General features: G+C 44.6%; 1 protein-coding gene across 1 annotated transcript; it reads left to right on the top strand.

The window, feature by feature from the left end:
* The first annotated feature begins 8,962 nt into the window (after positions 1-8,962).
* Positions 8,963-71,750, top strand: CDKN2AIPNL (CDKN2A interacting protein N-terminal like). The gene is made up of 3 exons (XM_073620791.1): positions 8,963-9,123; positions 10,706-10,805; positions 71,542-71,750. The coding sequence occupies exons 1-3, from the start codon at positions 9,008-9,010 to the stop codon at positions 71,554-71,556; spliced, it is 231 nt and encodes a 76-aa protein (XP_073476892.1). The 5' UTR covers positions 8,963-9,007; the 3' UTR covers positions 71,557-71,750.
* Positions 71,751-119,897: the final 48,147 nt, after the last annotated feature.

The raw sequence follows: 119,897 nt of genomic DNA, 5'->3' as shown, positions 1-119,897 counted from the left end.
AATATACAAAATGATTACACAGAGTTGTCACACATATATCACCCTCTCTAACATTTACAATACGATGTGATTTTACTGTGCAAATTTAAAGATACAGAGCCCCACATATGAACCCATTGTCTATAAAACTGACACTTTTGCACTACTAAATGGGTTAAAAACAAAATATCCCATTGGACCAATACGTTTTACAATGCAGATGTGTCATACACACCCCCCTCTATGATATCTTACAATATGGTATGATTTTACTGTGGAAATTTAAAGATACAGCGCCCCCAAATTCCAACCCATTGGTTACACAGTGACATTTTTCCACTACTTGGGGTCAAAAAAACAAAATCTCCCATTGGACCAATGCGTTTACAATGCAGATGTGTCATACACACCACCCTCTATGATATCTTACAATGGTATGATTTTAATGTGGAAATTTAACCACTTCAATACCCGGCCATAGTAAAATGACGTCCTTGACTTTTAGGGGGAATTTCTGAATGATGCCTGCAGCTAGAGGCATTATTCAGATATCATTCTTTGCAGCAGGCGATTCTGTGCACGATAAGAATGATTATAGCAGCAGTTCCGCTGCTTGATCATTCTTATAGGCGACGGGAGGGGGACGTCCCCCCTCCCACCACCATCCCGTGCTTCTCTGGCTCTTCTGTGCCATCGGGGGCCCGAGAAAGAATCGGCCAGCGCCGGATGAGGACAATAGAGATTTCCAATGACCAGATGGCCACCAGTCATCTCTATGACCATCAGAGGCCCGGGCGCAACGTTATGACGTCACCCCTGGGTACCCAGAAATAAATGAAGCCGATATGGCTGTCAGCATGAGATCGGTGAATTATTTTTTTTCCCAATCTCACGCTTTCCAGCCTGGAGGAGAGGATGTGGGGTCTTATTGACCCCACATCTCTCCATAAAGAGGACCTGTCACATAGATTCCTATTACAAGGGATGTTTACATTCCTTGTAATAGGAATAAAAGTGGGTAAAAAAAAAAAAAAAACCCTCCCCTGTCCCCGGTAGCTTGCGCTCAGAAGCGAAGACACGTAAGTCCCGCCGACATATGTAAATGCCGCTCAAACACACATGTGAGGTATCGCCGCGTGCATTAGAGCATGTGCAACAATTCTAGCACTAGGCCTCCTCTGTAACTCTAAACTGGTAACCTGTAAAAAATTTTAAAGCGTCGCCTACGGAGATTTTTAAGTAATGAAGTTTGGCGCCATTCCATGATTGTGCGCAATTTTAAAGCGTGACATGTTCAGTATCTATTTTACTCGGTGTGACATCATCTTTCACATTATACAAAAAATTGGGGTAACTTTACTGTTTTGTTTTTTAATTCATGAAACCATTTTTTTTTCCAAAAAAAGGGCGTTTGTAAAATTATTGCGCAAATACCGTGTGAGATTAAAAGTTGCAATGACCGCCATTATATTCCCTAGGGTGTCTGCTAAAAAAAACATATATGTAACGTTTGGGGGGGTTCTGAGTAATTTTCTAGCAAAAAAAATGATTTTTACATAAAGGAGAGAAGTGCCAGAATAGGCCCCGTATTGAAGTGGTTAAAGATACAGAGCCCCAAATATGAACCCATTGGCTACAAACTGACATTTTTTCACTACTAAATGGGTTAAAAACAAAATCTTCCATTGGACCAATACGTTTACAGTGCAGATGTGTCATACACACCCCCGCTCTGATATTTTATAATATAGTATGATTTTACTGTGGAAATTTAAAGATAGACATCCAAATATGAACCCATTGGTTCCAAACTGACTTTTCCCTTATTGTCTTTCAGGACAGCACTTGAGAGAGTGACTCCTCCCTTGCAAACAGGAAACGCCTCTTCCACCAAACTTTAAAAGGAGGCTCCTTTCCACACCTTGTCAGTTTTTTGTGTTTCCTCCGGAGGGAACACTTCGTGGGGAAGTCAGGGCTCTCAGGTGCTGTCCTGGAAGCTCAGGTTTCCTGTGTTTTCACCAAATGCTTTTTTTTTTTTTTTTTTTTTTTTTTTTTTACCTCATGAGAGCTGTTCCTCCCATTCCACAGCTGATGTTAAGTGCTGCTGGCTGGGCTCCCGCTCCCTCTTCATCTGGGCTCAGGGTAAGTCTGACTGTCGTGGGCATCACTCCTAGGCGGTGGCAAAACAGGCGGTGGCCGTTTACTGTGTTTTATTTTTTCTCAGGGTCCACCGCTTGTTGCTTATTGCACCACCGCCATCTTGGGGATGGCAGCGGGGGCTCCATCCGCCGGAAGTGAGGCATCCGGAAAGGGGGCGGTGCCCACGGAACAGGCGTACGGCATCATTTCCACCGGAAATCGCAGAGGGAAAGGGGAGGGTTCCGGACTGGCGCTATTGGAGTCCGGAACCGGCGTTTTAGCCACACAACACAGCAAGCGCTCCTCGATGGAATCGATGGCGGCAGCGAGTGGGATAGGCACAGGCCCTAGCAAGGCCCAGGTAAGGGGCAGTTGTATACTGTTCTCCTTGTACTGTGGGGTCTCTCTATCTCTCTCCCCCCCCCGCCCCCCCCCCCCCCCCCCCCAGGGGCCTGTCTGGGCACATGAGGCAGTCTAGTTCTTACTGTGCACCTGTGGTGAGCATCCTTGAAAAATAGGACAGGTTGTCTCACTGGGATGGTTTCTTCTTTTTGTCTCATGGCAGGCCAAGAGCTCTGATCCAGTGGCAAAAAGGAAATGCCCTTCATGTAAAGCCAAATTACCTGAAGGATGGAAGAGAAGACGTTATGTCAAGCCTGTATTGATTTGCTAGTTGAAAAAGAAGCTTCTTCCACTTGCAGCGACTTGATTGCATTTGTTAAAAAAGAACTTGATGCGACTATCCAATCATTTCGCTCTTCGCTAGCAAACCCATCCCTGAGTCAGCTTACTACCTCACAGTCCTCTCAAGGCTCACTTATAGTCCCGGCGGTGGAAACTGAGGCATCTCCTACCCCAGAGGGGACATTCCCCCTATCAATCTGAGGATTCTGATGAGGGGGGAGGAAGGAGAAAATTTACCTTCAAAATTCAAATTGTCTTTAGAACAGGTAGATGGCCTGTTAAAAGCAATCTATACCACACTGGGTCTGGAGGAGGAAAGAAAGGAGTTATCTGTGCATGATAAAATGTATGCAGGGTTTAACGAACACAAAAATCGCAATTTCCCAGTACACTCTGTTATTTCTGAAGCTATTAAGAAAGAGTGGACAGAGCCAGAGAGAGCCTTTCTTTCCCAAAGCCTTCAAAAGGCGTTTTCCTTTTGATGAAGATCCAGCGGCGGTTTGGAACAAAAACCCCCAAACTAGATGCCGCATTTTCCCAAGTCTCGAGGTCAACAGATTTGGCATTCGAGGACATGGGGGTGTTGAGAGATCCCATGGATAAAAGGATGGACCAGCTACTAAAAAGGGCATGCAGTCCATGCAGTCAACCCATGCTAGATAGGCTGCATTTGATGTGACACAGGCTGCATGTAAGGAGGGGACTCTGCTGGGGGCACCTGATGTAAGGACGGACTGCTGGGGACGCCTGATGGCATCTGGTTGTAGGCGACGTGGCTAGTGACACACTCGGGACTCCCACTGATTCTGCATTATGCCTTATTCCATGACAACGTGAAAGAAGTTTGTTTGAAATCTTTGCAAATGTATTAAAAAGGAAGGAAAAAAATGTCATGCACGCTCATTTATATCTGACCTTTTCCGAGAAGAAACATTGAGGGAATTCTTGTGAACTTCTTCTTCGGGGTTCCCGTTGCTGTGGGCTGCCTGCCCGATGTAGTGAGAGAGGACTCGGAGGCTCCATCATCCCTGGACATTTCCACAACTAAGCTTGTTCTGACCCCCCTGAGTAAGGGCGGTCGCAGGCTTTCTGGTAAGCCTTCATCTTTACCATTTGGTGGTGGGCTGCACGGGAGGTGGATCGAATATTCCCGAATCCTGCAATATATCTTCCTCCGGATCTCTTTTGGATTTTACACATTGTTATTTGGGACACTTTTTTGAACTTTTTATTTTATTTTTCACTTTTATTATTCTTTTCACACATACCTATTTCTGGCATGGTCCCATATTTAAAAGGAATATCACTATGTATTGTATAGATATAAGCTTTAGATGATTTATTTTTGGTGTATTTACATTGTTTATTCGGCATTACACCCTAGCATTATCAGAGATTGTGCACCAATTTCTAATCACCAGTTACACTCTTATGTCCAGCGCTACACTGATTGCTGTAATATTTGATCTTTGCCTTATATCGAGGTTATAGTGTTTAGCAGCAGGATTTTACTCAATCTTTGTCACTTACGATTCATTTATTTTTCACATCTTCACATTTATGCACGTAGCGCGGTTCCTTATTTATTTATACTAAAAAGGGCTTGGCAATCCATCATGGGAAATCTTAAACCTGCTATGGCAACTACGGTGGTATCCAGGAATATGGAGTTCTGGTTAGATCAGCTTAAGGCCCATATCTCAGCAGACTCACCAAAACAAGAAATTTTGGATTCATTCTCGACTTTGTCTGCCGCTGTCGCATTTATATCTGATGCATCAGCGGAATCAATTAAAATGACAGCTAAATCTGCTGCCCTAGCCAACTCGGCCAGAAGGGTTTTGTGGTTGAAAACTTGGCCGGGGGACGCGGCATCCAAAAACAAGCTGTGTGGGATACCGTTCCTGGGTGACTTGCTTTTTGGTCCTGACTTAGATGCGGTTCTAGATAGAACAGCTGATAAAAATAAGTCTTTTCCCATCAAAAAGAAAAAACAGCCAGTTAAACCTTTTTTTTTCGTTCCCAAAGGGCTCAAGAACAAACCAAACCCCAGGAGAAAAGAGAAAATTGGGCATCGCAGAAGGGTAAGAGCCCATTCACACAGGGGCAACTTTGGATCCAACTTCAAGTCGTCCCAAGTTGCCCCTAGTCGCCTCAAGTCGCGCTACATGAGAAAATCAAAGTGAATGGATCCGTCTTAATGTACACTACTGCAGTCGCTCCGACTTCAGAAAAGGTTCCTATACTACTTCAATCCGACTTCTAGGCAACTTGTACCCATTGATTTCAATGGAAGTTGCCTCCAAGTCTGATCACTGTTCATACTGAGGCAACTTTACAGGAAGCAGAAAGGAAACAGAAAGTAATTTACTCCACTAAACAGCCAGCCCCCTCCTCACACACAGCAGATAAGCTCTGATTGGCCACTTGTAAAGTTCCCTGTCCTGGAGGCGACTTCAGGTTGTGTTGTAAGTTGCCCCAAGTCGTGCTGTGATTCATACTCAAGTCGTGTCCAAGTTGCCTCCCAAAGTCACGCTGGAAGTCGTGTTGCCCCTGTGTGAATGGGCTCTTAAGGAAAAGGAAATGTCCTTTTCCATCCTCCTGCAGCCTCCAGTAAAACGCAATGACTTGTGCGTAACGGGGGGGGGCTTCAAAGTTTCCTCCCCCTTTGGGCCAGCATGACTGAAAGTCAATATATTTTGGAGATGCTGTCCCAAGGTTACAGGATAGAGTTTTTGGTTCGCCCGCCAAAAAGATTCTTTGTAACAAACTTACCAAGGGATCTAACAAAGGCTCTGGCCATGAAGAACCTTTTAAAGGATCTGAGGCACCAGAGGGTAGTGATACCAGTATCCCCAGAACAGGGTCAGGGCTTCTATTCTATTCACACATCTTTCTGATAAGAAAACCATCTGGAAGCTTCCGTCTTATCCTCAACCTAAAACCCCTGAACAAGTCAGTCCTATACAAAAAGGTTTGTATGGACTCAATTTTCACAGTCAGGAACATTCTGACAAAAGATTGTTTTATGGTATCAATTGATCTGAGAGATGCTTATCTTCATGTTCCTGTAGCACCTCAGTCCCAGAAATTCCTGAGGTTTGCGGTGAATATGGGCAAAGAGATTATACATCTTCAGTTCAGGGCCCTTCCCTTCGGCCTGTCGTCAGCTCCTTGTATTTTTACGAAGATCATGGCGGAAGCTCTCGCCCCTCTTCGACTCCAGGGGATTGCAGTAATTCCATATCTGGACGACCTCCTCTTTTTTGCCCCATCCAGGGAAAAGTTGCAGGAGGATTTGAACAAAGCCTGCGGTCATTTGGAGTCACTAGGGTGGATAGTGAATGTTCAAAAATCAAATTTCATTCCAGCTCAGCAAGTACTGTTTCTGGGTTACTTGATAGATTCGGTGGAGCAAAAGATTTTTTTCCCAGAAGAGAAAAAGATCAAGGTCCAAAGGGTAATAACGGCACTACAAACAAATCAACTGATTTCAGTCCGAAAGGTTATGTCGGCTCTGGGGACATTAACCTCTTCTATGCCAGCCATCCAATGGGCAAGGCTGCATTTCAGGACTTTCCAGAGGTTCCTTCTAAGGACATGGAACCACAGGACAGAGAGTTTGGATACAAAAATAAAGATCCCCACCAGAGTCAAACGTTCACTTTGGTGGTGGAAAAGTCAGGTGGTACTGCAAAGAGGTCTTCTTTGGTCTTTTCCGACCGGAAAAGTGGTCACAACAGACGCCAGTTTGCAGGGATGGGGGACCCACATGGGTCAGGCCTTAGCGCAGGGAACATGGTCCCAGTTCGAGGCCCAAAAATCCTCAAATTGGAGAGAGCTGAAGGCGGTTGCCCTAGCATTAGCTTTCTTCTCTCAAAACCTCATAGGTTGCCATGTCCAGATTTTGTCGGACAATGCCACTACCATAGCCTTCCTGAACAAACAGGGAGGCACAAGAAACAGGGCTCTTCACTTACTGTCAGTAGAGATTCTGGAGTGGGCGGAGAACCACTTACTTACTCTATCCGCAGTCCATCTAAAAGGCACATTAAACGAAGTAGCGGATTATCTGAGCCGACAGAAAGTTCAGGAATCAGAATGGAGTCTGAACAGGAAGGTGTTTGCATTAATCACCAGTGCTTGGGGCCTTCGGCAGGTAGACCTGTTTGCTTCAAAGCAAAACACGCAGCTCCCGAATTTTTTTTCTCCCTTCAGAGAGACAATTGCTCTCAGGGGATAGATGCTCTGGCACATCCGTGGGATTTTCACCTAGGGTATGCTTTTCCTCCATTCCGGTTAATCCCTCTAGTGTTGAGAAAAATACTGAAAGAGAGAGAGAGTATCAATAATTTTGATTACTCCATATTGGCCAAAGAGAGCTTGGTTTTCCACAATTCTTCAGTTGGCAATCAAACCATGTTGGCATCTCCCGCTCAGTCAGGATCTGTTGATTCAAGGGCCAGTGCTTCATCCAGAGGTAGGCAGGTTAAAGCTCACTGCCTGGTATCTGAGGAGCAGTTAATGAGAAGCAAAGGCTTTTCAGAACGTTTAACTACTACGTTGCTTTCCAGTAGGAAAAAGGTAACCAGGGATATTTACGCCAAAGTGTGGAAAGTCTGTTTCTTTCTGTCATTCAGAACATAGGGAGGTTAAAGACCTAGTTTCAGTGCTGGAATTTTTGCAAAAAGGTGCAGACAAGAATCTGGCGGTCAGCACTCTTAAGGTGCAGGTGGCCGCCTTGGGAGTTTATCTGGAGAGATCCTTATCTTCAGAAACTCTGATCATGAGATTTTTCAAAGCACTTTACAGGTCCAGACCGGTCCCAGTGAGGCATTTCCCAAATTGGGATCTCTCGGTGGTTCTACAAGCTCTGGCAAAAGAACCATTTGAGCCTTTACAGGCCATATCCCTAAAGAATTTAACTTTGAAGACTATTTTTCTGGTCGCAATTACTTCAGCAAGAAGGATTAGTGAACTGCACGCCCTATCAGTAAGACCCCTTTCACACTGGGGCGGTTTGCAGGCGGTATTGCGCTAAAAATACCGCCTGCAAACCGCCCCTAAACAACCTCCGCTGTTTGTTCAGTGTGAAAGCCCAAGGGCTTTCACACTGAAGCGGTGCGCTGGCAGGACGGTGAAAAAAGTCCTGCAAACCGCTTCTTTGGAGCGGTGTATTCACCGCTCCTAAACCGCTCCTGCCCATTGAAATCAATGGGACAGCGCGGCTATACCGCAGCAATACCGCGGCTATAGCCGCGCTGTACAAGTGATTTTAACCCTTTTTCGGCCGCCAGCGGGGGTTAAAACCGCACCGCTAGCGGCCGAATACAGCTGCAAGAACGACGGTACAGCAGCGCTAAAAATAGCGCTGTTGTACCGCCGACGTCCCCACTGCCCCAGTGTGAAAGGGGCCTAAAGGAGCCTTTTTTGTCAGTTTTTCCTGATAGAGTTGTCCTTAAAGTAGACCCAGGGTTTTTGCCAAAAGTGGCAAGCTTTAGTAACAGGTCTCAGGAGATTACTCTACCAACCTTTTGTGCTAACCCATCGGGTGCAAAGGAAGAGCAGTTTCACAATTTGGACGTAAGACGTATCCTATTACATTATTTGGAAGTAACAGGAGGGTTTAGAGTTTCAGATTCATTATTTGTTCTTTTTTCTGGAAACAAAAAAGGCCAACAAGCATCGAAAGCATCATTGGCTAGATGGCTTAAGACAGCTATTTCTGTAGCCTATTCTTAAATGGGTTTATCTTCCCCGCTGGGAATTAGGGCTCATTCAACGAGAGCCCAGGCCACTACATGGGCAGAAAGAGCTGGTGCCACCCCAGATCAGATTTGTAAGGCGGCTACGTGGTCAAGCTACTTAACGTTTGTCCGTCATTACAGACTGGATCTATCAGCAGGGGATCAGGCTTTTGGCAGAAAGGTTCTGCAGGCTGTGGTCCCTCCCTAGGGGGGTAAGTATTATCCTCTCAAGTGCTGTCCTGAAAGACGATAAGGGAAAATTCAAGTTAGACTTACCGGTAACTTGTTTTCCATGAGTCTTTCAGGACAGCAGCATCCCGCCCTATTGTTTTTTTATATATATATATATATATATATATATATATATATATATATATATATATATATATACTGTGACTGATCATATCTCGATTTATGTGTTCCAGTTTGGGGCCAGAGGTTCTCTACTACTACTGACAATGTGTGGAAAGGAGCCTCCTTTTAAAGTTTGGTGGAAGAGGTGTTTCCTGTTTGCAAGGGGAGGAGTCACTCTCTCAAGTGCTGTCCTGAAAGACTCATGGAAAACAAGTTACCGGTAAGTCTAACTTGAATTTTCTTTATTTTTATATTTATTAAAAAAAAAAAAAAAAAACATCCCTTGTGACAGTAATAGGTGGTGACAGGTACTCTTTATGGACTTTATGGATCGGGGTCCCTCCTTTTGCACTTCAAAGTATTCAGATCGCCGTTTTCGGCGTTTCTGAATACTGTATTTTTTTCTTTAAAACCGGCGCCATTGGCAACCGAGTAAACGAGAAGTGACATCATGACGTCGCTTCCGTGTTTACTATTAGGAGGCAGGAATGAAGCCGCTTAAGGCTTCGTTCCAGACTGTCACTAGCCGCCGGAGGCGGTGGATTGGTGATCGGGCCTCCCGGTGGATCGGGAGGCCCGGTAAGAGCGACGGGAGGGGAGCACGTCCCCTCCTGCTCCTCCAGTATAACAGCCGAGCGGCTTTTAGCGGCATTGGTTGTTATACCTGGAAAGCCAATCGCCGCCTCTATAAAAAACTGTACCGGGATGATGCCTGCAGCTGCGGGCATCATCCCGGTATAACCCCCGAAAGCCGAGTATGCTCGGCGGAAGGGGTTAAAGGTGACGGCTCAGATGCATAAAAACAGATTTTTTTTGTTTGTGTTGCCTGACGGTCCTAAAGAGGACAGGCAGCATCGGAATCTACGATCTCTAGGTGGTTTGTGTCAAGTGATTGTTCAAGCTTTTGGCTTAAAAGGAGAGGATTCTTCCTTTTTAATTTTAAAGGCACTCCGCTAGGGCTGTTAGTGCTTCTTGGGCAGTGCATCACCAAGCCTCCATGGCTCAGATCTGCAAGGTCGCAACTTTGTCTTTAATCCATATATTTACCAGATTATATCAAGTAGATGTAAAAGATCATGAGGCTATGGCCTTTGGGCGCAGTGTACTGCAGGCTGCGGTATATGTGCTCTAGTCTCTTCGTGCCCTACTATTGTTGTGTCTCCCTCCCTTCAGTTGGCATTGCTTTGGGACATCCCATATAGTAACAACTGTGGCTCTGTTTCCCCTGATGTATGAAAAGAAAGCAGGATTTTTAAAAACAGCTTACCTGTAAAATCCTTTTCTTTGAAGTACATCAGGAGACACAGAAGTCCCTCCCTTCTTTGATATACACCTATATTGCTTTGCTACAAAACTGAGGTACTCCCACCAGTGGGAGGGGTTATATAGGGAGTGCACTTTTTAATTTGGGGCGTCCATCACCTGAAGGTGGCCTATAACTCATATAGTAACTGCTATGGCTCTGTGTCCCCTGATGTACTCCAAAGAAAAGGATTTTACAGGTAAGCTGTTTTTGAAAAATCTTGTTTTTAGATTCACCTTCAACAATGTAGTGCAAGGGCTGTACAGGTAGTATATGTGCTGTGGGCGGTCCTAAAGTAATATGTTGGCTAAGGTTGGCCATACATTATACAATTTTCTTATTCAATTTCATTTTAGATTTACCTTCAACTATGTAGTGTAAGGGCCTGCCTGGAGCTTTAGAGGAGGAAGAAAAAAAGTTTGCTTACTGTAATGATCTGTTCACTCTAAACTATATGTAAGCTGGTATACTGATGTATTAAATCGTCATCATTTTACAGATACAGTGATGAACTTTTGGGAAGAGTTTTTGATATGGCAAATGATATTCACATCGAAGATGCTCCACATTTCACCACCAGGGATGAAATAATGAAACGGGTATGTTTTTTCTAAATTTGTATCAGTTATGATTTACACTAAAATGTTTAGGGTGGGTGACTATAAATATATATTGTTTTTCTTCCTCCCACTTCATACTTCAGCATCTTTTAGCTAGGCTTTTTCTGTAGACTGGTGCATACTGCTCTTTAGTAGCTGGACCAAAGTTTAAGCAGAGCTAAACTAAAAAAGAAAAATGCAGCATGTGTTTTACTGCAGAAGAGATATACTTTGTATCTTCTGCAATAAAACAAACGTATCTGCCTTACCTACCTACCAGTCATCTTTAGAAGCACAGCTCAGTGTACATTCTCGACACACCTCTGTGCAGGAATGAATGAACTCTTGGGTGCATGTGTGGGAATTGCATAATTTCAACTTCTGCCAATCAAGATGGCAGAAGATTCCAAACGTAGAGGAAGGTGAGTTCAGTTTTTTAACTGCTTCCCGCCCCGCCATTGTAAAATGATATTGTCTACAATTGTGTTGCTAGCTGTGATTGGTCACAGTGATCACATGGTACAGACAGGGCCAATTACATTTGTATCGTGATTAGCTGTGGCCAATCACAGCTAATCACAATAATACAGTGTCTACACACTGTCATTTAGTGGAAATGTTTTAATTATAGCAGTGATCATAGTATGTGTAAAAAAAAAAAAAAAAAAAAAAAAAAAAAGGGGGGGGGGGAGTGAAATTTTTTTTTTTTTCCACTCTCCAAAAAATAACTTTAAAAAAACGTGCCATGCCTCTTACTAAATACCTCAGACTGTTTACTTTCCAAAAAGGTAATTTGGAGGATATTTGTACTGCCCTGGTGTGTTTGGGTCTCAAGAAATGAGATGGGCTGTCAGTACATCATGATTGAGGGTGAGTTTACACCACAGCACAGAGCAGCTCACGGCAGGGGTCCGGTGCGTCCAAATTCACCCTTTCAGCCTGAATTTTTTGGCTGAATTCAGACCTGAAACTGACCAGAGGACACAGGACCCCTGTACAATTTGCTCCGGAGATGTGGAGTATGTGTAGATATAGATATAGATAGATATAGATAGATATAGATAGATATAGTGTGTATGTACCGTATTTATCGGCGTATTACACCCAATTTTTTTATTTTTTATTTTTTTCCCCTTAAAATCAGGGGAAAATAGTGGGTGCGTGTTATACACCGAACCGCTGCCTCGTAGGGGAAGGAGGGAACGAGCGCCGCCTAAATAGACAGAGCCGAGTGTACTCTGTACTCGGCTCAGCTCTGCTGGCAGTCACATCCAGTCCCGCCTCCTAGCATTTACGTCCTGCCATTGGACTGGTGTTGTGTCCATCATAGGAGCCGGGCCAAGGGGCGGGACTGCGAGATGAGCCGAGTACACAGGACATCTGGCGCTGTCTATCTCGACGGCGCTCGTTCCCTACTCAGCAGGCAAAAGGAAGGTTTATGTATTGTTGACAGCAGCTGGATTAATCTGCCTATTCAACTAAACACTTCACGATGCAAAGTGAAAAATTGAGTACCAGTAACAAGTTAAAACCCATCATTGATCATTCTGCAATTTTGGGCAAGGCTGCAGATGGACACTGTTGGGCAAGGCTGCAGATGGACACTGATCATTCTGCAATGATGGGCAAGGCTGCAGATGGACACTGATAAGGCTGCATTGATGGGCATTTAAAATGTATTTTTCCTTAAACTTCCCTCCTAAACTCGGGGTGCGTGTTATACGCCGATAAATACTATATAGAGATATAGCTATATCTATCACAAGTGAGTATTCCCCTCCCTCACTTTTTTGTAAATATCTTATCATGGGGCAACACTGAAGTAATCATACTTTGCTTCAATGTAAAGTAGTGAGTGTACAGCTTGTATAACAGTGTAAATTTGCTGTCCCCTCAAAATAACTCAACACACAGCTATTAATGTCTAAACCACTGGCAACAAAAGTGAGTACACCCCTAAGTGAAAATGTCCAAATTGGGCCCAAATTATCAATATTTTCTGTGGCCACCATTATTTTCCAGCACTGCCTTGGGCATGGAGTTCACCAGAGCTTCACAGGTTGTCACTGGAGTCCTCTTCCACTCCTCCATGATGACATCACGGAGCTGATGGATGTTAGAGACCTTATGCTCCTCCACCTTCCGTTTGAGGATGCACCACAGATGTTCAATAGGATTTAGGTCTGAAGACATGCTTGGCCAGTCCATCACCTTTACCCTCAGCTTCTTTAGCAAGGCAGTGGTCGTCTTGGAGGTGTGTTTGGGGTCCTTATCATATTGGAATACTGCCCTGCAGCCCAATCTCCGAAGGGAGGGGATCATGCTCTGCTTCAGTATGTCACAGTACATGTTGGCATTCATGGTTCCCTCAAACTGTAGCTGCCGGCAGAATGAGTGCCAGCAGCACTCATGCAGCCCTCGTGCAGCCCCAGACCATGACAATCCCACCACCATGCTTGACTGTAGGCAAGCCACACTTGTCTTTGTACTCCTCACCTGGTTGCCGCCCCACACGCTTGACACCCTTTGAACCAAATACGTTTACCTTGGTCTCATCAGACCACAGGACATGGTTTCAGTAATCCATGTCCTTAGTCTGCTTGTCTTCAGCAAACTGTTTGCAGGCTTTCTTGTGCATCGTCTTTAGAAAAGGCTTCCTTCTGGGACGACAGCCACGCAGACCGATATGATGCATTGTGAGGCGTATGGTCTGAGCACTGACAGGCTGACTCCACCCCTTCAACCTCTGCTGGCAGCACTCGAAGGTCTATTTCCCAAAGACAACCTCTGGATATGATGCTAAGCATGTGCCCTCAACTTCTTTGGTCGACTATGGCGAGGCCTGTTGAGTGGAACCTGTCCTGTTAAACTGTTGTATGGTCTTGGCCACCATGCTGCAGCTCAGTTTTAGGGTCTTGCCAATCTTCTTCTAGCCTAGGCCAGTGATAGTGAACCTCTGCACCCCAGATGTTTTGGAACTACATTTCCCATGATGCTCATGCACTCTGCAGTGTAGTTAAGCATCGTGTGTGTGTGTGCTTTTTTTAAATTATCGATGCTCCCTGCTGAAACCACTGCTTGTGGAAGAGGATTCCACATCCTTACCGCTCTTACAGTAAAGAACCCTGTACGCAGTTTAAGGTTAAACCAAGATGTGTAGGCGGGGGGGGCGTGACCGAATGAGGCCGCGAGTGTGAGAGCAGCGTCCTCTCACCTCCTATCTCCTACTCATCCTGTAGACTTGTGCTTCAGTGTTTTTAGATGAAGGACTGAGACCAGGACTGAGACCGAGCAACGGGCTTTGCTGTGGACCGTCGGTGAGAGCGGCAGCAGGAATAGCCAGACGCGGACTAGTGAAGCAGTGTGGGCTGGTGGCTGTGGTGTGTGAGACTGCAGCCAACCTCCCCCTGGAGCTGGGGTTCTCGGAATGTGTGTGTTTGAGCTTTATAATGCTTTGTAATGGACTTTGCCTGCCTTGCTTTGCCCCCCCCCCCCCTTTTTTTTTTTTTTTTCCCTCCCCTTTGAGCCAGGATAGATCCAATCCCCCGGTATAGCCCCATCTAGGGATAATACAGACAAGTAGTGGCATAGAAATAGTCGCATATTATGGTACTACTCATCTGCTTATAACAGCATGCCATCGCAGCGTACTACAAAGGCAAGTCAAGCAACCGCAAAACTAAAAAGTTATGCGCATAATCCAAGCCAGGCAGTGGACCAGAACCCCCCCCCCCCCCCCCCCAAAAAAAAAAAAACACCCTACAGAGTCAACAGGCACAAACCAACCGGCAGGCTGGGGCTGCAGGGGTAAGAAAAAGTTAAGGACAGAGCCATGTACCAGTGCCAACGGAGGTGAGCGAGCTGGGGGGGAGGCTCCAGGGACAGGAGGTTGAAGAGACCCTAGGGTTACCGCCTGGGATTGGAGCCTCAGGGGATCCTGAGCCATCACTGAAAGAGGTCCTGCGGGCAGTTAATTCCTGCAGAGATTCCCTGAATGAAATGACTGTCCAACTTAGAACAATTCAGGAAGAGCTTTCCTTTGTCAGGCACGACTTACAAAAGGTCCAGGAGAGGACTACTGCCCTGGATGGGAGAGTGGGCTTGGTGGGAGATAATAGCTATAAGAGAGCAGATGATCAAACCAGAGAGTAAAATGGATCAAATGGAAAAGAGGATGAGGAGAAAGAACGTACGGATAGTGGGGCTTCCTGAGCATAGTGAGGGTGCAGACCCCACTGCTTTCCTGGAAAAGTGGTTTAGAGATACATTTGGGCAGGAGTCCTTTACACCATTTTTTGCAATAGAGAGAGCACACAGGGTCCCCACTAGGCCCCCTCAACCTGGAGCTCCCCCGAGGTCTTTATTGGCAAAAATGCTCTACTACAAGGATAAAGTGACTATAATACACAGAGCTAAAGAAATGGGCAATATATTGTACAACGGCACTAGGGTATCTATATACCCAGATTTTTCATCTGACCATCAAAAGCAGAGAGCTAGGTTTGGGGGAAGTAAGCAACCCATAAGGAGAGATTATAGAACAGGACTGCTCTACCTGGGAAATTGAGATAACACGACTGAATACAAGTTATAATATAACACTAATATAACCTTAGGGAGAAGGAGGAAGAGAGAAGTGACTTATAATATGGTTCTCTTCTTCCTTTTTTTTTTTTTTTTTTTTTTTTTTTTTTTTCCCTCTCTTCCTCTTGTTTTTATTTAACTTTTACGCACGAAGGAGATGGGGGGTGGGGGTGTGGTGTATAGAAGGAGGAGAACAAAAAGCATGGTACCCACTTTTTTTTTAAGGGGTACAGCAAAGTGTTTTCTTCAACTGCAAGTTGTATTTGTTTCTTTTTTTTTTGTGAGGGAGGGTTAGGGAAGCGGATGGGACGAAATCAAAAAGAATCAGAATAACAACATTCAAAATGAGGTATGTATAGGTAGTTCACAATAGAAGGCCCCTATCCAAACCTAGTAAGGTGATGAGAGCGGAATATAGGAGAAGTGGATGGTATGATTGGACTGTTTGGTATGTAAGTTTTGGTATGTATGCAAGGTTTAGGGAAGAATGTAAGAAGCACATTAAAATGAAAAAAAATTAATGTTTTCTATAAATTGCACTTGATCACTGAGATATCACAGGCAAAAAGCACGAATAAGAATTGGCACGAGTTAATGAGAAAAAAGAAATCACACAATGTCAGTAGAAAATTTGAACACTAATGAATAAAAGTACACGGACAAAAAAAAAATCACTTATGCTATGCTCTTGGAATGTTAGAGGCCTGGGAGACCCAGGGAAATAAGCTGCAGTCCTGTCAATGGCAAAAATATATGGGGCCACACTTCTGTGCCTGCAGGAGACATATCTCCATACCTCATTTGGGGTGGGGAGATTTTTGCTCACAGTTCCACTCGGTTTATACCTCTTTTTCCAGAGGAGTGAGTATCTTGATCAAGTCAGGGGTAGCGTTTAACTGTATGCAAAGTAGGATTGATGAATCAGGGCGTTACTTTTTTTTATACTGCAAGATAGAGAATAGAACATACGTATTGGCTAATGTGTATATACCATCCCCCTTTAATACTACGGTCCTGCTTAACTTGGTGGAGTTTGTGTTGGATACGCCGGTGGTCCTGGTGATAGTCATGGGGTACTTTAATATGGTCATGGACTAGAAAATAGGTTCCCACATGGGGCACAATGGGGAGGAACAACGGAAGACCGGCTGTCCCATTTTTTTGGGAGAAATGGGTTTGAAGGACATATGGAGAATACGGAACCCTAAGTCCCGGCGATACTCGTGCTTCTCCAGGACACACTCCACATTATCGAGGATTGATTTAATTCTGGGGAATGATGAGGCGATCCCTATAGTAAAAAATTTAAGCTATATGCTAAGAGGTTTTTCGGATCATTCCCCGATGACAGCCTCAATAGAAATTGGGGAGGGGGACCATTTGCGGGAGTGGAGAATAAGTCCATCTTGGATGGAACTTATGGAAGAACCACAGGAGCTATTGATGGCCCTAAGGGAATACGTTGAGCTGAATACAGGTACCGCCTCGGAGGTTTGGGATACACTGAAGACTTTCCTCCGAGGCTTAATGATACAACAAGTGTCAAAAATCAAAAAACAATCTAGGGATGGGGAAAAACTGGCAGGAGAAAGAGCGACACTAACAGAAGAACAATATATTAATGACCCGACACCTGGGAAGCTCAGGGCATGGATAGAGACACAACAGAACTATCACTTAATAATGTCAAGCAGAATAAACAGATCTTCCAAAAACAAATCGCTTTTAGTGAGGGGGAAAGCGTAGGATGGATGTTGGCCCAGTTGGTCAGAACAAATTCACCCTCATCAGTGGTGCCAGTGATTACCACCAGTGAGGGCAGGACTTTCTCACACACTCCAAAGATAGTGGACAGGTTTAGAGAGTATTACGAGGACCTATATAGTTCCAGGCAGGAGGAAATGGGGGAAGAAATGGACAATTTTTTTTTTTTTTGAGATTTGACGATCCCCTGTCTTTCTGCGGAAGATAAGACTGCACTTGACAGGCCTATAACACTGGAGGAAATACAGCGGATCATGCAGGAAATGGTGGGACTGAAGTCCCCAGGTCCAGATGGTTTGCCGGTCGAGACTTACCAGCATTTTGGAAGGGTGTTGCTTCCTGAGTTGAGGGTTCTAAATTGGTCAGCGATGAGGGGGTGGGGGGAGACTTCCCCTCATCTATGGTGGAATCCACACTAATAGTGATACCTAAGGAAGGTAAAGATCCACTTAACCCTGCTTCATACAGACCTATTTCTTCGCTAAACTCAGACACATAGATTCGCCCAAAGGTCTTGGCGGCTAGATTAAGTAAAGTTATACAGAAACTCGTCCATCCTGATCAATCAGGATTTGTACCCGGCAGGTCCACTAGTACAAACATAAGATGGGTATACTTGATCCTTCAGGTTCCAACGGACGAGGAGGGACGAAGGGCCATTCTTTCTCTGGACGCCGCCGAGGCCTTTGAAAGTTTAGAATGGAAATATCTCTGGGGAGTCCTAAAAGTATTTCAGCTCTGGCCAATTTTTACTAAATGGGTAAAGATGCTGTATAAAGCACCCGAGCTGAAAGTAATGGTGAATAATGAGCACTCTGACAAGTTTCGACTGATGAGGGAGATGAGACAGGGGTGCCCTTTGTCCCCCTTTCTCTTTGCCCTTGCGATCGAACCCTTGGCTATATCCCTTAGGTCCTCCCCAGGGATAAAGGGGTATAAAAGAGGGGAGGTGGAAGAAAATGTTATTATACGCGGATTATCTCCTTTTATTACTTTGAGATACACAAAACTCATTAAAAAAAACTATGAGAAAAATCAAACTTTGGCTGACTCTCCGGACTTAGGATAAATTGGGAGAAATCTACTCTTCTGCCAGTTGACCCCCTAGATAGATCCTTGCCTCAAGAGGCTGCACAGATACAAACAGCGAATCAAATAAAATATCTCGGTATAAATATCTGCAGAGACCCCAAACAATTGATTGTGGATAATCTTGTCCCATTATTAACCAAATTTAAGGGGAAAATTAAAATTTGGAAAAAACTCCTATCTGCAGCAGGTCGCTGCAAATTAATTAAAATGATACTACCACAGCTGTTGTACGTACTGCGTAACTCCCCAGTATGGATTTATAAAAAGTGGTTCCAAAAGGTAGACACTTTATTTAGAGAATTAATCTGGAAGGGGGTTCAGCAAGAATTAGCTTAAACACTTTACAACTCCCAAATCGGGAGGAAGGAGTTGCCCTTCCAAATCCCTTTAGCTATTTTCTGGCGTCGCAGCTCCAACATATGGGCAGATGTGAATCCGAGGGAGGACGAGAGAGGAAGATGCTCCTACAAAACACTCCGCATAATTCGCTGGTCGAAACATTGGAGGCAGGGTCTTTTTTGCATGGGCTACCTACCCTAGAGTTAATGACGAGAGTCTGGGAAGCAGCAAAAAAGACTCTGGGATATAGAGGATTTACAGAATATTCCCCCCTATGGGAAAATAGTAAGCTGGGCGAGGTGCAGGAATTGAAGACAATTAGGGAATGGGAAAGACGAGGAATAAAGTACATCACCCAGCTCTACCAAGATGGAAATTTAAAATTCTTCCAGGAATTGAGAGAACAATTTGCAATTCCGAACAAATCCTTTTTTTAGATACCTGCAGGTTAGGCATGCAATGGCAGAACAGTTTAGAGGGCGGATACTAGAATGGAATAAGATACCTGTGTTACAGAAAGTTACTACAGCAAAAACATCGAAAGGCTTATTATCACAAGTCTATCCAAGTATATATAAAGGGAGTCGGGAAGGAATAGAAAATCGGTCTTTTAAGGAGAAATGGGAAAGAGATGTGGGAAGTTTAACTGAAGCACAATGGGAAAGAATTCTGGAACTTACCCCATTGGTGTTGCTCTCCCCGCCCCAGAGGATGTCGCACTTATTCTTATTATACAGAGCCTACTACACTCCGCAGAAGCTCTTTCGGTTCGGCCGTAGACAGGATGCTACCTGCCCTAGGCAGAGGTGGATCAGATCCATATGTTTTAGAGATGCCCGAGGCTATTCCGATACTGGAGGGAGGTAGTGGGTATTATAGGCCAGGTATTTGAAGTCGCTATAGACATGGAACCCATGCCATGTGTGCTGGGGTGGATAGAGGGAGAAGGTAAACTAGGAAATGCTCAATTAGCAATCTTGAGATGCCTATTCCAGGCAAGGAAAATGATTGCTCAAAAATGGCAATCTACCATACCTTCATATAAAAAAATATAGTCAAAGGGACGATGAATCAGAAAGAGGAAAAAAGAAAGGTAAACGGTTACAAGACGACTGGAAAGAAAAGTGCTGGGTGAAAGGTGAACGAAAGGAGTGGAAGCGAGATTATGTTGGCTTGGTGATGTATGAGTTAGGGAAGGAAGGGACATACAGAGCTGAACGAAGTTACCTAAGAGAGGGGAGTCTGTATCGCCCTCGTTTTTTTTCAAAATCTTAGATGTATGTTTTTCTCTTTTTGTAAAATGGATGTTTTACAGATATTTACAGATTTTAAAGATATTAAAAAAAAAAGAAAAAGGTTAAACCGCTTTGATTCTAATTTTAGTGAATGGCCGCAAGTCTTTTTAAATGCCCTATCGCGGAAAAGTTTTATCCCTATTGTGGGGTCACCAGTACGGTATTTGTACATTGAAATCATATCCCCTCAAGCATCTCTCTTCTCTAGAGAGAATAAGTTCAGTGCTAGTAATATTTTCTCATAACCAAGATCCTCAGTCCCTTTATTAGCTTTGTTGCCCTTCTCTGGACTCTCTCTCCAGTTCCAGCACATCCTTCCTGAAGGCTAGAGCCCAGACCTGGACGGCATACTCCAGGTGCAGTCTGGAGTATGGACTATCGTTTTATCTCCTGGAGTTGATTCCCTTGTTAATGCATGCCAATATTCTATTGGCTTTGCTTGCAGCAGCTTGGCATTGCATGCCACTGCTGAGCCTGTCATCTACTAGGGCCCCCAGGTCCTTTTTCTGTCCTAGATTCCCCCAGAGGTTCTCCCCCTAGTGAGTAGATTGAATTTGTTGTTTTGCCACCAAAATGCCTTATTTTTCATTTTTCTACATTAAACCTTGTTTGCCATGTAGTTACCCACCCCATTAATTTGTTCAGATCTTTTTGCAAGGTTTCCAGATCTTGCGGAGAAGCTATTGCCCTGCTTAACTTAGTATCGTCCGCAAATACTGAGATTGCGCTTTTTATCCCATCCTCCAGATCATTTATATATAAGTTAAATAGGATTGGTCCCAGGGCATAACCCTGGGGGACCCCACTCTCCACACCAGGCCACTCCGAGTCTCACCATTTATCACTACCCTCTGAACTAGCTTCTGTAGCCAGTTTTCAAGCCTTTGGTCCATGCCAACAGACCTTAGTTTGTACAGTAAACGTTTATGGGGAACTGTATCGAATGCCTTTACAAAATGCAGATACACCACGTCTATGGGCCTTCTTCTTTTGCTTTTATATGCTTTTTACGTTGGAGTTAAGCCACCCAGGACTTTTATGAGCTCTTTTAAATTTATTACCCATTGGGATGCACTGGCTAATACCCTTATTTAATATGCTCCTAAAGCACACCCATTTTTCCTCTGTTCTTTGTTCCTAGGATTTTTATCCCATTTAATATCTTCTAGCAAGGAGCGTAGTTTATGGAAGTTGGCTCTTTTGAAATCCAGTGTCTTTTGTATTCCTCTTGTGTGTTTCCTGTTTGTGTGATTTATACTGAAACAAATTGATCTGTGATCGCTGTTTCCTAAATTGCCCCTTATTTCCACATCTGTGATCAGGTCTGCATTGTTAGTAATCAGTAGGTCTAGTAACTAGGGATGCACCGAATGGGTTTTTTGGTGCTGAAACCGATACCAAAAAAAAATCTTCCTTGATACCGAAATCGATCCCGAAACCACACCGATACCGAAAGTGACTGTTTTTAAAAAATATTTTTATACAGGAGATGGTCAGAGACTGCAGACATGGTACAGGAGATGGTCAGAGACTGCAGACATGGTACAGGAGATCAATGCAGCCTCACAAGTGCCCATCATATGCAAGCCTGCCAGTGCCCAGCAGCCTACCAGTGCCCATCATTTGCAGCCTGCCTGTGTCTCCCCAGTGCCCAGCAGCCTACCAGTGCCCGTCATGCTGCCTGCCTGTGCCTCACCAGTGCATATAAACATACACATATAAAACACACACACATAAGTGCGCATTCACACATATAAAACACACATGCATACAAACATGTATAGACAGCCTTTTTAAAAATTGGCAGCTGTAGCTCTGTACCTTCAATCTCCATGCTGGGTACTGCACTGTAGGGGGAAGCAGAGAGCACAGCACACACTGCTAGACACCTCTCCCTTACTTTCACTTTCAGAGTAAACAGCGTGACCGAGCTCCTGCACAGCCGATTTACACATCGGCTGAGGATCCATATGCAGCCACCGCTCGGGGAGAGAGGGACATTACACAGAGACCCCACAGGCCGCCTGCAGCATGGACGAGGAGGGAGGGGAGAAGAAGAGAGTAAGGACAGGCGCTCCAGAATGACACCCCCGTGATGGGCGGCACCAAGGGCGGGGCCCCGCCCCATTTTCAGAATTCTCTTTCGGCATTTTGCAGAAAAGGCCATTTTTGGCCGATATGTTTCGGCGGCCGAAATTTCGGTGCATCCCTACTAGTAACACATTGTTTCTTGTTGGTGCATTTACCATCTGACCCATGAAATTGTCCTGCAATACATTTAGGAAATGGCGAGCCTTAGACGAATGCGTGGTTCCTTCCGCACAGTCTATGTCTGGATAATTTAATATCCCCCATTATAATGACACTTCCCCTCCCTGCCGCCATTCCAAGCTGTGATAGGAGGTCCGCCTCTCCCTCTGGTTAGGGGACCTATAGCATACTCCCAGTATTACTTTCCGCTTGGTTTCCTCCCTCTGTAGCTCTACCCATAATGTTTCCTCCTCCTCCCTTGCTCCATTAATGATGTCGTCCCTCGCATTCACTTGTACATCATTTTTTGATATACAGGCATACTCCTCCCCCTTTTTTACCCTCCCTATCTCTGAGATATAGGGAATACACTTGAATGGTTGCCAGCCAATCATGAGAGCTGTTGAACCAAGTCTCTAAAATTCACACGAAATGTAAATCCTCCTCATACAACAGCAGCTCTAGTTCTCCCATCTTGTCCAGGCTCCTGGCATTGGAATTGTGAACAAGCCTCGTAGTTTTGTCTGGACGCAAGCTATCACCTTATTGGGTGTTCTGAAGTTGCAGATCTGATTGGTTACTATACTTACCACCGGTTTAGGTACTTTAGTCAACCTACCACCAATGCCCCCCCCCCCCCAGTCGCCTAGTTTAAAAGCCCCTCTAACTTTTCGGCCATCTTCTCTCCCAGCCAATCTGCACCTTCCCTATTTAGGTGCAGTCCGTCCCTGCTAAAGAGCTGTTAACCGACTGTGAAGTCGGCCCAGTTCTTCAGGAACCCAAAGGGCAAGAACTGGCAGCTAGGGGCATCGCTCTGCTCCAACAATGCTGGTCCCTGACTGGTTTCACCAATGTCACTCAACGGGTTGTTCTTATTGGGATGTTCCAGCTCAGGGTCGGCCTCCCTGACTCTTTTTCCCCTCTACCCTTCCTGACTGTCACCCATCTACTCTGCTCTGGTGCCTGCACCTATTTGTCTCCACCCTCCTCTGTGCTGGCACCTGCCAGGTACAATCCCAACTCTCCTTTAGTATGGAGAGTCTTCTCAGTGACAGTTGCTTCCCTAGATTCAGAACCTGGGCTTTTTGGGAAACAATGTGCTTAAATTTTGCACAGCAGTATTTGCCCTCGACCGGATGATCAAGGAACCCATACATACTGCAAGATGTACACAGAGTCGAATCTCCCCACCCGCTGGGCATCGTACCTACTAATTTAATGGGGATTTAGGAATTCTGCTCTGTCAGATTTAACAACTAGCTTCCTGACAGTAATACTCAACAATACAATACACAGGTACTCACAGCACACGTGCACTCACAGCACTCAATGTAGAGCAACAATTATTTTTTTCAGATCCTCAGTTCTTTCCTTTTAGGTGCCTTGTTGAACTGCCAGTGACCAGTATGAGAGAGTGAAAGCGATCACACCAAATTTACCACACCTGCTGCCGATTCACACCTGAGACCTTGTAACACTAACGAGTCACATGACACCAGGGAGGGAAAATGGCTAATTGGGCCCAATTTGGACATTTTCACTTAGGGTTGTGTACTCCCCTTTTGTTGCCAGCAGTTTAGACATTAATAGTTGTGCGTTATTTTGAGTGGACAGCAAATTTACACTGTTAAGCTATGCACTTGCTACTTTACATTGTAGCAAAGTGTAATTTCTTCAGTGTTGTCGCATGAAAAGATATAATAAATTATTTTTTAAAATGTGAGGAGCGGGAGTGTCTCTCTCTCGCTCTCTCTCTCTCGCTCTCTCTCTCTCGCTCTCTCTCTCGCGCTCTCTCTCTCGCGCTCTCTCTCTCGCGCTCTCTCTCTCGCGCTCTCTCTCTCGCGCTCTCTCTCTCGCGCTCTCTCTCTCGCGCTCTCTCTCTCGCTCTCGCGCTCTCGCTCTCGCGCTCTCGCTCTCTCTCTCGCGCGCTCTCGCTCTCGCGCTCTCTCGCTCTCGCTCTCTCGCTCTCTCTCGCTCTCGCTCTCTCTCTCGCTCTCTCTCTCGCCCCCCCCCCCCCCCCCACACACACACACACACACACACACACTCACACTCTCACATAAGTGAGTACACCCCTTACATTGCCCTAGTGGGGAAAGGAAGGCAGGTCCCAAGAGTTCCTCTCTCACATCCTGATGGGATTCAGACCACTTTATGGAGTGATAACCCATCCATCAGGGCCTTATGGACTCGGGGGTGATGGGGGGAGAGAGGAGGAACCAGCAGTGGCTGTAGCACAGGAGGAAAATACGGGTGACGAGTCTGAATCTGCTGGCAGATGGTGGGGGAAGGGTGGAAGCCTGACTTTTTTTTTTTTTCCTCTTGTCTTCCCAGAACCCAATGGATCTGCCCAAGTAAGCACCCATAGGTCAAAGCCAGTCCCCCCCCCCCCCCCACCTCGGGCAAACTGTCAGGCAAGGAAGCCTCAACTGTCATGAAGGATTTTCTGTCGGTACAGTTAGCAATGCTCGCCACTCTCCTGTCCTTTAAGGCGGTGTTAGCGTCAAAACAGGACACAGATGCCCTTTCTTCTAGGGAAGGGGCTTCCTCCCAGGAGGGTAGGTCTGCCTGAAGCTTGGGGGGCAGCCAGAGACCTCCCTCAATTCAGGATTGGGGGAACAGGATGGTTCAGACCAAAGCTTCCTAAAGTAGGGGGAAAATTTGGAGTCAGACAGCCAGGACAGTGAGGATTCCAGGCCGGGCAGACACCTTTATGCTGTGGAAGATATGAAGGGGCTTCTCGGGGCAATTTATGCCTCTGAGGACATTCCAGAACCTCCAACACAGGTGTCATTCCCAGACAAAATGTACAGGGGGCTTTGTTATACCTGAGTCCAAAGTCCAACAGACCCTTAAGGCCATCCTAAGGGAGTGGAAAGATCTGGAGAGAGGTCTTAAAACTTAAGATATGGAAAAGGATATCCTCAAACTGGACGTGGCCCTGTCACAGGTTTCGAAGAAATCTGATTTCTGCTTCAAGGACTCAAGCAACATCAAGGACCAGATGGCTTTATAGGCTAACTGATGTTGCTAGGGAGACCAGGTCCAAAGGGCTCAATGACTCCCTGGAGATTGTTAATAAGGTGGTGGCATATCTGGCAGATGCGGCAGTTGAAACCGTCAGAACCACAGCTAAGTCAGTAGCCCTTCTCATCTTGGCAAGAAGGGCCATTTGGGTCAAGTCATAGGCGGACCACATGTCCAGATCCCGTCTTTGCGGGCACCTTGTTTTTTGGCCCGGCCTAGACCAGGTTCTTTCCCGGTCTGCGGAAAAAGGAAATAAATTCACAGTTAAGAATGGGGAAAAACGGGCAGAAAGGTGTTCTGCTATTTCTTTCGCTCATTGACGGACACAGCTCCTTAAGTTCTTGACCTTAGGTTTATAACGCCACCTTCAGGAGAGGACTAGGCAGAACATGTAAAACATGTAAAAACTGCAAGACTGCACAGCACTGCCTAGGGGGTGGTCCCTCTGGCTATAACCCCTCACCTTGCTTCCTGCAGCTCAGTTTTTTTTCTGCCTAGTGTAGGAGAAGGACCTGGCTCCCTGAGGGGACCATTGGTCCTGGGAATTTTTTTCTGCAATTTTGATCCTGTGATCTACAATCAACAGCCGGGCTGGGTGACAGGCTGGATAATATAGATCCTTGTAGTCTCCCTAGCCTGGCCATCGAGTGTGAGCAGACCCTAGCTACCCGCTGGGTCGGCCACGACATGCCTTTTCTGCTCCAGTGGCAGCCGGTGAGCTATATGCTCCGGGGCACACATATGACCGGGCTACTGCTGTCCGTGTCAGTGTGCCGTGGCCAACGGCCACCCCATACTGCTCGGGTGATGGGTCTGTGGTGGAATGCGTCCAGCAATCCCATCAGGAGGGTAAGTACGGCCCTCCCTGCCTTGGCAGGATGGAGCACCTGGGCATTCCCTGGGAGGTCGACTAGGGTGTCTCTCACTCTCCCATTCCTCTTTCCCTATCCCTCATTCCCTCCTCCCCCTGCTGGGGCCGCTGTGTGACTGGGCATGAGGTGCGGTGTATGTACTTGGCCAGGGGTCCTCCGGGGGGGGGGGGGGGGCTCCGGGCTTTGGCGGGGGGGGCTGCGCTGGCTGTTAGGATCCGTTTCTTTTTTTCTTTCCCTGTTTTTTCACCTTTACCGTGAGGTGCTTAGGCTATTTGCCATGAGGAGAGGTCGCCGCGCGGACTGCGGCAATTTTACCTAGGCCGTGGCCATTTTCCTGTAGTCTCATGCAGTGTGTATGCTGTCAGCCATTTTCTAGAAGGTTCGGCGGCCATTTTCTTGGTGATTTTTTTGCTGGGACAGCTGGTGGCCATTTTCTTGTAGCCTCAGCGTAGTTTACCACTAGTGCTGGTCCTGTGTACCTCAGAACAGCGCGGTTTTCACTTCATGACTGACACAGGGCAGAGTGGCCGGTGGCAGCACTCGGTCAGGGTGGTGAGTGCTGCGGGGGGGCCCCTCAGTCTGCAAGCAGCTAGGAGGGTGGGATTTTGTGTACCTTGCCTTAAGTCCCTAAGTTGTGGCAGGCGAATGAGGGTCAGCATGGCGTCAGAAGCTGGCGCTTCTTCCCCAGACATCCCTGCCATTGCAACCGGCTCACCTGCTCAAATACGGTGCCTATGGACACTTTGTCAGCGGTCCTGGAGACCTTTGTTGCCAGGATGGAAGCGGCGTGCGGGCTTAAGGGGGGTAAATGCCCCCTGAATCCCCCCCCACCCCTGTCTAATGGGGAGAGCTCTGATTCAGACTCTGGCCCTGCGGTGACTGGCGGCCCCTGTTCTGACGTGTCAGAGGATGCAGACCAGGACCATTCGGACAGTGAGAATGACTCTGTGGGGTTGATTTACTAAAGGCAACTAGACTGTGCACTTTGCAAAGTGCAGTTGCACTCTGCAGGTGCAATTGCTCCAGAGCTTAGTAAATGAGGTAAAGCTTCACTTTGCAAAGAACACCCAATCACATGCAAAGGAAAATAAAAAAACAGCATATTTGCTTGCACATGATTGGGTAACGGAAGTCAGCAGAGCTTCTGCTCATTTACTAAGCTCTGGAGCAACTGCTCTTTGCATAGTGCACAGTCAATTTGCCTTTAGTAAATCAACCCCCTGTGTCTGGGTTAGCGCAGGTAAAAGCACTAGTAGGAGCATGTATCACTGCGGTGCAGGACACCCTGAAGATACAGGATGCAGCAGGAACTTCGGCTGAGGTGGCGGTCCCTTTTGGGTCATGCTAAACCGGCCAGCACGCCTAAGGTGTCTCCGTACTTGACTTATTTTGATATGTTCATCTATAAGGAATGGGGAAGTCCGCAACAGGCCTTTTCAGTCCCAAGAAGAATGGTGGTGCGTTACCCCTTTTGAGGAGAGCCTCCTGAGAAAATGGACGTCTCCTCCGGTCCTTGACCCCCAGGTATCCAGGTTAAATAAAGTAACCACGATTCCAGTAGAAGGGACTCCTGCTTTCAAGGACCCTGCCGACAGGAGGGCCGAGGCAGTGGCCAGGTCCATGTTTACGGTGGTGTGGTCAGCGTTGACCTGTGCTGGCCACGGCCTTGGTGTCGCAGGCGCTTACTGATTGGGCAAGGTTGTTGCACTGTGAATTGGAGAAGCAACAGTCTTGCCCGGTCTGACAGATCAGTTGATGCATGGCCTTAAGTATGTCTGTGATGCGGCCCTGGATACGGTCCCCCTGCTCTCTAGAGCATCTGTATCAGCAGTGGTGCTACAGCGCCTGATTTGGTTGAAATGCTGGTCTGCGGACCAGGCATCTAAAAAAGCACTGGCGGATCTGCCCTTCCAAGGTGAGAGGCTATTTGGAGCTTCACTGGATGACATTATTAAGAATGTTACTGGTGGGAAGAGCAAGTTGCTCCCACAGTCCAGGAAGGGTAAGGATCCACGCCGTAGGCAAGGGCCCTCTTTTTCCGTTCAGAAGCGTTTTTTTCGCCTGCCCGGGTCGGCAGGTAAACGTTCCCAGTCCGACAAGACACCTGCTGAAAGACAAAAGCGTCCCTGATTTCGCAAGCCAAACAAGTCTGCGAACAAAAAATGTTACCGCTTGAAGATTTGCCCCCGCCCGACTCTCGGGTGGGGGGTCGCCTTCGGGAGTTTGCAGCCCGGTGGACCTCCCTACTGTACGACCAATGGGTCTGCAAACTGGTTTCATCGGGATACAAGATAGTTTCTTTCTTGTCCACCAAACAAATTTTCTCCCTCCAACCTACATCCGCGCAGCAGCAGGTACAGGACCTGCTGCTGCGCGGGGTGATAGTACCTGTACTGACACTGGAAAGGCTTCAGGGATTCTACTCCAATCTGTTTGTAGCCCCCAAAAAGGAAGGGGTACGTCCAATCCTGGACTTGAAGGCCCTCAACAGCTTTGTGAAAGTGCAAAGGTTTAGGATGGAATTAGTTAGCTCCGTGGTCGCTGCACACATCAGGGGGACTTCCTGGCGTCCTTGGATATCAAGGACGCGTACATACATGTACCCATATGCATCAGAGGTTTCTGCGATTTGCAGTCGGAAGAGCACTACCAGTTTATGGCTCTCCCTTTTGGCCTGGCGTCAGCCCCCCGAGTTTTTACCAAGGTGTTAGCTCCAATTCTGACACTGTTAAGGCAACATGGGATTGCAACCGTGGGTTACCTAGACGACCTCCTTTTGAGAGCAGCTTCCGCCTCAGAATTAAGGGAGGATGTAGCGATCACCATACAGACTCTCCGGGAATTTGGTTGGGTGCTGAACCTACAGAAGTCTGTGTTAGTGCCGACTCAACGCCTGGAATACCTGGGCTTACTGCTGGACTCCTCAGAAGCGAGAGTTTTTCTCCCTTCAGACAAGATACAGACTCTTCAAGCTGCGGTGAAGTTGTTGGTGAACCGCAGGTGGTCGTCGCTGCCTCTCTGCATGCGAGTTCTGGGCCTTATGGTAGCCACTTTCGAAGCGGTACCGTACGCTCAATTTCACACTCGAGTCCTGCAAAAGGAGATTTTGTCAAAATGGAACAAATCTCCGTTTATCCCTGGATTGTCAAATTCGGGTGAGCCAACTAGTCAGGGATTCCCTTCTCTCGTGGCTGAGGTCTCCGGCCCTTTGATCCAGGAGATCGTTCCTTCCTCTCCATTGGATGGTGATCACAACGGACGCCAGCCTGACCAGTTGGGGGGGGGGGATTTTGGGCGTACATTCAGCCCAGGGCCTCTGGTCGCGGGAAGAATCCCAGCTGGCGATCAATGTGCTCGAGCTTCAGGCGATCAGGCGGTGCCTCTCCACGTGGAGGCTACAGGGGCGTCCGGTCAGGATCTAGTCGGACAATGCCTCGGCGATGACGTATTTCAACTATCAAGGAAGAACAAGGAGCTCGGCTGCAGAACGGGAGGTTGCTCACATCCTCCAGTGGACAGATCGGCACATGCCGGCCCTGTCGGCCATATACATTCCGGGCCTAGAAATCTGGCAGGCGGACTACCTAAGTCGTCAGATGCTGGACCCAGGGGAATGGTCGTTGCATCCGGATGTATTCCGGCTCCTTTGCCTAAAATGGGGCACACCAGATGTGGACCTCTTGGCTCAATCGGAAGGTGCAGAGGTTTGTGTCCAGGACAAGAGACCCCTGGGCGGACGCGTCAGATGCGTTGGTGGCTCCATGGGGGCATTATCGGCTGATTTATGCCCCCCCCCCACTCAAACTTCTACCACGTCTGCTGCGCAGAGTGGAGGCCGAGGGGATTCCGGTGATTCTGATTGCCCCAGATTGGCCTCGATGTCCTTGGTACGCCGACCTAGTACGACTGGTGGCGGATGTTCCTTGGCAGCTGCCGATGCGAGAAGACCTTCTATCGCAAGGTCCGATACTTCATCCTGCTTTACCATCGCTGGTTTTAACGGCATGGCTGTTGAAAACCAGGTACTAAGGGACCCTGGTCTGTCAGACTTGGTAATTTCCACTATGCCGAGGGCACGGAAGTAGTCTTCCCAAAAGATTTACCATCGTACGTGGAAGGCTTACATCTCCATGTGTGAGGAGATGGGGTGGCGTCTGCGTACATACTCAGTGTCCAGGATCCTGCTATTTTTGCAGCGAGGAGTGGATCAGAAACTTGCCTTAACCGCTAAGCCACCGCCCACCGTCATATGACGGCTGGACGAGGCTTCTGTTGTTCTGGGAGGACGTCATATGACGTCCTCGCCCTCCCGAGCCACTAGGGACCCGGTGCGCGTGCCCGGCAGCCGCGATGTCCGCCGGGCACCCGCGATTGCCGGGTAACAGAGCAGGAGCGTGGATCTGTGCATGTAAACACAGATCCACGTCCTGTCAGAGAGGAGAGGAGACCGATGGCGTGTCCCTTGTACATAGGGACAGCGATCGGTCACCTCCCCCAGTCAGTCCCCTCCCCCCACAGTTAGAATCACCTCCTTAGGTCATACATTAACCCATCGAGCGCCCCCTAGTGTTAACCCCTTCCCTGCCAGTCACATTTACACAGTAATCAATGCAATTTTATAGCATTGATCGCTGTATAAATGTGAATGGTCCCAAAAATGTGTCAAAAGTGTCCGATATGTCCGCCGCAATATCGCAGTCACAATAAAAATCGCAGATCGCCGCCATTACTAGTAAAAAATAAATAATAAAAATGCTATAAATCTATCCCCTATTTTGTAGACGCTATAACTTTTGCGCAAACCAATCAATATACGCTTATCGCAATTTTTTTTTACCAAAAATATGTAGAAGAATACGTATCGGCCTAAACTGAGGAAAAAATTTGTTAAAGAAAAAAAAAAAAAAAATTGGATATTTATTATAGCAAAAAGTAAAAAATATTGTGTTTTTTCAAAATTGTCCCTCTTCTTTTGTTTATAGCGCAATAAATAAAAACCGCAGAGGTGATCAAATACCACCAAAAGAAAGCTCTATTTGTGGGGAAAAAAATGATAAAAATTTAATTAAGGTGCAGTGTAACATGACCGCGCAATTGTCATTCAAAATGCGACAGCGCTGAAAACTGAAAAATGGCTTGGGCAGGAAGGGGGTGTAAGTGCTCTGTATTGAGGTGGTTAAGCACCATAAAGGGGCAGATATCAGCCTTGGCTGTCTTTTTCCAACGTTCCCTGGCGACTCACTCATTGATGAGTACTTTTGTGCAAGGGGTTCGACATGTAGTCCCTCCGGTTCGATCTGAATCTGGTGCTATCGGCGCTTCAGAAACCGCCGTTTGAAAACATTAGGGAGATTCCCTTGTTAACCCTTTCTTAGAAAGTAGTCTTTCTGGTGGCTATTACACCTGCCAGGAGGGTTTCTGAGTTGGCGGCCTTGTCATGCAAATCTCCCTACCTGGTCATCCACAAGGATAAGGCGGTGCTACGTCCGCAGCCCTCTTTCCTTCCAAAGGTGGTTTCGGCATTCTATCTAAATGAGGACACACCCGAAAGAAGTTGCCTTACATTCCCTGGACGTGGTCCGGGCTCTATGGGTGTATTTGTCTGCTACGGCTCCCTTCTGGAAGTCAGACTCTGTTTGTCTCGGGGGGCTGGTCCGAAGAAAGGTCTGGCGGTCTTGTCGACCACCATTTCTTGATGGATCAGACAGATCGTGGTTCACGCCTATGTCTTAAAGGGGCGGGTGCCCCCTTTTCCTGTCACGGCTCATTCCATCAGGGCAGTTGGAACCTCCTGGGCTTTCCAACATCAAGCGTTTGTCTCCCAGGTGTGTAAGGCGGCGACTTGGTCGACCGTTCACACTTTCACTAAATTCTACAAAGTTGACGTAAGCGCATCTTCGGATGCTTGTTTTGGCCGCAAAGTTTTGCAGGCGGCTGTGTAAGGTTGCAAATTACAGGACTTCCGGTGGGGCGTGGCGGCGAGTAGTTCCGGCTGCTGGAACGCAGGAGGAAAAGGGTCCTTTGGCTGGGGCTTTCGTCCGGCCCTCGAGTGCGGGGACGCTGGAAGGATTAAGGCTTTAAAAAGCACAGGAGTTGGCGGCTGCTGCTGCACTGCAATGGAGGGGACAGAGCCGTCAGCTGGGATGACGGATGCAGGTGTCCAGAACCTCAGCCAGGCCTCTTGTTTATACACTCTGGGTGTGTATTGTATTTGGTTCCTTCCTTTTGGAAAGCCTGCAGATGACTGATTTAAAAGTGGATTTCTTTTAACAGTTCTCTCCCTTCTTCCTTTTTAATTTTTTTTTTTTTTTTTTTTTTCCCTCAGGGTGTTTGGTGGCAGCAGGGCCTTGCCCCTAGTAAAAGTGGGTTTTATTGTTGTGTCTTCTAGGCCATAGCCACCGCCGAATCAGAAAGTGCCCCTTTTGCAAGAGCCCACTAAGACTCCTGGCCCAAGCCACTCTGCAGGTCTTGCATTGCAGGACTTGTGAAAGAAGAGTCTACGCAAGAATGCAAGTAGCTATTCTCCTCTGTAAGAAAGGAAATTGCAAAAACTTTGGGGACAGTACGCTCCCTATTGAAGAAACAGGGCCAGAGCTCCCATTCCAATCCTATGCCCTTTACTTCGAAACAGGTGGAAAGTGAGTAAGAGGAGGAGAGAGACGGTATCCCCCACCCTTAGCTTTGAAGACACAGGGGTAGGGAATCTGCCCTCTTGTCCAGTAAAGATTTACTGGAATCCTTTCCTACACTCCTGAAGGCAGTTGGGTAAATGGCTGATGCCTCAGCAGAGTCCATCAGGATGTCGGCGAGATCCTCCGCCCTTATCAACTTGGCCAGACTGGTCCTTTGGCTCAAAACCTGGTCGGGGTACTCGACTTTGAAGGTGAAACTTTGCGGGATCCCCTTCATCAGGGATTTACTGTTTGGGCTGGAATTAGAAACCATATTGGACAGAACGGCAGGCAAGAAGGCCTTTTCGCCAAAAAAGAAAGGAATACCACCAAGGAAAAAATTGAATCTATTCCGGTGGTGCAGTGGGCCAGACTACATGTTTGCCGCTTTCAGTGGGACATTCTTCAGAAATGGTCGCATCAGGAGTCACTAGAGAAAAGGATCAAATGGGGTGCGAGAGCGAAAAGGTCCCTATGGTGGTGGGGGGATTAAAGGAACCTCTCAAGGGGGGCCTCCCTTAGGTCTTTTCGGTAACCAAGCGTTTAACAACAGATGCAAGAGCATGGGGGTGGGAAGCCCACCTCGGAGAACAAACGGCGCAAAGTGAATTGTCCAAGACGGAGGCCAGGAGATCTTGCTAGAACTTGAGGGCTGCTCAAGCAGACACATCATGAGAGTTCTAGGACTGATGACCTCTTGCATCCCAGCGGCTCCTTAGGCACAGTTTCATTGCAGGGAACTTCAGTTCTTCCTGCTCTTCTCTTGGGACAGAAGGAGGGAGTCACTGAATAGGAAGGTTTCCCTCCCAGGGGAAGTAAAAGCCTCTCTAAGGAGGTGGCGAGGACAGGTTGACATCGGGTCAACCCTGGGCCCAGTGGAATCCAATCAAACTAACTACCGACGCGAGTTCCTGGGGTTGGGGAGCCCACCTGGAGGCTCTACAAGCTTGGGGAACCTGAATCCTGGCTCAAGCAAAACCTCCTCCGAATACAGGGAGCTCCTGGCGGTAGGGCAGGATTCAGGGACAAGAAGTCTTATCAGACATGGTAACAACGGTCTCTTAAACGGTTAAGGGGGGGCCAGGGTCCAGGAATATCACTGGTCCCTGGAAGTTGTGGGTTGGCCGGAAGGGATCCTTCCCTCGATATCGGCGGTCCACATAGGGCTAGTCTATGTGGGCTAGTCTCCCTCACTAGCATTAATTCCATGGTTCCTGCAGAAGTTGGCCTGCTCAGAATGCAACATGATTTTGGTTGCCAAAAAGAGCCTGGTTTCCCTTTGTTCAGTGTCCCCTCCTCAGCACCTCCCCACCAGGCATTATCATCTGCTACAAGGGGCTGATTCATCACCCCCAACCCGGGGTTCTTTTGCTTGACGACCTGATTCTTGAGAGGGAGATCCTCTGAGTGAAGGGATGTTCTGAAAAAGTGATTGAGACCCTTATAGGGAGTAGGAAGCCAGTCACTGGAAAGTTGTTTTTTTTTTTTTTTTTTCACTTTGTTATCAGGAGAGGAGTCCCCCTTCAATCTGTACCAGTAGTTCTAGAATTTTTATGGGCACGGGTGGATTGGGGGTGGCCCTAAACACCCTGAGAGTCCAGGTAGTGGCTCTACCTGTCTTTTTGGACCAGAGTCTCGCATTGGATTCCTTGGTCAAGATTTTGTTAGCTAGGGAGAGGTTGACTCCTGTTAGGATTAACAGATTCCTGACTTGGTATCTGACGTTGATGTAAGATGCGCTGACAAAAGCTCCTTTTGAAGCAGCGTTGCAAGTTTTTCAGTAAAATTTTTATCCCTTAAGTTAGCTTTCCTGCTGGCCATTACTACAGCCAGGAGGACAAGTGACCTACAGGCCCTGTCTATTAAGGAGTCCTTTTTGTTGGTCTTGGAGGATAGAGTGGTTCTGAGGCAAGACCCCCTGTATCTTCCCAAGGTAGTCTCTCAATTTCATAGGTCACAGGAAATCATCTTGCCTTTCTTTTGTGAAAATCCAAGGAATGAAAGAGGGGAAATTTAATTTATTAGATGTCAAAGTGTGTTAGGATTACTCTTCTCTTGTGATCAGTTGAACTCCAGATGTATTGAAAAGCAGACCATTTATTTCAGATGTCACACAAATGGATGATGCTTACAAGCCAAAAGATGCAATAAGAATCACACAAAGAGATGTACACCCCCATCCTAATACCTACATGGCTGATGGCTGAGGAAACACAGATAGCGTGCCTGGTACAAAATGGTACTTTATTTGGCTAATTAGTGTTTCCTGTACAGTCTTGTTCTACCATATATGGTTAAGCCTAATCATCCTACAACTTACTATGGAGTTAGTTAAAGCAAACGATATAGCAAGTTAATACAACAATGTGCTCAGAAGTCATCTTAAAAATCAGTCTCAGGGTTATTGTTTTTTCTAATAGTTTTTTTCTAATAGTCACACAATAAACATTTAAAACTTTTCTAACAAAGTGTCTACTGATGTACTTAGAGATAAAGATTTCAGGAAATCAAACCACCTTTAATGGCCTGAGAAAGGAACGGCAGGCTTCTAGAGCAACAGTGGCCAGGTGGATTAGACAGGCCATTTTATAGTTTGAGCAGTCGGGTTCCCCAGTACCAGCTCATCTTGAAGCCCATTCTACAAGATCGCTGGCAGCCTCTTGGACAGAGAAGGCCGGAGCCTCAAAAGAACAGATCTGTCGAACAGCCACATGGGCGAAGCAGGGTACCTTCTTGAGACAGTACAGAGTAGAACTGTTGTCGCTTCAGGACTTGACATTTGGCAGAAAGGTCTTGCAAGCAGTGTTCCCACCCTAAGGTAGGCCTTGAGTTTCTTGTTCCTTGTCTCAGGTGTGCCGTCCTGGAAGATGACTAGCGAAAATTACCAGTTACACTTACCGATAACTGTTTCTGGGAAATCTTCCAGAACAGCAGGCCTACTTCCCACACTTTGGTGTAGTTTCTCTGGAAAAGTTGCCCTTTTGCACCAGGATAGCCTAATACTTTGGCAGAACTGAGGTGCAGGGGGAAGGGCAGGGGTTTTTAACCTTGTTTGTTCACACCTGACAGGAAACACAATCAACAGTCATCTCTCTATCCTGGAAGATTTCCCAGAAACGCGGTTAATGGTAAGTGTAACTGGTGATTTTCTTCATAAATTTAGGCCAATATGTATTCTGCTACATATTTTTGGTAAAAAATCCCAGTAAGCGTATATTGATTGGATTGCGCAAAAGTTATAGCATCTACAAACTAGGGGATCTTTTTTTATTTTATTTTACTAGTAATGGCAGTGATCAACGACTTATAGTGGAACTGTGATATGGCGGAGGACATTCGGACACTGACACTTTTTGGAGACCAGTGACACTAATAGTGATCAATGCTAAAAAATATGCACTGTCCTAATGACACTGGCTGGAAAGGGGTTAACATCAGGGGCGATCAAAGGGTTAACTGTGTGCCTAGCCTGTGTTTTAATACAGTGTAGGAGGTGCTTTTACTCTGCTTTGCAGAGACAGGGTCCATGCCTTTCCCCCTGTCAAAACGGCAATCTGCCTTGTTTACCACTCCCACACCGCCCCAAAGATGCTGCTCTCAGGCTCACACACTGTAGTGGCTTGAGAGGCGCTATTTTTAGCGCTAAAACGCCTGAAAAGCGCCCGAGTGTGAAAGGGGTCTAAAGAACCAGTTACAAATAGGCATTTTGTAAAATTTTGAATTTCTACTTTAGAGAGTAATTAACTCCTTTGTTCCCTTTTCACCATATTGAAAGTGTTTTATTATATCTGTGTGATACATGCAAAAAAAACTGTTAAAGTATAACTAAAGGCAAAAGGTTTTTTTCACGTCTTTGATAGTGGAGAGGGATTACAATGCTTGTGAGTTTTTATAGCTGTCTGTGCCCCCTTAAGGAGATTCACCTTCTCTTTGTCCTGTTTGCTTTTTCTTGTTTTTTTTCCCCCTACTTTCAACGAGAAAAGGTAAATACTAAATTTTGGGTTGCCTCAGAAAAGTAATAGATGGGAAATCTTCCAATGGGGACTCTAGTTCTGCTGACCTGGGGGTCCCCAAAGAATTCCTTTAATTTGCAGGGATTTCTTCCCACTTCCTGTTTGGCTATGGGACAGGAAGTAAAGGGAAATGTCCTTAATATGACACAGATGGCGAAAATAAATTGACAGGGGTAATAACCCTGCCTTGCTCCATCCAAAATAGAATAAAAAGTCTTGCCTATAGTTCTACTTTAATTCTGCCAGAAATCCAGTGCTCTCCTGTGTATTTTGCATTGTTCTCTCAAACAGTGTTATCAACACTCCCATCTGTGTGCTACTAAACCTCACTCTGTGTTAGAGAGGATGGGGCACTCTGCAATTCTAACACGCTTCCTGTCCTAGGGTGACAGTACTGCTCCTGCATATATACAAAACGCGAGTGTTGTCACCTTAGGACAGGAAGTGTGTTGCTGGCAGGATTACTACATCTAGGGACTGGTATGCAAAATATTAAATGTTTGTTCTTGGATTTAGAAAAAGACCAAAGAATTCCCCTATGGTGGGATTTTCCAGGCACTACCATAAATAATACAGTATAGGTACAAAAATAGTTTTTATTACAAAAATCGAACAAAGTAGATAATTTAACAAAATATACAAATCAAATACAGAAACTATGTACAATGGGATACTTCAAAAGCAGAGTACATATCGTTAAGAATACAAATAGCATAACAATGGAGAAAAGACCAAAGGTCGGGATATAAGAAGTCTCACTGAACCGACGCATTTCAGAGAATCCTTCATCAGGGTTCACCAAGTGAGAGTTACCATCTATGGGATTACAGAGCAAGAGAAAGTAATTAACATCACACACACAAAGCAGATGACAGTCCCCCCACACCCAGTGAAGGTATGTGTGAAAGTCATACTCACTTCCAAAGTACAAATGCTATAAGAGTATCTAAGGCATAAAATCAACTTCACAAAGGTCTCCCAGGCCGTGTGCCTGTAAAGGTAGCCTAATGGCTGGCCATACAGGATCACAGGATCAGAGTGAATGGGCTCAGTGTTTATATCCACCAGGTTGTGCTGCCAGCTGATTATAATTATCAGCTAAAAGGATGTGTATTGCCCTGAGCTCTCTCATCCCACCCCCCAATAACTGAATAGTTGTCAGCCTGAAAGGGATGTGCACTCAGCCTAACAGGGGAAATCCCAATTTATGCTAAAGAACGCCACGCCTGAGGGTTTGGCGCGGCGTTTGTGCACAGGCTGGGGTCCAAAATCCTCAGGACCCGAAACCAAGGACACAACCCCATAAATAACAATAATTAAAACAGTCAAAGTGTACAGTGATAGCTACTAGGATCGATAGTGTATCAGATCCCAAAATGTGTAAGAGGTATGTACACATATGTAGGGACCAGCAACAGGGAACATACCTGTGAACTGGATCCAGAGGTGAGACCTATAGTTTGTCATATAGGGGAGAGGCTGAGAGTCCGGGCTGGCCACCATACAGCTACAGGTAGTAAAAAAAGACCTGGTTTGGAGGGAAAAAAAAAAAAAAGTGATTCTAATGTAGGTGGGTATATTCCAATAATAAGGAAAAAAAGGCCAAACAGCATCTTAAATAAACATAAAGAAAGGAAAATAACCCAAATTGCTATAAATCACCTTCTTAGTCAGCCCAGGGACACAGCATCAGTGAAACGTCCTCCTCCGATCACAGGATCAGAGTGAATGGGCTCAGTGTTTATATCCACCAGGTTATGCGGTCAGCTGATTATAATGAAGATCAGCTGAAAGGATGTGTCTTGCCCTGAGCTTTCTCATCCCACCCCCCAACAGCTGAATAGTTATCAGCCTAAAAGGGATGTGTACTCAGCCTAACAGAGGAAATCACAATTTATACTAAAGAACGCCGCGCCTGAGGGTTTTGCGCAGCGTTTGTGCACAGGCTGGGGTCCAAACGTCTCAGGACCCGAAACCAAGGACACAACCCCATAAATGACAATTTAAACCGTCAAAGTGTGCAGTGATAGCTGTTAGGATCGATAGTATATCAGATCCCAAAATGTTTAAGGGGTATGTACACATATGTAGGGACCAGCAACAGGGAACATACCTGTGAACTGGATCCAGGGGTGAGACCTATAGTTTGTCATAACAGCTGAATAGTTATCAGCCTGAAAGGGATATGCACTCAGCCTGGTCCAATCAATGGGCCCCCTGAGTGTGGACCGCGCCACGCCTCCCCGCAAGCGCCGGCCCCAAAGACGCACTGCGCGTGCACACCAGCCGAGCTGGAACGCAAGGCAGCGGCAAACGTCACGGCGCCGCGCATCGGAGTTGCGCGCCGCCATCCACTCCCACCGACACGGCAAGCCTGCACTGGAGACAGCCAAGCTGATCCAGTTCAGGGATGGAGGAGCGTCAAAAAGCAACTCCCCCCAGCGTGTCCCAGAGAGGGACACCCTTGCCGTGCCGGGTCTGCGCACAAAGATAGCAACGGCTAAGTAAGAGTGGGCTTAAGCACCTATACCATCCATAACAAAAAAGGAAAAAATTGAAAAAAGAATCAGCAAAAAAGAATCAGTGATAATAACATGGCATGCATGCATGCGATTCATGCATGCAGAGATGCACAACCAAGATAGTATATGGATATAATACAAATGCAACCTCAGCATGGAAGACAATTGTGAAGTCGTTACACGGAAAGAAAAAAACCATACAACAGCCACCGATCAGGCATCCAGGGTTCGGGCCCACTCATGTATCAATCTTGGAGTCTGATCTAGTAAAGACCACATTAATGCCCCCATCCCAAACAAATATAGAGGCATTAGATGTAAGCAAGCCCCTCAAATATCAAAGGAAACTTATATTTGGTATCCCACGTAAAGAATGTGTATATGCCGGCAACAAAAGCCATCATAAAAGTGAGAACAGATAAGGGGGAGATATGGGGGCCGGGGTCAAATATAGACCCCCTGCATCCAACAGTAAAGCAACATGGGGTGCTAACATGGCAAATGCTGAGAAGTATGCCTACTTCTCCATACCCCCGGAGTCAAAGCCCTCCAAGAATGGCTTGAAGCATGTTGTATCATTGAGTCCCGGGGGCCTGGTCGCCCGCAGATTGTAAATCCATCTCAGCTCGAGCTGGAGGAGATCCTTATGACAAACTATAGGTCTCACCTCTGGATCCAGTTCACAGGTATGTTCCCTGTTGCTGGTCCCTACATATGTGTACATACCCCTTACACATTTTGGGATCTGATATACTATCGATCCTAGCAGCTATCACTGCACACTTTGACGGTTTAAATTGTCATTTATGGGGTTGTGTCCTTGGTTTTGGGTCCTGAAACGTTTGGACCCCAGCCTGAGCACAAACGCCGCGCCAAACCCTCAGGCGTGGCGTTCTTTAGCATAAATTGGGATTTCCTCTGTTAGGCTGAGTACACATCCCTTTTAGGCTGATAACTATTCAGCTGTTGGGGGGTGGGATGAGAGAGCTCAGGGCAAGACACATCCTTTCAGCTGATCTTCATTATAATCAGCTGACAGCATAACCTGGTGGATATAAACACTGAGCCCATTCACTCTGATCCTGTATGGCCAGCCATTAGGCTACCTTTACATGCACACAGCCTGGGAGACCTTTTGTGAAGTTGATTTTATGCCTTGGATACTCTTATAGCATTTGTACTTTTGGAAGTGAGTATGACTTTCACACATACCTTCACTGGGTGTGGGGGGACTGTCATCTGCTTTGTGTGTGTGATGTTAATTACTTTCTCTTGCTCTGTAATCCCATAGATGGTAACTCTCACTTGGTGAACCCTGATGAAGGATTCTCTGAAACGCGTCGGTTCAGTGAGACTTATTATATCCCGACCTTTGGTCTTTTCTCCATTGTTATGCTATTTGTATTCTTAACGATATGTACTCTGCTTTTGAAGTATCCCATTGTACATAGTTTCTGTATTTGATTTGTATATTTTGTTAAATTATCTACTTTGTTCGATTTTTGTAATAAAAACTATTTTTGTACCTATACTGTATTTATGGTAGTGCCTGGAAAATCCCACCACAGGGGAATTCTTTGGTCTTTTTCAGACTCATGGGATGTGGCACACACTGTTTACTGCTCTTTGTCAGAGCCTTTCTCCTTTTTTGTTCTTGGATTTAGATGCACATTAAACATTGACTGTTTTGTTTTTGGCGATAGCTTTTTGTACTATATTTATACTTGTAAACCAGGGTGGATTTGATTTAAATTGCAAGTAAAAAGGCTTGATTTAAATCAACTCTATTTCTAAATCAATAATTTTTAAAGCGCAACTCTCATCTCTGTCCCGCAGTTGCTCCTTTTTTGATCCGCTGTTGACTCACCGACAGTCCCATTCACTTTAATGGGATGTCTGGTGATACAGCAGTGACATGAGGTGAGGGACGTGGCGGCCACAGGTGAGTGGATTCCCGCTAACAGGCGCTGCCATGATAGATCAGAAATGACAGGTGCTCTTTAAATGTAAGGACTTATTCTTGCTGGTAGTTAGAATCTTTATTGTTTGCAAACAAAATGAAGGTTTCCTATTTAGAATAGGCTGTCATGTTATTAAAACAGCGATATACAAACTGATTCAATCATACAGTTTGTAGTGTGATAGTTTTGCAAAACAATGGGATAAAGGAATATTCCTGAACTTTGTTTTAACTTATGGTTACTGTGAAATTGTGTGAATGCATCAATGCAGATTGCATGTTATCTCAGCTTGGATTCATTGAATGAGTTTACCAAAAATGTGAATATTGCAGAATATACAGCCTCATGCTCCATCTCATGCTCAATAAGCTAAATTATTCATGTATCTTTATTAATGTATTTTAAATGGGAAAACTATCTTAAGATAGATTTTTACTCCAAAAGCATTAATTTGATAAAAATCGATTAAAAAAAAAAAATCCGCTTTTTCTTCTGCCCCTTCTTTCTTTCCTTTTTTTTTTTAAAAAAAATCATCGATTTTTATCCACCCTGTTGTACACTCTGGTTTTTTTTTTTTTTTTTTTTTTTTTTTTAATTTATATATACTGCTAAGTATTGCAAATGAAAACACTTATAAATCGACCAAAAACAAGGTTAGGCAATACCTTTTTTATCTTATTTAAATTGTCTTCTCTTGAATCGGTTCAGGATGTTATTTCCGCCCTTACTATGATTGCCTTTACAAATCCCACACATGCGCCGCAGCGTCGAAGCCAAGCCTCTATCTGGATTGTCGTTACTACGGCAACAGAGTGAACCCATAGCTGAAGGCAATTCAAAGGAGGAGAAGCATGGCAAGACTTCCCTCTGTGCCGTTCTGAGAGGAAGATGGTGAATGCTAATGACCCGGCATGCAGGGCAGACAAACGGCACACCTACCTAGTGTGCTGTTAAACAATGTACCTAGTGGGCAATCGCGGCTGATGTCACTGAACATTGTAGGACGATTACTATGGAAACCAAAACAGTGAGTGCACTTTCACAGGCAGTGATAAGCTGCCTGTGCTATATAGATTTAAAAGAGATTAAGTTGTAGTGGTGGGTTTATAACCACTTTAAAACAGAATTGTTATCTGAAAGGTGCTCAGAGACTGCCCTGTCTCCTGCCCCAGAGGCCATACTATTAAAACTGTCAAATACCAGTAACGTTTGAAGTATATACAGTGGGTATAGAAGAGAATCATCCCACTTTAAAATAATTTACATTTTGTTGCTTTGCAGCCTGAAAAAAAGACAGTTTTTGTTTTATCCAGTGCAACTTATGACATGTCTGAAAAAAGTCAACAGAATCAATGATCCTAGGTTTACACTGATGCGATGCGGGAACCAGCGCGATTACAGTGCTGGTTCCTGCATCACTCCTCTCCCGCAGCTTCTGCGAACCACTGATGGTGTCATTACATTGTTAATGTAATTTCCCACCTGACTCTTCATACCCTCTGGTAACTGCATAGATCTTCCCTGCAACACAAAAAGTCGCTCTACCTGTCTGCAATTTCCCACCTGACTCTTTGTACCCTCTGGTAACTGCACAGACTCCACTCTTCTCTTAAACACTGGACTACTTTGCCTAAGTGAACTCTTATTCTGCCTTACTAAGAATTTGAAACTGCTGTCTATACTTGTTTGTTTATTTTTGAAAGTGTCACTTATTTTGTATTGCGCTGCCCTGGACAAGATCAAACATTTAACCTTATCCTGTTGCCCCCTCTTGCATTGCACACTGTCCAGGCCAGTTGTAAACCCCACCCCCACGAGCCTGGTTTTATCAGCTCCTAATTGAATAATTGTGAGGGATTGGGCTAGCCACTCCTTGCGCAAAGTGTCACTCTGGCAACAAGTGTTTGGCACTTGTACACGGTCACTTTGGCTAATGCCCGGTACACACGATCCGATTATCGGACAAATGATCGTCTGGGTTTTTTTTTTATTTTTTTTTTTTTTGCATGCTAATCTCACAGCAAATCTGATGAGTTTACTAAAGTCATAAATTCCCGTAGGACAGCATAAAAATTTGGAAGTGATGTCATGTGTTGTAATGCATTTGTATTGCATTTTCGAACGATAGGTGTACTGATTAAACGAAAATCGTACGATCTGGCATCGTACGAAAAAAATTTCCGTGCATGTCTGATAGAATAATATCGGATTAACTGTCCTGATAGGCTCTCGAAAGCTCTGTACTAATGTTCCGATTATCGTACGATCGATTCGAATGCGGAATTTTTCGTACGATTTTCGGATCGTGTGTACGGGGCATAAGGCACTGCTACAAAAAAGCAAGTACAGTCATTGGTGCTCCACACCTATTTTACAGGAAGTTCCCCTTCATCCTCCAATTTTCCTCAACCTCCCTTCTATTCTCCTCTCCCCACCCTCCAACATGCTCATACTAATCTTTGCTATAATGTCCTCTCTCCTCAAACTCTTTTTTTTTTTTTTTTTTTTTTTTTTTTTTTACCCCCCCCAGCCCGCAACCTGTACATATCTCCCTCTCTTCTCCCTCTCTTCTGCCCACTCAATATAACTGCACTTATCACCTCCTGCTCATTCTAAGCCCACACAGTATAACCACTTCCGCTCCACTACAGCATCTGCCCTCTTATAAATCCCACCCTCGCCTTACCACCCTCACCCTCCTCCTACTCTGGGGACATCGCACCAAATTCCGGCCCTCCCACACCCAATTTCCACCCCCAAAATTGGCTGTCTACCTCCTCCAACAGTAGTCGTAACTCCCACCTTCTCATCCCAATTCCCCTGATTCCACAAGTCAGCCCCGCTCTTTCATGTGCCCTCTAGAATGCCCGCTCAGATTTCAACAAACTAGCTTTTGTCAATTACCTTTTCCTCTCCAAATCCTTTAATCTATTTGCTATTACCGAAATCTGGCTCGTGGAATTCGACACTACCTCTCCAGCTGCCCTGTCCCACAGTGGCCTCCTCTGGACTCACTCCACCAGACCCAGTGGATGAGAAGGAGGTGGCGTCAGACTTCTCCTCTCCCCACAATGCACCTTCCAGGTTCTTCCCACACCTCCCTCTCTTTCCCCCTGCTCTTTAGAAGTGCACTGCATTCATCTTTTTCTCTCCAGCTTGTCTGAGGGTCGCAGTAATTTATCGGCCTCCTGGACCATTGTCACGCTTTATGGATGGCTTCTCTGCATGGCTACCTTATTTTCTCTCCTCTGAAGTACCTGCCATCATCCTAGGTGACTTTAACATTCCAATCAATGTTAATACTGCAACCACTTTTCAACTACTCAACCTAACCTCCTCTTTTAACCTAACACAATGAACACAAGCCACCACTCGCTCCAACAGAAATACTCTCAACCTTGTATTGTCCCATCGCTGCACTCTCTGCAACCTCTCTAACACCCCCCTTTCCTCTCTATGATCACAACCTTATCAGTTTCACACTCTCCTCGTCTCCTACCCGCAGAAACCTTCGCAACCTCAACCCTTCCCTTCTTCATTCTGCTACTGATGGCCTTTACGACAAAATCGCACCCCTGTCCTGCCCTGACTTAACCACTTCCATCTACAACATGCTGTCATCCTCCCTAGACGTACTTGCTCCTCTTTCTACACGCAGAACCAGGCCCCATCTGCCACAACCCCGGCAAACAGACACCAGAAGTCTCAGGAGACGCAGCCGTGCCCTTGAGTGAGCATGGCGTAAATCTAAATCCCTGCAAGACTTTACCCTCTAAAAATCTGCCCTTCTCAAATACAACTCCTGCCTCCCCACTGCTAAACAAACCTACTACAACACTCATCAAAACCCTCTCATCCAAACCCTGTCAACTCTTTCTACCCTTAATTCCTTACTTCACCCCCCCATTTCCCCCACCCACCAACTTGCTTACCGATCAACAGATTGCCAACCATTTCAAAAGCAAAATCGACACATTTCGCAAGGAGATATCCAGCATTCAACTTTCTCTCCTACCCAACACATCATGTCCAACAACACACTCAATACTCTCCTCCTTCTGCCCAGTTACCACTGATGAAGTTGATAAACTCCTCTCCATGGACCACCTCACCATCTGTCCCCTGGACCCTGTCCCCTCACGATTACCACGACCACCTTCCCGCTCTAGCCTAAACTCCCTAACTCACATCTTCAACCTCTCCCTCTCCTCCGGCACCTTTCCTTTCCCGCTCAAACATGCACTGGTTACCCCCATACTTAAAAAAAAAAAAAAAAAAAAAAAAAAAAAAAAAAAAACCCTCACTACACCCGACATGTTTGAATAACTTAAGACCCATCTCCCTGCTCCCGGTTGCTCCTGTTTGCCTCCAAACTCATAGAACGCCTTGTCCATGACCGAATGAGTCGCTACCTCACAGACCACAACCTTCTCGACCCCCTACAGTCCGGCTTCCGTCCACAACATTCCACTGAAACTGCCCTACTAAAACTCACCAATGACCTACTAACTGCTAAAACCATTGACCATACTCTTAGACCTCTCGGCTGCCTCAACACAGTTGACCACCTGCTCCTCCTCAGCAAACTACACTCCCTTGGCCTCCGTGATTCTGCTTTATCCTGGTTCTCCTCCTACCTATCTCAGCGTACTTTCAGTGTCACTTACAACTCCATCTCCTCTTCCTCTTTCTGTTTGGGTACCCCAAGGCGCCGTCCTTGGTGCCCCTCCTATTCTCACTCTATACCTCTTCCCTGTGCCAGTTGATAACCTCCCATGGCTTCCAATACCACCTCTACACCGACGACACCCAGATCTATCTCTCCATTCCTCAACTCACCCCCTCGATACGATCTCAAACTTACGGAATGACATCAGTATGGATGTCACACCACTTTCTGAAACTCAATCTTTCTAAAACTGAGCTTGTTATATTTCCTCCTTCCTGGTCCCCCCCCCCCCCCCCCCAATGACTTCACCATTAAGATCAACAGCACAACCATTGTTCCCCCCACACATGCCAGGGCGCTGGGTGTAATCCTTGACTCTGACCTCTCCTTCAGCTCCCACATCCAGTCACTGGCTAAATCCTTCCATCTTAACCTCTGCAACATCTCCGGAATTCGACCCTTCCTAACTGACACTACAAAGCAACTTTTATCGTACATCACGGGACACAGAGCCATAGTAGTTACTATGTGGGTTATAGGCCACCTTCAGGTGATGGACACTGGCACGCCCTAAGACAAAAAGTGCACTCCCTATATAACCCCCTCCCACTGCTGGCAGTACCTCAGTTTTTTCTCAAGTGTCTAAGGTGTTGGTCAGGAGTAAAGATGTGCTGTGCTAAGCTCCTCTGGAGCAATCCTTGCTGCGGCTAGCCATGCAGCCGGATCCATTCAAAGTGTTTTTTTGGCTGAATTAAATGGTACACGGGCCTTGTATCCGAAGAAACGAGGTCTTGCCTGTAATGCTTCTCTTTTTAGAAAGCTGGACCCCGGGATCCAGTACTTTTTGCTATTAAGGCCATAATGTTTTTACTGGTGGTGGTGCTATTACAGGTCCAGGATTGTGGGTTTCCTCGAGGATCCCCAGCTCCTGAAGGTTTAACGGAACCCACCTTGAAGGGTGAAGATTAAATCTGTTGGTTTACCACAAAAAACCCTGCAGTGGGAAAGGTAAGTAGAGTTTTCTAAGAAATTTTTTAATTTTTTCTTATGAAATGTCTCCTTTAAATTTAGTAAGTGTTGTCATGCCTATGTGTCACCACTGGGGACTGTATTGAGCACTTATCATCTCATGCTCCTCAGAAAGCCCACGAGTCTATGAAGCAGCAGTTCTTCTTCCTCCGGCCAAGCAGCAGACCTCCAGTAAGTCTGGGGGGGGGTAGCGTGGCGTTGGTGTCCTCCAGCGCAGGAAGGTATGTTTTTAAAAGGCACCATTTGTGCTGTTACATTAGCAAAGGTGGCACATAAGAGATTTGGTGACGCAGGCATTCCTTTTGACACATTTACTACTGCATCAGGCTGAGCATTAATAGCAGCGTCAGGGCTGGACTATTGCTCAAGCAGTGGATGCATTCCTTCTGGTAGTACCTCTGCTTTGTGCATCGGGCTATGGTCGGAAGGGGGGTGAAACACACCTCCAAAAAAGGGCTCTAAAAGGACTGCTACAATCACACGGAAGCCTAGAACCATCGCAAAAAAGATGACATCCTCCCCTGAGAGTAATATGGCTGGTCAGTGTGAGCCATCAGGAGGGGCAAGTGTTGCAGCTGCTCTTAACACTGCAGCCCCTGTGTATATTACTAAGGAGATTTTTTCTTCAACCATTTTAAGCTTGGAGCAAAAAATTGATGCTTTAATTGCATCCCAGAATGGGACTAAGCGCAGCAGGTCCCCGTCCACTGCTCAGGACCCTCTTGCTGAGGAACAAGGAGCAAGAGATGACAAATTTCTTTCAAAGGACCAGGAAGAGGCTCAAGTCTCCTCTTCCGAATAACCTGATATGGCAGTGTCAGGTTCGCAGGAAAGATTGTTGGTACAGTCTCTCACTGAATTGGTCCGCTCCACATTTTTACTGCCAATAACGCAGTCGGTCGATGAGCCCACTTCTGGTTTGGGTTCACTAAAGCCTCCCCAATCTGTTCATTCTTTTCCTATGCACTCATGGCTAAGGAAGCTAATGTATTCTTATCTGGAGCACCCAGATAAACCGTTTTTTCCTCCTATAAAGTTTTTGAAACTTTTATAAGAGTTTTATAAGAAATGGGGAATTCCAGCAATTGACGGTGCTATATCATCTGTAGATAAAAACCTGACTTGTCCAGTAGACAATGCTCATATGCTAAAGGATCCAACTGATAAGAAGTTGGAGTTCCTTTTTAAAAACTATATTTCGCTGGTAGGTTCTGTCGTTCAACCTGCACTGGCAGCGATCGGAGTATCTCAGTCCTTAAAGGACCAGTTTATAGAGGTACTCAGTTATTCCTGATCAGCAGGCCCAAGAGTTGGCCTGGATATCAGAAGCGTTGTGTTTTACATTAGACACTATGAAAGATTCTATTCTCCAGGCCTCACTGCTCATGCTAGGGCTGGTACATGTGCGTAGAATCCTATGGTTGAAAAATTGGTCAGCCGAAGTGCCATGCAAAAAGCTCTTGGGCAGTTTCCCTTTTCATGGTGAACGGTTGTTTGAAGACGATCTGGATAAGTATATCCAAAGGATTTCTAATGGGAAAAGTTCCCTTTTACCGGTTAAAAAGAAGTTTAAGCATTTTTCTTTTAAATTTTGTGCTTCAGTGCCAGAGGCATCAGCCTCCAGGCAGTCACGATGGCCTCTACCGTCAGGTTCAAGAGCTAAACCTCAGGGTCAGTCCCAGGGCCAAAAAAGGACCTGGGGGAAGAAACCCACAAAACAGAATACTAAAGCCTCTTTGTGAAGGTGCGCCCTCACTCGAGTGGGGGGAAGGCTTTTACAGTTTTCAAAGGTCTGGCAGAAACAATGTCAAGACAGATGGCTGACTTCCTCAATTTCTCTAGGTTACAAACTAAAGTTCAGAGAGTTCCCGTTTTCTCAGATCAAACGTTCCCAGAGATCTAGTGAAAAAGAAGTCTCTTTCTAGCTTTGGATCATCTCTTGTCTCAAAGAGTGGTATCGGTGGTCCCATTGGAAGAGCAAGGTTTGGGGTTTTATTCAAACCTGTTCACGGTTCCAAAACCAAACGGGGATGTCAGACCCATTTTAGATCTCAAAGATCGAAACGGTTTTTTGAATATCCATTCTTTTTGCATGGAGTTAATCCGATCAGTAGTCTCCATCCTACAAGGGGGAGAACTTCTGGCATCAATCGACATCAAGGATGCTTATCTCCATGTGTCGATTTTCCCCGCTCACCAGAAATTTCTACGCTTCGAGGTAGAGAACAATTTCCAGTTTGTAGCTCTGCCTTTCAGTCTAGCTACTGCACCTCGAGCATTTACAAAGGTCCTGGCTCCTCCTTTAGCCAGGCTAAGGGCTCAAGGTATAACGATACTAGCCTACTTAGAAGCTCTACTCTTGATATATCAATTGGTAACCCACTTAAACCAAACTTTGGTCACTGCAGTCCACTACCTGGAATACTTAGGTTGGATTCTCAACCTAGAGAAATCCTCCTTAAAACAATCAAGGAGATTGCAGTACTTGGGGCTGATCATAGATACAGCTCAGAAGAGGGTGTTTTTGCCCCAGGAAAGGATCAGTTCCATAAAGGAATTGATTCAGTTGGTCAAGACAAAGAAGAATCCTTCTATTCGACTTTGCATGAAATTGTTGCAAAAGCTCTGGACTTCCCAATGCGTTTATCCCCCAATGTGCGTCAGAGCCTCAATTGGTGGTTGATATCCAAGAATCTTCAAAAAGGGAAATCCTTTCTTTCTTTTCTGATTTAAAAAAAAAAAGAAAAAAAAAGATTTTGTGTCATAAAAAATGTACAAAGTATACAAATACATAGTAACACTTTTTGTATGATATACATTAGCAACAGTATTTTATACATCTAATGATTTAAAGGATGGAACTTAGTCATGACCACTCTACCAATATACTTATATCCATTATGCTCCTTTTTATGCTTTGGATTCCATATAATACTGCTAGTAGGTTGGTAACAATGTACACGACACTCTAAATGTTCTATATCAAAAGAGGAACTGTTAATGAACTATGTTCCTTCCAACGGGAAGGTGAAACTAACTGATGCCTTCACTCACAACCAGACCCCATTAGATCGCAATGAACCATATTGCTAGTTAACCCCCAGAGTAGCAAATTATAGATATACACCCTAAATTTTAAAGGTAGGATCCGGGATTGTATTGTGACTCTATAGAGGTATATGTTCACTACTCGTATGGAGCCAGACGTTTACATTTGGAGTAGTCTATCAAGGACTAGCTGAGTGGGTGCCAAACCTGGAGTGTCCATCCGGGGCTGCCAGATTTTGTAGAACTTATTACTCGCATTTCTATGTTGATACATCAGTTTTTCTTTAATTAGTGTTATTGACCTGTTCGACCCACTGTTTCGTTGTTGAGCTATCTGCTTACGTGCAATATATAGCAATCTAGAGACTGCTATATTGGCCAGGGGGACGAACATTTCCTCGTCCACCGCACCCAGCAAGCATGTAACCGGATGTATTGGAACAGTGGATCGATAAATTTGTGATATGGTGTTAGTTACTTTACTTCAATATCTGAACAGTTTCGGGCAGCGCCACAGCAAGTGTATAAATTCCCCATTAGCCCCCCCCCACATCTGGGGCACAGAGGGCAGTCCCTCCTGCCCCATCTGTGAAGCAGCACCGATGTACAGTAGGTTCTGTGTAAGATGAAGAGTTGGGAGCCTGTAGGAAGGGGACACTGAGACTATCGGCAAAGACTGCAAACACTGCTCCCAGTCTTCACTCCCAATCTCTCCTAGGTCCTGTTCCCACCGATGTCTACACAGTAGTTTTGCTGCATCCTGTGATCTAGATAAGAGTGTTGTAGATATGTGAGATCATGCCTTTTTTGTTCTGTGTATTTAGAATGTATGTTATGGTCAGATGTTCCATATGTGCCAAACTGGACACTCGTGCCTGTGATTGCAAAGCGTGCCGGAGTTGGAGATATCTATAAAAGTTGTGTCTTGGCAGTCCGAATTCTTCCTGCAGTTCGGTAAAGGATTTAAAGATGGTCTGTAAGTAGAGTTGCAATATATACTTGATGCCCCTTGCCTCCCAAGACTGAAACCCCTCTAGCTTCTGTAATTCCGAGTAACATGGATTACGCCAAAGCGGGGTGTACCCCATGACTCCTATCATACCCAAGCTATGTTTAATATGGCCCCATAATTTAGTCAGTAGGTTGATAGTAGGTAGTGATTTGGATTGTTGGGGAAGGTCCGCCTCAAGATGTGAAGCTGCGGGAAGGTCTAATGTGGCATGAAATGGTATGTTACGGATAGGGAAATCCTTTCTACCAATTACCTGGAAGGTGGTAACAGATGCCATCCTTCTGGGCTGAGGAGCAGTCCTGGAAGAAGTGTCTGTCCAAGGGAAATGGTCCAAATCGGAGATGAACTTGCCCATCAATATTCTAGAGATTAGGGCAGTACGCCTGGCCCTGGAGGCCTGGACATCCAGACTATGGAATTGTCCTGTCAGAATCCAGTCTGACAATACCACAGCGGTGGCCTATATCAATCACCAAAGGGGTGCGAGAAGTCGTGCGGCCCAGAAAGAGGTGAATCATTTTCTTTCTTGGACAGTAAATAACATTCCTTGCCTATCAGCAATTTTCATTCCAGGGATAGAGAATTGGCAGGCGGACTACTTGAGTCGCCAAAAGTTGTTCCCGGGAGAATGGTCCCTTCATCCCGACATCTTTCTGTCAATATGTCAAAAAGGGGGAGTTTCGAACGTGGATCTGTTTGCGTCCCGGTTCAACAACAAGATCGCCAACTCTGTGTCAAGGACAAGGGATCCGATGGCATACGGAACAGATGCCTTGGTCTTTTCCGTGGGATCAGTTTTCACTGATCTATGCGTTCCCTCCTTTTCTGTTGCTCCCGCGTCTTCTCTGCAGGATCAAGCAAGAAGGGAAGGAGGTGATTCTGGTGGCCCCAGCATGGCCCAGGAGATCTTGGTTAGCCAAGATCATAAAGATGGCGGTAGGGGACCCTTGGACCCTACCACTGTGGCCAGACCTTCTCTCGCAAGGTCCCACATTCCATCTTACCTTACAAATGCTAAATTTAACGGTTTGGCTATTGAGACCCACATTCTAAAGGACTGTGAGTCCGGAAGGCATATGTCTCCTGGTGTAAATCCAGGGGTTGGCACCCCAGAAAATATGTCAAAAGTAGAATCCTTGAATTCCTACAGATGGGATTAGAAAAGAAGCTGGCCTTAAGTACTATCAAGGGCCAGGTGTTGGCCTTATCTGTGTTTTTTCAACGACCACTTGCTTCACACTCTCTGGTTCGTAACTTTATTCAGGGGGTAATGCGGATTAATTCCCCAGTTAGTTCACCCCTGAACCTTTGGGACTTAAATTTAGTCCTGTCGGCTTTACAAAAACAGCCTTTTGAGCCAATTCGAGATATTCCCTTGGTCCTCTTGATGAGAAATAATTTTCTTGGTTGCCATATCTTCTGCAAGAAGAGTATCAGAGTTGGGTGCTCTTTCTTGTAAAGATCCATATTTAAATATTCATAAGGATAAGGTTGTGTTGCGGCCTCATCCTAATTTGGCACGGAAGGTAGTGTCAAGTTTTCATTTAAACCAGGATATTGTTCTGCCTTTATTTTTTTCCAGAACCTCATTCTGCAGAAGAAAAGTCACTACATTCTCTTGATGTGGTGAGAGCCGTCAAGGTCTATTTGAAAGTGACCACTCAGATTCGAAAAACAGATGTTTTGTTTGTATTGCCAGACAGTCCTAAAAGAGGACAGGCAGCATCGAAATCTAGTATTTCTAAATGGATTCGTCAAGTGATTGTTCAAGCTTATGGCTTACAAAGGAAAATTCCTCCTTTTCATATTAAAGCACACTCCACCAGGGCTGTTAGTGCTTCTTGGGCAGTGCATCACCAAGCCTCCATGGCTCAGATCTGTAAGGCCGCAACTTGGTCTTCAGTCCATACATTTACCAGATTCTATCAAGTAGATGTAAAAGGTCATGAGGATATTGCCTTTGGGCGCAGTGTACTACTGCAGGCTGCAGTATAAGTCCTCTAGTCTCTTAGTGCCCTACTTTTGTTGTGTCTCCCTCCCTTCAGTTGGCATTGCTCTGGGACATCCCACATAGTAACTACTATGGCTCTGTGTCCCATGATGTACGATAAGAAAATAGGATTTTTATAACAGCTTACCTGTAAAATCCTTTTCTTTGAAGTACATCACAGGACACAGAGGTCCCTCCCTTCTTGGTATATATGTGTATTGCTTTGCTACAAAACTGGGGTACTCCCAGTAGTGGGAGGGGTTATATAGGGAGTGCACTTTTTGTCTTAGGGCATGCCAGTGTCCATCACCCGAAGGTGGCCTATAAACCACACAAACTACTATGGCTCTGTGTCCCATGATGTACTTCAAAGAAAAGGATTTTACAGGTAAGCTGTAAAAATCCTATTATTCACTCCTTGATTATTTCCTGCCTTGACTACTGCAACTCTCTCCTTAATGGCCTACCCTTATGCAGGCTATCCCCCCTTCAGTCTATTATGAATGCTGCTGCTAGACTAATGCACCTCACTAACCGAGCTGTGACTGCTGCTCCTCTCTGCCGATCCCTTCACTGGCTTCCCCTACCCCACCGTATAAAATTTAAAATGCTAACCACAACATACAAGGGCCTCCATAACATTGTCCCCAGCTACATCACCAACCTCCTCTGCAGATATCACCCAAATTGTCCCCTCCGCTCCTCCCAGGACCTGCTGCTCTCTAGCTCCCTTGTTACCTCCTCCCATGCTCGCCTTCAGGACTTCTCCAGAACCTTTCCCATCCTCTGGAACTCCCTGCCCCGGTATGTCCAATCAGCCCCTAACCTGTCCACCTTTTAGGAGATCCCTGAAAACTCACTTATTCGGGGAAGCCTATCTCACACCCACCTAACGTCCCCGAGCCACCCCCCATCAAATCATTCCCCGCATCTATTATCTTTTGTACCACCAATCGCTCCCTTTAGAATGTAAGCTCTACGAGCAGGGCCCTCCTGTCCCTTCTATATTGAACTGTACTTTAATTGTGCGCTCCCCCGCTACATTGTAAAGCTATGCGTAAACTGTTGGCGCTATATAAATTGTGTATAATAATGACACCCCCAGATCGGTTCACAGATTGCAGTGTGAACTCATAGTTACATAGGATGAAAAAAGACACAAGTCCAAGTTCAACCAAGAAAAAAATAAAAAATACAATCCCATATACACAAACCTATACCCACAGTTGATCCAGAGGAAGGCAAAAAACCCCAGCAAAGCATGCTCCAAAATCCTTCCTGATCGCCCTAAAGACAATTGGATTTTCCCTGGATCAACTGTACCTATAAATGTTAGTACCCAGTTATATTGTGTACATTTAGGAAAGAATCCGGGCCTTTTTTAAAGCAATCTACTGAGCTTGCCAGAACCACATCTGGAGGGTGAGGGCGTGAGGACGTAACGCGTATTACGGAGGGAGGGGCAAGAGTGTCCGCTGGAGCGAGATCTGAGGCTCCCCTGAAGCTAGCCGTGGCGTGTTCGGAACGAGGGAGTGAAGCGGCCCGCTACGAACTAGCCTCTACATCCCTGCGAGAAAGGTGGAGTGTGCCTGCTTGCCACAGCTGGGTTGTCCAGGAGGGGATGTGAGAGCGGGGGGGCGAGCGAAGCGGCTTGCGGTGAAAGCGGGCGGCAGATCTGCCCCCCCTCCCCTCTTCTCCCCCCCTCCCCTCTTCTCCCCCCCTCCCCTCTTCTCCCCCCCTCCCCTCTTCTCCCCCCCTCCCCTCTTCTCCCCTCCCCCCCCCCCCCCCCCGACTGCTCCCTTGAGCATCTCCACCGGCACCCGGCATATGCTCCCCCTGGAGTCCCAGTGATGGTAATGATGGTAATGTAAACTGGTCTGGTACATATGAAAGAAGGAACACAAAGGAGTCTAGCTCAAAGAGCCGTATACCATCAGGTAAAAGTCTGACATGCAAGAGTGAAGGGCAGAAAAAAGGAGGTACCCCCATGGAGGGGAAACTTTTTAAGCTTCAACATTATATAAAGAACATGTTATTAGTCCGGTTTATAAAATCTGAGGAATGCCTAGCAAGAAGTTTTTTGGGACTCTGAATGAGTGTATTGAGGATGTTATTAAGTTTGACACTTTTTTTTTTTCCCTCTGACTGACTTACAGGAAACCAACTAACTGTTTAAGGTGTAAGATAATTATCATTACTAATCTGTGCTTACTGGTGATTAGTGGTACAATAAGGTGATAAAGAAGCAAACATCTGCAGGTTAAAGTCATATTATCTACATCCAGGGGAAGGAGTGGTAATATTGCTCAAAGCATTAAGAATAGAAACTGGGACTATCGCTTACCGGGAGGAGGGCAGATCCTGTTAAAGAAAACAGCTGAAGCTTATATGTAAACAGGATTGACTCACATAGCGTTAATATACCCACCTATCTTCCCAAAGAAACAGGAAAGGAAAAAGGGAAAGAAAGAGAAAAAAAGGCTTAATCACTTCAACTGCATTACCACATTACGCCGCTAACGATAGACAAATATAATACGAATCAATACTAGAAGGTATACGAAGTGGCTTAAGAGTGGATAAAAGTGTACTGAAGGTTTGAATGTATGCAGTGGTAAGTCTACAGCCTGGCATATATTTAGATTTTTCCCTATTGGTTGAAAGAACATTACCCCCTGTTTTTTTTTTTTGTTTTTTCCCTTCCCCTGCTACTCGCCCCCTGAACGGAGCGGCCAGGGGGAATTGGATAGAACGAAGACTGGGGAAGCTAACAGGAGGGCAAAAAAGAGGGGAACTATGAGTAAGACCGCATCTAAATCAGCAAAAGGGGGAGGGCCCAAAACCCCAAAGGATAAGGTTGTAGGCAGTACAATCAAACAATTTATGTCCCAAGGAGCTAGTCCCAACAATATAGAGCAAGGGGGATCAAAGATGGAGAGAAAAGAGGGAACAGAAAAAACGGGGGTGGGAGGGGAGGGAGAGTGGGGGAAGATACTCTGTGTAAAATGTACAAAAGAATGAAAAAACCCAGTTATAGATCAGAAGTGCAAGTTCTGTATAGGACATTAGGGGAGAGTTGTCAGATTTAAATTTTATGACTTCTAACGTGAGGGGACTAAACACACCCACTAAAAGACACAAGATATTAGGAGAACTTAAGCGGTATGGGGTGGAAGTGGTCTTCCTTCAAGAGACTCACCTAATCCATATTTCAAATATTAAATTGTGGTCTAATAACTTCCCAAACTGGTTTTACGGGGATACAGTTATGAAGAGAGCAAGGGGGGTTGCAATACGGTTTGCAAAGGGAGTGCAATTTAAATTAGAAGAGAGGCTGCTCGACCCTGAGGGAATATTTATTTTTTTGAAAGGTTTTATGGGGGAATTTGAATGTAAGCTGGCAAATTTATATATGCTCCTAATAAGGATCCGATAAGATTTCTAACTAGTACGTTGGAGAAGTTAACAGACTTTAAGTGCGGGTGTGGGAGACCTGCCTGGAACCAGAAGTAGATAGTACGTCACGTGCGCTGGGGAAGAGTCACGTGAAACTGAGAAAGATAAGACAGAAATGACATTCTTGTCAATTGGTAGATAAATGGAGGATAATGAATCCTAAAATGCAAGATTTTACGTTTTACTCCCCAGTGCACGGGACATACTCTAGGATAGATTATATTATGGTAGATCATAGATATCTGGACAGGATCGTCGAATCTAAAATAGAAATAACCACTTTGTCTGACCATGCTCCAGTACGAATGAAAATGCGAGTCTCCAAGAACCAAGGATCTTCACGGACTTGGAGATTAAATGAAGAGCTCCTAAATGATGAAACAAACCTAAAGATTGTAGAACAGGAATTAAAACACTATTTTCTAATAAATGAAACTGGAGAGATCTCGGGGTCCTCCTTATGGGAGGCCCATAAGGCTTATAGCAGAGGGATTTTAATAAACATAGGAGCAAGGGGGAAAAAAAATCTTACTGAAGACATTTTTAAAATAGAGCAAGAGCATAAGAAATGTAAAAGCCAAGATAGAATGGTGTATCAGCAACTAGTCATGAAAAGAGATGAATTAAAAGATTTAATAGAACTAGAAACAAAAAAAAAAAATGTTTTAAGGTGGCTAAAGAAAGATATCAGTGGGAGAATAAGAACAGTAGACACCTAGCTAGAATCCTTCAGAAAAAAATCTAGAAATTATATAGAAAAAAATCAAAACGGTAAAGGAGAAATGGTACATACAACAAAAGAAATAGGAGAATCTTTTAAAAATTACTATAAGGATTTATACTCTGTAGGAAACATCGGAGGTCAGACAGGGGAGAAAAGAATAAAGATAGTCGAATTCTTAAAAAAAGCTAAACTTCCAAAGATTGCAGAGAGCTGTAAAGATAATTTAGAAAGCCCTATAACTGAAGATCAACAGAGCTTTGGTAGACTCGGCTCCAGGGAAAAGCCCCGGCCTTGATGGATTTACAACATACTACTATAAAAAATTTAAGGATATATTAACGCCAAAGCTTTGTCATTTCATGAATGGCCTGGGCATTGATTTCGAGTTGAGTAGAGGCCTTGTCGTTATTCCGAAGGAGGGAAAGGACGGCACACTATGCTCTAGCTACAGGCCAATCTTTTTGATAAACGCAGATGTTAAACTGTTTGCTAGGGTATTGGCTAGCTGTTTGAAAGGGTTGATGGGTGGGTTGATACACCCTGATCAGGTAGGATTCACCCCAAGAAGAGAGGGGAGGGACAATGGGATGAGAACCCTACTCCAGAATATAAAGGAAAAGGGGCCCCCGGGTCTACTCCTGTCGATCGACGCCGAGAAAGCGTTCGACAGGGTAGACTGGGGGGTTCATGATACAAACCTTAAAAACTCTGGGAGTGGGTCCGAGAATGATCAGGTGGATCTGGGTGTTATATAGCCACCCTACGGCATCTATAAAAATCAACAAATCTTCTTCTGCCTCATTTGAAATGAAAAATGGGACAAGACAGGGATGTCCCCTGTCCCCTTTCATTTTATCCCTGGAACCTTTGCTCGCAGTGATTTGGAGTAATCCGGATATTGCTGGATTTAAAGTAGGGGATGAGGAACACAAGCTCGCAGCATTTGCGGATGATGTGTTATTCTTTATACCCAATCACAGGATTACAATGTCCAACTTATTGAGAGTCTTAAAACAGTATGGGGAAGAATCAAACTTTAAAATAAATTTTGCAAAATCTGAAATTTTAAATATTTAAGTAAAAATGAAGAGGAAAGCTAAAAAAGGAATTTCAATTTGGAAGAAAGAATAAAACTTGCTAATTCATTGGAGAAGATCTATAAAATAAATTATATTCCATTATTGGATGAAATAAAAGCTGAGAGTAAAAGAATAAGTAAACCATTATCGTGGATAGGCCATATTAATTCCATTAAGATGGTCCTCTTACCAAAAATTACCTACAAGCTCCAGATGTTACCACTGGCGCTCCCACAGTTCTATACTAGAAAGCTGAAATCAATCATAATGAATATTGTATGGAAGAATAGGAAGGCTAGAGTTTCCCTTGCTATATTAAAACGGGGGGAAAAAAAGAGGGGGTTTGGCTGTTCCCGACATTCAAAAATACTATAAGGCGATACTATTATCTAGAGTGATAGAGTGGGTTAGGGATAATAAGGAGAAAAGATGGGTTAATATTGAAAAAAAAATTTTGTTAGACACTATAATCTGGAATCCCCCTCACTTTAGAATTTTAGATGAAAAAACACATACATTGACACGGGTGGTTCTAAGAGTTTGGGACATGATACACAAACAATTTAATAAGACATATAATTCACCTTTAATAGCACTTAAAGAAAATGACTTTTGCATCGGAAAAAGAGTATTGGGGGAAATTGGATTAAAGACAATAGGGCACAATTAAGAGACATAATAAAAAAGGGGAAGATAGTTCCATTTCATGAATTCATGCAAAATAAGGAAGCATGGCTGATGGATGAATGGAGATACCTCCAGCTGGGACATTTTGTCAGTAGCCTACCACAGCCAATAAGGTCGGGAGAAGATCTGTCCGAGCTGGAAAGGTTGTGTCTTGTAGACAGCACAAAGGGTATTCTATCAAAAATTTATAAGTTATTGTTGTCAGGGGAGGGGACGGAGGTGCCTCCATTCATCAGAAAATGGGAAAGAGAATTGGGGTCACAGAAAGATAACACTATAAGGAAAATATTAGAACTAAACCACAGTTCGGCGGTGGATATCAATACAGCCGAAATGAATTATAAATGTTTGGTTGGTATGTAACCCCAGATAAAGCTTGTAAATATCAAAGGGACAAAACATCGGAATGTTGGCGGGGCTGTAGGGGGGTGGGTACAATGGCCCATCTTTGGTGGGACTGTCCTATAATTAAAGGATACTGGGGAAAGATTTTAGGGTTTATAAGAGATTACTAAAATAGAGGTAAAGGCAGACCCATGGACAGTACTACTGCATGGAATAGAGAAGGATGTAAACACATATTATAAAGAATCTTTAGTGCCACGCTTGTTAAATGCGGCAAAAAAACTCATCCCTAAGAAACGGCAGACAGCAGAAAGTCCTTTTAATATGGGAGTGGATTGATGTTGTAGAAGGAATATACTACATGGAACATACAAGTTATGTAGGGATGGTAGTAGAGAGGCGGTAGAAGATAAGTGGGAGTGTTGGTAGGAATTCAAAAAAAACTTGGAGCTATGCTGAAATACTGAGAACCTAGATCTTAAACTGGGAAACGTATATTTTGTACACAGACGTAGGGTTGTGGGGGGGGGGGTGTAGGAAGGATAGATTAGGTCACTTCAATAGCAGGATTTGTTAAGTCGTACATGTTTTTTCCTATAAGTTTTAAAAGAAATTTTTGTATACAGCATGGATAAATCTACTATGATGTGAAAACGAGAAGGGACACGGATGAACTTTAAAGGTGAATTAAGTCTCTCAAAGGGTTTGCTGAAGTAGAAGTTCGCTGAAAAAAAAAAAAAAAAAAGATAACCACATCTGGAGGGAGTCTATTCCAAAGCTCTTACTGTGAAGAAACCTTTCCATATTTGGAGATAAAATCTTATTTCCTCTAGTTGTAAAGAGTGCCCCCCTTGTCCTCTGTGATGACCTTAAAGTGAATAAATCAACACCAAGTTCACGCCATGGACCACTTATGAATTTGTACATGTTGATCATATCCCCCTTAATCTCCTTTTCTCAAGAGGGAATAGATTCAGTTCCTCTCATCTTTCCTTATAGCTGAGCTCTTCCATGCCTCTTATTAGTTTGGTTGCCCTTCTCTGCACTTTCTCCAGTTCCCCCAATATCCCTTTTTGAGAACTGGTGCCCAAAGCTGAACTGCATATTCCAGATGAGGTCTAATGATTTGTACAGGGGCAAAATGATCTCTCTCTGGAGTCCATACCTCTCAATACAAGAAAGGACTTTGCATGCTTTGGAAACTGCAGCTTGGCATTGCATGCTATTAATGAGCTTATGATCTACCAAAACCCCCAGATCTTCTCCACCATTGATTCTCCCAGTTGTACTCCACCCACCCCCCATTATGTATGATACATGCATTTTCTTAGCCCCCAAGTGCATAACTTTACATTTATCAGCATTAAACCTCATTTGCCACTTAGTTGCCCAATTAGACAGTGCATTGAGGTCGGCTTGTAAGTTGGAGACATCCTGTAAGGACGTTATTCCCCTGCATAGCTTGGTGTCATCTGCAAAGACAGAAAGTTTCTTTTAATCCCAGACCCTATATTACATAGTTACATAGTAGGTGAGGTTGAAAAAAGACACAAGTCCATCAAGTCCAACCTATGTGTGTGATTATGTGTCAGTATTACATTACATATCCCTGTATATTGCGGTCATTCAGGTGATTATCTAATAGTTTCTTGAAGCTATCAATGCTCCCCGCTGAGACCACCGCCTGTGGAAGGGAATTCCACATCCTTGCCGCTCTTACAGTAAAGAACCCTCTACGTAGTTTAAGGTTAAACCTCTTTTCCTCTAATTGCAATGAGTGGCCACGAGTCTTATTAAACTCTCTTCTGCGAAAAAGTTTTATCCCTATTGTGGGGTCACCAGTACAGTATTTGTAAATTGAAATCATATCCCCTCTCAAGCGTCTCTTCTCCAGAGAGAATAAGTTCAGTGCTCGCAACCTTTCCTCATAACTAAGATCCTCCAGACCCTTTATTAGCTTTGTTGCCCTTCTTTGTACTCGCTCCATTTCCAGTACGTCCCTCCTGAGGACTGGTGCCCAGAACTGGACAGCATACTCCAGGTGCGGGCGGACCAGAGTCTTGTAGAGCGGGAGAATTATCGTTTTATCTCTGCAGTTGATCCCCCTTTTAATGCATGCCAATATTCTGTTTGCTTTATTAGCAGCAGCTTGGCATTGCATGCCGTTGCTGAGCCTATCATCCACTAGGACCCCCAAGTCCTTTTCCATCCTAGATTATATCATTTATAAAGTTATTAAAAGTAGGGTTCCCAGCACTGAACCTTGGTACAACACTGATAACGTGCTTCATTTAAAGTCCCAAAATCCCCCCTCTTTTTACTACTGATAATCTTACACCATTCAGAGTAAGAGTCATTAACCACAACTCCCTGAATTCTGTCTTTTTAGCTAATTTTCTATCCATTTACAAATTGATCTTTCCAAGCCTGTAGACTTTACCTTACACATGAGCCTCGTGTGGGGAACTTGTCAAACGCTTTTGCAAAGTCCAGGTATACCACAGCCACTCCTCTGTCCAAGATTTTATGGGGGAGAACACCCATGCGATACGATTCTAGTGCAGGGAAAAACAAGTCCCTGTGCTTTTTTTCTGTGCAAATCTAATGCGAGTTCAGTCATACAACTGTATGGATGAACTTGCATCTCAGACATCGCTTTTGATCGGCACCGCAGGTGTGAACCTGGACTGAGTTGGAATATAGATCATCCCCCTCCTGAAAAATGACTTTTAAACTAATTCAGGTGTAGCTAATCACCTTCTCCATGGCACACAAAGCCATTTATCTTTCGACTGTGATCAGCTGTTGTCATTTTTTTATTAGCACAGCATGAAAAGAGCTTTCCGGCCAGGTTCACACTGTTACGACAAACGTTGGGACATTGGGAGCTTATGTCGCATGACGTGTGAAAATCAATGTTTCCCTATGAGAGCCGAGTCCGACTTTGAAAATGCACTACTTTGTTCCAGCTTTGGTCCTACTTCAGCTCATTGAATATAACTACAGTCTACAGTCTCACGGTCTTAACTGATCCAACTTTGGCATGCAGCTTGTGCTCTGATGATCTTGAAGGTGAACTCGACACCAAATAGAAAAAAACTGCATGGGTTCCCCCTCCAAGACCATACCAGGCCCTTGGGTCTGGTGTGGATTTTAAGGGGAACCCCCACACCGAAAAACATCCCCCCCTAAATCCATACCAGGACCTTATCCGAGCACGCAGCCCAGCAGGTCAGGAAAGGGGGTGGGGATGAGCGAGCTCCCTCTCTCCTGAACCATACCGGGCCGCATGCCCTCAACATGGGGGGGTGCATGCTTTGGGGCAGGGGGGGGCCTGGTGCCCCCCACCCCAAAGCCCCTCGTCATCTTCACCCCAAAGCACCTTGTCCCCAAGGTTGATGAGGACAAGGGCCTCTTCCCAACAACCCTGGCCGTTGGTTACCCCCCCCCCCCCACACCCTGTGTGAATGAGTATGGGGTACATTGTACCCCTACCCATTTACCTAAAAAAAAAGTGTCAAAAGGGGCGTGGCCAGGCAGTGCATGTAGCAGGACGCACTTCTCCTCAGCTCCGCCGAAAATCCTGGTAATCATCCTTTGGATCACCCATCCAGCCCGCTGATACCTCCGATCGGAACCGCACGCTATCTGCGCCTCAGCAGACCCGTTCACCCGACCGATTTGCGGCCACAAAACATGCCAAAACGGGGCAAGGATGGTGGCGGCCCGCCCGCAGCACAGGCCCTAGATGGCGCTCTGCCACAGCGATCACAAAAGGAAAAATATAAGGAGGCTGCCCAGAAACTCCTGTTTGGCAATAAATCATCAAAAGAACTACCATCACCCACATCTGACCTCAGTGAAGAAGAAGGAAGCCAGCTGGAGATGGATAATACTATTCCACTGGAGGATGGCGCTGGATCCCCTGCTGACTGGGCCGCAGTGAGTACAGTATCACATTCCTATCAGAGCACTCAGACACCAATCATGCCCCTGGATAATGCTGAACCCACTCTCAGAGACATTCTCTCTGCAGTGACTATATGTAACAGATCCATCTCAACCCTGACTGATGAAGTGAAAGGTGTTAAGGCTGAGATATCCTTTGTGAGACAGGATATGCAAAAGCTAAGAGAGCGCACAGCTGCAGTGGAGAGCAGGGTCAGTGTAATTGAAGATGATTTAGTACCCATGCAGAGAGATTTAAAGTATAACTGCCATCTTGCAGATCAGCATGCAGCGCGCTTAGATGATTTGGAAAATCGCATGCGCCGCAACAATGTACGCGCCTTAGGATTCCCAGAAAGGATAGAGGGTAAAGACCCGGTCACTTTCATCGAACAATGGCTCCTCACTACATTTGGAAAAGAAGCTTTCTCTCCACTATTTGCGGTGGAGAGAGCGCATAGAGTGCCTTCTCGTCCACTACCCCTGGCAATCACCCTCGTGCTTTTCTGTTTAAGCTCTTAAACTACAAAGACAGAGATGCCATCCTTGCTAAAGCCAGAACCATGGGAGGTAAGCTGAATATTGAAAACTCCAAAATTTCCCTGTTTCCGGATTTTATGGATGTCAAACGAAGATTAAGAGACCTTAACTTGCCATATGCGATGCTATATCCTGCCCGCATTCGTGTGGTCGCACTCGGGGAAACCCGCTTTTTTGAACGCCCGGACATGGTGGCTCAATGGCTAGATCGTGAGGATAGGGCCCTTAAAGCTGCCAGACCACAAAGAGATGTCCCTGCTTAAGCGATAAGTCCTAGACATGCAATAACCTGGCAAGGCCCGGTCTATTTTAGCTGGGATAGATTCCTGGGCCATGTGGAGGCCTCAAGATTCAAGATTGTTTTTTGAGGACAGTTCCTACTCTCATATCCGATGTTCAGGCGGTCGAGGAGAACTATTTGTTTCACCCTCCCCCCCACTTTTTTGTTTCTTCTGCCCCCTTTTTTTCCCACATTTTTGTCTGCAACTAATGAAGAAATACGTGCCTACCGTAGCTGTGAAACCCCTACGGGAACTAACCTACTGGTTAACTAGGAGTTTTCAAGGCTTCTACCCCCCCCCCCCCCCCACACCTGTTGTGTGGGTAAAGTTAACACTGCAGCCATGTGGCTGTGCGAACTGCTGACCTTTAGATTCTTGCCATACAGAGTAACATGCATTAAGTCAACAATTTACTGTCTTCTGTACTTATACACTAACCTTCTAGTATATTTCTCTTTGCCTTGCAACATGATTCCATGTCTACAGATACCTAAATGTTCTCTGAAAGGAGAATCCAAGCATGATTTGGGGAGAGGGGGCTCACCCCCCCCTTCCAGATAATATGTTATTGTATAACCTAGAAGGTCTGATAAGAGTTATGCTGTCCTGGTCAATGCTCCTGAAACAAGATGGGGATGGCTAAATTGACCATTGTGACTTGGAATGTCAGAGGACTGGGAAATCCAGTTAAAAGAGTGGCAGTCCTTAGACATCTCAGGTCGCTGAATGCGGGGGTGGTTTGCCTACAGGAGACCCATTTCTCTGCGGACCCTCCCCCCAGCCTTAGTCCACGATTGTATACTAATCAGTTTCATGCGACCCACTCCACTTACTCAAGGGGAGCAAGTATATTGTTCAGAAAAGATATTCAATTCAATTGCATTAGAAAACGTATTGACCCGGCTGGCAGATATGTCTTTCTTCTATGCTCAATTACAGGCCTTAGATGTATTCTTGCTAGCATCTATATACCCCCACCGTATAACTCAGAGGTTATCGGACACCTGGCAGGTTTTATGGCCCAATACCCAGAAGTACCCTTACTGGCAATGGGGGACTACAATAATTTCTTAAATCCTCTCAAGGATAAATTTCCTGTATCTACTGCTAGCACATTTCAGGTGAAAGATAGTACCCCCTTTGCCAGAATACTTGAAGAAGCGGGGCTGATAGATGTCTGGAGATCCAGACATCCAAACGATAAATACTCCTGCCACTCAGCCTCACATGACGGGTTATCTAGAATAGATTTGGGCCTTGGGAATGACAAGATGCTACACTTAATAGAGGAATCTGGTTATGCAGACAGGCATATATCTGACCACTCGGCACTTTGGGTGACCATTTCACTACCAAGTAGATACAGACGGCCAATATGGAAACTTAATCCCTTCTGGCTCTCGCTGTTTGCCGAACCAGACCCTATAGGCAGAGCACTTACACTGTTTCTACAGGATAATATTGGTACGGCTGGGCTGGGGGTGGTCTGGGATCCAGCGAAGGCCTTTTTGAGAGGACAACTTATCAAAACAATATCACGGATTAAAACTGACACCAAGGCTTGGGAACAATTGGTACGAAATAGAGTCACCGAGACTGAAAACGATTATATTAATGACCCCACAAGAGACACTAAGAGGGCATGGGTGAGTGCACAGACAATGTCTGGGCAACTGGCGTTGCAGCTGGCGGAGAACAAACGTTTTTTTCTGCAACAATCACATTTTGAGGAGGGGGAGACGACTGGTCATATGCTTGCAGTAATGGCACGGTCTCAACAATCATCCTCTCTCATCTCCGCCATCTGCGACGCACAGGGCGCTCTGAAGTGCTCTACCCCTGATATCCTGACGGTCTTTGGTGATTTCTATGCTGATCTCTATACTTCTAAAGTTACACCCACTGACAGTGCAATAACAGACTTCTTAGGTAGCTGTGAACTCCCCAGTCTGCCAATAGAAGATAGGATCATGCTTAATGCCCCTTTAACTGCAGAAGAACTAGATATCGCCTTATCTCAAACTAAAAACAATAAAGCACCAGGTATAGATGGTCTCCCATCAGAGATATACAAACGCTACGCTGACTACATGCTCCCCACACTACTGAAAGTTTACAATGAGGCATTAAAGGAGGATTCACTGCCAAGCTCGATGAATGAGGCGATCATTATTGTTATATTAAAACCGGGTAAAGATGCGAATTCCCCTGGATCCTATAGACCCATTTCATTGCTCACATCCGATATCAAGTTGCTGGCTCGGATGTTAGCAAACAGATTGGCCAAAGTAATTCATAAAATAGTACATAGAGACCAATCCGGGTTCATCCCCACGAGATCCACGGCCCAAAATATAAGACGATTATTCCTGAACTTACAGCTCCCAGTGGACAATACAGGCAATAGAGCAATTTTCTCACTGGACGCAGCTAAGGCCTTTGACAGTGTCGAGTGGCCTTACCTGTGGAAAACGCTGCAGAACATGGGACTGGGAGATACATTTATTCGATGGGTACAGCTTTTGTATGCTGCGCCCACAGCCAGGATACGGATTAATGAGGAACTTTCAGAACCTTTTCCTTTATTTAGAGGCACCAGACAGGGGTGCCCATTGTCACACCTGCTGTTTGCCTTGGCTCTGGAACCTCTGGGAGCAAAAATTAGAGGTGACTCTGGAATAGCGGGATTCCAAAGAGGTATGGATAAAGACGTAGTGTCCATGTACGCAGATGATACCCTGCTCTATTTAGGAGACACAAAAGATACACTACAGTCATGTCCCTCATTAAGGACTTTGGGGAATTATCGGGCTTCTCCATTAACTGGGATAAGTCGGTGCTGATGCCGCTCGACCCCCTGAACACCCCATTACCACTAGGTGCAGAAATGATACAACAAGTAAGCTCATTCCGCTACCTAGGGATCCAGGTGACCCCTAACCCAGCCACTTATGTTGAACAGAACCTAACACCCTTGTTAACTAAATTCCGTGAAAAAAGCAGGGCCTGGTGTAAACTACCCCTGTCTGTTGTTGGTAGAATTAACCTTATTAAAATGGTCTGGGCACCACAACTGCTCTATATTTTTAACAATTCCCCGGTATGGATATCTAAAAAATGGTTCGATAGAATAGAGACCCAATTCAGAGAACTCATATGGAGAAAAAAAATAGCGAGGATAAAACTATCAACATTACAATATGGCAAAGAGGAAGGGGGACTTACAGTCCCTCATCCCAGGATGTATTATCTCGCCTCCCAGCTACAACAACTAGGAGGATGGGGCTTGCTGGATCCGAAAGACCCGATTCGTAGACTTGTAATACTAAAAGACAATAACTATTCAGCACTGGCAAATTTGGAGGCGGGATTCCTGCACTTAGACCCGGAAGCTCCTACGGTTAAATTATTGGGCCTATGTCAAAAAACTAATAGGCATCACTGGCTTTCTGTCCAGCACGCCTCTCTGGCGAAATAGACAACTGAAAGAAATACAGAAACTAAAAGGCTTCAAGAGCTGGGAGGACGCAGGCATCAAATATATCTCACAATTATACCAAGATAACACTTTTAAATCATTCCAGCAGATTCAGACAGAGTTTGGGATCCCACGCAATAATTTTTATAAACACCTCCAACTGCGACATGCCTTACAAACCCAGAATAGAACTGTCAGGACCCAACAAACAGAACATCCGATTATACAGGATGTATTTATGGATGAAGTTAAAAAGGGCATGATATCTAGATGCTATAATACACTTATAGCACGAATACAAGATCCCTCTAGACTACCATGCAGACAGCGGTGGGAGGAGGATATAGGAGAAATGGATGGAGACAGTTGGGATATGTGCCTTATGAATGCCCCCCTGGTATCAATTTCTGCATCCCAGAAACTTTCACACCTCTACCTACTACATAGGGCATATAGAACCCCCCCCTTCAACTTTATAAGTGGGGAATTAGGGACTCACCCCTGTGCCCAAAATGTGAACGGGATCATGGAGACTTACTCCACATGATCTGGAAATGCCCCAAGCTATTCAGATATTGGAAGGAAGTACTGGACACGATTTCAGAAGTATATATGATACCTCTTGAGAGAACTCCAGTGGTCTGTGTACTGGGGGGAATAGATGAAGAGCTAGCACCCCCACCTACACGTATAGCGCTTATTCTTTTACTATACATAGCGAAGAAACTAATTGCCCAGTGGTGGATTACCCCGCGAGTTCCCACCAGAAGGCAATGGATAGACAGCGTGAACAGGCTCCTAATAAGAGAAAAAATTACTTACCAACATAGGAAGGCTCCACAAAAATTCCTCTCCATATGGCAAGCGTGGTTAGACGCTCCTGGTTTGGCCCCGCACCAATTAATTAAAGATGGATTACTCTTGGGTTGAGGTAGACTTGACTACTGTATAGAAACTGTACGCATGCAAGGAAGTGTGAACTATAAAAAGAGACAGCCCCTATGGGATATATGACAGTATATATGATGAGGCACTGTATGGCAAGGTTTTGCTCTGTTTTGTTCCTATCTTTCTTTTTCTTTCTCTTCTTTTCTCTAATTCTTCTTTCTTTCTCTTCTATTTTATTTTTCTTTCCACCGATGAATATTATATTGAACTAAACATAACGAATCTAGACAAGGTTGTCGGAATTATAAGGTAGTAGAGTTGATTTTGATACTACTGTTAAATGAACAACGGGTTCTCTATTTTTATACTCTAAGATGATCAGAGTTCACTAGAGCTTTCAGCATATAAGGGTAACATTATTATAGCTGGTACTTGCTTAAATTGTACTTTATTTGGAGTCATACTCCTTGCGAATTATATTACATGTTAGATCTATTATAATTAAAAGATAAGGGTACGATAGGTGATATTCCTGATAGGATATAATCGAAACTGTCTTACAATAATCTTAAGTAGCTGATAAATGTTCCCATAAAATGCTTTGAGAGAATTCCGAAATATGTATATGTTATGCACATTTATCTGTATGCTATATGTATTTGTTTTTTATGCAAAATAAAAACTTTTCTGATTTAAAAAAAAAAAAAAAAAGTGTCAAAAATAACGCAGTACACAGGTTTTTAAAGTATTTATTAAGACAGCTCCGGCATCTCTTCCGATTTTTTTTCTTTTCCCCTCTCCAGGTCTTCTCCCTCTGTCCGCTGTCTTCTGCCTCTGCCGGGTCTTCTCCCTCTGATCTTCTTCTGATGTTGACTCGATGCTCTCTCCCGCTCTGTTAGGTGCGCGGTGTGCCACTACTTATATTGGCATGGGGCCGGGTCACCGGGTGACATAATCTGGAGGCCCCACCCCTTATGACGTCACCGCCCAGGACATTATGGGCAGTGGTGTCATAGGAGTGGGGCATCCCCAGATAACATCATCCGGTGTCTCGGCCCAATGTCAGTATAAGTAGTGGCTCACCTAACAGTGGAAGAGAGCGTCAAATCAACATCAGAAGAAGAACGGAGCGAGAAGACAGCAGCCAGAGGGAGAAGAACCGGAAAGGGCTTGAAGACATCAGCGGAGAAGAACCGTCAGAAGACGTCAGCAGAGAACAAATCTGAAGAGACACCGGAGCTGTCTTAATAAATTGCTTTAAAAACCTGTGTACTGCCTTTTTTTATTTTTGACACTTTTTTTGGGGGGGGGTGAATGGGTAGGGTTACAATCTACTCATTTACATAGGGTGGGGGTCGGGATCTGGGGGCCCCCTTGTTAAAGCGAGCTTCCAGATTCCCATAAGCCCCCCCGACAACCAACGGCCAGTGTTGTCTGGAAGAGGCCGTGGTCCTCATAAACATGGGGACAAGGCGCTTTGGGGTGGGGGGCGCAACCGCCCCTTAAAATCCATGCCAGACCGAGGGGCCAGGTATGGTCTTGGAGGGGTAACCTATGCAGTTTTGGTTTTTTTTTGTTTTTTTGGGGGTTTTTTTTTTTTTTTTTTTTTTTTTTTATTTGGCGTGGAGTTCTCCCTTTAAGATTTATACCAGACACAAAGTGCCTAACATCGTCGGGATCAAAGTCGGATCTCCGTTCATTGTAGTCGGACTTCAGGTTGCAGGGCAAGGTCGGATCCACAGTTGTACTGTCGTGTTGTACCAGTGGGAACCCGGCCTCCTGGAGCATTGTTGTGGACAGGCACAAGTCAGGAGATGGATACCGAAAAATTTCGAAGGCTTTATCAATGCCTTCAAGTGGAAGGTATTTGGTACAACACAAACCTTCCCTTGATTGGGACGCAGTTGCAGGAATTTTTGACAGAGTGGTCATTGTGCATGTGACAACAATATCACAAATTCTCTGAAAATTGGGCTTTTTTGGGAGGGTTGCAAGAAAAAAGGCCACATGCAGTCACGACTGAGCTTTGCTAAACCGCACCTTGAAGATTCCGAACCCACATGGAAAAAGGTGTTATGGTCAGATGAGTCTAAAATTTAAATATTTGGCGTCAACACCAAACGATATGTGTGGCAGAAATCAAATACTACTCACCATCCAAAAAACACCATTCCTACAGTAAAGCATGGAGGTGATAATATCCTGTTATGGGGGTGTTTCTCTGCAGCAGGGACTGGAGCACTTGTCAGGATAGAAGGAAAAATGGATGGGGGAAAATACTGTCGCGTTCTTGAGGAAAAGCTGCTGTCCCCTGCCAGAAAGTTGTCAATGGGGAGAAGGTATACCTTCCAATATAATGACCCAAAGCACACAGCAAAAATTAGCACACAGTGGTTGAATGAAAAAAGGGTGAATGTCCTTGCATGGCTTAGGCAGAGCCCAGACTTGAACTGAATTGAAAATCTGTGGAATGACTTGAAGACTGCAGTCCACAAACGGTCACCATCAAATCTAACTGAACTTGAGCAGTTCTGCAAAGAAGAGTGGGCAAATATTGCAAAGTGTAGATGTGCAAAGTTAGTAGAGACATATCCCAACAGATGCCAACATTATGTGTTGGCATCCTTGGATGCTAGTTTTGAACGCTGCTGTTTAGGACTCTCAGGCACCCTTTGGGGCGGTTCAGAGTGTTGGCACGTTGTCCTGGGTTATTTCTCTATTAGTTTGGTTTCCCACCCCTCATTGTGGCACTGCTTGAGGACATCCCTGTTTGGTAATGGATAAAGAAGCAGCAGCTGTGTCTATCAAACCTAAGAGAGCTGGATTTTTTTTTTTGCTCACTGTAAAATCCCATTCTTTGAGTTCATTGATGGACACCGCACCCTCCCCTCTATGGAAATGATCCTTTTGATACTGCTTGTGACTGACTGGCGGCCTATAGTGGAGAGGGGGTTTTATGCCCAGAGAGGACTGCCCATAAGCACTCCTCACCATCCTCATCTTCTGTTGCTGGGGCTATAAAACCCTGTTTGGTAATGGATAAAGAAGCAGCGGTTGTGTCCGTCAGAGAAAGGGATTATGAGAAGGGGGGTAATTAAAAATAGTTTTTGCTGTGTACAATATGTTTGTCACTTAATAATAATATTTTTCTTTTTGTGTCTCTTAAAACTAGAATCAAAGTAACTGATATGGATTCGGATTCAGAGCCAGTGCAATCGTGTACGTCAGATAAGAAGATGTATTTGTATATAGTCGCATGATCCGGATCACTACTTTCAAAAATTTTAAATGTGAATAATGTATTGCTTTATGCCAGCAGACATGTTTTTAACCTTATTTAAAATGTTTCACATTTACAATAAATTTTTTACATTGCATAAATGAACGTTTTTTTTTTTTTTGTTTTTTTTTTTTTTTTTTTTGTGATTTGAGATTTTTATCATTGTATGAATTAGAGCCATTTTACTTGGATGGTGTAGTCCCGATTTTATTTTATTTTTATTTTTTTTGCTGCACTTTCTGAGGGGACCCCTGGATATATTGTAAAGTGTGCACAGCTTTCTGGGTAAAATTACAAGGAGCACCACCAAGCAGATCCAAGCCTGCCTTGAAAGTGATTTGTTTATGCAAAACGAAGAGCAAAATTCTGCATTGTGGTTAGCCTGTTTGTGACTAAAAGGTCAAGGAAGACTTAATTTAAATGTATCAGCAATTAATGCAAGGTGTTCTGTGATTGGAAGAAGGGAGGTTGTGATTGTTCATCCACACCACCTCCCATCATAGAATGGCTTGCATATATAGAATGGAAGACTTTTTTAGAATGTATGAGCTGCTTAGCGAACGAACCACCGTGCTATGGGGTAATGTAGACAACAACTCACCCAAGCTCTACCGCATGATTGTAGAATGATGAGCTGAATAACTGTGCTCAGGCTTGTGTCCCATAAACATCAATATAGCAAGAAATGCCGGCAACTCGATTGCTTCTTCTTTATCTTCATAATTCTTTAATTCATCTTTATTGAGCACTAACAGCAGTACAACATCTAAAGTGCTAACATGTTTCGGCCGGAGCCTTCCTCACTAGCATACAGATTTACAATAAAATAAAGTTTATATAGAAAAGATAACCATTCCTCCAAAAAAGGGGGTACATTCCAATTTAAAATCATTTGAAGTTGGCAGAACCAGAGAAAGAGGGGAGGGAAAATGGAAACAGACTAAACTCCTAGGGAAAAAATTAACCCATTGTGGAATCAAATTGTATTTTAAAAACAAATTCTCATCCATTTCACTGTTCATTCCACTAGGAAATCGAGTATTCAATCTGTGTATCCACCACACTCCCCGCTGAAGTAGGGTATGGTGTGTATCCCCCCTCCACCCCCCCCAACAGATCTTCTCACCTGTTCCGGACCGCAAAAAAGACTCCAGATTACCACCATGAACTGTTTTAAAATGTTTACACACATTTGAAATATTTTTTGCATTGCTATTAGGAGTGTCATTGTATTGTTCTGTTATTCTAATACGTAGATTGCGAATAGTGCATCCCACATACTGTACTTTACAAGTACTGCAATCAATTAGGTAGACTATCATCTTTTAAAATACAGTAAAAATGTTGTTATCCTAATTTGTTACTCACTAACCATTTGTGCAGACAAATTCTTTTTTGAATTGTTGAAAGGGGATAAAGCTCTACTGAATCAAAGCAGAAACTTTAATTTTAAGCTTTAAAGTAGTTATAAACCTCAGACATTAAGTATGAACAAAGTGTACCCCTCTAGAGCAGGGGTAGGCAACCTTTTGAGAGGTAGAGATTTACCATAACATGGATAACGGCAAAGATCACTTGGGGGGCCGCAGAGAGATAGATGTATAATTTTCTTTCTTTTTTTTTTTTTTTTTTTGTTAACTGGTATAGTGGTACCCCCATAGGGGCTGCTGAGTGTTGTGGTCTGTCACTCACCCTGCTCAGTCCGGCATTCAGTTCTCATTCACCCGCAGGCAGAAAACCAGACCTTGATCTTAGTTTTTTTTTTTTGTATTAAAGTTGGATGGGGTAAGGGAGTATGGGATGCCCACTTGATTGAAGTACAAATATATGGGACTCAGACTACAACCCCTGGCAAAAATGATGGAATCACCAGTCCCTGAGGATGTTCCTTCAGTTGTAGAAAAAAAAAGCAGATCACAGATATGGCCAAAAACTAAAGGCATTTCAAATGGCAACTTTCTGGCTTTAAGAAACACTATCTTTTAGTGTTTCTTTAATCAAGAAAAATAATTGTGGTGGCCAGTAACAGTTAGATTTATAGAACAACCACAGGTAATAAATTATGGAATCACTCAATTCTGAGGAAAAAATTATGGAATCGCCCTGTAAATTTTCATTACAAACACTAACACCTGCATCGGATTAAATCTGCTTGTTAGTATGTAGGTAAAAAGGAGTGATCACACCTTGGAGAGCTGTTGCAACAAGTGGACTGACATGAAGCATGGCTCCAACACCAGAGATGTCAATTGAAAAAAGTGTGTACTTAGTTAAAAGCACTGAGGCCCCATTCACACTTGTGGGACTTTGGACCCCAGAGTTGCATGACAAGTCGCACCCCATGTTTCCCTATGAGTTCTGTTCATATGTGTGTGACTTAAAGTAGTTCCTGCACTACTTTGGTGTGACTTGAGGGCCATAGACTAAAATGTAAACCCTCAAAAGTCGGGGGCGTGGCTTGGATGTTCATGTGAGAGGACGTGTCTCACACTAGCTCCTGCATCCTGCTTCACAGAATCCTGTTGTGAGCCACATACATCGCAGAAATAGACCGGATACTTCGCCCCCGGTGTGGAGTCACCACTACAGCGACTCCCGGTCGCCATAATAACAAGGCAAACATGCCTAAAAAGGAAGGGAGCCTCCTCACCGACGGCACGGCCCAGCATGGCGGACCCCCGCTCCAGCAACGAACGGGAAGAGACTCCTATGCCTCGGCGGCGGCTAAACTCGGCCAATATGCCCATGAAGCCAGCGGTGTCAAGTCCACACAGCAAACTTTGCTAGCCTGCACAGCTAAAACAGCCAAAAACGGACCCCCTGTGAAGACTCCTAATACAGCACAACATGTGCCTGAGAAAATGGCGCCGGCGGCCTCCAGGAACGCAGTGAGTAATCCACCATCCCCCCTCCCTGCCCAAGTCACTGCTGATCCCACAGATGTGGAAAATAGAGAGCCCTCACTGCAGGACATACTAACTGCAGTCCATGCTTATGGCTCCTCCATTACTGACTTATCAACTGAAGTCAAAAGCATGAAGGAAGGTTTGTTGCACATTAGACAAGATATGCAGAAAATCAGGGAGAGGGCCACTGCTTTGGAGGGACGTGTGAGCTCTATTGAGGATGAATTACCCCCCTTAGCCCAAGAAATGCACATAACCTCTAATAAAGCTGATGAATCAGCAGCTAGAATCGAAGATATGGAGAATAGATTAAGAAGGTCGAACATCCGTATAGTCGGAATGCCTGAGAAATCCGAAGGGAAACACCCTGCAGAGTTCATTGAAGCATGGCTTGCAGACACTTTTGGGAAAAATAATCTTACTCCATTCTTCTCAGTGGAAAGGGCTCACAGGGTGCCATCCCGACCACCGCCACCGGGGGGCAATCACAGACCATTTATCCTAAAACTCCTCCACTACAAGGACAGAGACATTATATTACGCTTAGCCAGACAAAAAACTGATATGGACATACAAGGTTCCAAAGTCTCAATATATCCAGATTTCTCGGCTGCTGTCCAAAAACAGAGGGAAAAATTCACAGAAGTAAAAAAAAGGATGCGGGCAATACCACTAGTCTATTCCATGTTGTATCCAGCTAAGTTACGCGTGGTAGCAGATGGAACAGTGCATTTTTTTGAATCCCCAAACATGGCTGCCTCCTGGCTTGATCGACATGAAAGGCGTTTGCGTGGAGCTGACCAAGGGCATGCATTTGATTGAAAATTGCAAAGTATCCAGCAATATATGAATCCTTTTGCTCACCTTGCTATTTCAGGAGCTCTTAGAAAGACACAAATTTTTTACATTGCCACCTCTCAGTATCTATCGTTTAAATCTTGTACTCTGATTTCAAAGACGCTGGGTTCCGGCCCTCAACTCTACCCCCTTACAAGCCCTGCGGGGCACTTATCAAAGTTCAATAATTGGTCTATCTGAGTTTAGGTTTGCTAAACCTACTGTTGTTATGGACAGACTGTTTTTTATTTTTTTAATGTTTTTTCTATTTCCCAACCTTGGTTGGATGGGTTTTTTTTTTTGCAGGTGCACACGGCATATAAGTCTGTATTATGTCTCTATCGTCCAGACTGATTTACCTGAGACTGAAGAAGGTCAACACTGTTTACAAATTATCTACCCAGGTAACATTTGTGAATGGGCACAATGGTTCATTTCTCAAGATTTAAATACCTCTTGGCGTATGCGCCCCTCTATGCAGTCCCCCCGTCTTAATGAGTAATCGGCTGGATACAATTTTATCCTGGAACATTAGGGGCTTGCGTGATCCTACAAAAAGGACTGCCCTGTTCTCTTTTCTTTCACAGCAGAACCCCACCATTATATGTCTGCAAGAGTCACCTCTCACCAGAGACTCCATACAATTATTACATATGTCTAAATATCCTGTGCAATACCACTCTGTACATACCAACTACTCCAGAGGAGTTAGTATCCTTGTGGCCAGATCTGCTGCATTTACTAAACAAGAGGTGCAAGTGGACTCTGAGGGCAGATTTGTTTTTCTTATGGGGGTATGGGAATCTCAAGCCTGTATTATTGCTAATATATATGTGCCCCCACCTTTTGCATTGACGGTATTGCAGTGTCTGGCTAGATTTTTGGCTAGGCACCCGCATATACCAGTATATGTTTGTGGTGACTTTAACAGTGTAATGGACTCTTCTCTTGACATACATAGGAAATATTGTCCTCAGGGCCCTAGGAAATGTACTCCACTAGCTAGGTTTATAGGTGAGATGGGGTTGGTGGACTTATGGAGGTGTAAGTTTCCCTTGCGAGCCCAGTACTCATGTCATTCCCCGACACATTCAGCACTATCTCGTATAGACTTTGCATTAGGAAATGATCTAACATATCGATATGACCCGAAAGTAACATATCTGGCTGGGGGATTGTCTGATCATTCCCCGGTGCAGCTTACCCTAAACTTTCATAAAACTCCCCTACCTGTGCACTGGAAGCTGAACCCCTTTTGGCTGCAGCTATTTACTGATGCAGATAAAATGCAGATGCACATTAAATATTTTCTTGAAACTAATAAACCTTCAGCTGTGCCGGGGGTGGTTTGGGACACTCTCAAGGCATATGTCAGGGGTATGTGTTTAAAAGAAATTAACACCATAAAAACAAATAGCAGACAATGGGCAAAAGATGCCGCTCGGGCAGTGGAGAGGGCGGAGGAATTGTTTCTGCGATCTCCAACACCTGACCATGAGCGGCAATGGATGGACGCACAAAAATTACATCGTACTTTACATTTACAACAAGCAGACAACAAGAGGTTTTTCACATCCCAAACATACTTTGAGGAAGGGGAAAAAACTGGCCACATGTTGGCTATGATAGCCAGGTCACAACAACCACCTCAAGTAATTCACAGCATCACAACACCTTTATCACAGACTGTCACAGATACACCGTCTATACTGAAGGAGTTTTCCTCCTTCTACCAAGATCTCTACTCCTCAAAGGTGTCTTATCCTGAAGAGGATCTGACACAATTTCTGGATTATATTACTCTACCCCAGCTACAGGATACAGACAGGCAGCTTTTAAACGCTCCTATTAATATTGAGGAACTGCATACTGCACTAGCTTCATTCCCAAACTCAAAGGCCCCAGGTAATGACGGATTACCCATAGAGCTATACAAAAAATTTGCAGGAATACTCATGCCGGAACTACTTCATACATTAACAGAAACGCTTAACACAGATTCCTTGCCGAGATCCATGTATGAAGCGGTGGTGGTAGTTATACTAAAGCCCGGAAAAGAACCTGATAAACCTGAGTCATACAGACCTATATCATTGTTAAATACAGATCTAAAAATTCTTACAAAGGTAATTGCCATGAGACTCTCAAAAGTGATCTCTAAATTAGTCCATCCGGACCAGTCTGGCTTCATACCAAATAGATCTACGGCAAACAATCTCCGGCGTCTCTATCTCAATATGCAAATACCCACCGATAATCAAGGACAGAAAGCTATCCTCTCACTTGATGCCGCTAAGGCGTTCGATAGCGTTGAATGGGACTACTTGTGGAAAATATTAGAAAAATTTAATCTGGGGGATAAAATAATTACTTGGATTAAATTATTATACAAGGCCCCTAAGGCATGTATTAGGATAAATAACACCTTGTCTTCTTCCTTTGAACTTTATAGGGGAACCAGACAAGGATGTCCCCTTTCTCCATTGCTCTTTGCTTTAGCCATAGAACCTCTAGCGGCAGCCATAAGAGGGAACCCAGACATAGTGGGATTCAGGCGGGGTGAAATAGAGGACAAATTGGCATTATATGCTGATGATGCACTTTTATTTCTGGGTGACACCTCTACTTCACTGATCAAGCTAATGGAAATTATACACACATTTGGAACCTTTTCCGGGTTCACAATAAATTGGGACAAGTCCACACTACTACCCTTAGATCCACTAACAGGGCCCCTACCTCAGATAGCTGAACAGATCAAAATAGTTGATAAATTTAAATACCTAGGAATAATTATACACCCTAACCTAGAATATTATATAAAGCTAAATATAGACCCAATACTTAAACAATTTCAGGAAAAAACTACCAGCTGGATTAAATTGCCACTCTCCGTAGTCGGCAGATGCAATTTGATAAAGATGATATGGAATCCACAAATACTCTATGCACTCCACAACGCCCCCGTCTGGATCCCTGTCCACATATTTAAGAGATGTAACACCATCTATCGTGCATTAATATGGAGGAAACAGGTTCCAAGAATAAAACTAGAGACCTTACAAGAGGCTAAGGACTCGGGGGGACTGGCGGTGCCAAATTCGTTTCTTTACTTTATAGCAGCTCAGATGCAACATCTGACGGGCTGGCTCTGCCCTGGGCCCTCTGACCCCATCCGCAATATTGTGTGCACTCAGGTGTCATGTGGCGAACTTGTGGAGTGCTTAGAGGCTGGTGAACTGGGAGCACTGACTCAATACCCTACGCTACAGCTTATAGACAAAGTATGGAACAAAACAAAACAACATCTTCAGTACACGGGTTATACAAACTGGTCTCGTATTTGGAATAACAGAAACTACCTAGAATTAAACAAATTGGAAAATTTCTCCAATTGGTTAGCTAGGGGAGTGAAATATATCCCACAACTATATTGCGGGGGCATATTGCGCGATTTTCAATCACTCCGTACAGAATTTAACTTACCAAATACCTCATTTTTCCAATACCTGCAACTTAGGCATGCTATAACAGCACAGGCTGTGGTGTCCACTTGGGAGCTATCCAGGTCCCCGGTGATTACACAGCTGATCTTGTCTTCATCCCGAAAGGGACAAATTTCCTCTCTGTACGGCTCTCTTCTGGGCCACGTGTCTAAAGCGATGGCTCTGAATTGTAGAGCTGGATGGGGAGCAGACATAGAGCATATCTCAGATGAGGAATGGACTACCATATTAGATAATGTACTTAAAATATCACTGTCCTCATCTCAAAAACTCACTCAATTATTTATTATACATCGCACCTACCGCACACCTGAGAAATTACACAGATGGCGCAGGAGGGAGAGTCCGCTGTGTCCTCGCTGTCTTGTGGACACTGGTACACTTGTTCACATGCTGTAGAAATGCCCAAAATTGCATAGATATTGGGCGGAAGTGATTAGTACCATTAATAGTATCTGGAATCTTAGACTCACTACAGACCCTAAACTCTGTTTGCTGGGTTGGTTGGATGAGGAACAATACACACCCCATACATATATTGCCATTCTCAGAACTTTATTCCTAGCTAGGAAACTCATCGCCAGAAAATGGCTATCTATAACGGCCCCCACACATACAGAATGGATTACATCCGTAAATGATTCTCTTATTAGAGAACAACTCACCTATAAGCATAGAGGTAGCCCACAAAAATTTGAATCTATCTGGGAACCCTGGTTAGACACCCCGGGACTGGCTCCATTGCGACTGGTTCAAAATAGAATCTTAGGCGGTAGACCGACATCAATAAATACACCAAGTTAGTTTATGACACTGAAGAAGAAAGTCTGCGATAGAGCAGTGATACAAGAGTGTTGGGACCTGCAAAGATTTAAAGGTTTATGTTGTGTTATACCCAATGGGTACTGTTTGTTATAGAGCATACTTACCGCCTCCCGCTGTTTAAGGGTTAGCGGTAACAAACTCCACTCAGAGGCCCCCCTTTTTTGGGACCGAAAGTGGAGAGAGATAGTATCCTATTAAGAGGACATAAAGGTTGTTTTTGTTTTCCTTTTAAAAAAAAAAAGGGGAAATAAAGAATAAAGTAAAAAGAATGAAGAAACACTACCACAAATGCCTTATTACACATATACATCTTTTATTTCTGATATGAAACTACAAAGCATGTTATTATATATGAGTGACACAATGTACAGATATTTGTGGTCAGATAAATGTGCTTAATATATGTCCTTAAATACTACTGAAAAACCTTTGTATGGTTCTTTGATTTTTGTTTTTATTTTTTGTTTTTGATTTTCAATAAAAATTATCTGATTTAAAAAAAAAACCCTCAAAAGTCGCTCCTGCATGATATACATGCAACTTATGTGTGACTTTTAGACGTGCATTTGGTTTAGTTTATTTTATTTAGATTTCTAACGAATTCCAAATGTTCAGAACGATTGGAATTCAAATCGGTTGAAAATGTATTGACTGATCTGAAGTCTGTCTGAAGAATAGCTGGTTATTCCAAAGCGGGCCAGGAAGCCAGCCGCCGTGTCCTTAACAACCGATGACTCATCAGCTGTCAGCAGGCTTCCCCGCTGACAGCTGAATGAAACCAAAAAAATGCCGTCAATTAAAAATAAAGGGAAAAAAACTGGGGTTCCCCCCCCAACCCCTTTTCCATACCAGACCGAACATGCAGCCCAGTAAGTCAGGAAAAGGGGGGACTACGAGCATGTGCTTGAGAGAACAACCAATGTAACAGTTACATTTCTGGCATGTGCCGGGAATGTAACTGTTTTTTGAAGCTGTTAAATAGATGGGTTCATTTCCGCTTTAAGAGCTGTCAGATGGCGTGAGCCTCTGCCGGGACCAGAGTTTTTTTTTTTACATTGTGCTTGGTGATTGATCTACAGCGGGGGCCATATTTTTTTATTTAGATTTTTTAATAAAGGATTTGTCAAAAACTTGTGTTTTAATTTCTTTTTTTACACTTTTTTGGGTGAATGAGTAGGAGTACTATAACTGTCCAGGGTTGTGGGGAAGAGGCCCTTGTGCCCATCAACAGAGCTCCCCTGCCCCAAAGCACCCCTCCCATGTCAAGGGGGGTGCTTGCTCTTTCCCCCCTTCCTGATAGGCTGGGCTGCATCCTCGGATAAGGGTCTGGTATGGATTTGGGGGGGGCACGCTGTTTTTTTTTAAAAATATTTTGATGTGGGGTTCCCCTTAAAATCCATGCCAGGCCTGATATGGATAGGGTGGGAGGGTTCTTTTTTCACTGACTGCATTCTTTCTTTTGTTTACGTTCAGCTGTCAGTGATGAAACATGCTGACTGTTGATGAGTCATCGGTTGTTAAGGATGTGGTGGCCGGCTTCCCGGCCCGCTCTTTCACAACCAGCAATTCTTCACACAGAATTGATAATGAAAAAAAAACAAAACTCTAGTGGGTTTTGAGAGTTTTTCAGCTGTAAAAACGTTCTAACTCTGAAAAAAAGCTGAAAACGGCTTAAAAACACTGAAAAACTTGGCTATTCTGCGTTTATCAGCTTTTTGAGCCATACATTTTTATGGGAGTATAGTTTTGCTAAAAAAAAAAGCTGAAAAATGCTACTACAAATATGCTGAAAAACTCACTCTACAGCTAAGGTTACTGGCTTTTTTTTTTTTTTTTATAACGGCCAGTGTGCATGAGATGTCATTTCTGTCTGCTGCTTCATTTCTCTGCTATCTGCATCATTCCCTTCTGACAAGTTTCCTGACAACAAGAGAAAAAAGATGACGGGACGGACCTCCAGCACACAGTCTTTGATTAGCAGCCTAAGTTCTGTTCCTATGTGCTGTCTGTAGGGGATGGGGTGTCCTTTCCCTCCAATCAGCTCAGAGAGCTCTGCAGAAAGTAACGTCAGCTCTCCGTCTCCTGTTTTCTGATAGCTCAGACAAGCTATATAAATGTTGCACTTTGAAGGGATGTAGAGAAGACAACTTATGTAAGAGGATTTCTTTCTTCTCTGTGTATCACCTGGGACCAGTATATGTAAAGGTTTACAACCACTTTAACATCCCCCGACATTACATAAAATTCTCTTGTGAAATCATTTATCTTGCTACTACATATTCTATTTAAAAAGGATATATACAGGTGATACTCGAAAAATTAGAATATTGTGCAAAAGTTCATTTATTTCACTAATGCAACTTAAAAGGTGAAACTAATATATGAGATAGACTCATTACATGCAAAGCAAGATAGTTCAAGCTGTGATTTGTCATAATTGTGATGATTATGGCTTACAGCTCATGAAAACTCCAAATCCACAATCTCAGAAAATTAGAATATTGTGAAAAGGTGCAATATTCTTGTCTCACTCGAATCAGCTAATTAAGCCATAACACCTGCAAAGGGTTCCTGAGCCTTTATATAGTCTCTCAAGTCTGGTTCAGTAAGAATCACAATCATGGGAAAGACTGCTGACCTGACAGTTGTGTAGAAAACCATCATTGACACCCTCCATAAGGAGGGAAAGCCTCAAAAGGTAATTGCAAAAGAAGTTGGATGTTGCCAAAGTGCTGTATCAAAGCACATGAATTGAAAGTTATGTGGAAGGGAAAAGTGTGGAAGAAAAAGGTGCACAAGCAGCAGGGGTGACCGCAGCCTGGAGAGGATTGTCAGGAAAAGACCATTCAAAAGTGTTGGGGACTTTCACAAGGAGTGAACTGAGGCTGGAGTCAGTGCATCAAAAGCCACCACACACAGATTGATCCTGGACATGGGCTTTAAATGTCGTATTCCTCTTGTCATGCCACTCCTGAACAACAAACGTCAGAAGCGTCTTACCTGGGCTAAAGAAAAACAGACCCGGTCTGTTGCTCAGTGGTCCAAAGTCCTCTTTTCCGATGAGAGCAAATTTTCCATCTCATTTGGAAACCAAGGACCCAGAGTATGGAGGAAGAATGGATAGGCACACACTGCAAGATGCTAGAAGTCCAGTGTGAAGTTTCCACAGTCTGTTGATTTGGGAAGCCATGTCATCTGCTGGTGTTGGTCCACTGTGCTTCATTAAGTCTAAGGTCACTGCAGCTGTCTACCAGGAGATTTTGGAGCATTTCATGCTTCTTTCCGCAGAAGAGCTCTATGGGGATGCTGACTTCATTTTCCAGCAGGACTTGGCAACTGCCCACACTGCCAAAAGCACCAAAACCTGGTTCAATGACCGTGGGATTACTGTGCTTGATTGGCCAGCAAACACGTCTGACCTGAACCCCATAGATAATCTATGGGGCATTGCCAAGAGAGACATGAGACCGAACAATGCAGAAGAGCTAAAGGCCGCTATTGAAGCAGCCTGGTCTTCCGTAACACCTCAGCAGTGCCACAGGCCGATAGCTTCCATGCCACACCGCATTGAGGCAGGAATTGCTGCAAAAGGGGCCCAAACCAAGTACTGAGTACATATGCATGCTTATACTTTTTAGAGGTCCGATATTGTTCTATGTACAATCCTTGTTTTATTGATTGCATGTAATATTCTAATTTTCTGAGATTGTGGATTTGGGGTTTTCATGAGCTGTAAGCCATAATCCTCACAATTATGACAAATCACGGCTTGAACTATCTTGCTTTGCATGTAATGAGTCTATCTCGTATATTAGTTTCACCTTTTAAGTTGCATTAATGAAATAAACGAATGCACGATATTCAAATTTTTCGAGTATCACCTGTATAAATATATATTAGTGATGCACCAAAATTTCAGCCGCCGAAAATAGGGTTTTCAGTGTTGTGCCGATAATGGCTGCCGAAAAACACCAGCGATTTTGCTGCGATGTTATGGTACGTTTTTCATAGGTCATGTGAGTCAAAAACGCAACACGGGTGCATTTTTTGATGCGTTCTTGCTACATTTTCAATGGGGAGGTGGATTTTTGGTGCGTTTTTTTTTTTAACTGACAAAAAATGCAGCAAGCAGGATTTTTAACTGCTTCAAAAGGTGGCAATAATGGCTGACAATAAATTCATATTAATTTAAATTCATGATATTAATTAAAAAGTCAAATATAACAATTATTTATTTAAAAAAAATATATTTTTTTGAAAGCCATCAGTTTTGGTTTCGGCACCACTAATCTATATATAAATGCATATCTTAGAAAACAAATGATATATACAGTTTTTGGTAAGCTGCAAGGCCAGTAATATCATCCTCATAAAAAAGAAAAAAAATTACAAGATGTTGGAGTCCGCCTAGTGTGAATGAGGGCTTAAAGTTCCTACACTCCAGATGAAGGTGCAACAGAGACACCTTTGGACAGCAGCATTGTCAGTCTAGGGGGAGGGTAGTGTTAGATGCACTAGCAGATTCACTTTTTAAAGCCCCTTTTACATGGGCGTTCAGTCTAGATCCGTTTGTTAGTTTTTCAGACTAAACCACAATGTATGTCAATGATGATCATCTGTTTAAATCTGACTACAGTGCATTCATGTCCATTGAGGTCCGTTTTTTTAAACAGAATAAGGATGCCATCCGTTTGCATTTGCTCAGTTTATGTCAGTTTTTAGGCAAGAAACATTCTTTGTTTATACTGTTGTCAGATCTGGATTGAATAATTGAAGGACAACTTTATCAAAAGTGGGGTTGTCCTTTAATTTTCATCTATATTTCTGTCTATGGCTACATCTTCTTGGCTGGAGTAGCTCTTAAATTCTAAGTTTGTCTATTCCGGTTTTACCTACAAGGTTTTGAAACACTATAAAAGGCACAAGCGGGAAAAAAAATTGTATGACCATATTTATGGGGGATATCAGCTTTTTTTTGTCTTGGGCTTTGGTTGTTCATTTAAGTTAATATTTGAGTATACCAGGCCACACCAGTGTGTAAGATTTGATGGTAACCAGGACCTTGCAGACTGCAGTTTTCTGTAGGGGCTCTGTGTAATCTCTACTTCATTTTACTGTAAACATACAGTGTAAATCCTGAGTTTCTCAAGTTGGGTTTCGCCACTGGATGTGGCAAAGAAGTGTACAGTAGAAGGTAGTGAGTGACAGGGCTGGAAGAGATAAAGGCAATGAAGAATAGGCAGGGGGCTATATAGCTGTGTAGTGAGAACAGTGACCCTTCCTTTAGGCAATGGAGTGCTGTCATTCACTAGGTGGAGTGTGAGGCATACATGTTGTTACATAGTGAGGTTGAAAAACACAGAAGTCTTTCTGGTTCAACCATCAGAAAAAAAAAGGTTCTGTGTATTTTCTCAACTTTGCAGCCTAGAAGAAGCATTGTCCTGTTTCCCAACAGCAATTGCCTGGGTTTGTGAGCACACAAGACATTGTTTGGGCTTTGTTCTTGTCCATTTTTTGCTGCAGCATGTTATTACACAGAGGACAGACCTACTGTAACAGGTGAACTCTGCCTATACTTCTCTATTACCAATAGCAGTGCTTTCTTGGCTGTGCTGGAAGGGACCAACACCTGCAACAGAGATCCTGGGAGCCTTGTTACTTTAGGGTCATCCACTCAGGAGACCTATATAGATCTGCATAGTGAGTCTCAGCTCTTATAAAGATCCACTTAACATTGTTTTATTGGCCTGTGCACTGTTGATGCAAAAATGTACTTGTGAAGGTTCTAAAAGCGTATTGCAACGGAACACGTCTTAGGTTCCTATTACCTCTGATTCTCATTCAGAGGCTCCACAGCCTTCCCCCGAAGAACCTGTATTTAGGTAAGTCACATATGACTCCACTTTACAAGAAGTTATTGATCCTCTAATTCAGTGTTTCTCAACTCCAGTCCTCAAGGCACCCCAACGGGTCATGTTTTCAGGATTTCCCTCAGACGAAACAGCTGTGGTAATTACTAAGGTAGTGAAACTGATCAAATGACCTGTGCAAAATAATGGTAAGCCTGAAAACATGACCTGTTGAGGACTGGAGAAACACTGCTCTAATTGATGCAGTATGTTCTACCCTGCAATTAGAGGATCAGCTTGAGGGCTTCAGAGTGTCTTGTTATCAGGGCCAGGACAAGGGGTGGGCAGGAGGGACACTTGCCCTGGGTTCAGTATTTTACTGCATGGATGAGGGTGGCAGCGAGCTCATTCTGATACAAGGGATTTTGACAAGCAGATGACTGCTGGGGGTAGCAATCCATAAGCTTTCTCATAATGAGGGGGGGCGCAGTTTGGCTTCTTTTCCCTGGGTGCTGGATGACCTTGTCCCAGCACTGCTTGTCATGGGTGGGATGAAGCCTTTAATCCTGTGTCCAGGTCTTCCTGGAGACCCGCAGGGTGTGTGTGTGTGTGTGTCCAGGTGTACACACTTATAAGTCAGGAGCTGGCCATAGCTCAGGGCCCTTGTTTGGAGAGAGGTGTGTGCTCCACCCAGGAGGGGTGATCCACCCGGGAGATAAGACTCCACCTTGGAAAGATTCCTTATCCGCAGGACTGGGAGAGTTGAGCTTGTCTGCCGGAATGAAAGAGCTAAGGTAAACAGTCCAGGGGTCTGGAGGGATTCTGTAGGTCTACAGAGAGTGAGAGAGCCCAGAGTTTTGGGAGAACCCCTATCTAGGGGCCAGGAGTGGGCCTGTGTAGCAGGGTGCTGCAACAAAAAGATTATGAGCCTAAAGAGCCCATGGTCTAAAGGACCAGTGCAAAAAGCAGCTCGGAACTTCTGGAAAAGCGCCCTGCATGAGCAACAATGTTTTGTGGACTTTTCTTTCAGTTACGCTTAAAGGGGTTGTAAAGTCTCAAGGTTTTTTTTACCTTAATGCATTGTACGCATTAAGGTGAATAACCTTCTGTGCTGCAGCTGTCCCCCAGAGCCCCCCCCCCTTTTTCTTACCTGAACCCGTTTGTTCCAGTGACGAGTACAAGCCCAGCTGCTGTCTTTGTCCTTACTGGATAGATTGATAGCAGCGGGAGCCATTGGCTCCCGCTGCTGTCAATCAAATCCAGGGACACAAAAGCAGGGGGCAGGGCACAGTCCTGCTGGGGGCACCCTCCATGGGGGTGCCTGATGAAGAGGAGGGGCCAGGAGCGCCACCAGGGCCCCCCAGAAGAGGAAGATCGGGGCTGCTCTGTGCAAAACCCTTGCACAGAGCAGGTAAGTATACCATCATGTTTGTTATTTAAAAAAAATTTAAAAAAAAACAAACCTTTTAGAATCACTCTAATAAAAGTGGTCCACCAAGCCCCTAAAGTCGTTGTAAACCCACAATATAAAAAAAAACAAAAAAAAAAACCTGCAAGACAAAGGCATAGTGAGTTAGTATGCATAGCATACTAGCTCATTATGAAATACTCACCTTAGATCGAAGCCCCCGTAGCGGTCCCTATACTCCTCCGGCTGGCGACATCGCTCCCTGAGTTACTTCCAGGTATCGCGGGCTCCATTGCTGTGATTGGCCGGAGCCACTGGTAATGGTACACTAGCTGAATGTGCTTCAGTACGCATGTGCCGATGACGTAGGCACATGCTGATACAGGGGATATCTCCTAAACCGTGCTTATTATAGGCTTACCTGTAGTAAACAGTGGTCTGTAAGGGTTTACAACCAGTTTAATCTGCAAGTTCGGGCTGGCATAACTCTCTTAAAACTGCAGTACAACTGAGCTTAAAGTGGAATTAAACTCCACTTTTGAACTTGTGCCTATAATAAGGCTTACCTGTAGTTACAGTGAATATCTTCTAAACTTGCACTGAGGGGATGGTATACAGCCGGAGCCCGTGAACCCGGAAAGAAAACTGCGTGAAGATGGCAGCGCCGGGGAGCCGTGACAGCGCTGCACAGGAGTGTACAAGTAATTCTGTCATAATGTGCTAGTATGCGGTGCATACTAGTACATCATAACCTCAACCTGCAGTGGGGCTCATTGTTTTTTATTTTTCTAGTAGATTACTACTGCTTTAACTGCTTGCCGACCATCCGCTGCAGTTGTACTGCGGCAGAATGGCACAGGCAGGCGAATTGCCATCATGATACGTCACGCGCACGGCCAGCTGGGGGGGCAAGCACGTGCACGCCCCCCCGCTGGCCGCGACAATCGGATTCGATCAGGAACCAATTAATCCCCAGGCCCAGGCCAATGAAATCTGGCCTGGACCTGGTGATCGGTCCTGACAAATGAGATCCTTCCCCTGTCGTGTAAGTGTAAACACTGGCAGGGGAAAAGGCCGACCTAGTGACGGTCTTTTCGTTCAAGACCAAGAGAGGAGAAGACATCACAGAGTAAGTTGCACAACACTACACTGACACCAGGTCACGTAGGCACACAATTCACCCCCCGATCACCCCCCCAGTTAACCCCTTCACCACCTGTCACTGTGTCACCCAGTGCAGCGTTCAGATTTTTTTTTTATCGCTGTACTTGTGTCATTAATGACACTAATCAGTGTTAGGGTAATTATTATTAGGCTCAGATAGGTCTAGGGACCCCCCTACAGGTTTAACCCCTTGATTACCCCCTGTCACCTGTGATCACAGTATAAGTGTCACGGGTGACGCAGTTTAGCTAGGTTATTATAGCGTCAGGGCACTCGCCGTATTTTACCCAATAAAGGTTTAGCCCCCTGATCACCTGGTGGTTGATCAAAATTAGGTTTTAGCGTCACGGTCTGCGTCTCCCCAGACAGCATCAGATCAATGCCAGTACAGCTAACACCCACACACGCACCATACGCCTCCCTTAGTAGTATAGTGTCTGAACGGATCAAGATCTGATCTGATCAGATCTATACTAGCGTCCCCAACAGTTTAGGGTTCCCAAAAGCAGTGTTAGCGGGATCAGCCCAGATACCTGCTAGCACCTGTGTTTAGCCCCTCTGCCTAGCCCAGCCCCACCCACCCAAGTGCAGTATCAATCGATCACTGTCACTTACAAAACACAACACACAACTGCAGCGTTCGCAGAGTCAGGCCTGATCTCTGCGAACGCTAACAGTTTTTTTTGGTAGCGTTTGAATCAGTCGCTAACAGTCGGGAGCTTTTTTACCTGTGAGTCTCACTAGTGTACCAGTAAATTTAGAGACCAAAATGTCAAATCGAAGGTACACTAGTGAAGAGGCCTACACGTTTCTGAGCATGACAGATAATGAAGAGGAAGTCACTCATCTGTCAGATTCAGGCTCAGAATACGAACCTGTAGACAGCAGCGGCACCCTGACGGATAGCTCTGACGACGGAGTTGTGGTCCCTGCCAATGTCAGGCGTACCAGACCCTGATTTTCTTCTGCTATCGTTGAGGTACAAGAACTGCAGGTCCCTTGTATGGAGCAGAGAGCCAGTACTAGCGCCGCTATTCCTTCTGGTGAACTGGCAAGCACCAGCAACCTAGTACATCCTGGTCATTAGGGATGAGCTTCGTGTTTGAATCGAACGCATGTTCGACTCAAGCATTGCCTGTTCGGTCATTCGCCGAATTCCGAACGATATGGGCCGTTCGCGCCAAATTCGAGTGGCGCGTCACAGCCCATAATTCACTGCGGCATCGCAGTGCATTGCTGGCTGATGATTGGCCAAGCATGCACTATGTGTCCTCTGCACAGTGTGCACCTAAAACTACCTGAAGAAAATTAGTGGTGTTCTTCTGATCCTATTAATACCACAGGCAGGCAGCTACAGTATTTACAGTTAGTGTAGTGCGTCCTCTGCACAGTGTGCACCTAAAGCTACCTGGAGACAATTGCTGTTGTTCTGCTCCTATTAATACCACAGGCAGGGAGCTACAGTATTTACAGTTAGTGTACCGTGTCCTCTGCACAGTGTGCACCTAAAGCTACCTGAAGAAAATTAGTGATGTTCTTCTGATCCTATTAATACCACAGGCAGGCAGCTACAGTATTTACAGTTAGTGTAGTGCGTCCTCTGCACAGTGTGCACCTAAAGCTACCTGGAGACAATTGCTGTTGTTCTGCTCCTATTAATACCACAGGCAGGGAGCTACAGTATTTACAGTTAGTGTACCGTGTCCTCTGCACAGTGTGCACCTAAAGCTACCTGAAGAAAATTAGTGATGTTCTTCTGCTCCTATTAATACCACAGGCAGGCAGCTACAGTGTTTACAGTTAGTGTACTGCGTCCTCTGCACAGTGTGCACCTAAAGCTACCTGAAGACAATTGCTGGTGTTCTCATACTAATAATACTATAGGCAGGCAGTTCATTCTGCTAGCTGCAGTATCAATATATATATACATCCCAGCTTTGTGCAGCTACATGTCACTGCAGGCCATTAGTATGTCTGGAAGGCCAACAAGGAGAGGCAGACAGTCACAAGCCAATAAAAGAGGGAAAGCAGGCTCTGTGTCTTGATAAGGTCAGGGATTTAATTTAGAGTTCTCACTTAATATAATGCCTACGTGTAATCTGTTATGAATGTAACTTTTTGGCTGTTGAACTCAATTGAAGCTGCTTTTGTTTTCTTGTAACTGTATTGCCATGGTGTTGAAGCTTGTGTTCGTAGCCCAGGTGACTCTTGTTGTTGTTTACCCTTGCCCTTTGTGGGGGGGCTGTGCTGATGCTATTGTTTGTATAATTGCCTATAAAAGGCCTTTGAAAGAAGTAAAAGGCGGCAGTCCATTATGCTCAAGAACTGATACACGGATTTCTGACTCTGTGTCTTAATTCCTATAGAAGCAATAATTTGACAAAGCAATATAAACTTAAAGCAACTTATTTAAAAGTTGAACCTAACATTTTGGCGCCCGGACGAGGGACTCACCGATGATACTACAAGAGGTGGCTGAGCTACGCTGACGGAACGAAAGGACAGGCATTCCGGGAACCACAGATCAAAAAACCTGCGCAGGTAAGAAAAAGCTTTATTTTTCTTATATTCTGTGCTCCCCTGATTTGTGCCTATCCGTTCTGTCAGTTACGGTTCTCCTGGTTTTAAAACACCAGCCTCTGTAGTGGTGAGTCTAGAATTACTGCATATTTTAGTTTATATTGCTGGAATTATTTGTTTGTTTTTGTTATCTGTGTTTGTCTTGTCTGTCTTGTTGAGAAAGTGAATGAGCCTTGTCAAGGATGGTATGAGTTAGAAGGGGATTGCCGAACTAAGCAACGGAATGCGCCTTACCTCACATGATTGGGAACCTGAGGGCTTGTGAGCTTGGGGGTCTGACGCTTATGCTTAACCTCACATCTAACTCATAAACCATAGACGGGTTGAGAGTATAAGCCCTGTCTGCTCCATAAAGCAGGGATAAGAGTGTATGAGAGGGATTCCCAGATACGGGGAGGGTAATGAGGTCTCCATAAAGCCCGGAGATCTAGTCGGATACCTGGCCACTTAAAGGAATGCTTGTATATGTTGTAGCCGCATTTTTGTATATGTTGTAGCCGCATTCTGGTTTGGTATTGGGCTAGCATATAAAGTAATTATTTGTTATTGGGCTAGCATATAAAGTAATTCGGTTTCAGAAATCTCATTCCGGAAGAGGTTTCTAGTATTCTAGCACCCTAGGAGGAAGGCAACGAGGAACTAGTGTAACTTAGCTGGTTTGTTATTGGGCTAGCATATAAAGTAATTATTCATTCTTGTATATGTTGTAGCCGCATTATATTGTACACTAAGTGTCCCACACGCTACCTAGGCAGGACTGTTAGAATGGGCCAGAGGAACACAAAACCCCGTCAGGGAATTGTGGCGCACTATACGGTGCCACAGATAATTAAGAACATTTATGGGAAAACCGAAGCACAGGACTTAAAGGATGTCCTTCGTAAATTTAAGGTGAAAGGAGCAGCGGGTTTAGACCCGGATGTATGGAGTGAAATAAAAAGGGACAGACAAGGAGAGGTGTTATGCCGCGTACACACGGTCGGACTTTTCGTCTACAAAAGTCCAACGGACGCCGACGGACTAAAGCTGGCTGGTAATCCGATCGTGTGTGGGCTTCTCCGGACTTTCAGCAGACTTTTTCAGCCTCAAATCCGACGGACTTTAGATTTGAAACATGCTTCAAATCTTTACGTCGTAACTACGACGGACCCCGAAATCCGCTCGTCTGTGTGCTAGTCCGACGGACAAAAACCCATGCTAGGGCAGCTATTGGCTACTGGCTATGAACTTCCTTATTTTAGTCCGGTGTACGTCATCACGTACGAATCCGTCGGACTTTTGTGTGGTCGTGTGTAGGCAAGTCCGTTCGTTAGAAAGTCTGCTGCAAGTCCGCCGAAAGTCCGCAGGAAGTCTGTCGGACAGGCTGTCGGACTTTTGTAGACGAAAAGTCCGACCGTGTGTACGCGGCATCAGAGAAGCAATGGACGCGTCAGGTTCAATGCTTAATTAAGGTTTCAAATAGAGCAAAATAAGTGGGGTGGAAGTAAAATCCAGACTGTGATGGTTGGGATATGAAAGACAGAAGAACAAAAAATGTTGAAATTTTAAATAATCTTAGTTCAACCATCCCACCCCCATATACTGACATAGAACGTAAACCACACAAGATATATCCTGTACTTAAGGGTAGAGAATGTTTTTTTTTTTTTTCAGGTTTGTGGAGTATAAGAATTTCATTCAGAAACTGTAGCTCCCGTACGCACTGATACATGCATTATAGTAAAGCCAGCCGTTTTCTGTAGATTTGTGACACAGTTAATGAATACACATGAAGCAACCTGGCAGGATGGGGAGGATTTATGCAGACTTAAAATGACTCTGACCCTGTTTAACCAGTTTATGACTGACCTGCAGACCGAGCTGAGGGGGATGGCAATACTGGAGACAGGACATGTCAGACATATAGACTCAAGGGCCCCTTTTATTGTTAGATTAGAAGCTTTCTGTCAGGCAAAACAACAAGAGAGGGGGTCAATATCACCCATGAAACAAATGCCAGGACAGACTGTATCAGAATTTTACTTGTCTATGGAAAGTATGATGGCAGATGAGAGAATGGATTTAGAGCTGCCAGTCACGATCCGAGCCTTCAATAGACAGTTTATGGAAGGATTAATTCCACAGATAAGTGAGAGACTGAAAGCCTGCACACCACCCTTAATTTGTTGCGATTTTTGGCAGAAAAAGGTTGCAAGGTTAATAAGAAAAAGTTGCAAGTGTGTCAGGAAAAAGTTATCTTTTTGGGACATTGTATATCACAGGGTACGAGACATCTCACTGAGGAGAGGGTTCAAGTGATAAAGGGAATGTTACCCCCACGGAATTTCAAACAATTGCGTATGTTTTTAGGTATCGTGTCATATTGTAGAGAGTGGATACCACATGCTAGCGCTTTGATGCAGCCATTATACGATTGTTTGAAAATTGTACCGTATATGCTTACAGAAGTAGCTTATGAGTCGTTTATCATTTTAGATTATACTAAGATATTTAATCTGTACATTGCTGAGATCACTGGACACGCCACAGGTGTTCTGACACAGGCACATGTGAAACAAAGACCAATCGCTTACTTTTCAGCAGCATTAGATCCAGTATCTAGAGGTTCACCGTCTTGTGTACGGGCGGTAGCTGCAGTGTCAATTATCATAGATAAGTCATCAGAGATTGTTCTAGACAATCCAGTTGTAGTGCACACCACACATGACATACATGCAATCTTGTCTCAGGTACAGCCCAAACACATTTCCATGGCTAGGCAATTAAGGTTACAGTGTACTTTACTTTTACCTCCAAATGTCACTTTTCAACGCTGTACAACCTTAAATTTGGCTACCTTTTTGCCTCTTCAGTCACCAGATTTGGCAAGGGGGAATGATAGTGCTAATAGTACTAGTGAGAAAGGAAATGAGGTACCTAACACTCTTTTGTTTAAGGAAGTAAATGAACACGATTGTTTTCAGCTCATGGAACAGGAGACAATGGGATTCCCACATGTTACAGATACACCGATTTTAAATGCTGAGCACACTTTGTACATAGATGGCAGTAGGTTTGCTGATGACAAAGGTAAATATCACACAGGGTATGCCGTAGTGACTGATACACAGGTGATTTAAGCATAGCCCTTACCAGCCCACATGTCAGCACAGGAAGCAGAATTAAAAGCTTTAGAACAAGCCCTAGAATACTTAAAAGGATGAGAAGGGAATATTTACACTGACTCCGCTTACGCTTATGGCGTAGCGCATGATTATGGCCATATATGGAAGGCTAGAGGTTATCTGACAGCAGCAGGTACACCTGTAAAACATGGAGAAGGGATTAAGAGAGTCCTGAACAATCTTCAAAAGGTTAAACGAGTGGCCATCATGAAGATAGCGGCACACACGAGCGCAAAAACAATTGAGGCAAAAGGAAATGCATTTGCAGATTTGACTGCAAAACAGGCAGCTCTAGGGGGAGGAAGCCCTGAGACCTTAGCAGCGGTAGAGGTGAGTATCCCAGAACCAACATGGCAGCAGCTGAGTAAATTACAGGAGCAAGCAGGGGAGAGCGAGAAAGATAAGTGGGTCAGAATGGGAGCAGCACCAGACCTTGACAATGTATGGAGGGAAGGGGGCAAAATATGCCTGCCTGCCTCTCTGTACCCAGCAATGGCAGCGGCAGTTCACCTACCCACACACGTCAGTTCCAATTCCACGTATAGGATTGTGAACCAAGGATGGCTCGCCCCCGGATTCAGTAGCACTGCAAGAAACTACTGTGCAGCCTGCCAAATCTGTTTCCTGAATAACCCAGGACAGAGAGTAAAAACCCCACGAAAACACCAGGTCCGGGCCCAATACCCCTTCCAGAGACTGCAAATTGACTACATACAAATGCCCAAGAGCGGCCCCTTTGAGTTTGTCCTCGTGTGTATCGATTTATTTTCAGGTTGACCCGAAAGTTATCCAGTAAAATCAGCTACAGCTAAAGCCACAGCTAAGAAACTGATCACTGAGTTAATACCTAGGTTTGGTCTTCCTGAAACCATAGAATCAGATAGGGGAACACACTTTACAGGAGAAATCATGCAGAATGTGATGACCATGTTAGGGGTTCAACAAAGTTTTCACATCCCTTACCACCCACAGAGTTCAGGATCAGTGGAGAGAGTAAATGGGACAATAAAGTTAAAAATACAAAAGGCAATGCAAGGGTTAAACAAGCCATGGCCTGAATGTCTGCTTTTGGTTTTATTCTCTATAAGGTACACTCCAACAGGAAAAACAGGATTGTCCCCATATGAGATACTTTTTGGTAATGCGCCTAGATTAGGTCTATACTTTCCACAGAGTATGCAATTGCAATGTGACAGTTTGACTGCATATGTAATACAATTACAACAACGTCTAACTAAGATCCACAAAAGTGGGTATTCTTCTCTTCCAGACCCTAATTCAATAACAGGTACACATACACTGCTACCAGGGGATTATGTATATGTAAAGAAACACACCAGAAAGACATTGGAGCCAAGGTTTGAAGGTCCTTATCAAGTGCTTCTGACCACAGCCACTTCAGTAAAGCTGGAAGGAAAACCTACCTGGATACACGCATCACACTGCAAGAAACAACCCGAGAAAACAACATGATGAAATATCTACTTACATATTTTCTGTTGAAAATTGTTGTTTTACAAATATATGCATGGACTCCTGGTATTAATGTAATTGAGGTAGAGGAAACAGCAAACTTTCAATGGGTTATAGATGATCCTAAAGTAGCAAATGATTCAGGATATGAGATGAATAAGTATTATGATGTAGGTAATTACACTGTTAAAGGACACAGGCGACCATTTCATATAGATGTAGGTATTGCATGGATACAGGCAGACCCACTCTCAGAAGTAACTATAACCTTCCAGTGGAATGACAATATGCGCTTTCCTTTCAATAACAGTAAAAATCATAGGTGCCATAAAATATCCCTTTCACAGACGTGGAAACAAGCACGGGAACGGGTGGTAGGACAAATGTACCAAATATTAGTCCATAAAGCAGGGGGAGAAAATATATCAGAAGGGATGTTCAATCTGACAGATATTACCGTTAATCAATCAAGTACTTTCCTCTGTGCCTCTTGGTGGAGGGAAGAGAGAAATGATGGGTGGTATTGGAATGCAGAGGCCTATGGATTTCACATACAAATGGAGGAAGAAGTAACGCCAATAATTGAATCTTCCATATTAACACCCGTACCAAACACTTGCATAAATGTATCAACATCACAACAGAAAACAAAAATAAAATTCAATATCACCTTTCCCTCTATACCGGAGTGTAGGTATAAGCGAGAATGGTATGATACTCTATTGGGATTAACAGGTACAGGAATGGGAGTTTTAAACTCGGTCGAGATAGAAGAAATGAACAACAGATGGAAGCATGCAGGGGGACACATAGCTGACAGCTTGACTATCACAAGCAAATGGTTACCCACCACTTTTGAAACCCAACTGCAAGAAATACCCCTATTACAATTTTTGGGAGGGTTAATAAATCACACGATAGGAGCAGAGCTCCAGCTGTGGAATCAAAGTCAACAGTTTGTAAATTTCACACAGTGCTCTTTTAACCTCTTATCCTATCATATACAAATAAATAGGGCCAGGACTGAACTACAGTTGGGAAATTATCATACCTGGATGAAATATTTTAAGGGTTTAACTGACGATGGTGTATGGTTCCAAGTAAAAGGGGAAAAGATAGAATGTGAGGAGAAATGGTGTGTAGGAAGGTTCGAAGCATATCGGGTAGCAGATGTAATGGAAATGTGTAAAATAGTGGTCATGCCATTAGTAATTAATGACGAGTTTTGGTATCCAGAAATATATGGGAAATATGTAGATAAAGGAAACAGAACCCATGATTTAACTCTATGTGAAGGAACTAATAAGGGAATGGTATGTGGCAGAAGTTCCCCAGTATATGAACCTTGCTTGTTAAAATACCAAACTAGCATATGCAAAATGCAAAGAACACCGATAAATGTGAACAATAGATTCATAGAAATAGGACCCCAGCATATTTGTATCATTACTAATGACAACTGCACCATGTTAGCGTTAAATAGATCGGCGCCGTTTGCGGGATGTATAAAAAAGATTAAAATATTACAATGGGGTAACGATACCTACCTTTTTCAACCAGACGCCGATAAGGTATTCTCTTCAGTTTATGAGGTACATAATCTCACTGACACTACACCCTTTATAATTTCTTTAGACCCACTAAAACAGGTTTTGGAACAATCAGAGTTGTTAAGACAACACATAGAAACATTAGAACATACCCTACAGAATAACCTTGTATCCGCAATTATTGACAAAGGTAGACTAGTACATCTTTCCTCACAGATACAACAGGATACTGCACCACATTGGTGGGATATATTTAGTGGAATGTCCTCTACAGCAACCAATACCTTTCACTGGTTGTTAAGTCCAATGGTAATTATTATTCTAATATTAATATCACTTACAATCACGAATATATGTGTATACAGGAAAATAAATAGGAAAATTAGGAGAATAGACAGGGCATACCGATAAATGTGTATTGACATCACCCTACTCCTATAAAACTCCTCTTCTTGAATTTTAAGATGTTGGTAATACCTAGGGGGATGGGTTCTACCCCTCTGACAACTCGCGGTCAGGGAAAGGACTCTGGGGATAAACTGACTAGAATTTATTCATGAGGACCCAGGGGGAAGGAGAGGATGATGTCAAAGGGGGAAATTGATAAGGTCAGGGATTTAATTTAGAGTTCTCACTTAATATAATGCCTACGTGTAATCTGTTATGAATGTAACTTTTTGGCTGTTGAACTCAATTGAAGCTGCTTTTGTTTTCTTGTAACTGTATTGCCATGGTGTTGAAGCTTGTGTTCGTAGCCCAGGTGACTCTTGTTGTTGTTTACCCTTGCCCTTTGTGGAGGGGCTGTGCTGATGCTATTGTTTGTATAATTGCCTATAAAAGGCCTTTGAAAGAAGTAAAAGGCGGCAGTCCATTATGCTCAAGAACTGATACACGGATTTCTGACTCTGTGTCTTAATTCCTATAGAAGCAATAATTTGACAAAGCAATATAAACTTAAAGCAACTTATTTAAAAGTTGAACCTAACAGTCTAGAGGCAACAGTGCTGGTCATAGAGACGGTGCATCCTCATCAGCATGTGGCCGTGGGACTTGCTTGTCCTTTTTTTCGGCAGCTGGCCGCGTTGAGCCGCAACATGTGGAAGACTTGGTAGAGTGGATGACCAAGCTGTCCTCATCCCCCTCATCCTCCCTCACCCAGGCTCAGGGTACTTTGTCTGGCAAAGCAGCTGCCACTTACCTCGGCTCAATGGCATCAGTCACTCATTCCCTAGCCCCACCATGTCCTCCTGAGGAGTCCCCCGAACTGTTTGACCACAGTGTTGGGTACATGCTCCAGGAGGATGCCCAGCGTTTTAAAGGCTCCAGCTAGAGGAAGGCAGTAACGTGAGCCCAGAGAGAGGGGGTGCCCAAGAAGGACAGCAATCTGGCAGTCATGTTCCCCCAGCTGCAGCATACTACTAGCTTTGCTCCAGTGATGAGGAGGGAGGGGATGATGAGGTCACTGACTCCACGTGGGTGCCTGATAGGAGGATAGAGAGAGGAGGAGGAGGAGGCACATCACCAACGAGGCAGGATGCCCTTTCAGAGGCCAGCTTAAGGTCAGCACACCGACTGCATCACACCACAGAGCTCTGCATGTGCAGGGCGCTGCTGTCTCTGCACGTTATTCTAAAAGTTCTTTTGGGCCTTTTTTGAGACGAGTGCATCAGATCCCACCGATGCTATTTGCAACATATGTCTCAAGCGTATCTCTCGTGGCCAAAGCTTCTCCCGCTTGGGCACCAAATGCTTGACCAGACATATGTTGACCTGCCATGCAAGCGTACCTAAAAGACCCACACCAAAGAACAAAGAGGACCTCTCCTTGCTCCTCATCAGCTGGGATCTCCAACCCCACTATACCTTCAGTCCTCTCTGAGACCTGCACTGAGAGGAATGAAGGTGTAGAATTAGGTGTGTCATAGCCAAGTACTTGGGGGCAATCTGCTATCGGTACACCGATGTCAGATTGTACCAGGCAAATTTCCCTGCCCCAGCTGCTGCACCACCGAAAGAAGTTCGCTCCCAGCCATCCACATGCTCAGCGGTTGAATGCTAGCTTGGCTAAATTGCTAGCACTTCAACTGCTGCCTTTTCAGTTGGTAGACTCTGCCCCCTTCCGTGAGTTTGTGGAATATGCGGTTCCTCAGTGGCAGGTTCCCAAACGCCACTTTTTCTCACAGAAGGCGATTCTGGCTCTCTACCGGCATGTGGAAGGCAATGTCTTGGCCTCGCTGGACAGGGCGGTCAGTGGTAAGGTGCATATAACCGCTGATTCATGGTCCAGCAGGCATGGACAGGGACGTTACCTATCATTCACCACGCACTGGATGACTCTTCTGGCAGCTGGGAAGGATGCAGGACAAGGTGCAGTAGTGTTGGAGGTTGTTCTGCCACCACACCTCCAAAATACTACTAGTGGTGATTCTGCCACACCCCTCTCCTCCACCCCCTCCTCTTCTTCTTCCTCCATGGCCTCTTCCTGTGCTGATTTGACTTTGGAACCAGCGGTGCTCCGTAGGCATTCAAGGGGCTATGCAAGTACGCAGGCCAAAAGATGCCATGCGGTGCTTGAGCTGGTGTGCTTGGGGGACAGGAGCCACACTGGGGCAGAGATTCTGTCAGCTCTGCAGGGGCAGGTTCAGAGGTGGTTGACGCCATGCCAGCTTAAGGCAGGTATGGTGGTTTGCGACAATGGCACCAACCTCCTCTCCGCCCTCCGACAGTGACAACTGAGCCATGTGCCCTGTTTGGCTCACGTCCTTAACTTGGTGGTGCAGCGGTTCCTGGGCAGGTACCCGGGCTTACAGGGTGTCCTGAGGTAGGCCAGGAAAGTCTGTGTGCATTTCCGCAGGTCATATAATGCCAGTGCTCGGCTGGCTGACCTCCAAAAGGAATTTAACCTGCCCAAGAACCGCCTAATCTGTGACATGCCCACCAGGTGGAACTCAACGTTGGCCATGCTGCAGCGGCTGCACACCAATGAGTACCTGTGCGACTATGGCACCAGGACAGCGTCAGGGGAGCTTGGTTTTTTTTTCCCCACGCCAGTGGGCCATGATCAGGGATGCATGCACTGTCCTGTCACCATTTGAGGAGGCCACGAGGATGGTGAGCAGTGACAGTGCATGCATCAGTGACACTGTTCCCCTTGTCCACCTGTTGGAGCACACGCTGCGTGGAATAATGGACAGGGCACTTGAGGCAGAACAGAGGCAGGAAGAGGAGGACTTCCTTAGCTCTCAAGGCCCTCTTTATCCAGACAGTGTTCCTGCGTGCCTGCCAATCACGCAGGAAGAGGACGACGAGGAGGAGGATTGTGTCAGCATGGAGGTGGAGCCTGGCACTCAGCATCAGCAGCAGTCTTTAAGGGATCATTTACAGGCCCAAGAAACCCATGGACTTGTACGTGGCTGGGAGGAAGTGGCTGTGGATCATGTCGTCCTTCGTGACCCAGAGGACTCCGGACCGAATGCCTCAGCAAACCTACGCTGCATGGCCTCCATGATCCTGCAAAGCCTGCGGAAGGATCCTCGTATTTGTGGTATCAAGGAGAGGGATCAATACTGGCTGGCAACCCTCCTTGATCCACGTTACAAGGGTAAGGTTGCAGACCTTATCTTGCTGTCACAGAGGGAGCAGAGGATGAAACCTCTTCGGGAGGCCTTGCAGAAAGGTCTGTGCAACGTGTTCCCAGAGACTGGGAGGTTACAAACTCCTGTCCCTGGACAACGTGTTGCTGAGGCTTCGGTCAGTCAAAGGAGAAGCGGTGGAGAAGGTGGCCGTCTGACCGATGCGTTCAGACAGTTTTTTAGTCCACAGCCCCAAGGTATGAATGGTTCCAGCAACCATCGCCAGCGTCTGTTTTACATGGTGCAGAAAGTCCTACGGGCAAGATCTGACTTGGACACCTTTCCCACCAAAAATCCTCTGGGTTACTGGGTCTTGAGGATGGATCACTGGCCAGAGCTTGCACAGTATGCAATTGAGCTACTGGCCTGTCCTGCATCCAGCGTTCTTTCAGAACGCACATTCAGTGCTGCTGGAGGTTTTGTAACCGTTCACAGGGTGCGCCTGTCCACTGACTCGGTCGATCGACTGACCTTCATAAAAATGAATCAGTCTTGGATCACCACCAGCTACCAAGCACCTGATGCTGATGTAACCGAATAGTTTTTTTTGAAATGTCAGATCCCTTCAAGACTGCCTATGCTGATGCTGAGTGACTATCCTGTTATGCTGAGTGACTATAAGAATATTGTAAGAATATTTTTGGTTCTGGGCGCTGCCACCAGTGGCTAAGGCCCAATTTTTCAGCCCCTGTTTAACAGGGGCGTGTAATTACAATTTCTTTATCGTAGCACCATAATAATGACTATGTGGGTTATACGCTTACCTTCAGATGATTGGACACTGGTAACCAATAGTAAGACGGTTCCTCCCATATAACCCCTCCTATACAGGAAGTGCCTCAGTTTTTTCGCCAGTGTCTTGAAGGTGATGGTCATGGCTGTTGAAGCTCTTCAGTTTCTTCAAAGAATGTCCCATTGAGGACGTTATAATCGGATCCATTCGGATGGCTTACTAAGCTAAAGTGGATGGTACCCGAACCTCGGCTCAAGAACGAGGTATTGCTTGTAATGTGCCCTTTTTAGGCGCTGGACCATTGTAAAAATTGGTATTTCTGGTCAAACTCTGCCCAAGGAAACCACAAAGGGTGTTTTACAGGTCCAGGGGTGTGGACCCCAATTTATGGGGGACCCGGTCCCTGAAGGTCCTTAGAGGCGCTATCCGCCGTGATGGGGGAAGATTGGGCCTGGCAAGACAGGCCCTGCTGCTTGGGATGGTGAGTACTCCCCATTGGGGTTCATTATATATATGTATATGTATTTCCCCTGTTTGTTTCAAAGCTACCAGTGAATCTTGATCCGGTGTCCGGGGTTAGAGAGGCCGATTGGCGCGCATTTTTGTAAATTTACAGGCGAGTGCGCATGCGCGCCGCGCGTCCATCACATGCGAGCCGCCGGCGTGTGAGTGCACCGCCGGTGTGCGAGTGCGCCACGGCTGTCCAAGTCACAGCGCTGCGTGCGTCAGGACGGCGCATGCGCCATGCGGTAGGTCGCCGGCCGCTGATGCGCTCGATCCCATGCTAGGATTTATAAGCATGGAGCTCCTGGCGTGTGCAGAATGAATGGTGGGCACGTGAATCTGATGGTCTTGGACAGCGGTGACAGGTTAAGGACTGGTTGTGGTTGTGGGGAGTACTCCTTGGTGTTTCTCATTTGTAAGCAATGTCTTCCAAAAGACGAGCAACAGGGAACAAGGCAAGCCCAGGGGTAAGAGTCCCTCCACAAATAGCGGCAGACCAACCCCATACTGATGCAGCCTCAGTCTCTACTGAAGGACCTGCGGCTTCTGACCTGGCTGAGCCATTGCACTTGTCAGGCATAGTGGCCACTACCAATATACCTGCCTCGGCTTATGTTACTAAGGATGATTTGGCATCTGCCTTAGCAGGCCTTGAGGGCAATATAGCTGGCATGATTGCCTCTGTAACACAGGGGGGAAAGAAGCGTAATAGGTCTCCTTCCCCTGAGCCTGGGCCAAGTGGTGAGTCACTAGAGCCCCAAGGCTCTTATAGCCAGATGGGTCCAGGTGACCTGGAACAAGAATGGGCAGAGGATCCGGAGGAGTTGGTCTTAAAGGACCAGGACATAGGGGAGGCTGAAGATTCCTCGGCTGAAACCAATATCAGAACCAACCAATATAAGAACCAATATCAGCCTCCCATTGCCAGAAATTGTTTATCCAATCTCTAATGGAGATGGTACGAATTGGGTTTAAATTACCCTTGGTTCAGGAGTCTGCACTCTCCTGTTCTACTTTGGGATCTTTGCGACCAAAACAAATTTCCCAAGCTTTTCCCTTGCATCCGTTACTGGAGCAGGTAATTTATGCGGACTGGGAGCATCCTGACAGGATATACTTACCTCCCAAGAGGTTTTCTGTGTTATACCCTATGGAGGAAAAGTTTAGGAAGAAATGGAGCACACCGTTGGTAGACGCTGCCATATCTTCCGTGAATAAAAACTTAACCTGTCCAGTGGATAATGCCCAGGTTTTCAAAGATCCGGCTGATAAAAAGCTAGAGTCCTTATTGAAGGCCTCCTTCTCGGTTGCCAGTGCAGCGGTTCAGCCTGCTATTGCAGCCATTGGGATTTGTCAATCCCTAAAGGATCGCTTTAAGAGGATAGTAAAGAACATACCTTGCCAGGGGGAATCGGCTGAAGAACTTTCAGAGATCCCTCATGCCTTGTGTTTTGCGGTAGACGCTTTAAAAGACTCAATTCAGATGTCTCGTTTTGCGTTATCAGTTCATATGCGCCGAGTATTGTGGCTAAAGAACTGGTCTGCTGAGACGCCATGTAAAAGGCTGCTTGCTGCCTTTCCTTTTCATGGAGAGCGCCTGTTTGGCGATGATCTGGATGAGTATATCCAAAAGATCTCCTATTAAGAAGGGGAAGCAGCCCTCTTATAAAATTCCTAATCCCCCTGGTGTCTCTTCCCCCTAAGCGGTATCGACGGCCTCAGCCGTCTGGGGTTAAAAGACCACAGGGTCAGAAAAAGCCCTGGACCCAAAAGCCACCCAAGCCCAACTCCAAGTCTTCCTTGTGAAGGGGCGCCCCCCGCTCTTACGGGTGGGGGGCAGGCTTCGGCTGTTTGGGGAGGCCTGGGAGGAATTGGTTCAAGACAGATGGGTCATTTCCACTGTAAAGAACGGTTACAGAATAGAGTTCCATGAGGTTCCCCCAAACCGTTTCCTACATTCAAGGGTCCCGGTGGACCCAGAGAAAAGGGGATGCCTGTTCCTAGCCTTTCACCATCTGCTGATGCAAGGAGTAATTGTAAAGGTCCCGCACGAGGAAAGATTCAAGGGGTTTTACTCAAACCTATTCACCGTGCCGAAACCAAATGGGGAAGTAAGGCCCATTTTGGACCTCAAGGCTCTCAACTTCTTTGTAGACGTCCGACCCTTCCGCATGGAATTGGTTCGTTCGGTCATAAGGTCCCTGAGAAAAGGAGACTATTTAGCATCCATAGATATCAAGGATGCGTACCTTCATGTGCCGATCTTCGGTCCACATCAAAGATTCCTACGCTTCGCTGTAGAGGGCAGTCATTTCCAGTTTGTGGCATTGCCTTTCGATCTAGCCACAGCCCCCAGGGTCTTCACAAAAGTTCTGGCCCCAGTGTTGGCTTCCCTAAGATCTCGAAGGGGTCTCCATAATGGGGTATCTGGACGATCTACTTCTAAGGGAAGGCTCTCGCCCTACACTAGTTCAAAACGTGTCGAGTACAGTGCGGGTCTTACAATGCCTAGGTTGGGTGCTAAATTTGGACAAGTCGGCTCTTTGTCCAACCCAAGCCTTGGTGTATCTGGGTCTGGTCTTGGACACCGTCCAAGAAAAGGTGTTCCTTCCGCCCTTAACGGTCGCCTCCATAGTGAAACTTGTACAGAAGGTGAAAAAAGAAAGAACACCTTCTGTTCGGCTGTGCATGAGGTTATTGGGCAAGATGGTGTCATCTTTCAGCGCAGTGCCATATGCACAGTTCCACTCCAGAGTGTTCCAGAACAGTATCCTGAAAGCCTGGGACAAGTCTGCTCGATCAACCTATGGTTCTATCTCCACAGGTTCTATGGAACCTCTCTTGGTGGTTAAAAACCAGCAACTTAAAAAGGGGGAAGTCTTTCCCACCAGTAGCCTGGAGAGTGGTAACCACGGACGCCAGTCTTCTCGGCTGGGGAGCAGTCCTAGAGGAAGCATCTGTCCAGGGAGTATGGTCCCAGACAGAAAAGACTCTGCCCATGAATCTACTAGAGATTCGGGCAGCTCGTCTAGCCCTGCGATTCTGAACTTCCAGGTTGCGGGGGCTTCCTGTCAGAGTCCAGTCCGACAACTCCACTGTAGTGGCATATATCAACCACGAGGGAGGTACCAGGAGTCGGTCAGCCCAAAGAGAGGTAGATCATATACTGACCTGGGCAGAAAAACGTGCCATTTCTGTCAGCAGTGTTTATTCCGGGGGTGGACAATTGGCAGGTGGACTTCCTAAGTCGCCAAAAGTTGTTACCAGGGGAATGGTCTCTGCACCCCAAAGTGTTTCTACAGATCTGCCATTACTGGGGGACCCCAGATGTGGATCTGCTGGCATCCAGATTCAATGCCAAACTGGACAGGTTTGTATCCAGGACCAAGGATCCGCTTGCTGTCGGGATAGACGCATTAGTAGTTCCTTGGGATCAGTTTGCTCTGATATATGCCTTCCCTCCGATCCAAATTCTGCCGCACCTACTACGCAGAATACGGGAGGAACGGAAGCCGGTGATCTTAGTGGCCCAGGAGATAATGGTACTCGGAAATTGTGAAATTGGCAGTAGGGGACCCGTTGGTCCTTCCCTGCCGTCCAGACCTGTTGTCTCAAGGGCACATATTCCATCCTTCTTTACAGTCGCTGAATTTGATGGCCTGGCTATTGAGGCCAGACTATTGAAAGACCGTGGTGTTATGGGTTCAGTCTTGTCCACTTTGATAAACGCCAGAAAGTCGGTTTCTAGAGCTATTTATTACAGAGTATGGAAGTCATACATTTCTTGGTGTGAGAAAAGGAAGTGGAACCCTCGTAGGTATACGATTGGAAGGGTGCTCGCCTTTCTCCAAACAGGAGTAGACTTGCAGCTCGCTTTAGGGACAATTAAGGGACAGATTTCGGCCTTATCGTTTTTTTCCAAAGACCAATTGCGTCCCATTCCTTGGTGCGAACCTTTGTTAAGGGAGTAACACACTTGAGGCCACCGCTTAAACCGCCTTTATGTCCTTGGGACCTAAATTTGGTACTGTCAGCCTTACAGAGTCAGCCCTTTGAACCTATTAGGCATATTCCTTTTGTCCTATTGACCAGGAAATTAGCTTTCCTAGTGGCTATTACATCGGCTAGAAGGGTGTCAGAATTAGCCGCCCTTTCTTGCAAGGAACCATTTATGATTCTTCATCAGGACAGAGTGGTCATGTGACCTCGTCCGGATTTCTTACCGAAGGTAGTTTCCAAATTTGATTTGAATCAGGATATCGTTTTACCTTCCTTTTTTCCAAACCCTAAAACTAGGGAGGAAAAGTCGCTGCACTCACTGGATCTGGTGAGAGCGATAAAGGTTTACTTGGAAATGTCAGCTTCTTTTCGGAAAACTGACTGACTGCTTTTTTGTCTTGCCTGAGGGTCCTAAAATAGGACAACCGGCAACAAGTTAATCTATATCCAGGTGGATTTGCCAGACTATTGTCCAGGCGTATGGATTTAAGAGCACACTCCACTAGAGGGGTTAGTGCATCATGGGCAGTACGCCAGCAGGTGTCTATGGCTCAGGTTTGCAAAGCAGCCGTTTGGTCTTCAGTTCATACATTCACCAGGTGGATGTGAGATCTCAAAATGAGACTGTTTTTGGACACAGCGTGTTGCAGGCTGCTTTATAATCTCAGGCCCGTTGGGCTTAGGGATAATATGTCCCCCCCCTCCCCCCCCCTCAGATGCATTGCTTTAGGACATCCCACAAAGTCATTATTATGGTGCTCTGTGTCCCGTGATGTACGATAAAGAAAAATGGATTTTTAAAACAGCTTACCTGTAAAATCATTTTCTTGGAGTACATCACGGGACACAGAGGTCCCTCCCCTCTTTTTGGGATCGTCATTGCTTGCTACAAAACTGAGGCACTTCCTGTATAGGAGGGGTTATATGGGAGGAACCGTCTTACTATTGGTTGCCAGTGTCCAATCACCTGAAAGTAAGCGTATAACCCACATAGTCATTATTATGGTGCTCTGTGTCCCGTGATGTACTCCAAGAAAAGGATTTTACAGGTAAGCTGTTTTAAAAATCCATTTTTTTGATGCAATATTTTGCAAGCAGGGTTCGTTGCTGCACTCAACTAGAGTATTTGTGAGGGGTTGCAGTGTTGTGGCACCAGTGCCTAAGGCCCAATTTTTCTGCCCCTGTTCAACAGGTGCATGTAATTACAATTCTTAATCTAATATTTCACAGCAGGGCCCGTTCCAGCTCCCACCAAGAGTAACTGTGAGGACTTGCAGTGTTGTGGCAAGGAAGGGAAATTCTCTCCTGTAAGAGTTAATATGGGAAAAACGTGTCTCCTCTTCACTGATGCTTTATCACCAATCCTTGTTTCACTAAAAACCCCAAATTGTTAAAAAAACATTTGTCATTGGGACACAAAGTGAGGTAAATTCTTCTGAAGAGGTGCACAGACAGCAAAACAAATGTCACAGGGGTGATAACCCTTCCCTATGTTTTCCAAAAAGCTTAAAAATAGATTTTTTGGCTGGAGCTACACTTTAAAATGTACCAGTTCAAAATTACAAACAGATTCTTCTTAACAACAAACCTACAGTCCCTGTCTTGTTTGCACCGCCTGTATACTGCTGTTCAGAGGGCCTGGGGCCCAGTGCCTTTCCTTTTTTTAATTTGGGTGCGGGGTTCCCCTTAATATCCATACAAGACCCAAAGGGCCTGGTAATGGGAGGGGGGGTACCCATGCCGTTTGTCTCACTGATTTTCATCCATATTACCGGGACCAGACATTACATTAAAGCCGTAAGCAGTTTTAAATGACTTAACTTATTGCTTAAAAAATGTAATTTTGTGCAGGGACTGTTCTAAGTATGGGAAACACAAGCCACTGTACAGGCATACTATAGACACCCCCCAGGGACGATATTTAAAGGAATATTTCACTTTGTTTTTTTCATTTTAAGCATCATTAAAATCACTGCTCCCGAAAAAACGGCCGTTTTTAAAACTTTTTTTTGCATTGATACATGTCCCCTGGGGCAGGACCCGGGTCCCCAAACCCTTTTTAGAACCATACCATGCAAATTAGCCTTTAAAATTAGCACTTTTGATTTTGAACGTTCGAGTCCTATAGACTTCAATGGGGTTCTAACATTTGTGCGAATTTTCGGTCCGTTCGCAGGTTCTGGTGCGAACCAAACCGGGGGGTGTTCGGCTCATCCCTAAGGGGGACATCTAATGTAAAGAGGGACTCTGATGGTGACATCTGATGTGAAGGACTCTGATGGTGACATCTGATGTAAAAAAAGGACTCTGATGGTGACATCTGATGTAAAGGAGGACTCTAATGGGGACATCTAATGTAAAGGGGGACTCTGGGGCTTCTAATGTAAAGGGGGACTCTGATGGTGACATCTGATGTGGAGATCTCTGATGGTGACATATAATGTAAAGGGGGACTCTGATGGTGACATGTGATGTGAAGGAGGACTCTGATGGTGACATCTGATGTAAAGGGGGACTCTGATGGAGACATCTGATGTAAAGAGGGACTTTGATGGGGACATCTAATGTAAAGGGGGACTGTGATGGTGACATGTGATGTAAAGGAGGACTCTAATGAGGACATCTAATGTAAAGGGGGACCCTGATGGGGACATCTGATGTAAAGGGGGACTCTGATACAGACACCTGTTTTATAGGGGTGCTGATGGGCACACCTGTTGTAAAGAGGGACTCTGAGACACCTGATTTAAAGGGGGGGGACCTGCTGTAAAGGGGAACTCTGATGAGGACACCTGATGTATAGGGGGATGCTGATAGGGACACTTGTTGTAAAGGGGGACTCTGATGGTGACATTTGAATGAAAGGAGGACTCTGATGGGAACATCTAATGTAAAGGGGGGCTCTGATAGGGATTGGGGCATCTAATGTAAAGGAAGACTATGACGGTGACATCTGATGTGATGGAGGACTCTGATGGTGACATCTGATGTAAAGAAGGACTCTAATGAGGACATCTAATGTAAAGGGGGATCCTGATGGGGACATCTATTGTAAAGAGGGAGTCTGATGGGGACATCTGATGTAAAGGGGGACTCTGATGGGGACATCTGATGTAAAGGGGGACTCTGATGGGGACATCTGATGTAAAGGGGGACTCTGATGGGGATATATAATGTAAAGGGGGGCCCTGATGGTGACATCTGATGTGAAGGAGGACTCTGATGGGGACATCTGATGTGAAGGAGGACTCTGATGGGGACATCTGATGTGAAGGAGGACTCTGATGGGGACATCTGATGTGAAGGAGGACTCTGATGGGGACATCTGATGTAAAGCAGGACTCTGATGGGGACATCTGATGTAAAGGAGCACTCTGATACGGACACCTGGTTTATAGGGGGATGCTGATGGGCACACCTGTTGTAAAGAGGGGCTCTGATTGGGACACCTGATGTATAGAGTCTTCAGTTAATGGATGCGTGGAGGATTTGCCACCCAAAGGAACGGGACTATACTCATTATTCTTGTGCGCACAAATCATTTTCTAGGATAGATTATATCCTAATAGAACATCAGTTGGTCCCTCACCTGAAGGTGGCAGAAATTAAAGCAATCAGCCTCTCGTCCCTACGCGTGACGTCACACCTCACGTTATTTTCTTTAGGGGATGCATACAGGCTAAAGAAGTGTCCTTAAATAGTGTAGTATGGGCAGCAATGAGCGGCCATTTTCCCGAAGTCCAGGATAGTGTATCGCAATGTGTTGCGGTGGCCATTTTCTTGGGGCCGCGCGATGCAACAAATGCATATAGTGTACAGCGGTGTGTGGCGTCAGCTGACTTATGGGGCCAATAAGCGGCAGTAAACCAGTGGGAACATCTCGCACTGTCAGCAGAGGAGGACGAGTACTAATATCTTCTACCTCAAGCCGCTGTGACAGAAGTTTAAAGGGGCGAGTAGAGATAAGCAATAAGGCGGGCCAGATCTATAGTGAATCGCATACATACACACAATGGATGGCGTATGGTAGATCACATATTGGAGCTTCATAAAGACAATATATGGGGAAATTTTAAAAATGATATAAAAAGGGAAAAAAATTATGTATATATGTATATGTGGCTCAGAAAAAAACTTGGGAGGAGAAAAGCAGCACAGACTGGCAGCAGGCTTGCATAAATATCTATATAATCGATATTTGTACATATATATAAAACGCAAAGCAGAAGATAATGATACGCTCTCAGAGACAAATTACATAGACAAATGGTAGTATATTAAAAACAAAATAAATCAATATAACATCAATATATCATTGTTGTTCAGTTGTTCGAGGAACTCGATTAACTCACTCGCTTCTCCTTCCCACAATATAAAGATGTCGTCTATATATCTTTTGTATATAGCCAGCTGTCTTGGTCACTCGCTGAAGACATTATATTCTTCCCACTGTGCCATGAAAAGGCCAGCTATGCTTGGGGCAAATCTTGCTCCCATAGCGACCCCGGTTTGTTGATGATAGTATGACTTGTTGTACCAAAAGTAGTTGTTTTTCAAGCTGAATTCTAAACATTTAATCAAGAACTTTCTCTGCATACATGGGAGTTTAGTAAACTTCCTTAGACCCCATTTTGCCGCCTCGCATGCCCGATGGTGGGGGATGATTGTATACAAAGATGACACATCGGCGGTGGCCATAACCCATGGTCTATCTCCTCCCAAAATGTTTTCTATAATTTGTAGCATTTCTTTACTATCTTTCAAATACGCTTCTGTTTTCTGTACCGCTGGCTGTAAGAAGACGTCGATGTATTGGCCCATCCTGGATGTTAATGACTCAATGCCATTGACTATCGGCCTAGGTGGTGGATCTGTTCGATTTTTATGAATTTTGGGTAGTAGATAAATAATTGGCGTGCGGCAGGAATCTGGTATAAGGAATCTCGCCTCTTTTTTATTAAGTATGGACTTCTTTGCCCCTAAATGAACAACCTGCTCAAGTGCCTTACGGCACCCGAATACAGGGTTCTTAAGTAGTTTAGTATATGTGTTGGTGTCCTCCAGCATACGGGTCATTGAATTGTGGTACTGTTCTTTTGAGAGGATCACGATCCCTCCACCCTTGTCCGCTGGTCGGATAACAATATCTCGCCTCTTAGTTAGTTTTCGGATCCCACTTTTAATATAATCAGGTTCTTCTTTCTTCTTAATCTTTACATCTTTTATTTCTTCTAAAACAATTTTTTTAAAAACATCAATATGTTTGCTATCTTTCGTTGGAGGATTAAAAACAGATTTGTTCCTGAGTGAACTATGTAAAATTACATCCTTTTCAGACTCTACTACTTTGGGTATCGGAGGGTTTCCTATCATATATTTTTGTATATTCAACTTTCGTACAAATTTTTGGATCCCAATGTAGGTCTCAAATTTGTTAAGGTTTTTAGTAGGTGCATATTTCAGCCCTTTATCAAGTACCCCGACTTCTTCATGTGTCAGTACCTGACCACTAAGGTTAAAAATCCCCTCTCCTCTTATTCTCTCTTTCTTTTGTTGTCTCTTGCCGGATCTTCGTCCTCTCTTCTTTCTGGGCTTTTTCTGGGGCCACGCATCTCGTCTAAATTTCTCACCGGATGATTTTCTCTGCTCTGGTCTAAAAAAGGCCTATTTGTTTCTTGGTCTCCATATGGTGGGGGATAGGGTCTGGCTGATCTTTCTTCTTTCTTCTTCTCTGTTCATCAAAGGAGCATAATAGTTATGGGTGGGAACTGGGCTTCATTCATCTGACCGGTAGTTTCTCTGCGGCGGGCCTCTCCCATTATCATATCTATATTCCTGCATGGGGCTTCTATCCCTTGGTCTATAGTATTCCTGATCTCTATTGTCCCTATAGTCTTGCATGGGTCTCCTTTGGTCTCTATATTCATATGGTGGGCCTCTATATTCACGTTCCTCATACGGTGGTCTATACCAATTGTTCCGATTTTGGGGTCTTCTATTATTCTTCCCATAGTAAAGTTTCCTCCCTCCATTCTGTGGTGTCCGATTGTTTTGTTGGGGCCTCCTCTCATTTCGATATGGGGTATAGCCCTGGTATTCGGTATTTCCCCCGTCATACTCTCTCTGTCTTGGGGTCATGGCCCTGTATTCTTCTCTAGGATCCTGAAGTCTTCTATTTTCCATAGTTTGCCTGGATTGTTCATTTGAAAGCTGGGGGTGCATTCTCACTGTTTTTTCAGGTGTAGAGTATGTGGAAAGAGTTTCGGTTTTCCCCAATTGGCTTTGCCATTTAAAAACTTGGCCATTGCAAAAATCATTGGTATCTCTCATGTGTTTCTTACTTTTTCTCTGTTGGACCTCTTTATCTTTTTTAGCAAGATCCTTATTCAGTTGAGTCATTAAGGTTTTAAATTCGGTCGTATCCTTATGTGGTTCCAGTTCCTCTTTGAGATCCGCGATAACCATCATTTGTGGGGATATCCCACCTTAACCTCCTTGGGACGATATTTTCTTTAAGGTATGTCTCAAAGGTGCAGATATCCCACCACACGCTCACTTTCTTTTCCATGTTGTGTCCCAGTTTGTGCATTAGGCTTTCAAGGTCTAAATTGCTATTGGTTTTTTTGTTCGAAATCTTAAACACTTCTTCTAAATTAACTTGCCTTTTTTCCATATATGAGAATGCATCCATGATTGCCGCAGGAATGGATGGTAGGTACAGGTAAACTAAAAATAATAAGGTTATTCCCGCGCTATCAAAATATGGAAGACGGCTAAACCTGGAAAAGCTGCTTACACCGATTCGGGTACACACCTGACCTTCACAGAGAATGAGTATAAATGGGTGGTGCTGCGATAATCCTCATTAAACAAACTTGTGTCATAAAGGTGAGTATAAAATCATAGAATCAAATCTTGCATCATAAACCAGATGCAGAAAATTATTAATAAAACCGTGATATGTGACACTAACCAATAAATATAACTAATCCAGTGAGGAGAGAAAAAACAAATATATATCATATACGTGAAAATATATACATGATGGCACATAAATATGGCCTCCTAGCAATTTAGTAAACCTCGCAATCATTAAAAAATCATTCCATCATATAGTGCAAAATAAAAATGATTTAAACTGTGTGCAAAATGCTCAGAGAAAGTGACAATGTGCAATGGGGTATTCCAGTCAAATGAATCCGTACCCCATACTCAATGCAAGGTGACAAATGTGCAAAAAACGTCCTTCCAACTAAATATAAAATAAATTGTCCCAAACAGTTTAGTGCAAAAGGTGCTATACACGGAAAGTCCTTGATAAAACTCAAATATGTGACAGCAACGGGTTAGCATGCGGCCGTTGCAATTAAAGTGCTCAGTGTGGATGACATCACATGTGTCTTCGTGTGCATACACACAAGTGGGTAGTGGCCCCTTACCTTAAGGTAATAGGGCAAGCGCATATAATCGGCAAGCCTTTGGGGTGTCCACCTAGGGGCTCCAGCGCGTCCCTCACGGTCCTAAATCCGGGATATGGCTCCCTCAGATGTAGTGCAGGGGGATATATAAAAAGCAGGGAGGTTCCCAATAGTGTAGTACCGTTTCATCAGATAAATTTTATTGAAAAATAAAGGTACTCACATCACAGAAATAAAAACAGTAGATTGCATCCAACGAGCGATGAGCTCGTAAGCCTCTAACAACGTTTGCAGCCTGTCTCGTCCCTACGCGTGACGTCACACCTCACGTGACTTCATCAGGGGATGCATACAGGCTAAAGAAGTGTCCTTAAATAGTGTAGTATGGGCAGCAATGAGCGGCCATTTTCCCAAAGTCCAGGATAGTGTATTGTAATGTGTTGCGGTGGCCATTTTCTTGGGGCCGCGCGATGCAACCAATGCATATAGTGTGCAGCGGTGTGTGGTGTCAGCTGACTTATGGGGCCAATAAGCGGCAGTAAACCAGTGGGAACATCTCACACTGTCAGCAGAGGAGGACGAGTACTAATATCTTCTACCTCAAACCGCTGTGACAGAAGTTTAAAGGGGCGAGTAGAGATAAGCAATAAGGCGGGCCAGATCTATAGTGAATCGCATACATACACACAATGGATGGCGTATGGTAGATCACATATTGGAGCTTCATAAAGACAATATATGGGGAAATTTTAAAAATGATATAAAAAGGGAAAAAAATGATGTATATATGTAAATGAGGCTTGGAAAAAAACTTGGGAGAAGAAAAGCAGCACAGACTGGCAGCAGGCTTGCATAAATATCTATATAATCGATATTTGTACATATATATAAAACACAAAGCAGAAGATAATGATACGCTCTCAGAGACAAATTACATAGACAAATGGTAGTATATTAAAAACAACATAAATCAATATAACAGGGAAAAAAAAAAAACATCAGAATGTCTTATGGGATAGAAGCTAATGATCCGACATAAAAATATAAAAAAATAGAAAAATGCAGCTAAAACCGATGTGAGTGGTATAAACAGGTATCCAAACACACCATTAGTCCATCTATTGGCATTCTAAAAATATGCCAGGATGGGTAGAAGAAACTATGGATCAAAAAGGAAAAATCTTAACATAAGAAAGCAAACACAAGAAAAATGGCCAGAGTAAAAAATTACTAAAGACATGTTTAGGTAATATAAAACATGACCCGAATAGGAGGGTCGGCTCAAAAAAATCTTGGCAATGACTTAGAGAAGATCTTAAAAATTGATAATGAAAGCAAAATATTAAAATATTAAAAGTCACTCAGGAAGCAGTTGAGGTCAAATTCAACATTAAGGCCGCGGGGCCAAAAAGTGTCTAGGGTGAAGATCCATCTAGATTCAAGTCTACTTAGGGTTCTCACCTTATGACCACCCCGCCAGTGCCTAGTATATGGAATAATACCCCAAAAGGTGAGGTGGGTGGGATCTTTATTATGGCAAGTCAAAAAATGCTTGGATACGCAATGTTTGTCATATCCATTGATAATGTTTTTGACGTGTTCCTTAATGCGGACTCGAAGGGGTCTTTTTGTACGGCCTACGTACTGAAGGCCACAGGTACATTCAAGTATACCGCCCCTTCGGTATTACAACAAATAAAATCTTTAATATCGTGGCTCTCTCCTGTACTAGTTGAAGTGAACTGAAACACCCTTTTATTTGGGCGTTTGGTCCTCAGGCAGGCAAAACATCGTTTGCACGGAAAAAAACCTTTCCCAGTAAAAAAAGAAAACATTTTCTTTGGCGGATCCACAACATTCTTCACTACTAGATCCCTGATTGTGGGTGCCCTTTTATATATAAACTTCGTGTCTTTTGGAAGGATGCCTTGTAATTGACTATCTGCCAGTAAGATATGCCAGTGGCGCTTGATTATCCTTTCAGTTTTCCTGTGTTGCGCATTGAAGTCTAGGATAAGTGGTATTCCTTCAACTGGGTTTTTTTGGGGAATCTTTTCTTTGATCAATTCATTCCGATCAAGTTTAGAAACTTCAGCAATCTGGGTTTTAATAAATTGGCGATCGTAACCCTTTGACATAAACCTCTCACCTATTTTTTCGGCCTGTTTGAAGTATGTTTCTATTTTGGTACAGTTTCTTTTTATCCGCATCAGTTGGCCTTTTGGGATATTGAAAATCCAGTTTTTGTGATGGCAACTTTCAATTGGGAGGTAACTATTCCTATCAACTCCTTTAAAGTGCGTTTTAGTGCTAAATGTAGAGTTGTCTAATGAAATCTCTAGGTCCAGGAAATTAATTTTCTCTGGACTGACATCCCAGGTGAGTACGATATTCCTATCATTGTTGTTCAGTTGTTCGAGGAACTCGATTAACTCACTCGCTTCTCCTTCCCACAATATAAAGATGTCGTCTATATATCTTTTGTATATAGCCAGCTGTCTTGGTCGCTCGCTGAAGACATTATATTCTTACCACTGTGCCATGGAAAGGCCAGCTATGCTTGGGGCAAATCTTGCTCCCATAGCGACCCCGGTCTGTTGATGATAGTATGACTTGTTGTACCAAAAGTAGTTGTTTTTCAAGCTGAATTCTAAACATTTAATCAAGAACTTTCTCTGCATACATGGGAGTTTAGTAAACTTCCTTAGACCCCATTTTGCCGCCTCGCATGCCCGATGGTGGGGGATGATTGTATACAAAGATGACACATCGGCGGTGGCCATAACCCATGGTCTATCTCCTCCCGAAATGTTTTCTATAATTTGTAGCATTTCTTTACTATCTTTCAAATACGCTTCTGTTTTCTGGACCGCTGGCTGTAGGAAGACGTCGATGTATTGGCCCATCCTGGATGTTAATGACTCAATGCCATTGACTATCGGCCTAGGTGGTGGATCTGTTCGATTTTTATGAATTTTGGGTAGTAGATAAATAATTGGCGTGCGGCAGGAATCTGGTATAAGGAATCTCGCCTCTTTTTTATTAAGTATGGACTTCTTTGCCCCTAAATGAACAACCTGCTCAAGTGCCTTACGGCACCCGAATACAGGGTTCTTAAGTAGTTTAGTATATGTGTTGGTGTCCTCCAGCATACGGGTCATTGAATTGTGGTACTGTTCTTTTGAAAGGATCACGATCCCTCCACCCTTGTCCGCTGGTCGGATAACAATATCTCGCCTCTTAGTTAGTTTTCGGATCCCACTTTTAATATAATCAGGTTCTTCTTTCTTCTTAATCTTAAGGAATCATTAAGGAACACGTCAAAAACATTATCAATGGATATGACAAACATTGCGTATCCAAGCATTTTTTGACTTGCCATAATAAAGATCCCACCCACCTCACCTTTTGGGGTATTATTCCATATACTAGGCACTGGCGGGGTGGTCATAAGGTGAGAACCCTAAGTAGACTTGAATCTAGATGGATCTTCACCCTAGACACTTTTTGGCCCCGCGGCCTTAATGTTGAATTTGACCTCAACTGCTTCCTGAGTGACCTTTAATTTTTTAATATTTTACTTTTTAATATTTTGCTTTCATTATCAATTTTTAAGATCTTCTCTAAGTCATTGCCGAGATTTTTTTGAGCCGACCCTCCTATTGGTGTCATGTTTTATATTACCTAAACATGTCTTTAGTCTTTAGTGATTTTTTACTCTGGCCATTTTTCTTGTGTTTGCTTTCTTATGTGTTTGCTTCTTTTCCTTGTTAAGAAAAGAGAAGAGAAAGATTTTTTTTTTTTTTATTCACTTTTTTATGGTTTGCTGGAAGGAGGGTAGATTTTTGCTGTGTTTTGAATGATAATCATGTTGTTATGAGGATACACATGAGGAATGAGACGGGATAGGTGCAGGGGGGGGAGGGGGAAGGGGGGGTTGGGGATGTGTGGGTTAATGAAGGGGGGGAGGGGGGAAGGTGATCCCTTTTTTGGGCTGACATGGTGACAATTAAATACAAATGTTGCGGTGATATTCATGAAATGGGGTGGGAAAAGGGTACAAAAGAGGGGTAGGACATAAGAAGGGGAAAAAAAAAGAAAAGGTAAGGGAAAGATTTTTTTTTTTTCACTTTTTTTATGGTTTGCTGTAAGGAGGGTAGATTTTTGCTGTGTTTTGGATGACAATCACGCTGTTTCTAGGATACACATGAGGAATGAGATGGGATAGGTGCAGGGGGGGGTTGGGGATGTGTGGGTTGATGAAGGGGGGGAGGGGGAAAGGTGATCCCTTTTTTGGGCTGACACGGTGATAATTAAATACAAATGTTGCGGTGGTACTCATGAAATGGGGTGGAATAAGGGTATAAAAAAGGGGTAGGACAGCAACATACAATTTATTTATTTTTTTTTTTTTGTGGGGGGAAAATAAATGCTCTAGTGCTATTCACAAATTAGGGTCGGAAAAGGTTATAAAAAGGGGTAGGACACAATATAAATTATATATATATATATATATATATATATATATTTATTTATTTTTATTAATTTAAAAAAAAAAATTTTTTTTTGTAGTGGGGATGGGTGGTGGTGCTTTGGGGGGTCGAGGGGGGGTCACAGGGGAGGGGATCGGATGGGGGGATAGGGGAAGGACGAGTGAGAAGCACGGTGTAACTTATTAAGAGTAGAGGGTAGAAAGGAAGTTGGTTAGATAAGTAAGATGGGCTGGGGGGGGGTAGGGGGGGAGAGGTTAAATCATGTATTATGATTGTAATTGCCAAATAAGTATGGAAATGTAAATACAACTGCATAAGGTTACCTTTTTTTTTATTTTTTCTTCTTTTGCTGTGAAAGTGGAGGGTATATGGTGGTGTTCTGGTGATTTGTAATTGTAAATATTTTGGAAACTCTTTTCTTAGTTATTTTTACTGGGCGCGCTACTGCTGATATTTTTACGCTCAAACTCCGCGTACTCAGGGACACTCCCCAATAATAAACGTTTCTCCTCCGAGTGGAGGAAAGTCGGAGGCGTTTTAGGGTTTAATTTGGGTATTTTTTATTTTATTTATTTATTTATTTTTTTTTTTTTCTCCAACGGCATCGAGGATTCGTGCCGATTGAATTAATCCCTTTAGTGGTACAAGGGAATTGGGGAGAGGGTTTTTTTTTTTTCTCTCCTCTTGGGGTTCCTCCTCCTCGTAGCTCCCAGGCGATCGTATAGAAATGACCAGAATAAAATTTACCTCATATAATGTTAAGGGACTGAACATTCCGGAGAAACGGATTAGACTGTTTGCGGAAGTGGGAAGGTTAAAAACGCAGATCGCTTTTTTCCAGGAGACACACTTTAGAAGGGATAGAATACCAAAACTCGTAAACCATAAATTTCCAGTGGTTTATCACAGTGCATCTTTGAGCGCTAAATCCAATGGCGTTTCTATTATCGTTTCGAAACAGATCCCATGGAAGGAGCTGAAAGTAATCACAGATGAGGAGGGCCGTCTTTTAATCGTAAAGGGACTAATTGGATCGCAGAGGGTTACATTAGTGAACCTATACCTCCCGAATGAAGATCAGGTTGGATATTTAGAAACTTGCCTGCAAATGATACATCAGTATAAGGAAGGTATTCTAGTGATAGGAGGAGATTTAAATTTGACACTGGATCCCCTCTTAGATGCATCCAGGGGAGCATCACATCTCTCATTGACAAAATTACGTAGAGTTAAAAAATTACTAAGTAATTTGCAGGTAATAGATTCTTGGAGGTCGCTTCATGTACAAGATAGGGACTATACTTTTTTTTCGGCAAAACATAAGTCATACACTCGCATTGACTACATCTTGATATCTCAGATAGCAATAACATCAATGGTGAGTGCTGACATAGGATCATTTACCTTGTCAGACCATGCTCCGACAAATTGTACACTAGACTTAGGGGAGGAAGAACGCCGCGAGTGGCATTGGAAGATTAATGAGACGTTGTTAAAGGATAAAGAGTATGAACAAAAATTAAGCCAGGAATTGGACTTTTTTTTTCTGACAAACGATTCGGATGAAGTCACCCCAGTCTGTATTTGGGAAACACATAAATGCGTGATGAGAGGAGTCTTGATATCATTAGGGGCGCATAGGAAAAAAAAGCTCAACGAACAGATAGAGGTTTTACTAAAAAAAATTCGGGAAGTAGAACTAAAATATAAAAAATCTCAGACACAGCAATTAGAGGAGAAACTAAGTGGTCTCCGGGAAGATCTGAACTCCCTACTCATTGAACAGGCTAAAGCGAAATTGAAACGGGGAAGGCGGACATTATATGAATTTGGGAATAAACCGAGTAGGATGTTGGCGAAGGCCCTTAAAGATGCCTCAACACAGAAGCACTTGTCAGGTATTAAGACACAGAGGGGTGAAGTGGTCAACTCATCGCAGGATATGGCACAGATTTTTAAGGAATACTATGAGGGTCTTTACCAACTAGATGGGCACCATTCCCCACAGAGGCGTAAAAATAAACGGGAGAGGGTAAGAGACTACCTATTCAACTCAGAAATGCCAAAGTTGACGGAGGAGATAGCACGAGATCTAGATGTACCAATTTCAATAGAAGAATTTAAGAGAGCAGTAAACCTTCTAAAAGTAGGGAAAGCACCGGGCCCGGACGGATATACCCTGGCGTATTATAAACTTTTCGCTGAGA

The sequence above is a fragment of the Aquarana catesbeiana genome, linkage group LG03 (assembly GCF_042186555.1).
Source record: "Aquarana catesbeiana isolate 2022-GZ linkage group LG03, ASM4218655v1, whole genome shotgun sequence".
Classification (NCBI taxonomy): domain Eukaryota; kingdom Metazoa; phylum Chordata; class Amphibia; order Anura; family Ranidae; genus Aquarana; species Aquarana catesbeiana.
Note: the sequence above shows the minus strand (reverse complement) of the source record. Positions and strands in the feature narration are given on the sequence as shown.

Coding starts and splice junctions, on each gene's coding strand:
- CDKN2AIPNL (XM_073620791.1), top strand. CDS start 9,008: ATGTGTGGAAAGGAGCCTCCTTTTAAAGTTTGGTGGAAGAGGTGTTTC. Junction 9,124..10,705: donor TCATGGAAAACAAGTTACCG/GTAAGTCTAACT, acceptor ATCATTTTACAG/ATACAGTGATGAACTTTTGG.